At 43.0% G+C, this 133,930-nt stretch overlaps 7 protein-coding genes across 8 annotated transcripts in view; 3 read left to right on the forward strand and 4 right to left on the reverse strand.

Moving 5' to 3' along the window:
- LOC115688735 (ARM REPEAT PROTEIN INTERACTING WITH ABF2-like) overlaps positions 1–1,678 on the reverse strand; it is a 10,868-nt gene extending 9,190 nt beyond the window's left edge. Inside the window, exons 1-5 of the mRNA XM_056305648.1 lie at positions 1,381–1,678; positions 1,056–1,213; positions 679–851; positions 451–571; positions 72–146 (exon numbers count right to left, since the gene is read on the reverse strand). Of these exons, the coding sequence (XP_056161623.1) occupies positions 72–146; positions 451–571; positions 679–851; positions 1,056–1,213; positions 1,381–1,678 (825 nt within the window). The remainder of the gene's footprint in view (positions 1–71; positions 147–450; positions 572–678; positions 852–1,055; positions 1,214–1,380) is intronic.
- Positions 1,679–15,106: 13,428 nt separating this feature from the next.
- Positions 15,107–20,365, reverse strand: LOC115663106 (protein FAR-RED ELONGATED HYPOCOTYL 3-like). The gene is made up of 7 exons (XM_056305649.1): positions 20,213–20,365; positions 19,977–20,138; positions 19,407–19,895; positions 18,853–19,332; positions 18,419–18,784; positions 18,129–18,368; positions 15,107–15,157 (listed from the first exon to the last, which is right to left on the reverse strand). Exons 1-7 carry the CDS (start codon positions 20,363–20,365, stop codon positions 15,107–15,109), a joined length of 1,941 nt encoding a protein of 646 aa, XP_056161624.1.
- Positions 20,366–56,024: 35,659 nt separating this feature from the next.
- LOC130135849 (ARM REPEAT PROTEIN INTERACTING WITH ABF2-like) lies at positions 56,025–66,534 on the reverse strand. Its single transcript, XM_056305650.1, has 19 exons — positions 66,145–66,534; positions 65,815–65,972; positions 64,365–64,537; positions 64,156–64,276; positions 63,990–64,064; positions 63,792–63,886; positions 63,619–63,694; positions 62,573–62,677; positions 61,965–62,093; positions 61,807–61,875; positions 60,785–60,844; positions 60,550–60,673; positions 60,293–60,432; positions 58,622–58,685; positions 58,417–58,496; positions 58,159–58,223; positions 57,961–58,078; positions 57,775–57,893; positions 56,025–56,184 (listed from the first exon to the last, which is right to left on the reverse strand). The coding sequence occupies exons 1-19, from the start codon at positions 66,476–66,478 to the stop codon at positions 56,079–56,081; spliced, it is 2,211 nt and encodes a 736-aa protein (XP_056161625.1). The 5' UTR covers positions 66,479–66,534; the 3' UTR covers positions 56,025–56,078.
- A 20,480-nt stretch (positions 66,535–87,014) lies between these two features.
- Positions 87,015–90,648, forward strand: LOC130135850 (uncharacterized). The gene is made up of 2 exons (XM_056305651.1): positions 87,015–87,241; positions 90,342–90,648. Exons 1-2 carry the CDS (start codon positions 87,015–87,017, stop codon positions 90,646–90,648), a joined length of 534 nt encoding a protein of 177 aa, XP_056161626.1.
- A 4,550-nt stretch (positions 90,649–95,198) lies between these two features.
- On the reverse strand, positions 95,199–112,554 carry LOC130135881 (ARM REPEAT PROTEIN INTERACTING WITH ABF2-like). Its single transcript, XM_056305705.1, has 19 exons — positions 112,192–112,554; positions 111,126–111,283; positions 110,752–110,924; positions 110,548–110,668; positions 110,160–110,234; positions 109,947–110,041; positions 109,734–109,809; positions 108,786–108,890; positions 108,150–108,278; positions 107,972–108,040; positions 107,025–107,084; positions 106,745–106,868; positions 106,485–106,624; positions 103,982–104,045; positions 103,787–103,866; positions 103,538–103,602; positions 103,340–103,457; positions 103,156–103,274; positions 95,199–95,570 (listed from the first exon to the last, which is right to left on the reverse strand). The coding sequence occupies exons 1-19, from the start codon at positions 112,481–112,483 to the stop codon at positions 95,480–95,482; spliced, it is 2,154 nt and encodes a 717-aa protein (XP_056161680.1). The 5' UTR covers positions 112,484–112,554; the 3' UTR covers positions 95,199–95,479.
- Positions 97,315–98,813, forward strand: LOC115671939 (uncharacterized). Of its 2 annotated transcripts, none has more exons than XM_030593639.2 (2): positions 97,315–98,455; positions 98,677–98,813. In XM_030593639.2, exons 1-2 carry the CDS (start codon positions 97,330–97,332, stop codon positions 98,703–98,705), a joined length of 1,155 nt encoding a protein of 384 aa, XP_030449499.2. In that variant the 5' UTR covers positions 97,315–97,329; the 3' UTR covers positions 98,706–98,813. The 2 variants fall into 2 exon arrangements, with proteins under 2 accessions (XP_030449499.2, XP_056161681.1); XM_056305706.1 differs by having other exon boundaries at positions 97,315–98,371; positions 98,677–98,805.
- A 5,917-nt stretch (positions 112,555–118,471) lies between the features above and the next one.
- On the forward strand, positions 118,472–119,531 carry LOC130135825 (structural maintenance of chromosomes protein 4-like). The gene is made up of 4 exons (XM_056305618.1): positions 118,472–118,562; positions 118,779–118,868; positions 118,977–119,078; positions 119,408–119,531. Exons 1-4 carry the CDS (start codon positions 118,503–118,505, stop codon positions 119,501–119,503), a joined length of 348 nt encoding a protein of 115 aa, XP_056161593.1. The 5' UTR covers positions 118,472–118,502; the 3' UTR covers positions 119,504–119,531.
- Positions 119,532–133,930: the final 14,399 nt, after the last annotated feature.

A 133,930-nucleotide genomic window follows, 5' to 3' on the forward strand; every position in this document is an offset into this window, starting at 1 on the left:
TAACGAGTTAAGAATCCATAATACCCACATAAATAGATCAATGAAGCACAATGGTTGTCTAGAAATTTTACCGCCTTAATGTGTATGTCAGCATTCTCAGATTTGAGTATCAACACGATGCTTGGAAGAGCACCACAATCCACGATCTGAAATGACAAGTTATTCTCCATTTGTTTCGGCAAATGAACAATAAAACGCTGCTTTTTTCTTTCCCACTGAAATCTAGATTATTATTTTAACAAAAATTTTTTATCTAAATTAACATGTCAATTATGTATCTTATGAAAGTTTAGCCTGATAAAATTTTAAAAGAAAAAAACAGGATGCTTGTGCTGCAAGATTTAAAAACGCAAAAGGTAAAACAGAAAAGCCACTCCATACACACTAGATTTTTCTGCAAATATTGCTGCAGGAGAAAATGGAAGTTTTAACTTCCTAAAATGTGACCACCTGATTCCTGTTCTCTTTACTTTCCAAAGCCAGCATGCACAACGCTGCGGCGGCTGCTCCTTGCAAATGTATTTCATAGGCATCCAGCAACTCAACCAGCAGTGGAATACCACCTTCCAACCTACAAATCCACCGTATAATCAAGGAAAGATGTGGTATTAGAAAATGACAATTGATCATAAATTTTTTTTTTTGAAATTAATCATACAAGTATGAAAGCCAAAAAACCTGACAAGGATGGCGGCGCTACTATTATGTTGAGCAAGCTTTGAGATAGCCTCAACGGCTCTTAGAATGAGATCATTCACGGACTGTGAACTGGACCCTGCTTCGTACCTCTTCAACAGATTGAGTAGATGGTTTAAGGCACCACTCTTAATTATGAGTTCTCGATGCTCTGGCTGTCGAAACCAAGAGACAGAAAAGAAGATTTGAGCAGAATAAAAAGCCGCTGACCACAATCTAGTGCTTCAAACTTAATCCCAAAGTAGGAGATAAAAGTTCCAACATTCCAATTGAAACAAGACACAAACATCTATATGGGTACCCTTGATTGCATCTAACGTCACGAAAAACTTCGAATAAGGGTCAGCAATAACACATACTTTTGCAGCAAGCCATCTAAGAGCGTATGCACTCGTCGTCTCGACTTTGTGCTGGAAGAACTTCGCACACTTGTCGCCTTTTCCCAAAGGAGGCGCTTGCAAATGCTTCACCAAAGCAGGAATGGCTCCATTCTGAACCATCTCATCCACACATTTCCCTACAAACGAAAAAATAAATAAATAAAACAACAGAACGCCACACGGCTTATGCCAAACACCACGCGGACTCCACAGTCTACACTAATCGCGCATGATGAGATTCCTAAATCAACCCTCTAATGTCCAAGCAATCAATCATCCTCTACACCGAAAACAGACGGGTTACCCTTCTCGGCGAGTGCTGTGAGGATGAGAATAGCGTTCTGGGCGGCGATGCGATCGTCCTCTCGGCAGGAGAAGGTGCGGTCCAGGACGCCGACCATCTTGATCACGAAGCGCACCAGTTTCGCGTGGTCGGCTTCTGTGACCACAGGCTCAAGCAGCGCTTCCCACTTGGCCGGAAAGCGGAGCGACGTGCAGGGACCGACGGGCCCCGGCTCCGCCTCCGCCTCCGCCTTCCGCTTCTGGCCTCTCAACTCCGGCTGGTGGTGGCCGGAGTGGTCGCGGTCGCCCGTGGACGCCATCGGCAACGACGAAGGAAATGGAGGGAGAGAAAGAGAGAGAGAGACGTTGGTTTTCAGCTTTTGTGTCTCGCTTTGCCCGTTCGCCTTCGTTCTTTCCCCGCTTCTTGTATTATTCCTCCGACAATGCCACGTGTATTGCAGATCTTACTGCCACGTGTCTTGAACGGCAAGCTCAACGCGAGGCCCATATAATTTAACGGTCGAGATCAATCGGCCTCATCTGCACCCGAAGCGCGCAATCCATTTCCCTGCCTATTCAAGCTTCATTACCATCTATTGCTTTTGCATAGATAAAAAAATTTACATTCTACGTAAGAAACAGGAAATACGTACATAATGAGTACTATACATAGTGGAAATTACGCTTGATAGTAACTATTCGACTCTCGGAATTGGCATAGTTAGTTAGGACGGTCAAAGGCCCGGTAAGACTCTGGAGATTGTTTTACCTTTGCGAACTAGGAAGTTGGGCCGAGGATTTTATTACACTAGATTGAGTTTACGTATTTGGATTGATTCATTTTTCTCTTTATAGGAAAACTTTTCATACATGATTTTTGTTTCCTAACATACTACTACTTGCCTATGTATTCATTGTAATAATCCAAACATTCAATAGGATACTAAATGCAGAAAACGTTTGGAAAGCAATGAATAAATCAAATAGTAGAAAAGAAAAGATAATAACACGAGTCGTCTCGGGCACCAATCAAACACGGCCTTGTTACAACAGGACTCCGTTAGTTAGCGGTAAATGGAAAGTCTATCCTCTTTTTCTAAACTAGACTAATGCATAACAGAAAGGGCAGTGGTATTTCTACTTCCAGTATGACTGAATCCATTCCATTTACATTAAGGGAAAGAAACCCTCCTTTACCTTAATTGAATGTTGGCAGATGAAGAGAACTATACGACGTCAGAGAGGTACTGCATTCAATTCTTGCAATATTTATCAATGGAATAAACAGGCTCCAAGATAAATGTAGATGATCTAGCTCTTGGATCGGCTTGCTCCTACATCAGGAGGACTGCCAAAAATGCCATAACAAGCTAGAGTCAAATGAGATTGCTACGCTTTTCACTCCTCGTGCACAAAGGTTAACTTAGTCATGATTCGGAAAAACAATCACGAATTGCTGGCACAATTGCCGGAATAAGGTGAGAGTACCAGAAGAATTCAACGACCATATATATCAGCAGACAATTCAACTGATAAATTATATATTAAGAGGTACTTATATTTCAAGATTGTACGACAAAACTGATTTTGATGAATTCTTCTTTTTTGTCAAAGAATATTTCCATTCATTACCAAAATGATACATGAAAGGATTTATAAGAAATCCCAAAACTGCAAGGGTAGCATAAGACGTCTCTTCTCCCAACAAAATGGTAAAGCCCTGCATGCTTGGAAAGAGTCGAGCATTTTCAATGTATAAAGACAGATAGACAGACTTATCAACACATACACAAAAACAGAAAGATCCAATACTCAATCCTTTGAGCAACAAAGATCCATTTAAACTACCCAAACTGTGCCATTCATTCACAATCAACCAATCCACGGAAGATGGATTTCACTATAGTTACCTCTATGTATTACCCTTTTAACATAATCATGGCGGGAAAAGAATATTAGAAGTACCATAACTTTCATAAGGTACTCACTTTCATGCCAAAACTTTTCATCGGATCACTTAAGTGTCAAATCGGATAACAAATAATCACTTTAATGCCTCCGGCAAGAAATTATAACCAAAAGTACGACATGCATTTTTTTTTTTCATATGTGGCTTTTTTTTATTAAAAAAACAAGTCTAGCATGGACTATGAGATGACTGGTCTTGGCCCGAACGACGCCGCTCCAAGTCCTTCTCTCATAAAGACAGATTTCTCTCTGTTGTTGTCTTTCCCTTAACTTCAACACTCACTCTCGTTCACTGTTTGAAGTCGCCGGGCACCCTCTAATTCAGATGGAATACATTTGAAGGTAAATACATCGAAAGATGCCGTCAATCCCATCTTTGCTAGCTTGTCCGCACAATGATTTGCTTCCCTTAACACATGCTTAATCCTCACCAGCTGCGATTCAGCTCAAACGTCCCTGCATTCATTCAAAATTGAGTTCAAATTAGGGATGTCAGGACTCGTGTTTTGCGAAGCATATATCATATTATTGGCATCAGACTCCAGACATGTCATATTTAAATCTAAAGCAATAATTAGTCCCCCCTTGATAGCCCACAGTTCCACAGTAAATGTGGAAGTCTTTCCTAAGCAATGAGTATAACCCTTCACCGATTCCCCTTCATCATCCCTGATTATGCCCCCAATTCCAGCTACTCCTGTACTCTCCACCACCACCACTCCGTCAGAATTCAATTTTAACCAGCCAACTTGCGGAATTTCCCATTTTGATCCTGATCTCGACTTCTTTCAGCATTGTTTATTCTTTGTAAATGCAGCAGATGTTCGCTGCTTTATCTAAACAAAAAGATGCAGAGTAAGTTAGTTTAGAATTGTGATTGAAAGAAACAGCACTCCTATATATCCAGAAGAACCCACAATACCATTAAGAAAACGCTACTCCGAGAGATCCTAGGCCTATTGTACCAAGTTTTAGTTCTCACATTCCTAATTCACTCCCTCAAGGACTTATTGGAGCTCTCAACCACAGAAAGAGGTTTTTCCGATGTCATCCCATATTAGCAAATAAATGATAGTCTCATCTTGAGTATCACATAAGGGACACATCTTGCACGTTCATGCCTCTGGGACCAAGCAGATGCCTTGTGGCAATAGTGTTATAAAGAACCAACTAAATAAAAAATTTGATGCTAGGGGTCCCATCATATTTCCAGACCCAATTCCAATTCCGCTGTTTACCATCTCTTGGGTCTAAATCCATCGCAATCTGGTAGGCAGAACGCAGGCAGCACTGGCCAGGGTCCGAGAAGTTCCATCAGAATTTGACCGGGTGCAAAATTTTTCACTTTCACTTAATTGTACACTACATGTCGCTTCGCAGAATGCTTGGTGGCTGGATGCTAGAAGAGCATTGATGGGATTTGGCGTTGGGGTCACAGGCTATGTGGTAATACGCACTTTGGACTTCCCGGTACACTTATGTGAACCGCGATGATCATCACCTCTCTTTTACCCATCAGGTACCTGTATACATCGCAGAAATAACACATAAAAATGGGCAAAAGAACACTACAAGTGCCATAACTTGTGTACGGCGCTCACTTTGGTGCCATAAGTTTTTTTTGGATCACTTTAGTGCTAAAATTTTTGAAAAACGATCACTTAAGTGCTAAAATTTTTGAAAAACGATCACTTAAGTGCCAACTCCGGTGCCGTACACAATTTTTCGCCGGAAATCCGACGTGGCATTTTTTTTATTAATTTCTGAAGCTGACGTGGCTCGCCGGAGATTGACACTTAAGTGATCGTTTTTCAAAAATTTTAGCACTTAAATGATCATTTTTAAAAAAATTTAGCACTTAAGTGATCGTTTTTCAAAAATTTTAGCACTGAAGTGATCCAAAAAAAACTTATGACACTTAAGTAGTCGTTTTTCCTCCGACTTGGCACCAAAGTGATCCGAAAAAAAGTTATGACACCAAAGTGATCTCCGTACACAAGTTATGGCACTTATAGTGTCCTTTTGCCCATAAAAATGTACGGGGAGCATTTGCTTCATTCAATCCGGTCAGAATAAAATTAGAACAATATGATCTTGCTTCATGTTGCCAATACATCGCCTTTTGGTCTATTTGTCTTCTTGTTGCAGTCCATGCAAGCTTTTGGCTTTTCATTGACAAACTTTGTTGGAACTATTGTTTCCTGGTGCGCCGTGGCTTTGATCGGTAGCGTCTGGGATTCTCTATTAACAGTTTTTTTTTTTGGTGTGAAATCTCTATTAACAGTTATTTCTGATAAAAAAGTTGAAAATAAACAAAAAGTGCCTTTTGTGTTTTATTTTTCAGGTGGAATTCCTGGTGTAATACAAATTTTCAGTTTATACTTCATAACAGAGTCTCCTAGATGGTTGGTGAGTTCCTTCAGGATCTTGCAGTGGTTGCGTACAAGTGGCAATCTGATATGTGAGAAGGCGTAGTGGTTCAAAAGTAGTGTTAATTGCTACCACCCAAACGAAGAGATTGTTTTAACTGATGATTTCAACCCAATCATTGAACTTGTCCTATTTGTTTATGAATATTTATACCCACTAAGGACATAAATAACAATCAATCTTCTAATTCTTTCCAATATCTACCGGACGTCATCGCCAGTTATGTCAGGCATGATGGAAGATCTGGGACTTTCTGTAGCGGCAGTTCGTCTACCTTCCTCCTCACGAATGAAGAATCTGTTGAATGGGTTGGACGTATTCAGCTTATTGTTGAAATAGGATCATAATGGCATGATTGCTGCGAAGTTTTAGTTGATTTAACTATCATCTAAATTCTAAGATTAAAATAATAATCCTAATTTTCTATGTACTTTGTTCCTTAACATATAGCATTAACCCTGTATCTTAATCGATAAGCAATAAAAGCATATCTTGTGTTAAGGACTGTCGACGGATAAGTGCACTCAGTTACGGTTCGGGTTCTCTGTGTTAATCTTTCCCCTATTATGCTGCATTATTCACTTTTTGGTTCGATGCTGACAATTGGAGGACCTATAGCAGCTTTACTAAATGGAACTATAACAGATATGATCGGTCAAAAGCGTGTAAGTATTCATGAGCTATATAGACTTTCTAAATTTTCACAGTTGCGTTAGACCAAGTAGCTCTTGTCGTAACTTGGGATGCAGACAATGTAACTTTCTCAAATACTTTGCACAGCTGAATGTATTTCTATAGCACTTACCAAGGTTCCTTCCCTTTCTCTCGCCTCTCCAAGTTCTCCTCATAAGTGGCCAACACATGAGTAATTTGAACTTAGCAAATGGAATAGGAAATGCTTCAAAGAGAGTTTACTGGTAACTTCCAATTCAGTGTGGTCAGGGAAGATATTGATTTTAGTATCTATTGTTCGTTTACATGATCGTGTTCTTATATTACTATAGAAGTATGTTTAATTTGGCTAGCCATTGGACAAATTTTAAGTTTCTTGACATCCCTTTCAACGGGTGCAAATTTTTTTTTTTTCAGTAGAAACATGCTTACATAAACAATCCAAATAAGGAAGTACAAATCAAGGCCAAATCCTAGTCTGAGTCTCCGGGGATATTGCTCTTTGCTTGTCACGCCCCGAACCCCAACGGGCTCGCGACACCCCTTCCACGGTCGTATTGAAAGCGACGTCCCAGGACGCGTCGCCGACCCAAACGAACTACGCAAGCGGAAGCAAAATAAAACAACCCAGACAACTAACAAGATGACAAAAGGATAGCACGAAACAATAATTTCATAAAGCAGTCATTAATACAAAACAGTAATCCAGGCTACCAATTTAAAAACCACAATTTTCAAAAGGGGGCGGTGGTTTACAAGCCTATCTCCTCTACAAAAATATACTCAAAAGACAGGGTAAATTGATCTATCCTTCAATCCCTGTAGTACTCTGGCGGCATCTTCAAGTCGATCACGGTCGCGGATCTGAAAGTGGTTATATAATAACCATGAGAACGAGTCTCAATAAGCAACCCCCTATACCCCACGTAGGCCAATGCGTACCCAGACAAGTCGTACATGCAATCTACATCTACCCCATAACATATAAAATAAAATCGCATCCTTATACTTACCTCACCATCGAACCCATGCTAACACCGCACGTTAGTCATAACATGGTAATGCAATAATAGTAACTAAATAGCACATCGCAATTGCTCAAACGCCAACCACACTTGCACGCAATTCATCTTACTAATTCGACCACACATTCAACCAGCCAATTCCATCACACGCTCAACCAGCCAATTCAATCACACTCAACCGGACATTTCAATCACACTCAAATCGCATGCGTGGCCGAACATCTTTCTCACGACCCGCGCCACTGCGCCTCAGGTCCATTCTCACTGCCCGCGCCACTGCGCCTCAGGCCCACTTGGCACACCGGCCATTCATGCTTTCACACGGACCGCCGTCAACACGTCCCAAGTCCGTAGCCCTCCGATCAATCCGGGCTCAATTTCCAATGACCGACGTAAATACGTCCCGGTCCAACACACCTCTAACGGGCCACCGTCAACACGTCTCAAGCCCGCATCCATTTGGCACACCGGCCATTCATGCCTTCACACGGACCGCCGTCAACACGTCCCAAGTCCGTAGCCCTCCGATCAATCCGGGCTTATAATCGACAGGCATGCACACGCCATTCAATTCAATCAATTTCACGCCAATTACATCAAACGATCCATATTCACAATTCGCCACGTCAATCCACAAACCCGACGTTCAAGTCGGCCACGTACGATCACCCAAATCATGCACATCATTTTATCCAATCCAATTAGCACAATCATATCATAATATAATTAAATTAAATCACGCTCTAACCGTTCTAAACCCGAGACAAGTCATAAAATACCCAAAGTACTAGGTAGGGTTTAGAAAGTCACTTACTTCAATTTGGCTCGGGAAAAACCCGAACGGCTCAAAAACGGGCCGGATGAACAAAGGCCGAATGAACATGAACGGGCCTTGATGAACAAAGTGTTCGGAATGAACAAGATGGGCCCTTGATGAACAAGAGACTCGGAATGAACAAGACGGGCCCGGATGAACAAGACTTTAATGAACAGTGACGGGCCCCTGATGAACAGTACCCCCGGAATGAACAGTGACGCCCCTCCCCCCCTCGGGTGAACCGTACGAGCAAGGGCGCGGGCTCGGCCACGGCTCGGGGCACTCTCGGGCTGGCCGGGCGGGGTCGCCGGGCTAGGTGGTGGTAGACGGGGCGGCGACGGCGGCCGTGGGCGGCGCGCGGCCTGCTGGTCGAGGCGGCGCGGGGAGAGCCCAAAACAGGGGAGGCGTCGGGGAGGAAGAAAAACAGAGGAAGAAAGGTGGTGGCGGCCAAGGGGGGAAGCGGCAGGTCGGCGGAGGTGGCTGAGGGGAGAGACTGGGTGGCGGAGGCGGAGGCTGGCAGCGGCCGGAAGCTAAGTGGCTCGCGGCGCAGCCACTGAAGGCCGAGCCGAAACAAGGGGAAGGCGTCGGGAAGAGAGAAACAGGGGAGAGGAAGTCGCGCGGCGGCCGGAGGTGGCACGGCGGCGTCTCGGGTGGCCGGCGACGGACGGAGGACGAGGCCGGCGGACGGGTCAGGCGCAACGCCGAGACCACGGCGGACGCAGCCGACAAGCTGCTTGCTCGCGTCACCGGCGTGAGGGATAGGGCCGGCGACAGGCGGACAAGGCCGACGAGCGGCGGTCGCGGGCGACGAGCGGCGGCACAGCTCGGTCGGGCGACGGCGGCGACGGCAGCGACGGCGACGGGGCTGGAGGCGAGCTCGGTCGGCGTCGGCTGGTGCGAGCAGAAGCAAAAACGATCGAGCGACGAAGGAGGAGGAAGAAGAAGAAGAAAGAAGGAAGAAGAAAAAGAAAAAGGAAGAGAGAGAAGGAGAAGGGATGGGTCTGACACAGGGGAGAAGGGATAGACGTGCGCAGGGGGAGGTGACCGGGGAGAGAGAGAGAGAGAGAGAGAGAGAGAGAGAGAGAGAGAGAGAGAAAACAATAAAAAAATTTAACTTCAATCAAATATTAAATGCGATCCGATGACCCAAATTCAAAATCGAAAGCGATCTACCGGTCCAAAATAAGCCTCGCATATAAAAAGGGACAAAGGCCGAATTAATTAAATCAAACTATATCGAGGGAGGTCTACTAGTCCAAATTCGCACCCGGTCAAAAACTCCCCTTTTTTCCATTATTCCTGACAATCTCAACGCTGGCTACGATAATATTGACACCGTCCAATTTATTTCGTCTTGAAACTCCCGAAAATCGACTGTCAAGTTCGGGGTCTAAATAACGGCCAAATTCGATCGAGCGCGATTCTAGCGAAATCTCAATTTTAAAACAATAACCGAGAGTGATCAGTTCCCGGGCGAGATTTTACTATAAGCACACTGACGAATTACACGTTTTATAAATCCCAACTATGGGCCGAAATTCGGAATGTCACAACTCTTCCCCCCTTACAAAAATTTCGTCCTCGAAATTTACAATCCAACCCAACTATTCAAACAAATGGGGGTACTGGTGTCGCATCAACTCTTCACTTTCCCACGTCGCACCTTCGGTTCCATGGTGTTCCCAAATCACTTTAACCATCGGAATTGTCTTGTTCCTCAACACTCGCTCCATTCTCGTCCTCGATCCGAACCGGCTTTTCCACGTACGACACTCTGTCGTCCACGTCTATTTCCTCGTAGTTCAAGACGTGGGTCGGGTCCGGTTCATACTTTCTTAACATTGACACGTGGAAGACGTTATGAACTTGCGACAAATTCGGCGGCAAGGCGAGACGATATGCTAACATCCCAATCCTTTCCAAAATCTCGAATGGGCCTATATACCTTGGACTTAGTTTCCCTTTCTTGCCAAATCGAGATAGTCCTCTCATCGGCGAGACCTTAAGAAACACATGGTCGCCAACTCGAAACTCCAACGGTCTACGCCTTCGGTCTCGCGTAACTTTTCCGACGGCTGATCATTTGTTCTTAGCCTTTCCTAGGATAATCTTTCTGTTTCTACCGATTGTTGAACCAACTCGGACCCGTTATACTTCTTTCCCCCACTTCATCCCAACACAACGGTGTTCTACACGCTCTGCCATAAAGTGCTTCAAACGGCGCCATCCCAATACTCTGCTGAAAGCTGTTATTATAGGCGAATTCGACTAAATGCAGCTGTTCCTCCCAATCACCTTTAAAATCCAAAACACATGCTCGCAGCATGTCTTCCAATGTCTGAATCGTCCTTTCAGACTGGCCGTCCGTCTGAGGATGATAGGCCGTACTGAATTGCAACTTAGTCCCCATGGCCAATTGCAGACTTTTCCAAAAATTCGCAGTAAACCGGGGATCACGGTCCGAAGTGATCGATACCGGTACTCCATGCAATCGGACTACCTGCCGTACATATAAATCTGCGCATTTTTCTAGCTCAAAATCCATTCGCACTTTGCCGGGAAGTGCGGCCGACTTGGTCAATCGTCCACTATCACCCAAATAGAGTCGTGTCCCCTCCGGCTTCTTGGCAATCCCGTTACAAAATCCATCGTAATATGCTCCCATTTCCATTCTGGGATTTCCAACGGTTGCAACATCCCACCAGGTTTACAATGCTGTGCCTTCACTTGTTGGCACGTCAAACACTTGGCTACATCCACCTTCATTCCATTCCACCAATAATGCTGTCGAAGGTTCTGGTACATTTTCGTGCTGCCCGGATGAATGCTATAATTGCTCCTATGAGCTTCCGATAAAATCTCTTCCTTAAGCTCCAAATCATCTGGCACGCACAACCGTCCTCGAAACTTAAGAATTCCGTCCTCGGACGCTTGGAAGTCCGGTTTCCTCTTAGTGCCATCCATCTCCAGAATTTTCTGAATCTCAGGGTCCGTAGACTGTAACGCCTTAATCTTGGTTTGCACTTCCGGTTCAATCCTTAACGTTGCCACCAAACTGGAGAGGCGTCCTACCTCGAACTTAAACTCTGAGTCTCGCGCTTCTTCCAATAAAATCCACTCTTTGACTATTAATTGCGCGATGCTCGATTTCCGGCTTAAGGCATCCGCTACCCGGTTGGCTTTTCCGGGATTATACAAAATATCACAGTCATAGTCCTTCAAAAGCTCCATCCAACGCCTTTGCCTCATATTCAATTCTTTCTGCGAAAATAAATACTTGAGGCTCTGATGGTCCGTATAAATTTGGAACCTTTCTCCATATAAATAGTGCCTCCAAATCTTAAGTGCGAAAACAATTGCTGCCAATTCCAAGTCGTGAGTTGGGTAGTTCATCTCATGAGGCCTTAACTGACGCGATGCATAAGCAACCACCCTTCCATGTTGCATTAGCACGCATCCCAATCCCTTGAGCGAAGCATCGCTATAAATCTCATATCCTCCCGGTCCTGAAGGGATCGTTAGCACTGGCGCAGTCGTCAATCTCTGCTTCAACTCCTGAAAGCTCACTTCGCACTTCTCAGTCCATTCAAACTTAGTCTCCTTCTTAAGCAACCTTGTCAATGGAGTGGCTATTGCTTGAGAATCTTTCCACAAATCGTCTATAGTAACTCCGCCGGTCCTAAGAAGCTTCGAACCTCGCAACCGTCGTCGGTCTCGGCCAATCCATCACTTGCTTCAATCTTTGCCGGATCCACGGAGATTCCTTCTCCGGAAATTACATGCCCAAGAAATGCTACTCGGTTCAGCCAAAACTCGCACTTGCTAAACTTAGCGTACAGTGCATGCTCTCTTAACGTTCGTAGAACCTTTTCCAAGTGTACCTCATGTTCCTCGGGGCTCTTTGAATACACCAAAATATCATCTATGAAGACGATGACGAACTGATCCAAAAACTCTTTGAATACCCGATTCATTAAGTCCATAAAAGCAGCAGGGGCATTAGTTAGTCCAAACGGCATTACCGTGAATTCATAGTGCCCATACCTCGTCCTGAATGCCGTCTTTAGGATATCCTCCTTTTTAATCCTCAGTTGATGGTACCCCGTCCTCAAGTCGATCTTTGAAAACATCGATGCTCCTTGCAACTGATCAAATAGGTCATCTATCCTTGGTAGTGGGTACTTATTCTTAATGGTCACCTGATTTAACTGTCTGTAGTCTATGCACAACCTCAAAGATCCATCTTTCTTTCTCACGAATAACACCGGTGCTCCCCATGGAGACGCACTCGGACGGATAAAGCCTCTATCTAGCAACTCCTGCATTTGGACCTTCAATTCCTTCAATTCAGACAGTGACATCCTATAGGGCGCTTTCGAGATTGGTTTCGTCCCTGGGGCTAACTCAATCACGAACTCCACTTCTCTATCAGGTGGCAGTCCCGGCAATTCCTGAGGAAAGACATCGGGAAAATTGCACACCACGGCTATATCTTCTAGCCTCGGCTCTCCAGCCGTCGAATCAACTACATTTGCCAGAAATCCTTGGCACCCTTCATTCAGAAGCTTGGCTACCTCGAGCGACGAAATCCAAGGGATCGAGGTTCCTCCTCGGTTTCCCACAAACTCAAATCTAGGATGTCCAACCGGATTAAATTGGATCACCCTGCTACTACAATCCATAACAGCTCTCTGTTTGACTAGCCAGTCCATACCGACAATCACATCAAAGTCATGCATAGATAAAACCGCCAAATCTATCCTTTCTTCCCTATCACCGATCACTATCTTACAATCGGGACATCCAAACGCAATCAGCACTTTATCATTCAATGGAGTAGTAACACACAGCATAACATCAAGCGATTTCGGCTCAATCCCAGATAATTCAACGAACTGCTCAGATATAAATGAATGCGACGCCCCCGGATCAAACAAGGCATATGCAGCATGATCACAGAGAGAGACAGTACCTGTGACCACGCCAGGCGCGTCCTGAGCCTCCCTCCTTGCCATTGCATACACCCGGCCTTGGGCCGGCGGCCTATTCTGATTGGCCGGCTGGATAGCTCTAGTTTGATTTCCATTCCGGGGCGGCGGCGGCGGGAGTGCAGGCGACCCAGCCTGCCTATTGTTGGGGCAGTCCTTCATCTGATGGCCCCTTCCGCCACATACAAAACAGACTCCGCTCCTATTTGGGCACGGTCCATTCCAGTGCCTTCCTCCACATAGCCTACATGGGGCGTTCTGATAACGGTTTGGCTTCCCAATATTCCTCCGAACGGGAGGGACAAAGCGACTATTTCCTGCCATGGGCCTTTTCCCAAGTTGACGGTCATCCCTAGTCGGGGCATACCGCGATCCAGAAGCGGCGGCCCGATCCGTTTGATCTCGCTCAATTGCCTGGGCCCTTTCATATATCTCGTTATAGCCCCTCAAGTTCAATGAGATCATCTGACTGCGAAGGTCCGGTTTCAGCCCATCCCGGAACCTCCTAGCTTTGTCCATTGGGTCCTCCACCATTCTGGGGGCAAATTTGGACAGCCTTGCAAACTCGGCTTCATACCGATCTATCGACCTCGACCTTGGCGAGTCTCATGAATTCGGCCAATTTCGTTCTCGGGCACTTTCCGAGAAATACTTGCCGTTGAAGGTCTCGGTAAAAACGGTCCAATTTGGGGCGTGCACTGGGGAACACTTGACCTCGGTGGCTCTCCACCAATCGCCGGCATTTTCCGAAGCCGGTAGGCTGCTAAGGTTACTTTCTCTTCCTCGCACACCCCAAAGACCCTCAAAAGCTTTCTCTAGCTCTTCTACCCATCTCGGTGCAGCCTCGGGGTCACCTCTCCCATCAAACTTTGGGGGTTTCAACCTCAGAAACTGTTCGACCAGCTTGGACATTGGCCTGATCGCATTTACTCGCACTGAACCAGGATTTCCACCAATCACATTATTCCCCTGACCTCCATTATCCCCAATAATCTCACTAGCAGCTGCAGCGGCAACAGTAGCACTTCTTTCCCCCGTCTGTCTACCTGATAATATTCCCGCATCCTCTAGCGCCCTCCACATTTCATCTACCCTGGGGTCCCCCATAACTCCAGCTAACGGGGCTACGCGACCTCGACCTCTACCTCGACCTCTACCTCGACCTCGACCTCGACTGCTCATCTTACCGATTCTCACAAACGCTCACCTGCTAAGTTCCACGCAGGAATTAAAAACCTAGGCCAACTATACCAGTCTAAGCCCTAGGCAGTGAATCACAACACAATTCACTAAGCAGGCAGCCAATCACAACCGACAACCAATCACAACCAACATAGTTCGTGCACTTACCTCAAGTCCTGACGCACCTGCACCTCACACATTATTGCATAAAAATCACTTATCAAATCATAATCACACAGTCTGGGGTACGCATGGCACACAAATCTCCCTAACCTGGCTACCCCAAAGTCATCGCTCCTTATCACTCCGGGTTTCGACCACCTGGGATCGAGCCGACCTTGCTCGATACCAAATCAACGGGATGTCACGCCCGAACCCCAACGGGCTCGCGACACCCCTTCCACGGTCGTATTGAAAGCGACGTCCCGGGACGCGTCGCCGACCCAAACGAACTACGCAAGCGGAAGCAAAATAAAACAACCCGGACAACTAACAAGATGACAAAAGGATAGCACGAAACAATAATTTCATAAAGCAATCATTAATACAAAACAAGTAATCCGGGCTACCAATTTAAAAACCACAATTTTCAAAAGGGGCGGTGGTTTACAAGCCTATCTCCTCTACAAAAATATACTCAAAAGACGGGGTAAATTGATCTATCCTTCAATCCCCGTAGTACTCGGCGGCATCTTCAAGTCGATCACGGTCGCGGATCTGAAAGTGGTTATATAATAACCATGAGAACGAGTCTCAATAAGCAACCCCCTATACCCCACGTAGGCCAATGCGTACCCAGACAAGTCGTACATGCAATCTACATCTACCCCATAACATATAAAATAAAATCGCATCCTTATACTTACCTCACCATCGAACCCATGCTAACACTGCACGTTAGTCATAACATGGTAATGCAGTAATAGTAACTAAATAGCACATCGCAATTGCTCAAACGCCAACCACACTTGCACGCAATTCATCTTACTAATTCGACCACACATTCAACCAGCCAATTCCATCACACGCTCAACCAGCCAATTCAATCACACTCAACCTGGACATTTCAATCACACTCAAATCGCATGCGTGGCCGAACATCTTTCTCACGACCGCGCCATCTGCGCCAGTCCATTCTCACGCCGCGCCATCGCGCCTCGGGCCCACTTGGCACACCGGCCATTCATGCTTTCACACGGACCGCCGTCAACACGTCCCAAGTCCGTAGCCCTCCGATCAATCCGGGCTCAATTTCCAATGACCGACGTAAATACGTCCCGGTCCAACACACCTCTAACGGGCCACCGTCAACACGTCTCAAGCCCGCATCCATTTGGCACACCGGCCATTCATGCCTTCACACGGACCGCCGTCAACACGTCCCAAGTCCGTAGCCCTCCGATCAATCCGGGCTTATAATCGACAGGCATGCACACGCCATTCAATTCAATCAATTTCACGCCAATTACATCAAACGATCCATATTCACAATTCGCCACGTCAATCCACAAACCCGACGTTCAAGTCGGCCACGTACGATCACCCAAATCATGCACATCATTTTATCCAATCCAATTAGCACAATCATATCATAATATAATTAAATTAAATCACGCTCTAACCGTTCTAAACCCGAGACAAGTCATAAAATACCCAAAGTACTAGGTAGGGTTTAGAAAGTCACTTACTTCAATTTGGCTCGGGAAAAACCCGAACGGCTCAAAAACGGGCCGGATGAACAGTGCCGAATGAACAATGCCGGCCTTGATGAACAAGTGTTCGGAATGAACAAGTATGGGCCCCGGATGAACAAGTACTCGGAATGAACAAGATGCGGGCCCGGATGAACAAGTACCCGGAATGAGCAGTGGCGGGCCCCCGATGAACAAGACCCCGGAATGAACAGTGACGCCCTCCCCCCTCGGGCCGAACCGTACGAGCAAGGGCGCGGGCTCGGCCACGGCTCGGGGCACTCTCGGCCGGGCGGGTGGTCGCCGGGGCTAGGTGGTGGTAGACGGGCGGCGACGGCGGCCGGTGCGGCTGTGCGCGCGGCGCTGGTCGAGGCGGCGCGGGAGAGCCCCAAACAGGGGAGGCGTCGGGGAGGAAGAAAAACAGAGGAAGAAAGGTGGTGGCGGCCAAGGGGAAGCGGCGGGTCGGCGGAGGTGGGCGAGGGGAGAGGCGGGTGGCGGAGGCGGGCGGCGGCGGCCCGGAACAGTGGCTCGCGGCGGCGTTTGAAGGCGGGGCCGAACGGGGAAGGCGTCGGGGAAGAGAGAAACGGGGAGAGGAAGTCGCGCGGCGGCGGAGGTGGCACAGCGGCGTCTCGGGTGGCGGGCGCCGGAGGGACAGTAAGCCGGCGGACGGCTGGGCAACAGGCCGGACCACGCGCGGACGCAGCTGACAAAGTAGCGCTCGCGTGCAGCGTGGGCGTGGGCCGGCGACGGGCGGACAAGGCCGACGAGCGCGGTCGCGGGCGACGAGCGGCAGCACAGCTCGGTCGGGCGACGGCGGCGACGGCAGCGACGGCGACGGGGCTGGAGGCGAGCTCGGTCGGCGTCGGCTGGTGCGAGCAGAAGCAAAAACGATCGAGCGACGAAGGAGGAGGAAGAAGAAGAAGAAAGAAGGAAGAAGAAAAAGAAAAAGGAAGAGAGAGAAGGAGAAGGGATGGGTCTGACACAGGGGAGAAGGGATAGACGTGCGCAGGGGGAGGTGACCGGGGAGAGAGAGAGAGAGAGAGAGAGAGAGAGAGAGAGAGAGAGAGAGAGAGAGAGAGAGAGAGAAAACAATAAAAAAATTTAACTTCAATCAAATATTAAATGCGATCCGATGACCCAAATTCAAAATCGAAAGCGATCTACCGGTCCAAAATAAGCCTCGCATATAAAAAAGGGACAAAGGCCGAATTAATTAAATCAAACTATATCGAGGGAGGTCTACTAGTCCAAATTCGCACCCGGTCAAAAACTCCCCTTTTTCCATTATTCCTGACAATCTCAACGCTGGCTACGATAATATTGACACCGTCCAATTTATTTCGTCTTGAAACTCCCGAAAATCGACTGTCAAGTTCGGGGTCTAAATAACGGCCAAATTCGATCGAGCGCGATTCTAGCGAAATCTCAATTTTAAAACAATAACCGAGAGTGATCAGTTCCCGGGCGAGATTTTACTATAAGCACACTGACGAATTACACGTTTTATAAATCCCAACTATGGGCCGAAATTCGGAATGTCACATTGCTTATTTAATACAACCGAAGTTTCTAATTCAGAAGGAATACAATTGAAAGTAGATACATATAGTAAGATGCCATCAATTTCATCTTTGCTAGCTTTTCGCACACTGATTTGATTCCCTGAACGCACGCTTAATTGTCACCTGCTGCAATTCAGCTAAGACGTCCCTGCGTTCATTCAAAATTGAGTGCAAGTCAGGGATGTCAACACTAGCTTTTTGCAAGGCATATATCACATGGCTGGCATCAGATTCAATCTCTAAACATGTTATATTTAAATCAAGGCAATAGTTTCCCCCCTTATAGCCCACACTTCCACAGCGAACCTTAAAGTCTAATCGGTAATAATAGTTACTATAAGGGAAGATAATCCTACTGAGATAATGCATTCTAATGTGGAAGTGCACACACAAGGCAGTGAACTTGAGAAACGATTTGGTAAGGAAGAGACTAACCCGTTTACCAGCTGGTCGATGGCCTTGAACTTTGCGTTTCCCTCTCGGACATCCCATCCCAGATTTAGCTGCATTCTGCTGGTCGAGTTGTGTTTCGAGAGCATACTCACAAATGGTCCAATCACTATCATCCTTACCGTCTGGATCGTCCAGAGCAACTGCCACTTCTTCCGTTTTCAGAACCTTTGCAATGTGCTCCACTGCCAAATCTATGAACCTCATAGCTATTCTCTTCCTCTTCTTATTTACAGACATATGGGCTACATGCAAAGCCTTACGCATAAACTCACCCGTAAACGAATTGATCGGAACTCCATCACGTGCAGTCCATGCGCTGGGATGTCCACCGGCAGACTGTCTTTGGCAGATTTTGTCCATCGTTTCACCAAGTAGCGAGACGGTATCTTGAAGATATTCATGAAAATGAGTACTTTCAAGGCATGAACACATAAAATACCGACCGACTCGAACTTCCCACAGCTACATGCCAATGTTGAATCGGAAGGATCAAACTTGACGGTCTGTGCCTTTCTGCTGCTGAGGGTCTGTGTCTTTGTGCTGCCTTTTTCGGTCAACTGAAACATGCGGAGAGTCTCTGTGCTGTTAATTTCTTCAACTGCCAGCGTTAGGCAATCGATAAACTCCTCTCGGAACATCTTGAAGATAGTTCGAGTATAGAGTCGTTCAGCTTCTTTCTCCATTGGACTCTGGTTTTCAAATTCACCTTGTTTTTCTCGCAGAGCATGTCTTCGCGAAATTCTTCTGTGCGCATCTTCTTGGTCGCCTGTTCACACTGGCATGCAATTTCTGTTAGCGTCATGGTCTCGGAGGAGAGATTCCTGACAATGTGACTAGCATCCTCATCATTTTGTATGGAGAGTAGGCCGACAGAAAAGACGTTCGTCGTGAACGCATGAGACCATTTCTCGTGCATTTTATACAAAGAAGCAAGCCAGGAGTTGTCATGCAGCTTGTACTTTCCTATAAAAGAATTCCACTTCGACTTGAATTCTTCCTGCGAGTGGAGGAAGACGCACTCCCTGAAGAGGTTGACAACATCGAGTTGGCTACTCAAAGGAGACAGGTACTTCCTGAAACTGTTCAAGATAGACCAAGCAGGCAGACAATGGCAGGTCTCTGGCAAGACAAGAGATACGGCTTCGGCGATTTCTTCACTGAATTCAGTAATGATTGTCTGCGGTTTCTGCCAGTTCATTGATTCAAGGAAACTATCGAGCAGCCAATGGAACGAACCCACCGTTCGATCGACCAAGAGACCGTGTCCGAATATGGTGGGCTGCCGGTGATGATTAAGTCCCAAAATGTTGCACAGATTATGCCATACTTGGTGATCCAAGTTCTGTTGTCCAGGACTAGAATCTCGCTGAAATGCTCGTAATCGAGCTTGGACCGGCTATCCCTCCAGAAAAAATTCTCCATGCCGCGTGCCTCTACCACTCGCAACGAGTAACAGGAACAACAATCTAACCTCGCAAGACACTTGAAGTGATCAATCAAGTCCTGTGTCTCCTCAGGCGCAGGTCTTGGGCAATCAACATCACTGTAATCCGCATCGGAAACAAGAGCCCGCTCTCCAACCGCCCTAACTTCATCCACAATCCCACTTGTCGAAAGAGCCGTTGTCGCGTGATTATGCTCGAGAACGACCTTGGAGATCTTCCACGTTCCATCGTTTGCCACGCACTCGATTTTAGCATCACATCCTGTTCTCATGTCCCGTCTTTTGTACCGCGTCGCCTTGGCGATCTGCTCTTTGGACTTGTCGTTTTGGTAAGAGCATAAGAAGGCCTTGTCGCTTCCAGATTATTCTGCTTTTCCCATTCTTACATTGAAATCGGTTTGTTTAGCGTAGCTGCGGTAAAACTTATACACGGCCATCTCTGAATCGAACTCCATCCCCACTCTCGGCTCACTGGGGTTGGACTCGAGCTCCCCCTCAACTATATTAGCGCCAGAAGTGGAATGCAATTCATCTTCGTTGCCGATGGCCTGCGGCAATGAAATTTTTTTTTATATGTTTTTTAAAATGAAAAAGAAAAAAGCAAAAAAGATATATCACATACCATTCCTAAAGAGTGATCGCTGCCCGGCTGGTTCGAGGCCATCTCCTCGGGCTCGCCAGCTCTGCGGTTGCGATGGTGGATGCCGCAGACCGAGAGGTCGTTGGACCCATGTTCAAGACTAGCCGTTGCCCCCTCCAATGTGACATCGGCCATGAGTAAGAAGTCGCTGTCGACGAGGCCGAATCCGAGGGCTGCAGCTGCAGAAAGAATCAGCTCTTTCCACGACGTCTCCTCCAGTTACTGGTATGAACATAATGAGTAAAAGATGGCCTCCGGGCCCACCGAATATTGGCCCGCAGCAATCCTCCCAGAGGAGGCAGCAGCAACACAAACAGTCGTAAACCTATTACATTATAATAGATAATGATAATGCAAAAGATAGGCAAAAAATCTGCGTGACTTTTGTAAAAAAAGTCCCTGTGGCCAGCGAGGGCTGCGACGTCCTCACCTGTGGCTGGTCGCCGGCCATGGCAACCAGCCCCGCGACCAGCCACGGAGAAGGAAGGAAGGCAAAAAAAAAGGAAAAAAAAAACATTAAAAATTCAATAATTTTTAAAAATTATTTAAAAATTCCACGTTAGCGTTGGCATTTCACATAGGACGGTTGGCGTCCACGCGAGCGATTTCCAGTCTAAATTGATCGGATGGACTGAATTGGTACCGATATGAAAAAGGTTTAGGACTGAATTAGTCTAATTGAAAGATTTAGGACTGAATTGATACGAATGCAATAGGTTTAGGACTTTTTTGATACTTTTCCCGCAGCGACACAACACGCAGGCACTGCCAACCCAAAAAAATTAAAAAAAAAAAAAAATAAATCCGAGGGACAATTGATTTCAATGTTTGCCGCTAGCCCAACTTAAGTAAACTTTTTCCACGTTATTCGATATTGCAGCTAAATGAAGGAGCCAAGCAACGCAATATATCGGAAATACACGTAGAAAGTTACATTTTCTTTTACTTAATCAAGACATATTATTTCTTTTCATCAAAACTAAATGAAGAAAATTATGTAGCTATTTAGCGATTATCAACGAATTACCTTATCCATTTTAAGAAAAGAATATTGGGCGATGCTAATTAGGTTGCGGTGGAGTTGAGGGGAAGCCGAGGAGATGGGTGGTCTCTTCTCTTCCAAGTGGATGGTCTCACGGGGTGTGGCATTGTATTGCTCCTTTTCTTTCACTTCTCAATCCCCATCTAAACATTGATGTCCATTTCACACGACCTAGGGGGGCAAAGGTAGGTGCATCCATTAGGAATGCGAAAAACAAAAAAACGCATTTGGCCGCTCGAATTGCTGAGCCTGGATAGGGAAGGACCGACTGGAGATTATTCTATCCGGCATTGAGTGGCGTCCCTTCAATGGGATAAACATGGACAAATTATGATAACTTTGCCTGTAGCGCCTCCGGAAAATCCTGAGTCGATTACCGTCAAGCCGTTGCACCTAAGATTCCTAAAACATTTCCTTAATCATGTGAACGGGGCAAGTCATTGTGATGGCCCGAGTGACGGTGCGCGGGGAGGAGGGATGGTGGTGCGTCCGTCCCTCGGTCCTCGAACGTGTACAGGGAGGGGGCGCGTCTCTTGTCCCACATTGCCGAGGGGGGAGTTCTGGACTGGTTTATAAGATTCGGGTTCTCTATCTGTACATAATCATTTTCTAGGCGAAGCCCAGAGAAACAAAACTGTGAGGGCCCAGTGGGGCTCAAAGCGGACAATATGTATATAGTGGCATACCCCGGGGCGTAATAGTTACGGGATTGATCGGAAACCTAAAAGAAACCCCCTAATTGCTAGAAAGAAGTCAGCTAGCTAATAAAAAAGTCAATTGGTCTAAATGCGATGAAACGAGAGCCTAAAGTCCGGAGGTTCAATTAATTACATGAGGGAAAGGATTAGCACTCCCGACACCATTTAGGTACCATATTCTCCTGTTGAAATTCTTTCACATGCTTTTTATGGAGTGATTTTAAACACATCTAATTATCTTTGAATTTTGAAATTATAAAATATCGTTATGTGGACTCAAACAAAAATAATCGCATGAACTCACAGATATCGACCCAATGTCAGGTCCATTGCATCTAGAATGTTCTTTGTATAGTCAAGAAATCAGCATACTCTCAACATGTACAGCACTCACGGCAAATGTTAGATATATTTAGATTATCTTATATTATTTACGATATTCCATATATCGATAATATTCTAGATATCTACAATGTTCTGAATATCTTGTAATTGATTGTGTAATATTTTGTTACCGTAGATAGTTAATCTATAAAGCCTATAAATAGGCTCATGTACTCCTTGTTATTTCATCATCAAATATATATAAATTCTTCTCTTTTGTTTTATAATACAAGACTACTCCGTCACTCAAAGTTTCCAAAAAGCCAAACTTTGCCACCAAAAACCACCACATGCGCCACCCAAACATTTTGCGCGTGAGATCCATGCGCCCATGTGAGCCGCATGTGATTAGAAGGCCGGCCCAGTTATTGCTGACGTCATCTGCAACGTCACCCAACACATCACCACCACGTTACTGCCATGTCATTGGCCAAGTTGTCATTGACTGTTGATTATTGGCCGTTGACCGAGGTATTTCGACATGCTTATTTCATTTTTGGGGCCCATCTCCTACCCCTGCTATGGGAGGATCCTGCTACTTCGTGATTTTTGTGGATAATCATTCTTGTTATACATGGCTATATTTTATGAATCAACGATTTGAAATAGCTTGTATCTACAATGATTTTGTTACCATGATTAAAACACATATTTCTCAAAATTTCAAGATATTCCGTACTAATAATGCCATGGAATATAGAGACACAAAGTTTCTTAGAATTATTTCTCAAAATGGTACTATCATTCATCATTTATCTTAGGTGTTGTTCGCAGTCATGGAATCTTAGCCTCTTGTTTTGAACAGTTTTGGGCAGAGGCTTCTCATACTGCTATATACACTATCATTCACACTCCGTCACCTACTATAGGTAATATCTTTCCTTTTGAGTGTTTGTATGGCAGTGTTCTTAATTATAATCTTCTTCGAGTATTTGGCAGTGCTTGTTTTGTCCATCTTCTTCCAAATGAACACATGAAATTAGAACCACGTGCTCGTTTCTATTGTTTCCTTGGGTATGGAATTGAGCACAAAGGGTATCGATGTTGGGATCCCATCTCTAATTGTCTCTACGCATCTCGTCATGTTACCTTTTGGGAACACAAGATGTTCTTTTCGCTTCGTCCTTTCGACTCCTTTCCTACTACTTCCTTTTTTACCAAACCTTCGGTGGATCTATGTTCTAAAGATACATCAATTGAATCTTCCTCTTTGGAGTTATCCTCTATTAATCTTGATGTAGGTACCTCTGGTAATCCCACTTTGGCAGCTCTTGACTTGTCTGCACTATCTGCGGATTCTCCACCATTGGTCATTCCCTCTTCTCTTGTTTGTCATTCCACTTATGTAAGTCAACCTTCTATTCAACTTCGTGATTTCCATTGGTACTCTAGTATTGCTTCCCTTCACGAGCCTTGCCAATACAGAGAAGCTCGAACTAACCCTCTTTGGCAGCAAGTAATGGCAGATGAGTTGCAAACATTAAACAATTCTCATACATGGGATTTCGTTGATTTGCCTCCTAGAAAGGCAGCAATAGGTTCTAGATGGGTGTATAAGATCAAGACTAAGGTAGATGGTACAGTGGAAAGCTACAAAGCTAGACCAGTAGCAAAAGGCTTTACTCAGGAGTATGGAATCAACTATGACGAGACATTTGCTCTAGTTGCACGTCTTACTTATATTCGAAGTCTTCTTGCTATTGCAGCTATGAAGAGATGGCCTCTATTCCAGATGGATGTTAAAAATGCATTTCTTAATGGCGATCTTAATGAGGAAGTATATATGGAGCGTCCTCCTGGGTACACTACTACTTCTAATAAAGGTTGTCGTTTACAAAAAGCTTTATATGAACTGAAAGAGGCTCCTCGTGCATGGTATTCAAAGTTTAGTTCTATCATGGAACATCTTGGTGTTTGATCCAGTCCCCATGACAATGCTCTATTTGTTCAAAGAACATCTTGTGGGTATCTACTACTATTTTATGTGGACGACATGATTATTACTGGTGATAATCATATTGGTATTGTCACGCCCCGTATCCCACGAAGCATGACCATCCCGCTTATAGGTCGAAATAGTAGTGCGATAGTGCGACGCTCCCAGGACACATCGCCGACCCAAAACCCAACACAGAGATCAAGCCACAAGCGAAAGCACGATATATAAATAAATATATATCACTCAGACAAAATAAACACGAGCCAAGGATAGCTACACACGAGTGATCAGCAAATAAAAACAACTATACTCTTTTATAAACATATAAAAGCTTATACAAAATCCATTTACAAAGAGCCAAAACCAAAAACGAGTCGCGGCCAAGACGAACAAAAAGGATCAGTGGCCGGAGTACTAAACTGAGCTAAGATGGGCTTCAGTCAAAAAGATATAGCCCATACTAAAGTATAGTATCTAATATACGCATTCCCCTCCCCTACTGGATGTACAGAAAAAGTCTTCTCAATGAAGTGGGGAATCCCAAAACGCACGAGCGGCTCCGCCATCTTTACTGCCGGTGGTCTGAAATATCGATTTTCCAACGACCGTGAGAAAACTCAGCAAGTATAAACCACTAATCCTAAACTAGGCTAACGTGCACCTCCAAATAGGTAAATCGACACAATGAACTCATGAACCAGTAAATTATTATAAATTTGCCCGGGCTCATAGCCCAATTCATTATCTTAGCCTTGCAAGTTAGGCATTTGAATTCAATGTGAATCATGCACAATTATAACGACCCGACGGCCCACAATTGAATATAGCGACCCGTAGGCCCGACCTGAAGGCCCACAATTTAATAAAACGACCCGTAGGCCCGACCCGAAGGCCAACAGTTTGTTAAATCGACCCGTAGGCCCGACCCGAAGGCCAACAAGTATGATAAATCGACCCAGAGGCCCGACCCGAAGGCCAAAAGTCTCGATAAATCGACCCGTAGGCCGGACCCGAAGTCCAACAGATCGATAAATCGACCCGTAGGCCCGACCAAAGCCAACAGGTTTGATAAATCGACCCGTAGGCCCGACCGAAGGCCAAGGCCTGATAAATCGATAGGCATTTATAATGATGCATTCAATCCGGTTATTTAACAACACGATATGCATTTCACATGCCCGGGAATTCATGCCAATTACCAAAGCCAAATTATCAAATACTAATGTCCATCAATTCAACGAATTGGACACACTCTCGATAAATCCAATTAATTCCCATTCTAATTCAATCAATTCGGCACTCATTTCGCTCGATCATTCCAAGGCAATTTAATACGCCTAAGGTCCGCTTTGGACACAACGATTTCATTCGACAACCTCACCATCACGGGTTTCTCCAATAGGGTTTATACAAGCTCTCAATAGTCACCCAATTGTCTAACACCCAGTCATTAATCAATGGACTAAATAAGTCCCAACCGAGGCAAATTGCACAATCTCGGTTCCGTGTGAACAAGCACTGCAACAGCAGGTACTATTTAGACACTAAACCACACTTAAACAATCTCATTAGGGCCTAATCACCTACCCTAACCATCCAACCACCAAACACATTTAATTAAGCCTTAACTAAGCCCAATTAAGCCCCTAAATTGCCTAATTTCAAACCTTTAATCCATGAATCCAATTGGTGCAACACTTAGGCAATTTAAGCATTTTCGGTACTGGTGAACAGTACCAGGGCAGCAGGCTATTTAGGCCCTAATCCACCTCTAAACCACATCATTAAGCACTAATTAGGTCCCCTAATCACCCCACACAACATTAGACACGATTAGGTCATGATTAAGCTTAATTAACCCTCTAAATTACCCTCTAAAATGCACAATTAGACTAATTAAGGGTTTAGGGGTTTATACTCGCCTAATATTGACTCGAGACGACGGGAACGGGCGGTCGATTACCGACACGCGGTGAGAATTGACGGCGGCGTTCCGGGGGCAAGCCGGCGGTCACGGCGGCACCGGCGATGGCGATTTGCTGCTGGTCTTCTCGGTTTGGGGCTGGAATGGCTGCTGTGGGCAGCGGTTCAGGGGAGAAAATGATGGGTGGGAGTGGTGGTGCTCGTGGTCCGGCACGGCGGCGTCCGGCGAGGCTTCCCGGTGGTCGGCGGTGATGGCCAGAGTCTTCGTACCACCGGCGACAACACAGGGAAAGAAAGAGAGGGACGGGAGAGATAGAGTGAGGGGTGAGGGTGGTGGTCGGCTTGGGCGACAAGGACCGGTAGCCAGCAGCTCCGGCGGCCAGCAACTCCCGGCGTGAACAGCAACTCCGGTGTGAACAGCACCGGTCCAGCAGAAACGAAGGAGGAAGAGACGGTGAAGGGGAGGAGGAGAATGGGCTTCAGCTGAACAGAAAATGGGAGGAAGAGAGAGAGAATTCAGGTCAAAGCTGGTCCAAGATGGATTTAGTGGAATCCATGTGCCAAAATCCAAGCCAATTGGACAACTTTGCCCTTGATCCAAGGGCCACCAAATGATCTAATCCAATAATGTAAGGGCTCAATGGTCATTTGTCCTTAACCATGGCTGACCAGACCTGGTTTAGTCCCATTTAACCTTGGTTAGTCCCCAAAATTTTGATCAATTTTCGGAATTAAAGAAAATGGCCTTAGGGGCATTTTCGTAATTTTTCGATCCCAAACCGAAATGCCAATTTTTGTCCATACCGGTCCTATATATGCTTGGCCAGCATAATACGGTGTCGGATCCTTAAAAATCATCCTTTAAGCCCTTGAAAATCAGTCCAAAAGTTTGGAGGGGCAAAACCGTAAATTCTCATTTTTCTCCCACCAAACGGCGTCGGATTAATTCCGATCCTTCACGGAACTTTCTCGCCATAAAATACCGGTTCTAAAAACCCAACTTGCGTCTCGATCGGCCCATCACGGCCCCATGAACAATAGATCACAGCCACTATTATTTTCTAATTTCCAATAATTAATGCCCGAATTAAATCACAAGGCCCGCCATAAAATTTCCACTACCAAATCATACAATTCCGCACCTAACTTTATACAGATTTCCCCCAAAATCGCCCGTCGATACCCGAAGTTCTAAATTGGGTTTAGAGCGCGACTTACTAAAATCAAACGAGCATTAACATACACTTCATTGGTCTCGGTAACAGGTCAAAATTCAGGATGTTACAACTCTTCCCCCCTTACAAAAATTTCGTCCCCGAAATTTATACTCTAAACTTGCTCCTCAAACAACTGGGGGTGTTGACGTCGTATGGCCTCCTCGCTTTCCCATGTAGCGCCTTCTGTTCCGTGGTGTTCCCAGACTACCTTGACATCGGGATTGTCTTATTCCGCAATACTCGATCTTTCCAGTCCTCAATTCTGACTGGTTTCTCCACGTACGACACCTTGTCGTCCACGTCTATTTCTTCATATCTCAGAACGTGTGTTGGATCTGGCTCGTACTTTCTTAGCATCGACACGTGGAAGACATTGTGTACCTGGGACAAGTTAGGTGGCAAGGCAAGACGATAGGCCACATCGCCAATTTTCTCCAGAATCTCGAATGGTCCGACGAACCTCGGACTCAGCTTTCCCTTCTTGCCGAATCGAGACAACCCTTTCATAGGCGACACCTTGAGGAATACATGATCTCCAACTTGGAATTCCAAAGGTCGTCGTCTCCGATCGGCATAGCTTTTCTGGCGACTTTGTGCTGTCTTCAGTTTTTCCTGAATAATCTCGACAGCTTCCACTGTCTGCTGTATCAACTCTGGACCAGTAATACTTCGCTCACGTACTTCGTCCCAGCACACGGGAGTCTTGCATGCTCTGCCATACAAGGCTTCAAATGGGGCCATCTGAATGCTTTGCTGGTAACTGTTATTATACGCAAACTCTACCAAATGTAGCTGCTCCTCCCATTTACCTTGGAAATCTAGCACGCAAGCCCTCATCATATCCTCAAGGGTCTGGATCGTCCTTTCCGACTGACCATCAGTCTGCGGATGGTAAGCTGTACTAAATTGTACCTTCGTTCCCAAGGCCGTCTGCATGCTCTTCCAGAAATTCGCAGTAAACCTCGGGTCACGATCCGATGTAATCGTCGCTGGTATTCCATGTAGTCTGACGATCTGTCTCACGTACAACTCTGCGTACCTTTCTAGTTCAAAATCCTTTCTCACCGCTAAGAAGTGTGCCGACTTCGTAAGTCGATCCACAATCACCCAAATGGAATCATGCCCCCTCTGACTTCTCGGTAATCCAGTCACGAAATCCATGGTGATGTGTTCCCATTTCCACTCGGGAATTTCCAACGGTCGTAGCAGTCCTCCAGGTTTGCAGTGTTGCGCCTTTACCTGTTGGCATGTCAAACACTTAGCCACATACCTAGCCACATCCGTCTTCATTCCGTTCCACCAATAATGTTGCCGTAGATTCTGGTACATTTTCGTGCTACCAGGGTGGATGCTGTAATTGCTGCGATGAGCTTCTCTTAGTATTTCTTCCTTAAGCTCGACATCATCGGGTACACACCAACGTCCTCTGAATTTCAAAATCCCATCGTCAAACACTTGAAAATCTGACTTCCTCATAGCGACATCCATTCCCACGATCTTTTAGATCTCCTGATCCGTGGACTGCAATGCCTTAATCTTAGTCTGAATCTCCGGCTCGATCCTTAATGTGGCCAACAGATTCGACACATAACTTAATTCAAATTTAAACTCTGAGTCTCGGAGTCTTTCCAGCAATGTCCACTCCTTGATCATCATGTGCGCCATACTCGATTTGCGACTTAGCGCGTCCGCCACCAGGTTCGCCTTTCCAGGATGGTACATGATATCACAATCATAATCTTTTAACAGTTCCATCCACCTACGCTGCCTCATGTTCAACTCTTTCTGCGAGAACAAGTATTTGAGACTCTGGTGATCCGTATAAATCTGGAATCTTTCCCCGCACAAATAGTGTCTCCAGATCTTAAGTGCAAAAACAATGGCAGCCAACTCTAAGTCATCCGTCGAGTAGTTCATCTCGTGCGGCCTCAACTGGCGTGACGCATACGCGACTACTTTCCCATGGTACATCAACACACAACCAAGTCCCCTAAGTGAAGCATCACTGTAGACCTCGAATCCCCCAGGTCCAGACGAAATAGTTAAGACTGGGGCTGTCGTCAGTCTGTGCTTTAGTTCCTGAAAGCTTCGTTCACACTTGTCATCCCATTCAAACTTAACCTCCTTTTTCAGCAATCTCGTTAGTGGCATGGCTATCGACGAGAATCCCTCCACAAAACGTCGATAATAGCCGGCCAATCCCAAGAAACTCCTGATTTCCGACACTGATGTTGGTCTAGGCCACTTAAGCACTGCCTCGATCTTAGCTGGATCCACAGATATTCCTTCTCCCGATACTATATGTCCAAGGAACGCTACTTTGCTAAGCCAGAATTCGCATTTGCTGAACTTCGCGTAAAATGCGTGTTCCCTTAACGTCCGTAGCACTTCAGTCAAATGCACTTCGTGTTCTTCCGGGCTCTTTGAATATACCAGAATATCGTCGATGAACACAATGACGAACTGGTCCAGGAATTCCTTGAATACTCTGTTCATCAAATCCATGAAAGCTGCAGGGGCATTTGTCAAACCGAAGGGCATGACGGTAAACTCGTAATGCCCGTACCTTGTCCTAAAGGCAGTCTTAGGTATGTCCTCCTTCCGGATTCTCAACTGATGATACCCAGTCCGTAAATCAATCTTGGAGAACACTGACGCTCGTTGCAATTGATCGAACAAATCGTCAATCTTTGGCAGTGGGTACTTGTTCTTTATAGTCACCCGATTCAACTGCCGATAGTCTATACATAGTCTCAACGTCCCGTCCTTTTTCCTCACAAATAGGACTGGCGCTCCCCATGGAGACGCACTAGGACGAATAAATCCCTTATCCAGTAATTCCTGCATCTGGACTTTCAATTCTTTCAATTCGGATAAAGACATCCGATATGGGGCCTTAGAAATTGGCTCAGTACCTGGGGCCAATTCTATTACAAATTCCACTTCCCGTTCCGGCGGTAAACCCGGCAATTCCTGAGGAAAAACCTCGGGGAAGTTGCACACTACGGGGATTTCTTCCAACTTAGGTTCCACCAAGGTCGGATCATTTACATTCACCAAGTATCCTTTGCAACCTTCATTGAGCATCTTAGTCGCCTCTACTGAGGAGATCCATGGGATCGAGGTTCCTCCTCGGTTTCCCTGAAATTCAAACCTAGGATGTCCAATCGGATTGAATTGGATCATCCTATTGCCGCATTCCATAACGGCTTTCTGCTTCATCAGTCAATCCATACCGATGATTACATCGAAGTCATACATGGCTAACACAGCCAATCAATCCTTTCCTCTACATTCCCAATCACAATTTTGCAGTCAAGACACCCCAACGACACTAACACCCTATCATGCAGTGGGGTTGTCACACAAAGCATGTTCTCAAGCAATACAGGCTCAATACCAACTAACTTAACAAATTGTTCTGAGATAAACGAGCGGGTTGCCCCAGGATCAAATAACGCATATGCAGCACATTCCCAATCCTTTCTAACACTCGTAGAACTCCTTCCATACGTGGATCTTCCACAGGTCTCACATCAACCCGAGGGTCTACTGCAGCCCCCACATTAACTCCAAGGTTTTCTACTGCTCTAGCTCGAGCACGGCCTCCACCTCTAGTTCCTCTTCCTGCACCCCTTCTGGGAACTCTTCCTATACCTCTCTCCTCGCTACTCATCTTGGCTACTTGGTTCTACAACTACCTGCTATAATTCCATAAAGGAATTAAAGACTTAAACCAATCTATCCCAGTCTAAGTCCTAGGCAGGTATTAAACATCGATTAAACAATCAGCATGCGGCTTAATAAAAACTAGCCAACTCATCACCCAAGGGATTCACATACTCACATCGGGTTCTGCCGCACCTGCATAACACTGGTTCAATTAATCACTAAAACACTCAAACACAAGCAATCCGGAGGTACACTTAGCACACAAGGTCACCCTACGGCTACCCATGGTCACTACTCCTTATCACCCCAGGGTTCGACCAGATTGGACCGAGCTGACCTTGCTCTAATACCAATTCGAACGGCAATGTCACGCCTCGTATCCCACGAAGCATGAGCATCCCGCTTATAGGTCGAAATAGTAGTGCGACGCTCCCAGGACACGTCGCCGACCCAAAACCCAACACAGAGATCAAGCCACAAGCGAAAGCACGATATATAAATAAATATATATCACCCAGACAAAATAAACACGAGCCAAGGATAGCTACACACGAGTGATCAGCAAATAAAAACAACTATACTCTTTTATAAACATATAGAAGCTTATACAAAATCCATTTACAAAGAGCCAAAACCAAAAACGAGTCGCGGCCAAGACGAACAAAAAGGATCAGTGGCCGGAGTACTAAACTGAGCTAAGATGGGCTCAGTCAAAAAGATATAGCCCATACTAAAGTATAGTATCTAATATACGCATTCCCTCCCCTACTTGGATGTACGGAAAAAGTCTTCTCAATGAAGTGGGAATCCCAAAACGCACGAGCTGCTCCGCCATCTTTACTACCGGGGGTCTGAAATATCGGTTTTCCAACAACCGTGAGAAAACTCAGCAAGTATAAATCACTAATCCTAAACTAGGCTAACGTGCACCTCCAGATAGGTAAATCGACACAATGAACTCATGAACCAGTAAATCATTATAAATTTGCCCGGGCTCACAGCCCAATTCATTATCTTAGCCCTGCAAGTTAGGCATTTGAATTCAATGTGAATCATGCACAATTATAACGACCTGAAGGCCCACAATTGAATATAGCGACCCGTAGGCCCGACCTGAAGGCCCACAATTTAATAAAACGACCCGTAGGCCCGACCCGAAGGCCAACAGTTTGTTAAATCGACCCGTAGGCCCGACCCGAAGGCCAACAGTATGATAAATCGACCAGTAGGCCCGACCCGAAGGCCAAAAGTTTGATAAATCGACCCGTAGGCCGGACCCGAAGTCCAACAGTCTGATAAATCGACCCGTAGGCCCGACCCGAAAGCCAACAGTTTGATAAATCGACCCGTAGGCCCGACCCGAAGGCCAACAGTCTGATAAATCGATAGGCATTTATAATGATGCATTCAATCCGGTTATTTAACAACACGATATGCATTTCACATGCCCGGGAATTCATGCCAATTACCAAAGCCAAATTATCAAATACTAATGTCCATCAATTCAACGAATTGGACACACTCTCGATAAATCCAATTAATTCCCATTCTAATTCAATCAATTCGGCACTCATTTCGCTCGATCATTCCAAGGCAATTTAATACGCCTAAGGTCTGCTTTGGACACAACGATTTCATTCGACAACCTCACCATCACGGGTTTCTCCAATAGGGTTTATACAAGCTCTCAATAGTCACCCAATTGTCTAACACCCAGTCATTAATCAATGGACTAAATAAGTCCCAACTGAGGCAAATTGCACAATCTCGGTTCTGTGTGAACAGTACCAGAACAGGGTACTATTTAGACACTAAACCACACTTAAACAATCTCATTAGGGCCTAATCACCTACCCTAACCATCCAACCACCAAACACATTTAATTAAGCCTTAACTAAGCCCAATTAAGCCCCTAAATTGCCTAATTTCAAACCTTTAATCCATGAATCCAATTGGTGCAACACTTAGGCAATTTAAGCATTTTCGGTACTGGTGAACAGTACCAGGGCAGCAGGCTATTTAGGCCCTAATCCACCTCTAAACCACATCATTAAGCACTAATTAGGTCCCCTAATCACCCCACACAACATTAGACACGATTAGGCCATGATTAAGCTTAATTAACCCTCTAAATTACCCTCTAAAATGCACAATTAGACTAATTAAGGGTTTAGGGGTTTATACTCGCCTAATATTGACTCGAGACGACGGGAACGGGCGGTCGATTACCGACACGCGGTGAGAATCGACGGCGGCGTTCCGGGGGCAAGCCGGCGGTCACGGCGGCACCGGCGATGGCGATTTGCTGCTGGTCTTCTCGGTTTGGGGCTGGAATGGCTGCTGTGGGCGGCAGTTCAGGGGAGAAAATGATGGGTGGGAGTGGTGGTGCTCGTGGTCCGGCACGGCGGCGTCTGGCGAGGCTTCCCGGTGGTCGGCGGTGATGGCCAGAGTCTTCGCACCACCGGCGACAACACAGGGAAAGAAAGAGAGGGACGGGAGAGATAGAGTGAGGGGTGAGGGTGGTGGTCGGCTTGGGCGACAAGGACCGGTAGCCAGCAGCTCCGGCGGCCAGCAACTCCCGGCGTGAACAGCAACTCCGGTGTGAACAGCACCGGTCCAGCAGAAACGAAGGAGGAAGAGACGGTGAAGGGGAGGAGGAGAATGGGCTTCGGCTGAACAGAAAATGGGAGGAAGAGAGAGAGAATTCAGGTCAAAGCTGGTCCAAGATGGATTTAGTGGAATCCATGTGCCAAAATCCAAGCCAATTGGACAACTTTGCCCTTGATCCAAGGGCCACCAAATGATCTAATCCAATAATGTAAGGGCTCAATGGTCATTTGTCCTTAACCATGGCTGACCAGACCTGGTTTAGTCCCATTTAACCTTGGTTAGTCCCCAAAATTTTGATCAATTTTCGGAATTCAAGAAAATGGCCTTAGGGGCATTTTCGTAATTTTTCGATCCCGAATCGAAATGCCAATTTTTGTCCATACCGGTCCTATTAATGCATGGCCAGCATAATACGGTGTCGGATCCTTAAAAATCATCCTTTAAGCCCTCGAAAATCAGTCCAAAAGTTTGGAGGGGCAAAACCGTAAATTCTCATTTTTCTCCCACCAAACGGCGTCGGATTAATTCCGATCCTTCACGGAACTTTCTCGCCATAAAATACCGGTTCTAAAAACCCAACTTGCTTCCCGATCGGCCCATCACGGCCCCATGAACAATAGATCACAGCCACTGTTATTTTCTAATTTCCAATAATTAATGCCCGAATTAAATCCCAAGGCCCGCCATAAAATTTTCACTACCAAATCATACAATTCCGCACCTAACTTTATACAGATTTCGCCCAAAATCGCCCGTCGATACCCGAAGTCCTAAATTGGGTTTAGAGCGCGACTTACTAAAATCAAACGAGCATTAACATACACTTCATTGGTCCCGATAACAGGTCAAAATTCAGGATGTTACAGGTATTACAAAACTCTAGCAATATCTCAGTCAACAATTTGAAATGAAAGATCTTTGACGACTCAGTTACTTTCTAGGCTGGGAGGTTGCCTCGGATTCCTCAGGCTAATATCTTTCTCAAGCAAAATACCCCACCGATCTTCTTTCACGTGCGAGACTCACTGATACCAAGATTGTTGCAACTCCAATTGAGGCAAATGCCAAATTTGATGTTGTTAAAGTGTTAGAGGGTTATTATGGTCATTAAGTGCTAGAGGGTTATTTGGTCTTTAAGTGTTATTTGATTAATAATAAAAGTGTGAGGAGCGGCGTAACCTAATCAGTTTTTACGCTCTCCTCTTTCTTGCGCCCTCATCTTTTGTTCTATATCAATTTCTACATGGTATCACAGCAATAACCTAGTCGTTGAGGGTTCAGATCTGACATCGGCGAGCGTTGTCTAGCCCAATCCATTGTCACCCAGTCTAGTTGAATCCAAATCCGATGCTAGCGATTGTCGTCCAGACAAAATCTGGCGTTGCTCACGCTGGCAAGCGTCATCGGCTCAAATCTGGTGTCATTCGGCATCGCGTGGTCTCGGTTGTCCGGCGTAGTGTGATCGCCAATCTGAGCTTCATGGTTCTCTAGGTTTGCTAGTATGTTTACTGTTCACTATGTTCGAAAAAAAAAACCAGCTTGCTGGATGGAGTTGCTGACCCTGTTTACCTCGAAATTGATGTTGGATGAGGTAGTCTCTGTTTGGGTGCAATGTACGGTTTCATTGTATGTTTTGATGAAATAGATGAATTTGATTGAAGTGTCGTGGAGATTTGGATTGTTTGAAACAAATCGCAGTAATTTGTTGAATTGAATTTTGGTTGGTGGGATTTGAATCTAATTATTGTGCCAAAAACTCTTGTGTGATATTGGTACACATACACGGTATCTCTGGACGTGAAACGAAGAACATGTCTTAAAAAGCGTGTTGCATGAGTGAACAGTGCCATTAGCCAAGCATTGTTGGAAACAGTTAAATATCGAGCCAATAATCACGCTTCCAGTATGCAAAGAGCCTAGCCCTGATCGAGATACTAAAGCTTGCTAGTTGCCCAACCAAGGAACTTCCAAGTTACAGCAACCTTTATATATCTTCCAAGAAACCAACTTCAAAAGATTTAACATTCTTAAGAACTGGTAAGATTGCATATTGATGCCTGAATTCATCAAATTGCTCCAAGATAAACAAGATACCTGAATGCCAAAATGGTGTAGCATGAAAATCCATGGAGAGTTCATATATAACTGAAACAGTTTCCATAGATATTTCCTGCAATATACACTCCCAATTATCCCAAGGATCAAAAGGACATAGACAGATGACCTCTCTTGCTAGCCTGCGCAATGGCACAACTTGCAAAGTTGCTTAAGTCCTTCAATAAGATACTGATCAGCAGCTCTACAAAGTTCTTGTGCAATATCCGGCGTAATTTTAACTGCCCGGGAATACATGAACTAGTACCAGTAAAAGGATCTAGTGAATTAGAGAATAAAGCATATAGGCCCTTTGCCATGTTAAGCTAAAATTGCATTGACCTCAACATCAACTCAAAAATCTACCATCTTATGTTCGGAATCTCTATGCTAGTTGCATCCTTCTCCTGTAAGCAAACATAAAGTCAAATAATTCAAAGTGCATCAGCTAGTTGATGGGGGTGTATCGAGAACCGAATCAGAACGATCACGCAGAGAATAGAAGAAAATTAAATAATGCACGAGTTTTTCTAGGTTCACCCCCGAATAGGGCTACGTCCTGCAAAGGGATTCCACTATGATTTAGGTTTACAACCACAGCCACTCGTTACAATGATCTCTCATACGAGTACAATATATATAGGACTTAAATGGACCCAAAGCCCAAGCCTATTAAAATCCCTTTGATACCACAACAAACGGGCCAGCAAACCCGATGTTGTTTCGGGGGCGCTGCCCCCGAGCCCCCGCCCGCTCACCGGCGAACGGGGCCGCCGTCCTCTCACAGGGAAGAAGAACCCTCGCCCGCTGTCCGGTCAGCGGGACCCCCGTGTCGGGGGCGCTGCCCCTGAACCCCCGCATTCTGTGCGCATGGGTCACATGTCGTCGGATCATACTTCGGTTTCCCTAAACTCATGTGGGCGTGCCCGGTATAAGAAACAAGGGTCCCCGAAGTATTCACCAACTCCAACATTCTCCCACTTGGTGGATACTTCGCGCAAATGGGAACCTTTCCAACATCACTCCTCTTCAATCCAATCGCAGCAGAGCACCATTCAAACTTCGCAACCGTGATAGCTTTAGTAAGGAAGTCTGAACTATTTTTCACAATGTCGATCTTTTCAAGCAGAACCACTTTCTTCTCCACCTTCTCTCGGATAAAGTGATATTGAATGTCGATGTGCTTTGTATGTGAGTGAAACGCTGGATTCTTAGCTAAATAAATAGCCCCTTGATTGTCGCATCTCACCTCCACGGCACCTTGCTCAAAACCAAGCTCCAAGCACAACCGTCGTAACCATATGGCCTCTTTTCCGGCATGAGTAAGAGCCATGTACTTAGCCTCCATAGAAGAGAGCGCTACCACGCTTTGCCTCCTACTCATCCAACTCACCGCAGCCCCAAATAATGTGAAAACATACCCGCTAGTGGACCGTCTACTATCAATATCTCTACCCCAATCTGCATCTACATGGCGTATGATATCGAGGATGTTTCCATTCCCTGTACCTTCAAAACATAAAGAAAAATTCCATGTTCCACGAAGATACCTGAAAACCCTTTTATTGCATTCCAATGTTCTCTACCCGGGTTGGACATATATCGGCTCAAGACTCCCATTGCTTGGGCTATATCCGAACGCGTGCACACCATAGTGTACATCAAGCTACCCATTGCACTTGCGTACGGAACTCGGGCCATCTCTTCAGTTTCCTCATCCGTTTTAGGACATTGTTCCGCAGATAATTTGGTCCCTAAAGGTATGGGGGTACCAATAGGCTTGCAGTCCGTCATGTTGAATTTCTTCAACATTTCTTTGATGTATTTCTCTTGCCCTAACCATAGCTTCCGTTTCCCGCGGTCCCTTGTAATCTGCATACCCAAAATAAAATTTGTAGGCCCCAAATCTTTCATATCGAACTTCCTAGCCAACAAATTTTTAACGGATTTCACCATCTTCACGCTATTCCCGATTAAAAGCATATCATCCACGTATAGCGTGAGAATGACAAACTGATCGCCCGCCCTCTTCACATAAACGCAGTGGTCAGAATTTGAACGTACAAAATCAAGCTAGAGCATGTTCGTATCAAACTTCTGGTACCATATCCTCGGTGATTATTTCAGCCCGTATAGGGACTTTTTCAGTTTGCATACCAGATTCTCCTTTCCTTTTGCTTCAAAGCCTTCTGGTTGCCTCATATAAATCTCCTCCAAATCCCCATGAAGGAAAGTTGTTTTTACATCCATCTGTTCCACCTCAAGATCGTATGCAGCTGCTACGGATAGAACAAACCGTATTGAGGTCAATTTCACCACTGGAGAGAAAATCTCGTCATAGTCAATTCCCTCGATCTGAGAATACCCCTTGGCCACGAGCCTTGCCTTGTACTTCTCCATAGTCCCATCCGGTTTCAGCTTTCGTTTGAACACCCATTTGCACCCAATTGCCTTTCTATCCTTAGGCAATTTACATAAGCTCCATGTCTAGTTTTGATCAAGCGACTGCATCTCATCTATCATTGCGAGCTCCCACTGATTCGCGTCATCCATGGATCTCGCCTCTTTTACAAAACTAGGATCATCTCCGGTAATGCTTAAGGCATGAAATGTACTCAATGCACTAAGTGAGTACCGAAGTGGTTTCCGCCTTTCTCGTGTTGATCTCCTGAGGACCGGCATGCTATTGGTGTCCGGGTCTTCATCCGAATCTGCATCCTTGACTTCATTAACCAAGTCCCCTTGCTCCGGATCAGAATTAGACTCTGCTGGTATATCTTGTGGAGTCACCTCCACAGTTTCAGTCTTAGGACTTTCTTCAAGCACTACCACTTTCTTGGGCTCATCACTTTTCTGTATGCTTGCCTGGGATTGTGTTTCACGAAAGACAACATCCCTGCTGTATACGATGATCTTTGATTTTGGATTTCACAGCTTATAGCCCTTGACCCCTTCTTTGTATCCGACGAATATGTTCTTCTCATACTTATTGTCAAGCTTACCTCTTTTCTCCTTGGGTACATGAACATACGCGTCACACCCAAACACCCGAACATGTGATAGATTCGGCTTTTTCCCAAACACTGCCGCGTATGGTGTACGGTCCTTCACTGATGAGGTCGGTGACCGATTCTTCAAATAACTGGCTGTGGCTACAGCTTCTGCCCAAAATTCAGGATCCAGACCTGCCCAACTCAGCATGCATCTTGCCTTTTCTATGAGTGACCGATTTAATCTTTCAGGCACCCCATTTTGTTGAGGCGTATATGGGGTCGTTTTCTGCCTCGCGATACCATTATCTACAGAAAACTGCTCGAACTTGTCCGAACAGAATTCACCTCCGTTATCCATACGAAGTATCTTGATTTTCCTGCCCAATTGGTTTTCAACCAAAGCCTTAAATTCTCGAAATTTTTCGAATACATCTAATTTACTTTTAATAAAATAAATCCAACTATATCTCGAAAAATCATCTATGAATGATACATAGTACCTGGATCCTCCAATAGATGGAGTCAAAGTAGGCCCGAAAACATCACTGTGAATCAGCTCTTGAATCTCTATTGCTCTCGTACCGGTGTGTTGGAAACTAACTCGGTTCTGTTTTTCATGAAGACAGTGTTCACAGAACCCGAAACCCATAGAGCAATCTGGTACTCCCTCTACCATTTGGCTCGAAGCTAAGGTAGACAAGCCCTTTTTACCAATATGCCCTGGCCTCTGATGCCACAACATGGACGTGTCATATCCATCTTCCTATGCCTTTTCAGAGATGAACCCGCCACCAACAATCACCGTTTCCCCGAGCAGCTTGTATAATGTTCCATAACGGACTCTTCGTGCAATCACAATAGAACCTTGAGTCATCTTGCACGAATTTTTATCACAGCTGAAAGTAACCCCTGAATCAGCCATTGTACCGACTGATAACAGGTTTCTACTCATCGAGGGTATGTGCATCACGTCTGGAAGAGTCTTCACTGTGCCATTACTCATCCTCAGCTTCACCCTACCACGCCCGACAATCTGAACTGCAGTATCATCACCGAGCACGACATCTCCACCGTTATATTTCTCATATTCACAAAACCAGTGTCTATGAGGCGTCATGTGGTATGAAGCATCGGTGTCGACGAACCAAATATCCTTATTTGACTGCGCCATACATGCAGCAGCCACATACATATCTCCTGTCTCGTCCTCCTTCTTTTCTCGAGGATGATTCAGCTTCTTTCTTAGAAGCGGGCTTGTTTTTACAATCTCTCACTTCACATGGCCCCACTCTTGACATCTCCAGCACTGTACCCTCGTCTCCCTACTCTTCGATCGTCCATGAGATTTGGATCTGGACCTTCTCCGATTTAGAGCCTTCTCTGCTGGCCTACTCCTAGCAGCCAGTGCCTCTTTACTAGAATTCCCTGACCCCTTTCTTCGTGTCTCCTCTAATAACAAGGCCGAACACACATTATCATACGACAATTCCTTGTCCCCACCACCGATTACCATAATTAGGTTATCCCATGAATCCGGCAATGAACAGAGTAGTGTTATCGCCTTATCATCATCCTGGAACTTAACACCGATTGATACGAGTTGACTTATCAACGTGTTAAAGTTATACAGATGTGCAGAAAACGAATCGCCCTCATGCATCCGAAGATTATATAGTTTCTTCCTTAAGAACAACTTATTTACCAGCGACTTACTTTGGTACAACGACTCCAGTTTCTGCCATAAATCCCTAGCAGTAGGTTCGTTCATCACGTTCGTCAGAATGGAATCTTCGAGACAAAGCCGGATCAAACCCTTTGCTTTCCGATCGATCCGATCCCAGTCCTCAATCTCCTTTGGATCTAGCTGTTTGGAAGTTGCATCCGCTTTCTTGCCAATCACGACACTAGCCGTTGCAACAACCGGCCTTTCCCTTACGATTGCTGATTAGAGATCTCGATCACAATGTAGATCCTCCATCTTCATCTTCCACAGGTCGAACCACGTCCCATCGAATTTTTCTATCTCAATCCGTGACCCTCCTGACATCTCAGATAAATCCTAATTCCTTGACCTTGGCTCTGATACCAATTGATGGGGGTGTATCGAGAACAAAATCAGAACGATCACGCAGAGAATAGAAGAAAATTAAATGATGCACGAGTTTACCCAGGTTCACCCCCGAATAGGGCTACGTCCTGCAAAGGGATTCTACTATGATTTAGGTTTACAACCACAACCACTCGTTACAATGATCTCTCATACGAGTACAATATATATAGGACTTAAATGGGCCCAAAGCCCAAGCCTATCAAAATCGCTTTGATCCCACAACAAACGGGCCAACAAACCCGATGTTGTTTCGAGGGCGCTGCCCCCAAGCCCCCACTCGTTCACCGGCGAGCGGGGCCGCCATCCACTCATCGGGGAGCGAAACCCCCGCCTGCTGTCTGGTTAGCGGGACCCTCGTGTCGGGGGCGCTGCCCCCGAACCCCGGCATTCTGTGCGCAGGGGTCACATGTCGTCGGATCATACTTCGGTTTCCCTAAGCTCATGTGGGCGTGCCCGGTATGAGAAACAAGGGTCCCTGAAGTATTCGCCAACTCCAACACTAGTGGCACCCAAATATACCAGTCTCTACAGTTAAAAAGCTTAACAAGGTTTCTTCGAGATGAGAATAACTGGGTTGAGGTGTGTTTCCTCAAGATTTAAAAGCATACGTATGTTGTACTCGATGATACCTAAGATAAAAGAGTCGAGTCCATGACACTAAAGATTAGTCAAAATATGACAAGTCTACCACAACCGTATCACGGCTATGTTTGTTTCGCGAAAATTGAATAATTAAAAATATATTTTTCTAAAAAAAAAGCTAGTGTCGCTTACAAAGATAAATGAGCGAAAAATATTTTCATTTTTCGCGAGAATGATTAGACATATATTGATAATGAAAAAAATTATTCCATTACTAATTATTTCAAGGGATCATTTCTAAGAAAATGTTTTCAAAATCATTCATTTTCCTCAAAATAAACAAAGTCCTACTACCACTTCTGGAGCCTAATCAATTGCCGCGTTCAAACTAGATACGCCTTTCACCACGGCCATAAAGAAAGTCCAAGTATATTCATAAGCTATGATTCGGCATCTTTTTTTATTGGTGTACATGTAAGTAGTATTTATAAGATGACGTACAGAAGCTTAGGGGCATTCCCCAACATTACAAATAGAACTAAGATTACAAAAAAATGGAGTGGGGGAGTCTCCATATAGTAGCCAAAGTTTCATTTGTTCGGGACAGTCTAAAAGATTTGTAGTGCGAAGCTCGCCCTCTGACAAGTTTGCGAACTTTAGCCAAAATGATAAGGGCATCATTTGACTTTTGTTAGAAGCGTCTACGATTGCGCTCCATCCAAATGCAGTATATGATCGCTAGGAAAGATACCTTCAGAAGTCTTGCCGCCAAGTCCTTACCTTTTGTAGCCTTGATCATCCATTTAAGTTCATCATTCCATCCTTCTACAGGGCGTCGAATTCCGTATTGTGCAAGAATAGTGCGCCAAATGCTTCCGGTCCAGGTGCACTGGAAGTATAGATGGTCTCTGCTTTCCAGACCAGACATACAAAATTGCAATGAATATCTACTTCAGACTTCCAACGTGATATGATTTCTGCTGTTTGTAGTCTATCTCTACAAACTAGCCAGCCGATGAAGTTATGCTTGCTAATACCTCCTTTCCAGATCAATTGGGACCATTCCACAGCCGGTCTCACATTTTTGGTTTCATCGTATACCTCTTGACAATAATATCTTGGTCTAGATATGATTGAAGCTAAAGCCGGTTTTAGTTGAAGAATACAACGCCAACTCCATGCCATAGAGCCCTTGATTTCAAGCTACATAATCGAATTGCCTCTACACTTGGTACTATGAACCCATTTACTCCACAAGGAAGATGACGGACAATTTATGAGATTCCAAAGCATACGGCCAAGCAAAACTTTGTTCCATAATTTTAGATGAGGCAACCCTAGACCTCCTTCCTTTTTTGGCGAACAAAAAACTTCCCAAGCAACTTTGTGTGATCTGTGGCCTTCTGTATTTCCAACCCACAAAAAATGTCTAATCTTCTTTTCAATTTCATATATAGTTTGCTTTGGAAGTAAACTATGTATGATTCGGCATCTTATTCATATTACTGTTTCGAAAAGAATAAGATTAACCAAATAAATCTCTAGTAATTGGGAATGGAAAGGAACGAGAGAGAAATTTCAAGATTTTTTTCTTGCCAATAGACATTTCAAGATTGAATGGTTGGGTTTTACCATGCGCGTCCGCCTCCGTATATTGACAAGTATGCTATATAAATTATTTGAGAGTACGTCTAAAAAATTGAATTCAGGAACATACTTGCATTATAAGTTACCAACTTATTGTATATCTAGCTCATAAGAGGACCACCAAGAGACATGGTAAATAAGTCTGCAAGTTGATTGTTTGAACCCACAAAAAGGCTATTTCGATTTCACCACGAACCAATTTCCCCCGGTTTCCCGGACTGGAAGAAACCTAAAGCATTGCTTGATCATCACAAATTACATCCGTAGGCTTTGTTTGTCTGAATCCCAACTGAACTATGTATATAACCACACTAGCTAACATGTAGCAAAATTCATGGCTCTAAAACCACTTGAAAGTAAAAGAGCAAGACAGCGATTATCGGATAGACTAGTTGGGGATGAATATTTGCAGGTCAACCTCTATTCACGTACACTTGTGATCATAATTATTCCAAAACAGTGATGGAAAGGCACCTACTACCCTGCAAATGACATACCAAACTGTGTGATGTTTCTCATATTATGTCGTTATTACGTCCCAGAACATAACCTACAATGCAAATTAACTTTTCAAGTCCCTCAAAGGAAATGACCACCATCACCGTCGGATGGCGTTGCTGATCAATTATAAATTCACCACCTTGTAGCCAAAGGAAGTTGCTTCAAAAGGCCCTAAATTACAAGCTTGTCTAGAACACAAAGCCCAAGCTTGCGTACAACAAGAAGCATCTGGAAACGTGAGTAAAACTAGGCAATAAACGATTGGAATTGCTACTTGGTTGCTTATTTCTTCAAGTCCCAAGAAGCGACTTGATGGTGCTGTAGCCTTATTCAAGTTGGCCAATAAAGCAATGATTGTTTTGCCTATAGATGCAGCTTCAACTACCCCAGCACAGCACGGCAACTACTTATCTAAAAGCATACTTGCTGTGCTGTGGCAGCTGCAGCTGCATCTAAAGGTGAAACAATCATTGCTTTATGAACCAACTTGAACAAGGCTACAGCAACATTAAGTTGCTCCTTGGACTTGAAGAAATAAGCATCCCAAAAAGCAATTTCAATCCTTCATGAAGAAATAGCTTGCTTAGTCACTAAAAATATAATCTAACATGGTACTTGATGGTTCTTGACAAAAAAAAGTTGGGCCTAGAAAAGTTAATAAACTCCACTCCACTGTATAACATGCCATTATTATTGGTAAGAATCATCCGTTGATCTGTTGGGCGAGAAAGGGCAAAAGAACACTACAAGTGCCATAACTTGTGTACGGCGCTCACTTTGGTGCCATAAGTTTTTTTTGGATCACTTTAGTGCTAAAATTTTTGAAAAACGATCACTTAAGTGCCAACTCCGGTGCCGTACACAATTTTTCGCCGGAAATCCGACGTGGCATTTTTTTTATTAATTTCTGAAGCTGACGTGGCTCGCCGGAGGCTCGCCGGAGATTGGCACTTAAGTGATCGTTTTTCAAAAATTTTAGCACTTAAATGATCGTTTTTAAAAAAATTTAGTACTTAAGTGATCGTTTTTCAAAAATTTTAGCACTGAAGTGATCCAAAAAAAACTTATAACACTTAAGTGATCGTTTTTCCTCCGACTTGGCACCAAAGTGATTCGAAAAAAAGTTATGGCACCAAAGTGATCTCCGTACACAAGTTATGGCACTTATAGTGTCTTTTTGCCGGCGAGAAAGATGAGCGAGAGCTACAGCTACTTTTCCGTAGATGGTATTCTCTGATGCACGCATCAAAAGCAACAAGTGTTTGAAGACCTACACAAAAGAAAACCAACAAATTATTTATCTAATGTTAATTGTGAAAAGCATACTGCACAACCTATGGTATGTAAGCATCGCCAGCATAACCACATTGTAATATAAACGTCACTCTCAGGAAGAGCGTCAATACAAAGATAGATACCCACTCGTCCATGAATCTTCTTCTCTAACCTCTTCAATGTTCTTGCTACATGAAGTTTTGTGGCCTACAATACAACATGGTGAACAAACTTGAAGTAACTTTAACACAAAGGTATAGAAATGCCTCATATAGGAAGTATCCCATATAATTCATAACGGTTTGAGTGTGAGCTAAAACATCAAAGGGCCATGAGGGTAAGGGGCTTCCCAAATTAGGGGTGATCGAATCTACGGTGAGTCAGTTTCCACCTTAGAACTTGAAACCTACTCGCTCAAGGTCGGTTCCCCATTTGTGGAACCGGGAACAGACCTGTTGACCTTGAAATCGGTCAGGAATTTAACCCACCAAGCTTCCCAATCACTCTGGCCTTAGAAACAGGAAGATCTTCCAGATTATGATCAGCATTAACATGTGTACAGAGATTCTATGATCAGAGCGTTGTATTACCATCTCCTTCGTGAGTGAAGTAGACAGTTGCGCTGACAGCCTCACTGATCTGAAGAAGCACAACAGCCTTCACCATCTGTCCTTGTGACCTAGACAGAAGAACTAGTTCAACTCATCAGTCATGCAAGCTTAACGAAGAAAGAATCGCGACAAGAACAAATGGTCGTTCCAAATTGCTGAATGGTAAAAATAAATTAACTCTCCAACACAAGCTTAAAGAAACTATCAAGAAATCAATAATTAAAGGAGGAACATGGGTCTGACAAAAAGAAAAAAAGAAAAAAAGCAGGAACATGGGGTCAAAAGAAGCCGCAAAGTTAACAGACTGACAATCAAAATTTCAAACTTCTGTCCAGGACCCATTTCCAGTTATATCAAATCTGATCCTATATTCGGAAAACTGCTCTTTCAGAAAAGATTAGACTATATCTAAGCAAATTCATCTCTTATTCACTTCAACAGACTAACTCAAGAGAAAATGGCAGCTACCGTAGAAAGAATCTAAGACAGCAAATGTGACATCCTGAAAATTGGTCCATTTAGGATTTATAAAATACTGAGTTTTATGAATGTACTCGTAGTGGATTCTCACCCGGAACTGATAATTCCTGGGATACTAACCTTTAGGGAAAGGCTAATTAGGGATTTAAATTCGTACGACTAAAAGAAAATTCGATCGTGAATTGACTTTCGACCATGAAATTGTCGAGGTGATATTTTGAGCCACTGTTGGCCGATCTAAGGATAGCCGGGGGTCAGTTCGCCACTGTCATAGTAGTGGATCGCGGGTGATTCCGCTGGACCGCGAAATGACCTGACGAATGATTCTGAACCTATACCAATGATCGTGCCCTTCGGATCTAGTAATTGATCCTCGCGATTTTATTGATAACCGAAGTCGTCACGAACCGAATGAACTTGCACGTGACCTGAATTATTGTCAGTCACGAGTCGAATATGCGAATTTCCCCAACAAGCCGCCCGTTAGTTTGAGAAACGCTCAAGTTGCGTTTAATAAAATTTGATTATTTAATTGAGCCCAAATTGGACATCGGAAAAATTTGGAAGTCACAACGGGAAGTTAGGATGACGTTGCGGATGGAACGTGCAATTTTGGATTATCCCGATTTCTTTAGAAAAATTCGATTTCGATGAGAAATGAGGAAAGTGACCATTTTACCCTTGGGGATTTATAAAGGGCAAGTTTAAGAGGGAGGGGCATTTTGGTCATTTTGTCCTAACTTTGGTTGGACAATTTTGCCCTTAGAATTTTATGAAATTCCCAAATTGCCCTTGGATATTTTTGGATAAGATTCGATTTGGGTCGTCGATTTCAAGATAAGATCGAATCTGGGCCGTCGGATGAAAAGTAGAGAGAAGGGCATTTTGGTCATTTGGCAAAATTGGGTTAAAACTTGGGTTTTAAGTCAAGAGGCTCTCTCTCTCTCTCCTCATTTCCTCTCTCTTTCTCCTCTTTTTCTCATCTCACGGCACCTCTCTCTCCCTCACCCACCGAACCAGCCCCCTCCCCTCGCCGAACCGCCGCACGCCGGTCACCTCCCGACCGGATCGCCACCGCCACTTGCCGTCGCCACCGCCGAGCCGCACCGCCGCGCCGATCGCCGCCCCGTTCCACTCTAGCCGAGTTAGTCTAGAGTCCGGTAAGTCGCAATCTAACCCTTGCCTAGGACATCGGGTATTATCGGACTAGTTTGGATGCGGTTTAGGGTGATTTAGAGGTTGATTAGGGTGTCGATCGTGGTTGTTGGTGGCTGATCATGGCTGTTAGTGGCTGTTGCGTGTTGGATTAGACATTTGGGAATGAGTTTTGTGGGTTGGAGATCCATGAGTGTGAGCTAGAACTTGAATCGTGGTTGTTTGGTGTGATTCTCGGATTCGTGACTACTGTACCTGTCCGGTTTTCTATTTTTGTAGAGAATTTTATGGGCCTAATTTGAGGAAGTTTCCTTCATGAAAGTTGCTCCCAACATCTTGAAGTATAACATATTTTAAATTTGTAATTTTTAGAGGTCATTTGGGTTGCACGAAAACCCATTCTCAGACCGTATTAGAACTGCCCGGAACACTGTTCATCCCGACCTTCTTGTCTTGCCGAATTTTTATAAAATTTTCCAGAGCTATTTTCAATAAACTCCCTTCACAAAATTTGTTGGAAACTTTCTTTTCTATGACATATAAAAATTTCAAGGCTTTTCAAGGTGATTTGGGTATTGAAAGAAATGTATTTTGAGGACAAAACGGTCTGTTAGAGCGAATTGATTTTCATCTGATTTCAAGTGACAAAAAGAGGTGTTTACAGTTGGAACTGGGTTTCAAGTTCTTCACGAAAAATGTTTATCAAGATGTTTTACGCAACATATCCAAGTTTCAGAATTTTTGGAGTTCGTTTACTATATATTTGAATGGGATTTCGGTCACTGTGTAAACTACTCAATTTTACCCCGATTCTTTGGATGTTCCTTTTTTTTTTATGAGCGGAATGGTGGGGGTATCGAGGTTGAATAGTTGCTGCCCTTGTGATGGGAATTGATCCTGAATGTGTGTTTGTTTGTGGATGGTGTGTTTGTAAAGTGGTTGTAGTTGTTGGTTGATTTCTGAATGATTGTTGGGTTGAATATTGAGTAGCCGTGTGCCCTGTGTGTGTGTGGCCGTGAGGTGTGTGGTGTGATTGCGAAATGAGCTCACGTGTCAAGCATGTGTGATTGTGTGGTGTTTGTGTGGCAAGGATGTGCATTTGCGAAGTGAGTGTGAGGCATGAGATTGTGTGTGACCGTGTGTATGTGTGGCTGTGTTATACGTGTGAAATGAGTGGAACGAAGGTACAGGAATGTAGGATTGGTTGGAAAAGTGATACCCTGAGGCGTATTCGTTTACGCGGGATAAGTTCCGTCCTGAGGCGTGTTCGTTTACGCGGGACGATGCCGTCCCTGACGAGGTGACGATGCCCGGCCCGATGGGGTGACGATGCCTGACGAGGTTAGAAGACCGTTGGCCTGATGCGTTTTACGCGGGAGCGGTAGAGAAGGAAAGTTGAGAATGTAGGATTCCGTCCTGAGGCGTGTTCGTTTACGCGGGACGATGCCGTCCCTGACGAGGTGACGATGCCCGGCCCGACGGGGTGACGATGCCTAACAAAGTCAGAAGACCGTTGGCCTGATGCGTTTTATGCGGGCGCGGTAGTGGTGGAAAAGTTAAGAGTGAGCTGGATTTGGTTTGACGCGTGAAGATTGTGAAAGTTGACGGATGGCGTGAGTTAGTGTGTGAGTGTGGTTTGCCTCGTGTGATATGGTGCTGGATGAGTATGGATATAAACGAATTGACTGTATTATTGTTTGACATGCAGGGATGTGCATGATGGATCCCAGGTAGGATCGTATGTGATTGTTAGTACGATTGTGTGGACGTTGTTGGTGTGTTGCTTGATTCGGTGTCTGGACTTGTCTGGAATACGTGGTAGCCTAGATAAGGTTTAGGTTATGTACTTATTGAGAAGTGTCTCATGGTTGTATCAACCAAACTATTTCAGAGTACCCGCCCGAGCCATGAACCTTCCGCCGCCGCCGCTGCAGTGTTTTGGGATTGTTATGCATACTAATCATGATGTGGTAGAGTTTCCGATCGAGGTTGAGGCCGATTCGGAGTCGTCGGAAGAGCCGTGCCTGATGAGGATTCGGATGAGGATTCTGAAGAGAGTGAGTCAGAGTGGACGCCATCTAGAGGGTGTGGGGATTAGTTTTGGAGCTGAGGAAGAGTCTGAAAGTGTTCCATTTTGGTGTAGCGTTACCGAGGCTACTAATCTTTTGGGATATCAGTGATTTGCAGTTTAGTAGTTTAATGTGTATATTTTGCTTTGTGGTTTGTAGATTGGCGGTTGTGGCATACATTTATGTAGAAATGGATATTGTGCCTAATTCGAGGCATAGTATAAGATTTGGTGTGACATCCTGAAAATCAGTCCATTTGGGATTTATAAAATACCGAGTTTTATAAATGTACTCGTAGTTAGTTCTCACCCGAAACTGATCATTCCTGGGATACTAACCATTAGGGAAAGGCTAATTAGGGATTTAAATTCGTACGACTAAACGAAAATTTGATCGTGAATTGATTTTTGACCATGAAATCGTCGAGGTGATATTTTGAGCCACTGTTGGCCGATCCAAGGATAGCTAGGGGTCAATTCGCCACTGTCATAGTAATGGATCGCGGGTGATTCCGCCGGACCACGAAATGACTTGACGAATTATCCTGAACCTATACCGAATGATCGTACCCTTCGGATCTAGCAATTGATCCTCGCGATTTTAATGACAATCGAAGTCGTCGCGACCCAAATAAATTTGCACGTGACCTGAATTATTGTCAGTCACGGGTCGAATATGCGAATTTCCCCAACAAGCCGCCCGTTAGTTTGAGAAACGCTCGAGTTGCGTCTGATAAAATTTAATTATTTAGTTTAGCCCAAATTGGACACCGGAAAATTTGGAAGTCACAACGGGTCGTTAGGACGACGTTGCGGATGGAATGTGCAATTTTGGATGTGCTCGAATCCTTCAGAAAAGTTCGATTTCGGCGAGAAACGGAGAAAGTGACCATTTTACCCTTGGAATTTATTAAATGGTTAGTTTTAAAGGGCAAGGGCATTTTGGTAATTTTGCCCTAAAAGTTGGAAAAGACAATTTTGCCCTTGGACTTTTTGAGAAATTACAAGAGTGCCCTTGGATATTTTTGGTAAGATTCGATCTGGGCCGTCGGTTTCAAGATTAGATCGAATCTGGACCGTTGGATCAAAAAGATTAGACGAGGGCGTTTTGGTAATTTGCCAAAGTGAGTCAAAACTCACTATTTAGGTCCAATGACCTTTCTCTCTCCTCTCTCTCTCTCTCCCCCCTCGCATTCGGCCTCCCCCTCCACCGTGAAACCCCCCCCCGTGCTCTCTCTCTCTCTCTCTCTCTCTCTCTCTCTCTCTCTCTCTCCTTGCCGATCGCCGCCGAGCCCTCACCGCCGCCGTGCCGTCCGCCGCCACGCCGTCGCCAATCCGCCGCTCTCGACCCCCACGCCGTCTTTCTGTCTGTCTCTTCTCCTCCCCGTGTGGCTGTGAGCCTTGCCGGTCACGCCCAAGACGCGCCGTCGCCGCCCAAGCCGAGCCGTTGCCATCGTTCCCGATTAGGTTGCCGCCGCTTTCGTTCTAGCCGCGTGAGTCTAGAACTCGGTAAGTCGCGCTCTAAAACCCATTTAGGACTTCGGGTATCGACAGATGATTTTTGGGCGAAATCGGGTTTAAATTTAGTGCGATTTTGCACGATTTAGGAGTGGAATTAGGTGGCGGGCCTTAGGATTGAATTCGGACAATTTTTATTGGAAATTTGAGGAAAACAGTGAGCTGTGGACTACTGTTCATGGGGCTGTGATGGGCTGATCGGGACGCAAGTTGGATTTTTAGAACCGACATTTAATGGCGAGAAAGTCTCGTGAAGGACCGAAATCGATTTGACGCCATTTGGTTGGAGAAAAATGGCGATTTGTGCGTTTATGGTGTGTTTGAACTGTGACTGAAATTTTGTGATGAAATTGAGTGCATGGTTGTGTAATTGCCCGATTGAAATATGCCTGTTGGGTGCACGTGTGGGCCAGACTAATTTAATTATTAAAATTGGCCATGTCAAATGCTGAGTGAGCATGGATTGTGTGTAATTGATGCGTGCACGGGCCACGTGTGATTGGCCAGTTGTGTGTGGTAATTACTTGTTGAGCATATGCCTGAGGAAGAAAGTGGATGTGGTATGACATGAATTCGTGAAAATTGTGCCGTCCTAAGGCGTGTACGTTTACGCGGGACGATGCCCGGTATTACCGGAAGATCGCTAGCCTGAGGCATGTACTTCAACGCGGGTTGTGCAGTAGGTGGTAGGTGTTGAGCCTGAGGCGTGTACGTTTACGCGGGCAAGAAACATGGCCTGACGCGTGTACGTTTACGCGGGCCCGGAAGTGTTGTGGAAAGAGGTCGCAGTGTACCTGAGGCGTATACTTTAACGCGGGTCACCGGCGAGGAATGTGGATGAGATATGATGAGAACGAAATGAGTGCATGACATGAGAATTGTGCATGCTTGTGATTGTACTGATGTGCCTGCTATGTGATAATGGTATGTGTGTAATTGTGTTTGTGAAATTGTCTGGAGGTACGTGATAGCCTAGGTGGAGTTTAGGGGTGAACTTGATAAGAAGTGTTCTCATGGTTGTTTGAACCAACATTTTCAGAACCCCGACCGGATCCATGAATCCTCCACCGCAACCACCAGAACGTTTTGGAGTATCCGTGCACACCGACCTAGAAGTCTTAGAGTTTCCGATGAGTGATGGTATGACCTGGATTAAGCACACTACTACCGTTTTCGTAGACGTAGGTTTACCCCTTTGGGAGGAGCAGAAGTACACTGCCTGGTTCTTCCGGGATGCGGACGGGGCTGAGTTCGGACCCGTTAGGGGTTTCGATGTTCCGTTTGATTTAGTTGGGGATTGGGACCCGACTGCTGTACCCCCGATTGATGGAGAGTTGACCAGTACGGAGGTTAGCGTAGCGCAATCTGGGATGCATCTAGCACCCGCCGCTCAGGGATCTTCGGAGGCTAAGTATGAGCCCGAGCCCGAAGCATCGCAAGCTGAGGATGACCCGATGGACATAGACTTAGAACCAATCCCCGAAGAGGAACCGGAGGAAGAGGAACCAGAAGAGGTGGAGCCCGAGGTAGAACCTGATGGCGAGTCTGAGGAGTCGGAAGAGCCTGTAGGAGATCCAGAATATGTACTCCCATATGAACAGTATATGGATCCCAATTTCGTGCCAGAATATAATTTCTTTGATTTCCTAGCCGAGGAGTACCAGAACGCTGTTCCAGCTGAGTCGGGTGACATTGATCATCCGATTGTGATTGAGGCGGAGCCGGAGTCTTCGGAGGAGCAAACTGATCAGAGGAGTTCAGATTCAGATGGCGATGAGTCAGACTCAGAATGGACGCCTAGCAAGGGGCGTAGGGATTAGTATAAGGGCTCGGAGTAGGTTTTTGCAGAGTACCATTTTTGAGGTTTGGATGCCAGGTCATTGATCTTTTGTATATCGATAGTATCAAATGTGGTGTGCAAGTGTTCGCAGTGGTTGTATATTGTAAATAGTTTATAAGTTGGTAAATGAAAATATGTATATTCTCCCTGACTCTCCCCGTTGAATTGTCCGGGTGTGCTTGTGGTTTTCGCCGTGCATTAAATCTCTAATGATTGAATTATTGAGGTCGGCGATTTCCTGGGACATCGCATAAATCGACCAGTGGCGGATGTCGCGGGCTCGATAGGGTTCGGGGCGTGACATTTGGTGGTTTGGCAATTTATTCTTCCTAGTACCCCAGGTAAATTATTGATTGGGTGTTTGATGTTTCCGCCGCGATTAAACTCTGATGGGTTCGTTTGGGTCGGCGACGTTTCCTGGGACATCGCACTAATTTGACCGAAGAGGGATGTCGCGAGCTTGATGGGGTTCGGGGCATGACAGCAAATGCGTGGAGAAGACCACAGATCTAAAAACCCTAGCGACTATCGCTGGAGGGAGGGAGGGAAAGAGCGATAGGATGATGCCGAGACGGAGAGAGCACAGCTGGAGAGTGAGTGAGAAGGGAGAGAGAACCGCTGGAGAGTGAGTCAGGTCAGTGAATAAAAGAGAGATAGAAAGAGGTGTAAATTAGGGTTGGCTGATCAGTATACTGGGCCGATTCTGTCTGTTGGGTCCGGTTAACTTGTTTTCCTTAGCATCTTTCATTGTTAAATTTTCAAAATCTGGAGTCATTTTTCTTCAAAAATTATATTAGTACTGAGAGTTCAACATCTACGCGCTTTACTATTTAATGGATAAGCCAAAAAGATAGATTTAATATCCTTGATCCAAAACAAAAGCATCCAACCCTATACTCTAATTTAACAAATTTTGTGGTTTTCTATTTTTCCACATTTCATAGGTCTTTGTTTAGCAGCGAACTCAAGGATGGCCTCTTGCCTTACTAACTATGGCGCTAGCTGCACCAACCTATTCGAAGAGTGCATAACCGCATAGATAAGCCATCATATCCATAGTTTTATGCAAAATTCTATTAGCAATACAACATGTAGTATGTAATGCTTCACCCCATAAAACTAGAGGCAATTAGCACTCAATAACAAAGTTCTATATTTTCTTTCAGCTACTCCGTTTTGATTAGGGTCATAAGGCACGGTTCTTTCATGAATATTACCATGACTTTCACAAAAATAAATAAATTCAGGTGGAAAATAATCTTCACCTCTAGTACTTCTAATTCTTTTGATTCGTTGTCCTAATTGATTTTCAACTTGTGCTTTAAAATCTTAAATATACTTAATGCCTCATCTTTATTGTTTATTAAATAGACATATGGTTTTTTAGAAAAATTATGCATAAAAGTTATAAACTATCATCACCCGCCTGGGTGGCGCTGCTGGAAAGGGCACTCTTCCTCTCGCAAAAGGTTGAGTGTTCGAATCCCGGGCGCCGCAGGGTGACTTAATTGGTGCACGTGTGTGGTGGCTAGCACGTGTCGCCCCCAGGGTTTACCTCCCGGCTGTCGGCCGTGCGGGGGTTCCCTGGGTTACCAAAAAAAAAAAGTTATAAACTATCTTTTTCCTCCTCTAGTTAAATCATTATTATTATCACTTGTATCCGTATGTATTAACTCTAAAATACTAGTAGATCTAGTAAAGGACTTAGTGAATTTTCTAGTAATTTTAGTTTGAAACATGACATTTCCATATTTCATCAAGAATATTTTTATTTACTCTAGGCACTCAATCACATTGTAGCATTCTATTCATGGTTCTCTTGCCAATATGACCAAACTCATAATGCCAAACACTATGCGTATTAATATGAAAAATAAATTCAACACCACAAGAGTAATCAAAAGACATATTACTATCATTATTCATCAAAATGAGCAAGTAAATCTTGTTGTTGGCATTTTCCAATAAAGGATGCCTCTCTAGTGAGAATCACTTTATCGGATGCAAACATCACACGAAATCCATAAAGACCAACCATGTACACCGAAAAAAGACTCTTGTTCGACTTGGGGACATGGTGAACATTTTTAAGAGCAAGAGTTCCGCCCGAAGACGACACAAGATATTCTGACGATCACACTCGTACCCGAGTTCCCCCTGTAAACATGCACGTGGTCATTCATCTCCACATAGGAAGTAGAAGCACTCTTATGAGAACTCACATGACATAGTCTACCTCCACTATACAAGTCGAGAACGGCAACAAGATTATCATCGACATGGTTGGCTTGCTGCCCACATTGTTCCTTTTGGTCTTTGACATATCATCAAGCTGCTTGCCATCTGTGTGATGCGTGAAAATCAATAGATCTATTTTTGGTGGATCCTGAAATGGATTAAGTGTAGGAAGGGGACTTCAAGATTTTGGCCATTGGTCAATTGAAGACTTAAGATAAAAACTTATTCGACATCACTATACATGTCCAAACTTGCAATTCTAGTAAGCAAGAAGACGAGTCTGGCTAATCGTGTTCCTTTTTGTTGATTGGTTGTTGGCAGCTGAAAAACGAAAAAGAAAAAATCTGGCAGAAGAGTGCTTCGCCGAAAACGGTCTTCAAAGAAATACCTTTCACCGAAGTTGGCTCTTCGGCTTTTTGTGTATATCGGGTTCTGTGTTGGTTAGGAAAGGAAGAATTCGGTTCTAACTAAGCAAAAACTAAGGATAAAGTAAACAATGAGTGCAGATAAAAGGCTCAAAGCAAATGCGAATAAGAAGATAACTTGCGAAATTAAAAATATGTTGTTTCATTGATTGATCGCGGATCCCTTACAACAATCCTTCATTAGCTATTTATAGCCAGACTAGACAAATAACCATCACCGCGGTTATTTTTTCAAATTCAAACTATTCCCGGAACATTCGGGTTGTTTTCCTAGCAACCGTATTTTGTTAACCATAAGGCAGTTGAATTTTGGCCTTCACGGATTCTTCGGTAATTTGTCTACTATTCGCTTATCCTGTTTTCTGAATCAAGGCTCGTGCTGAGCCATCGGTAACTGCAGCCGTCCTTATCCACGGGCTTCTTTTGACTCGTGAGCTGACTTCTCGATAACACTTCTGAGCCTTATCAGTTTGCCGTGGCCCATGAAGGTTATTTATGGATGTCAACAGAAATGTATTGAATTCTCACTGATTTCATGCAATGTTTTCTAACCGGGTCTCTTTTCAACAAAGGAAAATGTATATGTGCTTGATTGGATGAGAAACCCTCCTTTAGCTTAATTGAGTATAGGCAAATGAAAAGAATTATATTACGTCAGATTTTTTTTGGGTCAAATATCACGTTTGAGTTGACTATGCTCAATTCTCGCAATATTTATCTATAGATCAAGATAGGGGTCAGTGATATATATATATGGTCCACCATCGGGTTGGTTCCACATAGCGAGGATTGCCAACTTCCTCTTGTCGCCGTAACGAGCCAGAGCTAATGAGATTGATGTTTTGCCTCTTGCATGGAGGTCCACTTAGTCAACTCTTCAGAAAAATAATCACGGAACACTAGCACAATTCCCTGAATTAGATGAGAGTACCTGAAGAATTGCAGCAACCGTATCAACAGACAATGCATTTGAAAATAAGATATTACGAGGCGGTTATATTTCAAGATTGTACACAAAAATGATTTCGATGAAGTTAGGAGGATGGCATGAGGCAAGTAATATACATCGTTTCTCAGTACAAAATAGTAAAGCAATGCACAATCGGAAAGAGTCGGGCATTTACAACAGAGTTATCAATACATACATGAAAACAGACATGCAAAAATTCAGTTGAACTACCAAAACAGTGCCCTCCTCTCACTCAACAAAACCGCGGAAGATGGATTTCACTGCTTACTACTTCTAGCATTATGCTTTGAACATAATAAAGGCTGAACCTCACAAAAGTCACAAGTTAGAAAGATCATATGGCCAGGAGCAGTACCACAATTCCTTTTCTCATATTAATTGGCCAAAGCTGGAAATAACCAACCCAGGTGAAAGATTCTCACTAGCAAAGCCTTTTGTGAAATTACAAATGCAGCAACCACACCAATTGGGGGACAAAGGCAAATGCAAGTTCTTGAATGCGAACACAGGCAAAAACTAGACACCTCATGCATAAACTCAAGTTAATACTGTCAAATATCTACCCTGTATGAAATTTTTTTGAGGATAATGATAACCATGGCTTAAAATTTTAGATGAAAACCCTCAACAATGTCCTGCGGCTCACTGCTGGATAATATAGGTTGGATTGTGGCCACATGCAAGTGGCAACCAGCTAGGGTGACATTAGCCTGCTTAACCTAACTTTGTGTCATTAATGTTGCAGCCTTTGGCTTTAGAGTGATAGTGGCATGAGGTTTGGCTCTTGGTAACCAATGGTAGATTTTCAACTGCCCAACAGTTAGTGACGTGAGAACCTAGTGATGCGATCCCGAGTTTGTGAGCCAAGAGATTTCGCATGTAAATGTGACCCAAATGTAATCCCGTGCCTTAGAATTGTATCCTGAGATATTGTTGAGGAGTTCTGATCAAACATGAGCCAGGATATATTTGTCAAATGTTGCATCCAAAATGTGCACAATATGCGGCATCTCTGGACGTTAAGCTAGAATACGATATAAAAGCATGATGTATGTGTGGCCAGTGCCATTAGCCAAGCATTACTGGAAAATGGTATAAATATCAAGTCAATAATCATTCTTCTGGTATGCAAAGAGCCTAGCCCTGATTGAGATACCAAGCTTGCTAGTTGCCAAATGGCCAAAGAATTTCCAAATAACATAGACCTAATTATTCTAAAATGAATGAATATCGAGCCAATAATTTTGCTTTAAATGTGACCATGTGCCTAAGTAATTAATCTTGATATAATATTGTTGAATGCTGATCAGACGCATGAACCAAGAGTTCCATTTTCCCTCCAACAGAGTGAGTACCAGGAGAGAGAACACCGGAACCGATAGCAGTTATTTGTCAAACTCCAACATGCCAAAAAAATGGGGCTTTCTAAGGTACACTTCACCACTTTCAAAGATTCAACATTCTTAGAAACCTTCATGAGGAGATCACAAAGTAACACATGCATATATGATTAAGCATTAAAGAATTAAGGGAACTGTTGAGATTGCATACCGCTGCCTAAATTCATCAAAATGCTCCAGGATAAACAAGATGCATGACTTCTTCAATGACGTCGCATGTGCGTCTTCAGAGAGCTCTAACATAGCTGCAATATTTTCCAATGATAAACTCTGCAAAATACACTCAACAATGAACTCGGGAACCAAAAGGAAACTCACAAAAGCATTACTGGCTAACCTCTTCGATGGCATGTTGGCAAAATCTCTTAAGTTCTTCCATGAGATATTGATCAGCAGCTCTGAGAAGATCTTCTGCAATGTCCAACGTAACATCAACCGACCCTGTGTATGTGAACCTGTACTAGTAAAATGGGCTAATGAATTGGAGAATAAAGCATAAATGTTTTTGGCTATGTTGAACTATTCTTATGCTAACCTCATCATTGCCGCAAAAACCTCCCGTTTAATGTTTGGAATCTCTACGTTAGTTGCATCCTTCTCCTGTAATTATGCAAAAAGTTGAAATAATTAAAAAAATACTTTCTACCTAAGTTCACCGGTCTCTAATTTCATAGTTTAGTAAGGCTTCTTTGAAATGAGAGCAGCTGAGGTAGTGTGGCGCTTTTCTGTACGATATAAGAGCCAAATGCTATAAAAGCATAACGCACAAACTTAAAAACATAAAATAACTTGCCCGATAATTGCCATCAAACATTGCACGGAATGCATCTGAAGAAGCAGACAAGAAAAACTTGTGCGCATAGAATTGTTCCCCTGCAACAAATGCATAAGTCAATAACAGGAAGGCAACCCAAACTGATAAAAAGGACTCCAAGAGTCAGAAATTGAATTTATTCCATAACAGCACGCAAAGGATGGACAGACGATTTTTTACTTACCTTCGACCCAAAAGGTTACATCAGATGGCATGGTTTTCTTTTTGTACTGCTTCCTCAAATTGACCTACAATTAGACTGCTTCCATCAGGGCACTGGACTTTGGTCAAACTAACCTTCAGGAAGCGTCACAAAGGCATTCAAAGAAGAGAGTAAGTTAAAATGCCAAGAGATGTGCTGAACGTGAAACAATCTTCAAGAGAGTCTGAAGAACAAATCACTCAATTTCTTGGAGGAATTGATGGACACTAATCAGTTCAGGGTACCATTTTCTTTTACACACTTCTCAGTATGTAATGTAGTTGCTGCAAGGTTTGCGCAAAATAAACAGATTCTTTGACTCTGTTCTCTCTTTTCTCTAGACATGGTATGAGAGCCTAGTCAAAGAAAGAAAAAATCAAATTGAAACTTAGATATCCTCAATGCACAAATCCTAGAGAACCACTGCCATACTCGTAACCCTGCTTATGTGATACGGACATTAAATTCACGGAAGATGCATTTCAAACTCATCCCTTGAGTATTGTGAATTATGCTACTCTCTTTTATTCCACTGGGGGTGTTCCAATCTTTCCCTTTCTAGAGATTAATGGTACAGTTAATACCTTCGAACAAAAGGAAATACTAATTCACCAAGATGGTAACTATGTGTGATGGGCCATCGAATCAAGATTTATCACCTGAATAAAATTTACAATGAAACTAATGCACTGTGCATAAACATTGTGCACTAACAAGATAAAAATGAGACAACGGCTAATTTTGCTTTTAAGGCCTTAAGATGACATTGATTTCGTCCTTTCTTCCTATTTTCCAGTTTGAATGTACATGAGATAATCGCCGTATATATTGCTTTAATATGATAAAAATATTTTTAATACACTCATGGCAATGAAGAAATCAATGGCCTATTTCCATTATGGCAATGAAGAAATTCTACGCCTTGTTGGAGCCACGACATGGCATCATGCAAGTATTTCCATATCCTCAAAACGACAAAGCTGCTGCCAAACCTAATTAACCAATCTCAAAGGCCAAATGCATCAAATAAATCTACACTCCTGATGAATCTATACCGACTCTTAAATCAGTTACTATGCATGTGTTCATCCATCCTCATGTATTCACAAAAGTAGCTTATGGAAATAAGCCCGCCAGCTTCACATATCTTTCCTTTGTTGGCAAAGATAACATAGTGATGACAAATGCAAATGAATTAGAGAGAAAGTCGAAAACTGAATGTTTTGGGTTTACAATCTACCCTTTAGCCATCTATGTACCCCATATGACTACTTACAAGTACGCTCCAATATATAGCTATACTAACATATACAAGTATTCCTCAACATTCCCACTCAAGTTGGAGAACATTTATCATATGCCACCAACTTGGTACCAAAGTTGCTCACCCGAGAACTAGAAAGAGACTTAACAAATATAAAGACAAGTTGATAATTTGAATCCACAAATGCTGCTTCAAATTTACCAGAAATTCACAAATGCACTGAACCCTTAGCTTGCCCCACACACCGAATCTCAAGATTGCCTCCGTAAACGAGCGATAAGAAGCACTTGTAAGTGAAACTAGACAATGACTACATGTGTACTAAATTTGAAGTTCAGGTTTCTTACAAAGCAGAATCATGAGGCAAATCTAGATTAAAAAAAGCATACTTGGGGTGGTAGTACAGGTGGAGCTGCATCTACAGGTGAGAGACACAAAGCATGTTTGGCCAACGTTAACAAGGCTACTCCACCGTCAAGTTGCTGCTGAGGACAAGAGGAAGTAAGCAATCCTAGTAGCAATTCCAAACCTTCATGAAAAAATAGTTCACTCAGTTACTAAAAAGGTTCTTTAATGCACGATGAGTATTTTAACATGAAAAGTCAAAGCCTGAAAATGCTGAAAACTCCTCAGAGTATAAACTTGCCACTTTTGTCGAGAAAAATCATCTGGTGATCGATTGGGCAACTAAGATGAGCAAGAGCAAAAGATATTCTTTCTCGAATGGCCTTCTTTGATGCTTGCATCAAATACACCAAGTCTTTTAAAGCCTACGAAAAAGAAATTCAAAGAAGCATTCTGCATAACCTGCCTGTAACGTAAGAAGTGTGTAAAATAAGCACCAATATGAAGAACATGTCATTGAGAAGATAATTACGCACTCGTCCATGAATCTTGTTCTTTAAACTCTTCAATGTTCTTGCAACACATGATTCCACTGCCTGCAGCAAGACCAACATACTCATCGTAATGTTAACATGAAGACAGAAGAATAACTAAACTTCACACATTGAGCATGTCTTCCCAATAAAATCAAGAGACGTTGTTGGATATGAAATCTAATTTTCATAAATAAGACAAGCAATTGAAAGGAAAGAATTGCAAGTTAGTTACTCAATATATTGCTACGAAACTAGACTTAGATGGCACTAATTATTAAGAATGTGTCGTTAAACTTGGTTTAAAAGCCACATGTGTTGGACATGATTAAAAAACCCCTTCCTAATATCGATGTTCATCAAAATCTGAATCTTTTCCTAACTAGTTGAATAGTAGGTTTAAAGTGTAATAGGGCAATCGTTTTTCATATTGTCATACTATGAAAGTTAATACCACAGAGAAGTATTAGCGCATTCCCTATACCTTGGTCTTTTGGCGACTCTATTTTGGTGGTTCCAGTCTCATGTTGGCGAAATAGTATTTCCATCTAGTTTCATTACGGTTTCTAAAGGAGTTAATTGTTAATTAATGTGGCATCTGCTGGTATTGCCACATAATATGATTCCATGGAAAACCTAATGGAAGTTCGACGGAATAACTTATTTCACTAATACTGTGCATGGCCTAAAATCACCCAAAGTTAAAGTACAACCGATCATTTTGCTTTACCAAATTGCTTTAAGAGTCTAAGTACAGAGAGTATCAAAACAATTTTCTGCTAGCTCAAATTTTTGGAAAGTTGAGTAGGGCCTGATGTAGCGTATTTAGATTCTAGAGAATACCTTGCTGATGAACTTAAATTGAGATAGGAATCTCACATTGGATAATGTAATTACTAAATATGATACCAAAACAGTTAGCATTGAGACCAGTAGCATAAACAATGTAGAGTTTCCCTAGCAGTAGCAAGATGCAAATTTCATCTTCCACTTGCATAGTCAAAGTTGAATATGATCCAACATACTTGGCTAGTGAATTTCACATGTTGCAGCATCCGAAATCCATCCATGATAATGAATTCCGACAGATTATCCTGTGACAAATGAAGGAAACTATTGAGGGCATCCTCTTCAAAGTAGGCTCTTCACTCTTGGTCTACTAAATCCCTGGATAATTGAATACCTCATTATCCATTAGACACTCAAGAACACTAGCAGCAGCAGCCTGGAGTGGTCCGCTTTCCGAATCTAGAAGCCCCAGGAATGCCAGTAAGCCACCTTCATGAGCAATACCAGCTTGATTGTGTTTGTCCTGAAATTGAGAACATGTTTACTATAGTGAGATCAGTGCATCTCACAACTAGACCAATAACATAGAATATCTCACAGGCTAATATTTATCTCAGTTCTGTTGCATTCAGTAAAGATATAGTGCAATTCTGAGGAAGGATCAGTCGAACTACTAGATTTGTCGGCAAGTCATGGCGAAATTATTCTATGAACAACAAGCGAAAGACGTTGAATTCATATCCAGATGCTGAAAAAGGTGGACTGAAAATACAACTATTAAACACGTGAATCAAATGGCATCTTTATGTACTCACATGACAATAAAACATTCATAGTAAAGAGGAAACTAGATGTGTTCCCATCTTTGATGCTAAAACATGTTGCAAAAATCTATGGATAATTTATTCAAAAGAAGGGAAAATGGAAGTCGCCACCATAATTATACAAAATAAAACATTCTTATGAATTAATGACTAGTGCTGCAGCATAGAGAACAACGACCTGAGCCAACCTCCGCAGTGCCAAAGTTGACATCTCCCTCACTTTAACATTAGGAGATTGAAGCATCCCAATTAGAGGACGAACTGCACCCCTTTGAACAATAGCCTGTATACGTAATAAAAAAATGGACAACAAAATTGTGACATTACTTGTTGCTGTTGGGCAGGGAAGCTGACAGCAACAATAACATAAGGCACTGTCATGCTAACCTCTTGGCTTTGCTTTCATGTTAATTTATTATATATAATAGAATGAGAGTTTAATGAGCTTCTACTCATCAATAAATCAAACATAATGATCAAGATTCTTCCATGAAGAGAGAGAGAGAGAGAGAGAGAGAGAGAGAGAGGTAATAAATATCCCACTGACGCCCTTCCCTCTTATTTTGGGTAATCAATGGATGAAATTCAAAAAAGCAATTTCTGCTAGGAGAGGCTTAATATCTAACTAGAGAACCATCCAGTCAAAAGCCAGATCTGCACTTACATGAAAATCTGTTCTTTTAAATATACTTATGATCATTTTATGTTAAGTATACCAGGACTAATTCATTAATTCATCCACATAAGTTAAATCTAAAATAAGGTGATGCCTGCAAATTGCAAAAGCTATATCACTGGTGTGATGGATGGAAACTGCAATTGCCATTTCTAAAATCTCCGTAAGCATCAGCTCATAAAGTTGGGTTCTTGACATCAATGCAGTTTGAATTCCAGTAAAATTTCCAGTTAAAGAGAAGACTTTTATTGCTTTGCCAAATTTTGGAAAAAAGATGGAGAGAGAATTCATTGTAATGTCTCGTTCTTTTTGGCTAATATTAGGTGAAAAAAAATGCTTCTATGATCTCTGACAGCCCATAGGGGAGATATTTGGAAGATGCACAGAGTAAACAGCTCATGGCTTCTGACCCAAAAAAAAAAAACAGCTCATGGTTATTCCTATTTTTAGCGTAACGACATTTCTTTAGGAAAAAAAGTTAAAGAAAGACAATACGAGAACAAAGAACATAGAGTTATAATGAGTAAAACCGGACATTCATAAGTCACCTTACGGTCTGAATAGGCAGCAGCCAATTCTGCAAGTAGTGAAGCTGCTTGCTTTTGGACCCGCATGCTGCTAGAACTGTGATGAGATAGATTAACTATGAAGTTCAGAAAAAAATAACACAATACTTTCAAAGTTGAAACAACAAACAAAATACTGGTTGAAGTAGACATACCCTAGCAATCTTATAATTGGTTGCAATGCCCCAGCATTCATGACATGTTTCGTTAATTTTTTAGATGAGTCCACCAGAATAAGAAGTGTTGAAAGCTGCAATACCAGAAAATTAATGAATATTATCTGTTCTAGTTGCAAGATGAGTTAAAAATCAAATATGAGCTTAAGATAAATGAAGTACACAGACTCTCATTACCGCCACATAGTTGATCTCGTCATTCTTAGATTTGAGCATAAAAGCAAGGGTAGGAAGAGCTCCACACTCCACAATCTGAAATACAAGTTATATGAATTTTCTGCAGATATCAATGCAGATGGAGAAACAAATAATAATAATAAACTTGCTGAAATGTGAACTCCACCTGATCCTTGTTCTCATTGTTTTTTTTAGCCAGGATCCGCAATGCCCTAGCAGCAGCCCCTTGAACATTTATGACATCAACATCAAGCAACTCAACAAGTAGCGGAATACCACCTTCCATCCTACATATCCACCCATAGAATCAAGGAATGATCTAGCATTGACAAATCACAACTTATTCTACAAGTGCAAGTATGTGAGCATAAAAACCTGACGTGGATTTGGACACTGCTATTCTCCCAGGCAAGCTGACTAATAGCCTCGGCTGCTCTTTCGGTAACATCATTCAACGATCTTGAACTAGGGCCGGCTTTGTGCCTCTTCAGCAGACTAACAAGATGGGTTATGGCGCCACTATCGACTATGAGTTGTTGATACTCAGGCTGTAGACAGAAAGGATGTAGAGAATTCAAACATTTTGAGCAATATCAATAGCACTTGACCAAAGACCTAGCGTATCAAACTCAAAAGTCTGAGCACCCAAGTGGGGCAGGCCAACTGTGCATAACCAGCAAAAATGAGAAGATCTTAGGTAAGTTGGACTAGAAACGGAAGTCTTATCCTAATATAGACTACAAAAGAAGGAAGACAAACAGTCACTAGGAACATACGGAAGTACTTGTTTCAAGATAGAGTCGAGTGGTCTTAATAGCAATGACCAATTGAGTCGTTCTCAGATAGCCTTGGGATAAAACTGACCGGTCAGATTGTCTAGCCAGCAGTTTTTTCATGCATGTGTTGTATTGATGATAAAGTGTCAAAAGCAATCGCAGAATAGAAGACCAATTTTATTCCTGAGTAAAATAGATGCACTTATTCATCCTAATGCTCCTCAGTTGCATTGCCGCCCTGGTCATGTCCGGAAAGTTGATGGCACAAATCCAGTTGTCAGTACAATAATGAAGCTATGTTGATTCTGTAATCTAGTGTAGTAATTAGACAATAGAAAGAGTGGATCCAAATCCAATGGCCGATATGTTGATTCACTTAGATGCTCTCAAAAGAACTTAGTCAAGCCGTGAGATAGAAGATTTCTTTAAACATATACCAGTTGATAAATAAGCCCTACAGCCGTAAAACTAAGAGCAACAGCGACAACTCAAATTGCTTTACAGGCACTTTCTGCTTCCCGGATGGATCAATCATGTCAAAGTCGAATGCCAGCTCCTACCATGAAGTACCAAATACAAGTTGTGAGATAGCTAAACTAAGTGAAAATTACTTTAAGTGGCCGATCGAAAGTCAGAGAGTAGACTCCCATGGCAACTTCAATTCCATGAGCATTTTCCTGATCCGTGTGAACTTTCCGAACAAAATTTGATTACACAAATAAAAATAATCTAGCAAATCTTATTATTTTTGTTCATCCGATTGCTTACGTAGTTCAATCTTGTTATAGGTTAACGCCGCTACACAATCTTGATCATCTGTGGCCAGTTAAGTTTGTCAGCATTAATTACTTTGCCGAATATGTCGACTAATAATTATCGTATGTGACAGTATAAAAACCGGTGATGTCACTTGCCAGTCGCAATTTATAATTATCGATGTTAACTGCAGTCGGCATACAAGTTACGCAAATACGTAAGACGTAAACATCTATATACTCCACTTCCAAGAAGAAACTGCATAAACATTAGCAATATGAAACCCAACTCACGTTCTTAGCAAGTATGGTCAGGATAGCTGCGCTTCCCTCCTCAACTTGGTGCTCAAGATGCTTCTCACACTGGTCCCCTTCTCCTGAAGGTGGAGCTCGCAAATGCTTCACCAAAGCAGGTATCGCTCCATGTTTCACCATCACTTCTGCAAATTGCTCTACCAAAAACATAAAATAGATGCAGTGACACAAATTAGACAAAATCAACCGGCGCACGTCCACGCAATCAATCAACACTACACTAAGCAGACTAATCAAGCATTATATAATCTGAAGGAAAGACAGTAGATCATGATGGACACAAAATCTGACGTCGCACTGTGACTGTACCCTCAATAGCGTGGCGAGCTAGCAAGTAGACTGCGACTTTAGCAGCGACTCTATCGGATTCCTCCCAAGAGAAGGAGCGGTTGAGGATATCGATCCTAGGGACCACCAGGCCATCCAGTGATTTGATAAAGCCCATCTCCATTAGCCGATTTACCCGAGAGATGAACTTCTTGTGATCTGTGTAGGAAAAGTTCTGGAACTCATCGCGCCACAAGACGGTCTTTCGGCAATTGATGCTCTCAGGCTCGTGGACGGTCTTGTCGTCCAGCTTGCGCTTCCGTCCATTCTCCTCCGGCAGGTCGTTCACGGCGTCTTGGTCGCAGTTAGAGTCCATGGAAGGGAAGAACGAGGATGGATTGCAGAGAGGGAGAGGTGAACTGACGATGAAGAGAGCAGAGAGTGAGGTTGGCTTTGAAGTTTACGTTACGTTTGTTCGTTCTCCCTTACCGCTTGTCCTTTAAACGACCAATGCTGCATGAACCGGGTGTTCATGAACAGCTGAGATTTCACTTGCCTCATAAAACCCGGAGCATTTAATGATCTTTACATTTAAAAAATGATGCAAAATGATAATGAATAAGTCATATTCAATATTCAAGTTAATACGGCCATTTCATAAACTAAACTTGGCATACTTTAGGATTTCTTTCCAAACAATGGTAAAATACAACTTCACTTTTGCCAGTTCCTTTCCTTACTTCCCGCTGATTCTCGTTTTGGCTAAACTGGATTTTTCTTTCCTAATCCAAGTTGGATTGAACCAGCCAATTCAAGGAAGAATTTTTAAATGATCCTGGTGCATAGGAGTCGGATGCATCTCAACCCTTGCATCATCAGGGTGGAGATGCATTGGCCTCATAAGTACCCGGTGCAACTAAACTATCTCCTACTCAATCTCCATGGCTATTTGCCTTTTAAAAGAAAATTTCTACCTTTCCTTTCAATTTATTTAATAAAGTGCTTGGACTTTCAATTTGTCTAATCAATTTTTTTCATTTTCACAAATTTTTTAATTAAGTCCCTTCAACACATAATTTGATCACGTGTCATTGTCACAAGATGTAACCTATACATAATAGAGCTTTTTGTTCATATAAGCACAACTCCCACGCATTGCTGAATTAGGTCAGTCCCATGAAAATGCACACGATACATATGAATTGAGCCCCATGCATCGGATTTTTTTTGTAAAAAGTTACAGTGGCTCGAAGAGGTAGCACAAGCAGTAGTGAAGTGACAATCGACAAGGCTGGATACCGGCCGGACCTGGTTGTCTTGAATCTGGATCAACACGCCCAACTATTTGTCAAACCAGACTGAAAGTCTGGAACAAGATTTGTCAAAGATATATGCAATGTTTGATTATAAATGTTACTGGGCCCATTTAATCACCTGGTAGAAATTTGTCGCATTCTCCGACAAATGATTAATATAAGGGTAAAATTGTTTCGGGTTCCTTAAAATAATCAAATTGGGTTGCATCCCTCCATATGCATTTTGTGGATACTTGTAAGTCAGTCCGATGATGGGTGAGAGTGATAAACGGATCAAGAGGGTCTGGACAAGAAATGGGTACAGAAAGGCTTCTAGGATGGTTACGGGGACAAGCTTCAATAGAATTGTACATCTAATAGGCAGAGCATCTTTGGATTATATACGTGAAACTGTAATTGACTTACAAGAGCACCTTCTGACTTATATTTAACATTGGAACTCCAATGTTAGGCGTGCTCAAGTGATAACATTATCAAGATGGCTAACCTCTTGGGAAAGTGTAACTTGCACGCCAAACGAAAAAAACCGTGATACTTGGTGTGGGACTGTCCAAAGCTTGAGTGAATCTAGTAGGTCTATGATCCAAGGATGAACCAAGTGAAAGCCGGTGGACTTGTAATAATCTGGTCCGACGATGGCGGGGAGTGTTCTCTAGGGTGAGAGAGCTTGGACAAAAAGCAGCTCCTAAAAGGGTTATAGGATGGCGAGAAGAGGGCAGGAATTAACCTAATTACTCACCATGTAGGGGAAGAGCTTCTTGGATTATATATGTGTGTCGCGACCCTCCCAAAAGTGAATCACAAAGAGAAGGCTAATGGACTATTAAGCGCGGTGCTCAACATGAGTTCTCACAAGCCCTATCAACCGCCACTTGGTATACTATTCAACATGCAATTAAACTTACTTTTTGGAGTCGCTAATGGACTACTAAGTGTGGTGCTCAGCACGAGTTCTCACAAGCCCCACCAACCACCACTTGGTATACTATTCAACATGCAATTAAACTTACTTTTTGGAGTCGCCACTAATCAGTTAATCAGTTATGAGTCAATTAGCAACCGGAGGAGAGGCACTGGACGGAAAAGAGAGCCATGGGAGAGGGTTCCGTCGCTGTTTTGAGAGAAGCTTCGCGTCAAGAACTCTTTTGAGTGTGCTCTTTGTATGTGTTCTGAGTGTTTGTACAAGAGCCCTATTTATATGTGTTAACCTCGAGTTTGAAAGGCTTGAAGCGCGAATATTCTCCATCAATCCACGTCTTCAGCCGATTATTTTCCTTTCTTGTTTTTTCAATTCCTCCCACTTTTACTTCCTTCTGATCTTTATAGAAAGAATATATCTAGCGAATATTTTCATAAACTCCACCATATCCTCTCAAAATGGCGTTAGTGATGAAGTAAATCATTGCAAGATGAGAAATAGTATCTAAGGAAATTCCCTCTCTCTCTCCAATCGCTCTCCTTTTGGCCAAGAATCATGCAGAAAATTGCTTTGAATCTTGCTTAATCTTGGCAAAGAAAAGATCAAATTTCGCCGAATTGATCTCTTCAGCGACACCAAATTTAGTTGTTTCCTTTCAACCCGCGGATATTCCCAATTTGCATATCGTAATTGCCTTTTTTTCATTTTGAATTATTGACCGAGATCAAGAGCATGAGATGGTTAGCTATCTACGGGAGATGAACCTAAGTACGCTTGTCCGTGAGGGCGTCACGCGACAAAGAGTAATGTTGCATGCATCAAGCCTGGTAGTATCATGCGGAAGTCACGCGATGACTTAAAAATGCAAAAATTAAATAATGCAAGTTATATTTTTGTTTAGGGGTTGGGATCGACGCCTCACTTTCTATGCAATAGATGACTAAGTGGGTTGCCAAATTTTTTCTGTCAACAATCTGAAATTTGGAATTAACTCCTAAGAGGTGCTTTTACTCCATGTGACATCCTGAAAATTGTCCATTTGGGATTTATGAAATGCTTGGTTTTATGAACGTACTCGTAGTTAGTTCTCGTCCGGAACTGATCATTTCTGGGGTACTAACCATTAGGGAAAGGCTAATTAGGGATTTAGATTCTTACGACTAAAAGAAAATTCGATCGTGAATTGATTTTCGACCATAAAATCGCCGATGTGACATTTTGAGCAACTGTAGGCCGATCCAAGGATAGCCAGGGGTCAGTTCGCCACTGTCATAGTAGTGGATCGCGGGTGATTCCGCTGGACCATGAAATGAATTGACGTATGATCCTGAACCTATACCGAACGATCGTGCCCCTCGGATCTAGCGATCGATCCTCGCGATTATATTGACAACCGAGGTCATCATGATCCGAATGGACTTGCACGTGACTTGATTTAGTATTAGTCACGAGTCGAATATGCGAATTTCCCCAAAAAGCCACTCGTTAGTTTGAGAAACGCTCGAGTTACGTTTAATAAAATTTAATTATTTATTTAAGCCCAAATTGGACATCGGAAAATTAGGAAGTCACGACGGGACGTTAGGACGACGTTGTGGTTGGAACGTACAGCTTCAGATTTTCCCGAATCCTTCAGAAAAATTCGATTTTGGCGAGAAATGAGGAAAGTGACCATTTTACCCCTAAGAATTTGTTAAGGGCAAGTTTTAAGAGGGAAGGGCATTTTGGTCATTTTGCCCTAACTTTTGAGTTGGACAATTTTGCCCTTGGATATTTTTGAAAAAGATTCGATCTGGGTCGTCGATTCCAAGATAAGATCGAATCTCAGCCGTTGATTAAAAAGATTAGAGAGGGGCAAGATGGTAATTAACCAAAAAGTGGTCAAATTTGGACTTTTAAAAGACCAAAGTCTCTCTCTCTCTCCTCATTCTCTCTCTCTCAAACTCTCGGCTCTCTCTTTCTTCCTCTCCCTCACCGCCGACCGCCCCTCCCCTCGCCGAGCCGCCGCCGCCAGTCACCGCTCGACCGGATCGCCGCCTTGCCACCGCGTTGTAGCCCCACCCTCACGCCGTGCCACCGCCGTCTCCCTCTCCCTCTCCCATGGCCATGAGCCGCGGCAAGGAGGCCGTTGCCGCCGCAACACGCCGTCCAGGCCACCGCCGAGCCGTTCGCCGCTCGCCGCCGCCGCCAGCCGCCGCATGGACCGCCGATCACCGCCCGTTTTCCCGCTCTAGCCGAGTTAGTCTAGAGTCCGGTAAGTTGCAATCTAAACCCCGCCTAGTATATCGGGTATTATCGAACCCGTTTGGACGTGATTTTGTGTAGTTTAGGGGTTGATTCGATTGGCAGGCCTTAGGATTGAAATCGGAAGATTTTGGTGGATTTTTAGAGGCCGATCGATGGCTGGAAATTGCTGTTTTAAGTGTTGTGATGTGCTGTTTGGTGTGTGGTTGGTGGCATTAGATCCGGCTCGGAATTTCGTGAAAGTGCTGTGAAGGGCTGGGAGTGAGATATCGTAGTTTTGGTGTTGAAAAAGGGCAAATTGCGTGTTGGTTGTACGTTGTGATGTGGCTGAATTGATTTGTTTGATTTGGGCGCCTCTGAGTGCGCGTATTTAATGCCTGAGTATGCACACGCGTGAAATTTATGGTGCGCGACGTGCGGGTGATCACAAAAAGGCCCGGAGGCGTGTTGACGCGAGTTGTGATATGATTGTGGGATCAGACCGAGGCATTATAAGCTCGGGTTTCTATCACATAGGTCTATCGCATTTGGCGCAGGCTGACGAAAGAAAGTGAGAATGAAATCGGTCCGAGGCACGATCAGCTCGGGTGAGACCAGGATCGGACCGGGGCATTATAAGCTCGGGTTTCGATCACGTAGGCCTGTCGCATTTGGCGCATGCTGAGGAAAGAATGTGTGAATGGGATCGGACTGAGGCGTGTGATGCTCGGGGCGCGATCGTGTGGACCTGAGGAGTGTATACGCGGGCCGAAGAATGTGATTGAGAACGGGGTGTGTGGCACGGTCAGAGAAAGTGGGATCGGACCAAGGCGTGTGATGCTCGGGGCGCGATCGTGTGGGCCTGAGGCGTGTTTACGCGGGCCAAGAAAGTGATTGAGCTGGTGGGGTACGACGAGGAAAGTACATGAAATTGATGTGATAGTGCATGATTGATGTGTGTTTTTGGTATGGAAATGTATGTGGTTTGGGGTGCGCGAAGCTTGAAATGCGTGCAAGTTTTGAATGTTGTGATTATGAACTAACGTGCATGCTGAGTATGCCAAGAGTCCAGGTAAGTGTGATTGCGTGGATAGTGTTTGTTCGTGTTGCTCGTTTGTGTGTCTGAACTTGTCTGGAATACGTGGTAGCCTAGGTAGGGTTTAGGTTGTGACTTATTGAGAAGTGTCTCATGATTGTTTCAACCAAACCATTTCAGTGCACCCGCCCGAGCCTTGAACCTTCCGCCGCTACCGCCGCAGTGTTTTGGGATCCCGATGCACACCGAGCATTCAGGAGTAGAATATACCTTGGCTGCTGATCCCTTTTGAGGTCGAGGACGCGATTCGTAGAAGCCAGTTGGTGTGCGTGTATTATAAGTTTGATATTAAATTAGGAAGTGCTTGATGTGAATAGTTGGTGGTGTAATCAGGAAATCCGTTCGGGTGTGTACTATCAGTTGATGTGAATCTGATGGGTGTTGGAAGTGTTTGGTTGTAAAGAATTGGATGTTGTATATTTATATATCGAGGTATAGTTTTTATGTTTGGTGGTTTGGTGATTTATTTCTTCCTGATGTTCTCCAATTTTATTGTCTGGGTTTATTTCATTGGTTTCCGCCGTGATCGAACTCTGATGGAATCGTGAGGTCGGCGACGTTTCCTGGGACGTCGCACTAATACGACCTGAGAGAGGGATGTCGCGAGCTCGATGGGGTTCAGGGCGAGACATCCCCGTTTGAATTGGTATTAGAGCGAGTACAGCTCGATTTAATTCGGTCGAAGCTTGGAGTGATAAGGAGGGGAGACCCAGGATGGTTGTAGCTGGCTAGGGAAACCTTAGTAAGCCATAGGTATGTCTAGTGCTACACGTATTGCCAGACTATTTGTTGTGATTGCTGGTTGAATGGAATGTTCTAACAGTTGAGTGTAGGTGCGTCTGGACTTGAGGTATGTGTTCGAACCTCATTGATTGTGATGTGGTGTTGTGATGATGGTTGTCTACTAAGTGGATTAATGTTGTAATTCACTGCCTAGGACTAGACTGGTTTAGTTGGCCTAGGTCTCTAATTCCTGTGTGGAATTATAGCAGGTAGGAGAGTGGTAGGAAGCTGATATAATGAGCAGCGAAGGAAGAGGTGTAGGAAGAGTCCCAAGAAGGGGCGCAGGAAGAGGAACAAGAGGTGGAGGTCGTGCTCGAGCTAGAGCTGTAGAGGACCTCAGAATGGGTGTTAGAGCAATAGAAAACCCTGGAGTTGGTGCTGGAGTTGCAATGGACCCCAGAGTTGATGTTAGACCTGCAGAGGACCCTAGAATGGAAGCGATCATGAGGACCCTAGAACAGATTGGTAATCTAATAGGACAGCAGACTCAGGAACGAGCTGCTACTATTGCCCAAGCTGCCAAGGCCGCTGTGGCCGCTGCTGCTAATAATAATAATGGGAATCAAGGGCAGGGGCAAGTAAATGTGAATAGACAAATGCACCAATTGGTCGAGCAGTTTATGAAGCTAAAACCGCCTAAGTTTACCGGAAGAGGTGACCCTGAGGCTGCACCACGATGGGTAGAGGAACTTGAGAAAGCTTTTGAGGTATTAGAGTGCACCGATAATGAGAAAGTGTGACATCCTAAAAATTTGTCCATTTGGGATTTATGAAAAACTGGGTTTTATGAATTTACTCGTAGTTAATTCTCGCCCGGAACTAATCATTCCTGGGATACTAACCATTAGGGAAAGGCTAACTAGGGATTTAAATTCGTGCGACTAAGAGAAAATTCGATCGTGGATTGATTTTCGACCATAAAATCGCCGAGGTGACATTTTGAGCCACTGTAGGCCGATCCAAGGATAGCTAGGAGTCAGTTCGCCACTGTCATAGGAGTGGATCGCGGGTGATTCCGCTGGACCACGAAATAAATTGACGAATGATCCTGAACCTATACCGAACAATCGTGCCTCTCGGATCTAGCGATTGATCCTCGCGATTTAAATGACAACCGAAGTCGTCACGAACCGAATGAACTTGCACGTGACTCGATTTATTATCAATCACAGGTCGAATATGCGAATTTCCCCAAAAAGCCGCCCGTTAGTTTGAGAAACGCTCGAGTTGCGTTTAATAAAATTTAATTATTTAATTTAACTCAAATTGGACATTGGAAAATTAGGAAGTCACAATAGGACGTTAGGACGACGTTGTGGTTGGAACGTGCGATTTCGGATTTTCCCAGATCCTTCAGAAAAATTCGATTTCGATGAGAAATGAGGGAAATGACCATTTTGCCCTTAGGGATTTATAAAGGGCATGTTTTATGAGGGAGGGGCATTTTGGTCATTTTGCCCCTGGAATTGTATGAAATTCCCAAATTGCCCTTGGATATTTTTGGGGAAGATTCGATCTCGGCTGTAGGTTTCAAGATAAGATCGAATATGGGCCGTCGATTTGGATTGTGAGAGAAGGGCAAGATGGTAATTTGCCATTTTGGTCCAAATTTCACTATTTGAGTCAAGACACCCTCTCTCTCTCTTCATTCTCTCTCTCTCTATCTCTCGGCCCATCTCTCTCTCTCTCTCTCTCTCTCTCTCTCTCTCTCTCTCTCTCTCTCTCTCTCTCTCCCGATTGCCCCCTTGGTCGATCGTCGCCACCGCCCGTCCACCCGCCGAGCCGCCGCCCGTACGCCGGCCGCCGCACCACCGTCACCACCCCTCGCTGCCGTCTTTCTCTCTCTCCCTCCCGCTCATGTGGCCATGAGCCACGGCCAAGGAAGACCGTCGCCCCTTGCCACCGCCGTGCGCCGTTCGCGCCACCGCCGTGCGCCGTTCGCGCCACCGCCAAGCCGCGCCGCCGTCCCGTCGATCGCCGCCTCTTTTCGCTCTAGCCGCGTTAGTCTAGAGCTCGGTAAGTCACGCCCTAAACTTTATCTAGGACGTCGGGTATCGATGGACGATTTTGAGGTGTGATCGGGTTTGTTTAGTCGTGGATTAGTACAATTTTAGGGGTGAAATGGATTAACGGGCCTAGGAAATGAATTTGGGTAATTTTGGTGGAAGATTGGAGCTCAAAAGTGGGCTGTGATTGGCTGATTAATGCGCTGTGATGTACCGATCGAGGTGTAAATTGAATATTTGGATTCGGCGATTAATTGTGAGAAAATGTCGTGAAGGGCCAGAATCGATTCGCCGTAGTTTGGATATGGAAAAATGCCAAATTGTATGTTGATTGTGTGTTTGTACTGTGGCTGAATTGTGGTGATGAAATTGGGTGCATTAGTGTGCAATTGATTAATTTAAAAATGCTTATTGTGTGCACTCTTGGGCCAGATCGAATTAATTGTCAAATTGGCCGCGCTGATTGCGCAATGAGCATGTGAATGTGTGTGAATTGGTGCGTGTACGGGCCACGTGCGATTGGCCAAATTGTTGGCAAGAAAGTGTTGAGCGTGTGGATAAGCAAGAAATTGTGTGTGGTGTGGTACGTGTGATCGTGGAAATTCTTGAAGCGGTATCACTACGCGAGAACATTTCCGTCCTGAGGCGTGTACTTTAACGCGGGATGATGCCCGGTATTACCGGAAGACTGCCAACCTGAGGCATGTACTTCAACGCGGGTTGTGCCGTAGGTGGTAGATGTTGAGCCTGAGGCGTGTACTGTAACGCGGGTGAGAGACATGGCCTGAGGCGTGTACTGTAACGCGGGCGAGAGACATGGCCTGAGGCGTGTACTGTAACGCGGGCCCTGGAGTGTTGTGATGAGATAGTCGCAGTGAACCTGAGGCGTGTACTGTAACGCGGGTCACTGGCGAGAGATATGGGAAAGAATGTGACGAGGCAAGCGTGAATGCATGAAATGTGATTCGAACGTGCATGTGATTGCATATGATGTGATTGTGACTAACGTGCAGGTTGCACGCAGGATAGGCCCAGGTAAGAATAAATGATGTGCCTACTATGTGATGACAGGGTGTGTGTGATTGTGTTTTGTGATTGTCTGGAGGTACGTGATAGCCTAAGTGGGGTTTAGGGGTGTACTTACTGAGATTTAATCTCACGGCTCTTTCAACCAAACATTTCAGAACCCCGGCAGGAACAATGAATCCCCCGCCGCCGCCACCTGAGCGTTTTGGAGTCCCAATGCACACCGAACATGATGTCGTAGAGTTTCCTATGGATGACCATGTGACCTGGATTAGGCACACCACCGTAGTTTTTGTAGACGTAGGTTTACCCCTGTTGGAGCCCCATACATATACCGCATGGTTCTTCCGGGACGGGATAGATGAGTTCGGTCCTGTCCGAGGATTTGACATCCCTTTTGACGGAGTCGGGGACTGGGACCCGTCTGCTATTCCTCCCCCTGATGGTGAATTGACTAGTGTAGAGACCAGTTTAGCGCAGTCAGGGCAACACCCGACGTCCGTAGCACCAGGGTCTTCGGGGGCTGAGCACGAGTCGGAGCCGGAAGGGTCTCTAGCGGGAGACGACCCCATGGATGTGGATCTTGAGCCAATTCCAGAGGAAGAACCGGAACAAGAAGGGGCAGAGGCCGAACCCGAAGATGTACCTGCGGAACCGGAGGACGAGCCTGCAGAAGAACCGGAGTATATACTCCCGTTTGAGCAGTGGATGGATCCCAATTTTGTACCCGAGGACGATTTCTTTGAGGAACCGATCGAGGAGGAACAGATCGAGGTTCCAGTTGAGTCTGGTGATATAGACCACCCGATCGAGATAGAGGCAAAGTCGGAGTCCTTGGAGGATCCGGCTGATCAGGGAAGTTCAGGTTCATAGGACGAGGAATCAGGATCTGAGTGGACGCCGAGTAAAGGGAGTAGGGGGTTAGCGTAGGGGTTGGAAATAGGTTTCGGGAGGTGTACCATTTTTGGCGATAGAATATTCAGGTCATCGATCCTTTTTGAATATCGGTGGTATGGTGTGCATGTGTATATGTCGGATGTAAATTGTAAATATTGTATAAGTTTGGATAAGAAGTGAATATATGTATTCTCCCTGATTATCCCAGTTTTTATTTGTCCGGGTATTTTGAGGTTTCCGCTGTTGAATTAAATTTCTGATAATTATAAGTGAGGTCGGCGATACCCTGGGATGCCGCATTAATTGACCAGCAGAGGGATGTCGCGTGCTCGATGGGGTTCGGGGCGTGACAGAAAGTAACCCTGGCGGTATATCAACTGCAGGATAATACGAATGATTGGTGGAAGGCCACCAGAGATAGAATATTTCCCGAAGGTACAGCCCGGACTTGGGCTGCTTTTACCGAGAGTTTTTATGAAAAATATTTCTCGGCAAGCGCTAGGGAAAGAAAACTAGCAGAGTTTATGAGACTCCGCCAAGGCCAGATGACGGTAGATCAATATCAGGCGGAATTTGCTAGATTGTCTAAGTTTGCGCCGAGAATGGTAGAGCATCCTGAGAACAAGGTGGGAAGATTTCAGGATGGATTGAAAGCTGACATTCGCAGCCAGTTGTTACTAGTGAATCTGAGGACTTATGAGGAAATATTTGATAGGGCTCAAGTTCTTGAGCGGGATCAGATAGATAAGGCCGCCGCTTCTGGATTGAGGTACGTTTCGGCTAGGGACAATAGGAATCTTGGGAAGAGATCGATGTCGGGAAATCAGCATTTTGTCCCTTCGGTTAAGAGGAATATTGGGAAGCCGAATCGTTACCAGGGCGCTGTATGCCAGTCATGTGGGGGAAGACATGGGGCTGGACCCTGTCCGACTAGGAGCGTTATATGTTATAAATGTAGCGAAGTGGGCCACCGAGTGAAGAACTGCCCCAATAATAGACAGGATAGGTCGTCTGTACTGCCACCACTGCCCAGAGCTGGAAATCAAGTTGGGCCACCCTTACCCCCGAACCCGAACAAGCCATCGGCACAAGAACGAGTGTATGCAATGGCTAGAAGGGAAGCGGAGAATGCGCCGGGCGTGATCACAGGTATGGTCTCTCTCTGTGATCATGCTGCTTATGCTTTATTCGATCCGGGGGCATCGCATTCGTTTGTGTCTGATCAGTTTGTTAAATTGACTGGTATGGAGCCGCAATTACTTGATTTATGCTATGTGTTACCACCCCATTGAATGATAAGGTTTTAGTTTCGTTGGGGTGCCCGAACTGTAAGATTGTGATAGGTGATAGGGAAGAAAGAATTGATTTAGCTGTTCTGGCGATATACGACTTCGATGTGATAGTAGGTATGGACTGACTAGTTAAGCAGAGGGCGGTAATGGATTGTAGTAGATAGGTGATCCAATTTAATCCCGTTGGACACCCTAGATTTGAATTTGTAGGAAGTCGGGGAGGAACCTCGATTCCTTGGATTTCGTCGCTAGAAATGACGAAGTTGTTGGATGAAGGATGTGAAGGATTTCTAGCGGCTGTAGTTGATTCAACGGCTGAAGAGCCGAGGTTAGAAGATATAGCCGTGGTGTGCGAATACCCCGATGTGTTTCCTCAGGAATTGCCGGGATTGCCACTAGAAAGGGAAGTAGAATTTGTAATCGAGTTGGCACCTGGAACTGAGCCAATCTCGAAAGCACCTTATAGAATGTCGTTATCGGAGCTAAATAAATTAAAGGTGCAAATGCAAGAGTTGTTAGACAAGGGATTTATTCGCCTGAGTGCGTCTCCGTGGGGAGCGCCAGTTTTGTTTGTAAGGAAGAAAGATGGATCGTTGAGGTTATGTATAGATTACAGGCAGCTAAATCGGGTGACGATAAAAAATAAATATCCCTTGCCGAGGATTGATGATTTGTTTGATCAGTTACAAGGGGCTTCGGTGTTCTCTAAAATTGATTTGAGGACGGGATATCATCAATTGAGGATTAGGAAGGAGGATATACTGAAGACGGCATTTAGGACGAGATATGGACATTATGAATTTATGGTAATGCCGTTCGGATTGACGAACGCCCCTGCTGCCTTTATGGATCTAATGAATCGGGTGTTTAAGAAATTCTTAGATCAGTTCGTGATCGTTTTTATAGAAGACATATTGGTGTACTCGAAGAGCCTAGAAGAGCATGAGTTTCACTTGAGTAGAGTGTTGCAGACTTTAAGAGAGAACGCGCTGTATGCTAAGTTTAACAAGTGCGAATTCTGGCTCAGTCGAGTAGCATTTCTCGGACATGTGATTTCTGGGGAAGGAATCTCTGTAGATCCATCGAAAATTGAGGCAGCAATGAAATGGCCTAGACCAACGATGGTAACAGAAGTTCGGAGCTTTCTAGGTTTGGCTAGATATTATCGTCGTTTCGTGGAAGGATTTTCGGCGATAGCAACACCGTTGACACATTTGTTGAAAAAGGAAACGAAATTTGAATGGACCAACAAATGTGAAAGGAGTTTTCAGGAATTGAAATATAGATTGACAATGGCACCGGTGTTGACTATTTTATCAGGACCCGGAGGATATGAAATTTATAGTGATGCGTCATTGAAAGGATTGGGGTGTATACTCATGCAAAATGGGCAAGTAGTGGCCTACGCGTCAAGGCAGTTGAGACCGCATGAGTTAAACTATCCGACGCATGACTTGGAATTAGCCGCAATAGTATTCGCCCCGAAGATTTGGCGACTCTATTTATGCGGGGAGAAATTTCAGATTTATACTGACCATCAGAGCCTCAAATATCTATTTTCTCAAAAGGAACTTATTATGAGGCAGCGTCGGTGGATGAAGTTGTTGAAAGATTACGATTGTGATATTCTATATCATCCCGGGAAGGCCAACCGGGTAGCCGATGCTTTGAGTCGGAAGTCGAGCATCGCCCATTTGATGGTCAAGGAATGGACATTATTAGAAAAAGTGCGAGACTCGGAGTTTAGATTCGAAGTAAGTCAAGTCTCGAGCTTACTGGCTACGCTTAGGATTGAACCGGAAATTCAGGCTAAGATTAAGATGTTACAGTCTTCGGATCAAGAATTCCAAAGGATTTTAGAGATGGAGGAGGCCAAGAGAAAGCCGGACTTCCAGATTTCCGCAGATGGGATATTGAAGTTCCGAGGACGATTATGTGTGCCTGACGATGCGGAGCTTAAGGAAGAAATTTTATCGGAAGCGCATCGTAGTAATTATAGTATCCACCTAGGTAGTACTAAAATGTATCAGAATTTGGGGCAGTACTACTAGTGGAATGGTATGAAGGTAGACATAGCCAGACATGTGGTCAAATGTTTGACGTGCCAGTAAGTGAAAGCACAACATTGTAAACCCGGAGAGTTGTTGTGACCTTTGGAAATCCCAGAGTGGAAATGGGAGCACATTACTATGGATTTTTTGACGGGATTGCCAAGGAGCCAAAGAGGCCATGATACTATTTGGGTGATTGTCGACAGATTGACCAAGTCGGTACACTTTTTGGCTGTGCGAAAAGACTTCGCATTAGATCGATATGCTGAATTGTATGTGCAACAGATAGTTTGATTGCATGGGATACCAGTGACTATTACCTCAGATCGTGATCCTAGGTTTACCGCCAGTTTTTGAAAAAGTCTGCAGACGGCGTTAGGATCAAAGCTGCAGTTCAGTACAGCTTACCATCCACAGACGGATGGCCAGTCTGAGAGGACGATTCAGACTTTAGAGGATATGCTTTGGGCATGTGTGTTGGATTTTCAGGGTAAGTGGGAAGAGCAATTGCCCTTAGTAGAATTTGCTTATATCAATAGTTTTCAGCACAATATTGGATTGGCGCCCTTTTAACCGCTATATGGCAGGGCTTGTAGAACGCCCGTGTGCTGGGATGAAGTAGGAGAAAGGAGTATCACCGGGCCAGAGTTAGTTCAACAGTCAATTGAGGCTGTTAAAGTGATTCGTGAAAGGCTAAAAACAGCTCAAAGCCGTCAAAAGAATTATGCAGACAGAAGGCGAAGGCCTTTAGAGTTTCAAGTAGGGGATCACGTATTTCTTAAGGTATCTCCCATGAGAGGACTATCTAGATTCGGTAAAAAAGGCAAGTTGAGTCCGAGGTACATGGGACCTTTTGAGGTTTTAGAACGGATTGGAGATTTAGCGTATCGCCTTGCACTTGCACCGAATTTATCGCAAGTGCATAATGTGTTCCACGTATCGATGTTGAGGAAATATGAATCGGACCTAACTCATGTGTTAAATTATGAGGAGACAGAAGTCGATGACAAGGTGTCCTATGTCGAGAGACCAGTAAGGATTGAAGATCGGAAAGAACGGGTTCTAAGGAACAAGACGATCCCGATGATCAAGGTTATTTGGGAACACCATGGGACAGAAGACGCAACGTGGGAAAGTGAAGAGCAAATGCAACGTCAATACCCCCATTTGTTTGAGTAGTGGTGGGATTTATAAATTTCAAGGACGAAATTTTTGTAAGGGGGGAAGAGTTGTGACATCCTGAAAATTGTCCATTTGGGATTTATGAAATGCTTGGTTTTATGAACGTACTCGTAGTTAGTTTCCGCCCGGAACTGATCATTCATGGGGTACTAACCATTAGGGAAAGGCTAATTAGGGATTTAGATTCGTGCGACTAAAAGAAAATTCGATCGTGAATTGATTTTCGATCATAAAATTGCTGATGTGACATTTTGAGCCACTGTAGACCGATCCAAGGATAGCCAGGGGTCAGTTCGCCACTGTCATAGTAGTGGATCGCGGGTGATTCCGCTGGACCACGAAATGAATTGACGTATGATCCTGAACCTATACTGAATGATCGTGCCACTCGGATCTAGCGATCGATCCTCGCGATTATATTGGCAACCGAGGTCGTCATGATCCGAATAGACTTGCACGTGACTTGATTTAGTATCAGTCACGGGTCGAATATGCGAATTTCCCCAAAAAGCCGCCCGTTAGTTTGAGAAGCGCTCGAGTTACGTTTAATAAAATTTAATTATTTATTTGAGCCCAAATTGGACATCGGAAAATTAGGAAGTCACGACGGGACGTTAGGAAGACGTTGTGGTTGGAACGTACAGCTTCGGATTTTCTCGAATCCTTCAGAAAAATTCGATTTTGGCGAGAAATGAGGAAAGTGACCATTTTACCCCTAAGAATTTGTTAAGGGCAAGTTTTAAGAGGGAAGGGCGTTTTGGTCATTTTGCCCTAACTTTTGAGTTGGACAATTTTGCCCTTGGAATTTTATTAAATTCCCAAATTGCCCTTGGATATTTTTGGAAAAAATTCGATCGGGGCCGTCAATTCCAAGATAAGATCGAATCTCGGCCGTTGATTAAAAAGATTAGAGAGGGGCAAGATGGTAATTAGCCAAACAGTGGTCAAATTTGGACTTTTAAAAGACCAAAGTCTCTCTTTCTCCTCATTCTCTCTCTCTCTCTCAAACTCTCGGCTCTCTCTTTCTTCCTCTCCCTCAGCGCCGACCGCCCCTCCGCTCGCCGAGCCGCCGCCGCCGGTCACCGCCCGACCGGATCGCCGCCTTGCCACCGCGCCGTACCCCCACCCTCACGCCGTGCCACCGCCGTCCCCCTCTCCCTCTCCCGTGGCCGTGAGCCGCGGCAAGGAAGCCGTCGCCGCCGCCGCACGCCATCCACACCACCGCTGAGCTGTCCGCCACTCGCCGCCGCACGGACCGCCGATCGCCGCCCGTTTTCCCGCTCTAGCCGAGTTAGTCTAGAGTCCGGTAAGTTGCAATCTAAACCCCGCCTAGTATATCGGGTATTATCGGACCCGTTTGGACGTGATTTGGTGTAGTTTAGGGGTTGATTCGATTGGTGGGCCTTAGGATTGAAATCGGAAGATTTTGATGGATTTTTAAAGGCCGATCGATGGCTGGAAATTGCTGTTTTAAGTGCTGTGATATGCTGTTTGGTGTGTGGTTGGTGCCATTAGATCCGGCTCGGAATTTCGTGAAAGTGCTGTGAAGGGCTAGGAGTGAGATATCGTAGTTTTGGTGTCGAAAAAGGGCAAATTGCGTGTTGGTTGTACGTTGTGATGTGGCTGAATTGATTTGTTTGATTTGGGCGCCTCTAAGTGCGCGTATTTAATGCCTGAGTATGCACACGCATGAAATTTATGGCGTACGACGTGCGGGTGATCACAAAAAGGCCCGGAGGCGTGTTGACGCGAGTTGTGATATGATTGTGGGATCGGACCGAGGCATTATAAGCTCGGGTTTCGATCACGTAGGCCTGTCGCATTTGGCGTGGGCTGAGGAAAGAAAGTGAGAATGAAATCGGTCCGAGGCACGATCAGCTCGGGTGAGACCGGGATTGGACCGAGGCATTATAAGCTCGAGTTTCGATCACGTAGGCCTGTCGCATTTGGCGCGGGCTGAGGAAAGAACGTGTGAATGGGATCGGACCGAGGCGTGTGATGCTCGGGGCGCGATCGTGTGGGCCTGAGGAGTGTATACGCGGGCCGAAGAATGTGATTGAGAACGGGGTGTGTGGCACGGTCAGAGAAAGTGGGATCGGACCGAGGCGTGTGATGCTCGGGGCGCGATCGTGTGGGCCTGAGGCGTGTTTACGCGGGCCATGAAAGTGATTGAGATGGTGGGGTACGACGAGGAAAGTAAATGAAATTGATGTGATAGTGCATGATCGATGTGTGTTTTTGGCATGGAAATGTGTGTGGTTTGGGGTGCGCGAAGCTTGAAATGCGTGCGAGTTTTGAATGTTGTGATTATGAACTAACGTGCAGGCTGAGTATGCCAAAAGTCCAGGTAAGTGTGATTGCGTGGATAGTGTTTGTTCGTGTTGCTCGTTTGTGTGTCTGAACTTGTCTGGAATACGTGGTAGCCTAGGTAGGGTTTAGGTTGTGACTTATTGAGAAGTGTCTCATGATTGTTTCAACCAAACCATTTCAGAGCACCCGCCCTAGCCTTGAACCTTCCGCCGTTACCGCCGTAGCGTTTTGGGATCCCAATGCACACCGAGCATTCAGGAGTAGAATATACCTTGGCTGCTGATCCCTTTTGAGGTCGAGGACGCGATCCGTAGAAGCCAGTTGGTGTGCGTGTATTATAAGTTTGATATTAAATTAGGGAGTGCTTGATGTGAGTAGTTGGTGGTGTAATCAGGAAATCCGTTCGGGTGTGTACTATCAATTGATGTGAATCTGATGGGTGTTGGAAGTGTTTGGTTGTAAAGAATTGGATGTTGTATATTTATATATCGAGGTATAGTTTTATGTTTGGTGGCTTGGTGATTTATTTCTTCCTGGTGTTCTCCAATTTTATTGTCCGGGTTTATTTCATTGGTTTCCGCCGTGATCGAACTCTAATGGAATCGTGAGGTCGGCGACATTTCCTGGGACGTCGCACTAATACGACCTGAGAGAGGGATGTCGCGAGCTCGATGGGGTTCGGTGCGTGACACTCCAACGTTAAGCATCCTGGGGTGATGAAACTACCAAGATAGGTGATCTATTAGGAAAGTGCCTACCTGTATGCCAAAGAATAAAACCGTGATTCCCAAGTATAATACAGGTCAAAATGGGCAATACATTAAGTGAGTTAATCCCGTGATGTCACAATACTCAATTCTCTCGAACCTAAGAATTGGGTCATTTGATGTTATGTTTTTTTATATCGGTCACTCGATTTGAATGTCATCACAAAAGTTTTCAACTTTTAATTTTCATTGTATTTTCTAAGACTAGAAATTAGAAGCTATCCAACATCAAATGAGGAAGAAAACACTAGTCAAAGCTTCGTTAAACTCTTAGGCTGTGTTTGATCGTCTGGATTTCTAGACAGAATATGACTGGATAGGATATGATATGAAATCCAAGGGATTTTTTACTATATCCTTTCTATTGTTTAATGAATTGCAAAAATAAAGTTGGTTATATAAACATCTTACCATGTCCATTATTTATTATGAATGATATATCAATGTAAATGAACTTAAAAATTGCACAAATGAAAATGGTAAGAATCTCTCACGACACCCTTGCCTACTTCATTTTTATTTGCTTATTTTTTTTTATTATTTTCCCTCTTTTTTTATTTCTTTTTCCCCTTCCATCACACTCTATTAAAATTTTATTAAACAGTAAACTATACTAATATACCTAAAATACGTAATAAATATAAAAATGAAATATATATTTATATATATGAAATTTATCCGGGTTATATCTCTCTTATATCTAACTTTATCCTGTCTTAATCTGTTGGGAGCAGCCTAACATGTTTGGTAGTTGATTTGAATTATTTTGATGGTTTCTCATGAATAATACCTAATAAGGAGTCCTATTATGGTAGGACGCTAAAAAGGAAAGAATCATAAATAAGGAATCTTATTTAGAAAGAATATCAGGATGGAATCAATTATAGTGATTACTTGATTAGAGGAATTCCAATCAATCGGAGAGATTTCTAATTGGGAGGTGATTATCAATCAATTAGGGAGGATTCCTAACTTGGGTGGAGATCTACCGATATAAATAGAAGGGTTTGGGTGGAGGTTTCTGTGTGCACTAGAAAATACTTAAGAGAGATAACAGGAGTTTTCAACAATGTGTGTAGACACGAGAGATCTTGAGAGTTGATCAAGTGAGGATGTGTTTTGTGACAATTGTAAGGATTTATTGTGAGAGAAACACAATTAGAGTGTTTTTTGTAATCCTTTGATTATTGTGGAGCAGATCACCATCCCCTGGTTTTTCCCTTAGTGGGTTTTCCACGTTAAAATTTCTGGTGTATCGTTCTTCTTTTGCTGTGCCATTTACGTTTTTTCTACAAAGAGAATATACGACCGAATATTGCACGATTCTGACAATTAGAATTTCGCTGCGATCTGTTGCGATCTGACTTAATTTACAACAAAGTGGTATCAAATTCTAAGGTTGTAAAAGATGTCAAAAGACAAGGTCAACATGATCATGCTCATGACTACGAATTATGCAATATGAAGGTGCAAGATAGAGGATCATCTCTACATCAAAGGCTTGCAAAGGTCAATCAAGAGAAGAATACCTCCAAAGGGCATGGTAAAGACTCTGGCACCAACTCCTAAATCAACAAAAGCTGGAGATGAATGAGAAGATTCCTCAAAAGCCCCAATATTATCACTAAAAGAAGAAATAGAGGAGGAGGAGGAGGAGTAGACTATCTTAAATAAAAGATGTGTTGGCACCATTATAAGATGATTCCATTAAAGCATCTTTGGAAGCTTCGCGCAAGAAGACAACACTTATGATTTGTGGACAAATCTGGAGCGAACATACGTGAGGAATATATCTCAAAACATAGCAAGCTGGAAAAAGAAGGTGTTGCGTATGGAATGCAAAGATAGAACAAGTGTCTCTGAACACATAGGCACTATGAGAGTTATGTTGAATCAAATCAATGCAATGGAAAGGATGATCACTTCGAAATTGCATGCACACTTCTTGATAGGTTCTATGCCAAAAAATTGGGACACCTTAGTTATATCAATTCACAATTCAACACCTAATGGAGCTTTGACCGCGGAGTTAGTGAAGGATAGATTACTGAGTGAAGAGTAAAGGCACAAGGATGAGGGGTACGACAACCATGGTGATAAAATTTTTGTTATCAATGAACAAGAGAAGAAAGTAGACCATGGGAGGAGCAAAAGCCATGGACCAAAAGATCGTTCAACCTCAAGGCTAAGGGCTGAGAAGAGGGTTTACTTTCACTGTAGAAAAACCAGGCATATCATTAGAGATCGTCGATTGTAGGCAGCCAAGAAGCAAGTTGAAGCACTAGCTGCAAATGTCGCTACAGTTTATGAAGACATGATAGTTATCCGCAATGATGAGAGCATCTACTTAACATGCCAGAACCCCACTTGGCTAGTTGATTTTGGAGCCTCCTTTCATGTAGTCCTCAAGAGAGAATTTTTCTCTTCACATACAGCTAGAGATTTCGGTCTCGTGAGGATGGGTAATGATGGCTCGTCAAAGATTGTTGGCATAGGAAGTGTTGAGATCGAGATCAACAATAGATGCAAGATGATCTTGAAAGAGGTAAGGCATGTCCCTGATATTTGCCTTAATTTGATCTCCGCAGGAAAGCTAGAAAATGATGGTTATGTGAGTTACTTCGGTGAAGGGAAGTGGAAGTTAATCAAGGGCAACTTGGTGGTAGCAAGATGAGTGAAAAGCATATCATCTATACCATACAAGTGAAGTTATGCGGTGGAGATGTTAATGCAATGACGGAGATATCTACCGAACTTTGGCACAAAAGGCTTGGACATATGGGTGAGAATGAAATTAAGGTTCTTACATCGAAGAAGTTACTCCCAGACATAAAAGGTACCTCTATAAACCCTTGTGAAGACTGCATTGTTGGAAAAAATAATAGAGTTGTTTTCAAATCTATTTCACCATTGAACAAGGCTAATCGACTTGATTTGTTACATATTGATGTTTGTGCTGCGACTTTGAGAATTGCTGGCGGTGCTTTTTATTATGCTATCTTCATAGATGATTTTCAAAGAAGGTGTAGACTACTGCATTGAAGATGAAGGATCAAGTTCTTCATACCTTCAAAGATTTGCATGTGAAACTAGAAAGGGAGACCGGTAGAAAATTGAAGTGTGTGAGGGCTGATAATGATGGAAAATACCGAGGGCCATTTGAGGATTACTGTAGAGTTCATGGCATAAGACTTGAGAAAACAGTGCCTAAGACACTACAACATAATGGTATTGCCAAGAAGATGAATCGAACAATATGTGAGAGGATAAGGTGTATCCGCTCCCATGCAAAGTTGTCAAGCTCTTTTTGGAGGGAGGCAATGAGGACGGTGGTAAACTTGATAAATCTATCACATTCAATTCCACTCAAAGGCGAGATACCACAAAGTGTATGGAATGGTAAGAATTCATATTACAGTCACTTGAGAGTATTTATGTGACATCCACGATTTTGGCTATACAAAAATAGCTATAGAACTGGCGTGACGATTATGGGAGAAATCGGCCATGGATCAATCCAAGGATAGGTCATAGACCGATCGACCAGATCAGAAGGGTAATCGAGGGATCAATCATGGTCTGATCGAAAGATCGGTCCTGGAATGATCAAGGGATTGACAGCGAATCAATCCAATGATCATATAAGTGACTCGAGCTATTCGGCCATGGATCGACTTCTCAACTATAAGGGTTGGCCATGGGACGGTCTTGTACCACCACGGATCGATGGACGATCATGGATCAATTTCGCGCAATCTTATTCCGATCGCGGGTGATTCCGCACAGTCATGTACCGATCGCGGACGACCATGGATTGATCTGTGCAACCGTGTATTGGTCACAGAACAATCAGTCCCACACAACTACATAACCACCGAGGGTTGTCCATGGACCAAGTGTGCTTGGCCATAGATTGGCCATGGCCCAACCATAGGACACTTGGACAGGTCACGGACCAGTCGTGGATCGATCGCGGATTGATCGCGGAATGGTTCGACAACCTTACCGAATGGGTCATGTGCCTAAGCCATGTGCTAGACCATGTACCGGGCCACGAGCTGATCACGTGCCTAACTTGAACCCTCACGTAAGGCCAAAGGCCAGCCTAAACGCCGGCCATGTGTTGTATAGCCTGTGGACGCTGCAGATGGGCTGCGCACCAAGTTGCTCACGAGACATGAGCCCGGTTTGCATGGGCTGCGCGCCAGGTCGTGCAACGGCCATGCGCCCGGTCTGCACGAGCCGTGCGCCCGGTCTGCACGACCCATGCACCCGGTTTGCTAGGCCAGCGCTCAATCAGTGCTGGCCATTGTGCCCTTGACATGGGCCACCGACTTAGTCATTCAAAACAATTTTGGCCACGACCCACCACTTCTGATGGTAACTCGGCTACGAATCTCGGTTGAGTAGGCATGGTCAATCGTGGATGGACACGAGAGATTCATACCTAACCAAGTTAATACTTCCATTGATCTAATTCTCACACTTGCCATATTCTTGAAAGTATGGACAAAAGAGAAGACTCTAGAACATGGGCTATCATTACAAGGGGTGAATCATCATATTAGGTGGCATAAGGAAGATTTGGTCATGATGGCTCAAGATTTACCTTGGGGAAGAAGTTGATGATTCATGACCAAGTTTGCCAATGAGAAATGCACACCATGGCTTCATGATTTTCCTAATGGCACAGGCATGCTACATCTCCGCTTTAGGCTTGCCACCTCTTCTTGTTAGGCTTGTCCCTCATTCACTAGGCTAGCCAACTCACTCAAATAGATTTGCCACTTCAAAGAAAACAATTGGACCACTTGGATAAGCAATGATGAAATTGAGGCCTATAAATAGATGAGCCTCCCCTTTTGCATTTCCACTCTTTAGTTCTCATTTGCACCATCACCCCTTTGTTCATGCCACTTCCCCTCTTGGCCGCCTCTCTCTCTCTTGGCTGCGCCTTTGCCGTACCCGCACCTATGCCACACCGTGCCCTTATCGCTCGGCTCACCCCTAGGCCACACTCGGCCACGACCTCGGAAGGTTGTAAGTGGACTTACTAAACCTTGGCTAGGGTGATGTGTTACGTTGTTGGGCGAGTCACGTTCTTTTTGTTCTTGGGTGGATTCCGCTGTTGTGTACGTTTGATATAACTTGCCGTGCATGTATATGCATTTTGTAAGGATTGCTCATGTATGAATGCACGCCCCGGGCCATGAACGAGTCTCGCTTGGTTTGGATCGGTGTCGAGGCGTATTGGAACGAGCCTTGCTTGGAGGGTCGGTATTGGGGCGTATCGATCCAAACCTTGCTTGGTGTAGGTCGGCGCCATGATCGGTCGGTTCGGACGAACTTGGTTTCGTACATGGCATGATGTAAGATTTTGAAAGCTATATGGCATGATGCTCATTTCGCGTGAAGTACTCAAGTTGGCATGATGCTTGTTGGCATGGTCACACAGGGGAAAAGAATAGCCGTCACCCTTGATTGGAGACGTTGCCTGATTCAGTTCGGATGAATAGCTATTGCCATTTATTAGGGGACGTTGCTCGATTAAGTTCGGATGATTAGTCGTCACCTTTGGATTAGGGGACGTTGCCCGAAGAATTTTCGAAAGAGCTGTACCAACGGTTGAGATAATGAATCTCTCATATGCATGCTTTTGGTTGAGATGTTTTTGCTTGAATAGAAAGGCAAGTTGAGATCATCTTATGCACATAAAAAAAAAACGCATGTGTTTGATGTATCTTTGCTATTGATCTGCTATCAATCGATGTGGTTACAACATGTGCTTTGTTCGATGGCGAAGCGTCCTCCTATCCGAAGTTTAGTGAGTTTCACTTACCGAGTCCTCAACTCACTCTTTTGTTTTTCAGATTTGTAGGCATGGAAGTCTCACACCAATTTTGGGAGCTGTTGTCATGCCAGAGAAGATAGAAATTTTCCTCAGCCTACGCGGATACGTGTAGTGTGTTGAAAAGGGAAAAAGGCCCGTAAAAAAGGGCTTGTAAAATACACTCATGTAATATAAGAAGAAGTGTATTGCAAAGTTATTTTTTCTGATTGCTTGTCGTTGCCTAGGTGTTGGTTGTATGCTTTCGCATGCTCTTAATAAGAAGATAAAATAAATGGGACGGCGACGCGCCTAGAACGTCTTATTAATTACCCTGAGGTGAGGACGTTACAGTTTAATTGCAGGACATTCACATACATACCAAGAGATGAACAAACCAAGCTATATGGAAAGGCCAAAGAGTGCATATTCTTGAGATATACTCACGAGCATTTTAGCTATAGATTGTGGGATCCCAAAAGCAAAAAGTGTTTCGAAGCCGAGATGTGGTGTTATTTGAGGATCAAACTATAAAAAACCTCAGGAAGTACGAAGAACCTCAAAGTGTGGAGGAAGACTTAGTTGAATTGGAGGCCTTAGACTCATCAAAAAATTCTATTGGTGGGGGCGCACAAAAAGAGGTCAAGAATGATTTGGCTAAGCAAGCACAAATCAAGACAGTAACCAATGATAAGGCTACTGAAGAAGTTGACGCCGAGACTGATATAAAGATGGTGGCGATGATGGAGCGGAAGCTCAAGAAGAAGGAAAAGCCGAAGTTGATGATGAGGTTGGGGAGGAAACAATTGATGTTGATGATATTCCTCAAGAGCAGCCATGGAGATCAATGATAGAAAAGCAATCTAATAGAAAATACTCACCAAACGAGTATGTGCTTCTCACTAACGGGGGAGAACCAAAGAATTTCCAAGAAGTGAAAATTGATAACCACAAGAAGGAATGGATGAAAGCACTGCAAGACTTACAAGAAGAGATGTAATCCTTGCATGATAATTACATCTATGATTTGGTGAAGTTTATAAAGGGTTGAAAAGCACTCAAGAACAATAGGTGTTTAGGTTGAAGACTAAAGAAAATAGCACCAAATCATGTTACAAAGCAAGATTAGTGGTAAAGGGTTTCAATCAGCAGAAGGGAGTAGATTATGAGGAGATTTTCTCTCATGTTGTAAAGATGTCATCCATTAGAATAGTTCTTGATTTAGCAGCAACTTTGAACTTGAAGATCGAGCAATTCGACATTAAAACAGCATTCTTACATGGTGATCTTGATGAGGAGATATATATGGAGCAGCTTGAATGTTTTGTGACCAAAGGAAAGGAAAATCTTGTATGTAGGTCGAAGAAGAGTCTATGGGTTAAAACTAGCTTCAAGGCAATGGTACAAGAAATTTGATTCATTCATGGAGAGGAATGAATACAAGAAGACGACAGGAGATCATTGCTTGTTCATCAAGAAGTTCAATGACGGTGATTTTCTTATTCTTTTATTATATGTTGATGATATGTTAATTGTGGGGCATGATGTTAGAAAAATCATGAAGCTTAAGAAGGAGTTGAGGGAAGAATTTCCATGAAAGACCTTGGACCGGCAAAGCAGATACTTGGGATGAGGATATTGCGTGATAGAGCTTATGGAAAGCTGTGAGTTTCCCAAGAGAGATATGTAGAGAAAATTGTGAAAAGATTCAACATGAGCAACGCAAAAGTGTTTAACTCACCTTTGGCTAGCCATTTTCAGCTTAACATGAGACAGTGTCCTCAAGTGAAACGGAGAAGGAAGAGATGCTAAATATTCCTTATGCCTTTGTCGTCAGAAATCTCATATGTACAAAGGTGTGCACACGACTGGATATTGGGTATGTTGTTGGAATTGTTAGCCGATAAATGTCAAACTGTGGCAAATAACATTGGGAGGCTGTCACGTGGATACTCGAATATCTTAAAGGTACATCTAGTTTGTGTTTGTGTTTTGGTGATTGAAAATTGATACTTGAGGGGTTCACCGATGCAGACATGACGAGAGATGTATATTCTAGACAATATATATTCTAGACGATCTACACCTGGTTATTTGATGACTTTTGCGGGTGGACCTATATATTGACAATCGAGATTGCAAAAGTGCATTGCATTGTCCACAATGGAGGCTAAGTACATAGCCACCACCGAAGCTAGTAAAAAGATGTTGTGGATAAAGGAATTTCTTCAAGAGTTTGGGCACAAGCAAGATGAGTATGTTGTGCACTGCAATAGCCAAACTGCTAGTCATCTCAATAAAAATTCCACATTTCATTCGAGGACAAAGCATATTGATATTAGGTATAATTGGATATAAAAAATGTTAGAAGAGAAGCAATTGATGCTCGAGCAGATCCACATGGACAAAAATGGCGTTGATATATTGACAAAGTCTCTATCTACGAAAAACTAAAGTTACTGGCTTTATTGAAGTGATAAGGAAGTTTAAGGCCCTTCATGATGGGCTAGGGAAGATGTGTTGGGAGCAACCCAATATATTCGGGAGTCAATTTGCATTATCTTGATTATTGCTCATCAATAATACCTAATAGGAAGGAATATGATTACGGTATGACGCTGAAAAGGAATAAATCTTCATTAAGGAGTCTTATTTCAAAAGAATACTAGGATGACATCAATTCTAGTGATTGCCCAATTAGAAGAATTCAAATCAATCTGGGAGATTTCTAATTGGGAGCTATGATAGGAGAAATTACAGTTTACAATAGCTACTTCAAAATATTGTCTCTATTTTCCTTTTCATCAAGGAACTACAAAATAGCTTGCAATGTCCCTTTCCCAATCCAAAAAGATGATTAATTAACTCCTAAGAAAAGATTGTAAGAATAATTGTGGCCCATGTGATATTATTATTAATTAAAAGTTTGATGACTATTTAAGTGCTAAAATGTATTGACTATGAAAAAATACAACTCTTATGAAAATGTGCAATTCTTATGAGAAGTTATCGTTCTTATGAAGGGATGCAACTATTATAAAGAGGTGCAATCATTATGAGCAGTTAGAGTTCTTATGGAAAAATGCGACTCTTATGAAGATATAATGTAATTTGATGGAAGACACCGATTGATAGCCTGTATAAATAGAATCTGATCCTTTCTCACTCAAGACAACCAAAGGTTGTATTCTATCCTCCATTAGATAAACTACGTTAAGAAAAACTGGGTCAAGGAAGAGAAATCAGATTTCTTCATTTCTTCTATTTCTTCAACAGTCATTTTTTTCAAGGTCATTGCTATGGAGAAAGTTATGTCTTTATCTCTCTTACTGTGAAAAATCATGAAGGTCTCAAATTCTTTAATTTAAAATTTTCTGCATAAAGAATTATGTTAACGCTAACAAAGATTACTTTCTACATAATTTTTTACGCATCAAAAAGACAATTTATGTAGTTACATATGCCGATAATTGACTATTTAATATATCATTGCATAAATTTTGACCAAAAAATCGTAGATAAATTTATTGAAATCATCTCTATAGCATTTGAAATTTACGGTGGAGAAAATATTACGTTACTTAATCAAAAATAGATTTTTTCTTTCAAGAAACTGAACATTTGTAAGGTGTATTGCAACTATAATACCGTGGATGTAGGAGAAAATGTCCCATTGTTGTGGTATTTTGTATAATTCGAAATATTTAGTTTTCCTTTCAAGTAAAATTATTTATGTCCCTCGTTTTTAAGAGTGTCCAAATCGAAGTGTAGCCCGTGGAATTAATTGGCGATGATGATGATGATCCCGTCGTGATTTTCATTGGCAACGATCCCTTAGCCGCTGAAAATTTTGCATTCGTTATTTCTTTTTTCTTTTTTTTTGTGGCCAACACATTTGAGTTTTCAATGTGCCGTCCCAATTTCCACTTTGGATGGGAGAGGCCGTGTGGAGTTATTTATAAGTCAACATCCATTCTCAAATGGTCAATCATCTTGTGTGGTTACTCGGAATACTGCTTTTGGGAGGTTGACACAAGTAGAATAGGCCGGGTTGTTATTGATGTTATCAGAGGAGAACCCTTGTGAATGTGTGTTTCATGGACATACTAGACCCATACTCGATTCAACAAGGGTGGGGAGTAATCATCATGGTGAGAGGGCTCAATCAAGGTGTAGTTCCTAACGTACTTTTAAGATGGCAGGTGGCATAAGAATGGGCCGGGCCACACATCGAATATTGGGATATCTGTCACGACCTGAATTGTCCATACAGTTCGAATTTTCAATCGAATGAATGAATAACTTAGTTCCAAATGAGGTACACTTGTTTTTCTTTATGCACATAATTAATACTCCCAAATAGAAGGTGCACCCTAGAAGAGATCTTCGAAAGTGCTAATGTAAATGTCCCTAAACTGCAAACTCGACTCATCTGTAAAATATTTTGGGATAAGCCTAAGCTTAGTAAACAAAAGCTCTACGTCAAAAGCAGGATATCTACTCACCACTCATCTTGAGAGCACAACAGCATAGTATCAACAAGTAATATCACATATCGCTATCAATAGGGAAATCAACGTATTATTAAAGTTTATTTAAGATAATGTAATCCATGCGTTATGTATATATGACTACAATTGTGCGTATAATTAATAAAAATAGATCTCATGAGTTGACATTCAGTTTAATACTCAATGCATGCAGAACGTGTGCAGATACCCATATAGTAGCTGAGTGATATACACAAATGGATATCCATTCCCCAATTGTGTGTGAAAGATTTATGTTAGTAATTGTGTGTGTGAAAGATTTATGTCAACTAACGCAACATCGTCACCACCAAGTCATGATGGTCGGATTTATTAACACATTTTGGCACACCTCAGCCCATACTTCTCACCAAAGCTCTCATCAACTGCAGAATATAATCATGGTATTTTGTTAAGCACAAACTGTAAATTAGCGTGAAATTCAAAATAAAATCAACTTAAATGAAATTACCTTTTTCAAGTTTAGCTTTATAACTTTTAGACAATATACTAGTAATCATAGCTCATGGCTTTTCTTCCAAAAAAAAAACATCTTCTACTTACAAGAGTGTTAAAAAAACTATAATATCCCTATATAGTTGTATGCATTGGGTGTATTTATCATGTGTGTGTATAATGTATATGGATGAGCATTGTCATTGTCTAAATTCTAAAACAAACCTTTTTAGTTCCCGAAATCACACTAATTAACAACTCCTTTTTAATCACACTAATTAGCAAGGAAAAAGATGAGTCTTGCTAGTAGCGTTCAAAACCTTCTTTTCCCTTTTGTTGATTTGTTGATCGCAGATGAAAAAAGAGAGAAAAATCCAGCATAAAAGTTGAATTTATATTGAATTCTCACTGAGTTCACGCAATGTTTTCTAATCGGTCCCTGTTCGAGAAAGAAAGATGTGTGTGCCTGAATGGCTAAGAAAGCCTCCTTTAGTTTAATTGAATGTGGGCAGATGAAAAGAACTATACCATGTCAGAGTTGGACTATATTCAATTCTTGCAAAATTTATCTATGGAGTAAAATAGGGCTCAGAGATAAGTATAGATGGTCCACCATTGGCTTGCTCCTACATCAAGAGGCCTGCCAACTTTCTCTAAACGCCATAACTAGCCAGAGCCAAATGAAATTGCTGCGCTTTCACGCCTTTTGCATGTAGGTTAACTTAGTCAACACTTCAGAAAAATAATCACGTATTGCCGACACAATTCCTTGAATTAGATGAGAGTACCTGAAGAATTGCAACAACCATATTAGCAAACAATGCAACTGAAAAATAATATATTAAGAGGCAGTTATATTTCAAGATTATACGGCAAAACTGATTTGAATGAAATTAGGAGGGTGGCATAAGACAAGTAATAAATGTCATTTGTCAGTACAAAATGATGAAGGCATGCAAGATCACCAAGAGTCGAGCATTAACAGCAGACTTATCAATACATACGCGAAGACAGACATACACAAAGATCCATTTGAACTACCAAAATAGTGCCGTCCTTTCTCACTGAACCAAACCGCGGAAGATGGATTTCACTGCTAAATCGACTACCTCTAGTATTACGCTTTGAACATAATAAAGGCTGAACCTCACAAAAGCAACAAGTTAGAAAATCACATAGCCAGGAGCAGTACCACAATTCCTTTTCTCATATTAATTGGCCAAGGCTGGAAAGAACCAACCCAAATGAAAGTTTCTCACTAGCAATCCTTTGTGAAATTACAAATGCAGCAGGTGACGATGGCAAATGCACGTACTTGAATGAAAACACGGGCAAAACTACACACCTCATGCAGAAACTCCAGATAATACTGTCAAATCTCTACTTGGATGAAATTTTTCTGAGGATAATAATAAGCCTGGCTTAAAAATTCCAGATGAAAACCCTTAAGCAATGTCCTGCGGCTCACTGCGGGGTAATATAGGTTGGATTGTGGCCACTTGCAATGAGCAATCCCTTGCAATGGCAACCAGGGTGACGCTAGCCAACTTAGCTAAAGTCTGTGGCCTTGATGTTGCAGCCTTTAGCTTTAAGGTGATAGTGGCACAAAGTGATCAACCACTAGTGATATGAGTTTTGGCTCTTAGCAACTGTTAGAAGTAGTAAAAGGGTAAAGTGGTCCTTAGGACCTTTAGGTCTTATTTTTGGTATATGTATTAGACACTACTGATTAATACACAAGAAGCTTTTCCCTCTCTCTCTCTCTACTTCTCATGGTATCAGAGCCTCGACCCTAGCCGCTGCCGCCAGAACAACCTGTCGCCGGCGCCGTCGCCGTCGCCGGAACAACGCGTCGCCGGCGACCCCAGCTCGCGAGGGGCTCCAGCCGCGCGACCCAGCTCGTGCGGGGTTCAGCCGCGCGACCCAGCTCGCGCGGGGCTCCAGCTCGCGCGATTCAGGTCGTGCTAGTCACGCGAGCCTGGTGATTGGAGGTTTCCTCGCCATTGATGTGAACTGAAGGTCTCCTTGGCTCCGTGAACTGAAGGTCTCTCCATGAACTGAAGGTCTCTGAAGGTCTCTCCTCCTCTGTTCCTCCTTTGTTCCTCTGTTCCTCTGGAATTGCTTTATGCAAGAAATTTGTGAAACTGGCCAGTAGTTTCAGCATGTGTTATTGTCTCTCGATGGAATGACAATCAAATGAAAATTCTTCAAGATGGATTTCAAGCTGGCGGGAAGGTGTTCTTAGCCTTTTCATAGTTTCTGCAGTGGTTTTGTTGCTGGACTATGCTGTCGTTGTTGCCTTGCTTGCTTTTGTCGCTCTTCAATACTGGCCAGGTTAGATTGCATGGTTGTTAGACTTTAGATTATGGATGTTTGATCAATCGGGTTATAGTTTATTGATTGGTGGAGGTGTGGAGGAAGGCTAGTAACGTTGACGAGGCTTGGGAGCCCATATACGGTCTGTTGGATTGCTAAATTGTTGTGATAAATGGTCTGTTGAAGTGCTAAATTGTTGTGCCAGTATACGGTCTGCTGGGATATTGAAGGATGGGTGATTCTGAGAGGAATAATCCTGTGATGACTGAGGTGATGTCGTCTTCATCTAATCGAATTACTGATAAGAAGCTTGTGGGGAGTTCTAACTTCCATCAATGGAAGAAAATTGTGAAGCTTACTTTGACAAGCAGGAATCAGATTAGACACATAACTGAGCCGAAACCCGAAGATGATGCAAATTGGGATATTGTTGATGCATGCATCCTTGGTCAGATGTTAAACGCTATGGAAAATAATATAGTTGATCTAGTAACTCATATTGACACGGTCAAAGAAATGTGGGACTATTTGAATGTATTATATTCTGGCCAAAATAACCTGTCACGAGTTTATGAGTTATCGCAGGAGTTTTACCGATCTGAAAGGAAGGGACGTCCTATGACGCAATACTTTGCTGAGTTTAAGAGAATGTATGAGGAGTTGAATGCTATTCTTCCCATTTCAGCCAATATTCAGCAAATGCAACTTCAAAGAGAACAATTGGCTGTAATGGTGTATCTAGCAGGCATTGGTCCTGAATATGAAACTGTTAGGTCTCAGATTCTTGGAGGAGAGGCTGTCGCATCACTCACGGATACGTTTGCTCGGGTACTTCGGGTATCTCGTGAGTCTCCTCAAGATATTACACCTATGGCAGATAGTTCAGCTCTTGTGTTCCAATCTCGATCGGGTAGCGGTAGCAGGAGTGATGGAGGAAATCGTGGAGGATATAGTGGACGTGGTGGCCGAGGAGGAGGCCGAGGTGAAGGACCAGGGAGAGGCCAAGGCCAACAGCACGTGTCTACTAACAACTCAGGGGCCATACGGACGTGTCATTACTGTGGGAAAGCTGGCCATATTCAAAAATTCTGTTACAAGTTACATGGAAGATCAGTGCACCAACAACAGTTTGCACATACTGCTTCTGGTACTGATTCTTCTCCACAGTCTTCTGAAGGCAAGGTAGTTGTTATGTCTGATGAGGAGTTTGCACGATACACCCAGTCTCAGATTTCACAGCCTGCTTCTTCCACTGCTACTTTGGTACAGACAGGTAATGCGACTACATGCCTTTCAGCTGCTTCTTGTCCTTGGATCATTGATTCAGGGGCTTCTGACCACATGTCGGGTCTTTCAGGTATATTTTCCTCTCTTACTTCATCTTCATCCAAGGTAACCATAGCCAATGGATCATCTACACATGTTAAGGGGGTTGGCACAGTTTATCCAACTCCTTCCTTGCCATTGTCCTCAGTGCTTTATCTTCCTCAATTTCCGTTTAACCTCATGTCTGTCAGTAAATTAACCAAAAATTTTCAGTGTTCAGTAACATTCTACCCTGATTCTTGTATTTTTCAGGATCTGGCTACGAAGAGGACGATTGGTAGAGGACATGAGGCAGGGGGGTTGTATGTACTTGAAGACGCTACTCCCATTGCATGTCCTAGTGTTGCATCCTTACATCAGATCCATTGTCGACTTGGTCATCCTTCTCTACGTAGCCTTCAGAAGTTAGATTCTAGTTTTGGATCCCTTTCTAGTTTAGAGTGTGAGTCATGCCAACTGGGCAAATTACATCGTATTAGTTACCCGCCACGAGTTATTAAACGAGTAGCGTCCCCTTTTTTGTTAGTTCATTCAGATATTTGGGGTCCTTGTCATGTGGCTTCTAATCTGGGTTTCAGATATTTTGTTACTTTTGTTGATGACTATTCCAGGGTAACATGGTTATATCTAATGAAAAATCGTTCAGAATTGTTTTCTATATTTCGTGCATTTGTGTATGAAATTCATACTCAGTTTGGTGTGCAGGTTAAAGTTTTGCGTTCTGATAACGCTAAAGAGTACTTTTCTGCACCTTTTTCTGACTTTATGACTCAACATGGTATGATCCATGAATCTTCCTGTCCTGATACACCACAACAGAATGGTGTTGCTGAAAGAAAGAATAGACACTTATTGGATGTTACTAGATCCATGTTGTTTGAAATGAAGGTTCCCAAAACCTTTTGGTGTGATGCTGTTCTAACTGCATGCTATCTCATCAATCGCATGCCCTCTTCTGTTTTGCGAGGTGGTATTCCTTTTTCTACTTTGTTTCCAAATGTGTCACTATTTGTCTTACCACCCCGTATTTTTGGTTATGTCTGTTTTATTCGTGATCATCGACCTGGAGTATCAAAACTTGATCCCAAGGCTATCAAGTGCTATGTTGCACCGACACGTGAAAATGGCCAACGTGTCGGTGTCGGACACGTCGACACGTGTTGGACACGTCGACACGCGTGGACACGCCTCCGACACGCGGTCAACACGGTGTCGGATTTCCGACACGAAGTCAACTCTCCGGACACGCGTCCGACACGCGAGTCCGGCGTGTCCGAAGAGTAAAATTTGTAAAAAAATGAAAACAGAGAACAATAAAAGGCGTCGCCCACCAAATTAGGGCTAAAACACGATTGCCTCTTTACTTCTCTGTTCGACCGACGAACTCCCGTCCTCCGCGCCGCTCGCCGCTCACCGCTCCCTCTCCCGCTCCCGCTCCCGCTAGCCGGTCGTGCTCGCGCCTCGCGCCTCGCGCTCACCGCTCCTTCTCCCTCTCCCGCTCCCGCTCCCGATCGTGCTCGCCGTCGCGTTCGCTGCTCGCCGCTCGCCGCTCGCGCTCGCCGGTCGTGCTCGCCGTCGCGCTAGCCGGTCGTGCTCGCGGCTCGCGCTTGCGCGGTCGTGCTCGCGCTCGCCGCTCCCTCTCCCGCTCGCGCTCGCCGCTCCCTCTCGTTTCGAAAGAAATTGTGGTGGTGGAGGCGGGAAGAAGGGAGAAGTCGGGGAAGGGGGGCGTGTGTGGGTGGGTTGGGGGAAAAGGAAAAGTAGTGGGCTAGGTCAGATGGGTGGGCTGCGTTTTTTTTTCTTATAGGGAGGTCAGATGGGGAGGTCAGATGGATGGGGAAAAGAAATTTTGGTGGACTGCTGTCTTTTTTTCTTATTGAGAGCTGTGGTAGGTCATTTTATAATTGTGATGATATTTAATTATTAAAAATATATATTTAATATACGTGTCCTAACGTGTCGGAAAATGGTATTTTTTGAGAATTGACGTGTCGCGTGTCGTGTCGTGTCGTGTCGTGTCGTGTCGCGTGTCGCGTGTCGCGTGTCGCGTGTCGGTGCAACATAGATCAAGTGTATGTTTTTGGGTTATTCTCGTACTCAAAAGGGATATCGTTGTTATTCTCCATTACTGAGAAAATACTTTATAACTGCTGATGTTTCATTCTTCGAATCCACGCCTTATCATGATGTTCCAATTTCTGTTTCTGAGTTTGATGAAGACTTCTATGTGACTACCCTTCGGTCACCTGCTCCAACTACTTCACAGGTCTCTACACAGGAACCACCTCCTCTCCAGGTTTATACTCGACGTCCTCGAGTAGCTACTATTTCCCCCCTTGCTCATGACACTACTACGTCATCTTCAGCTCCAGATCCGCCATTAGTTGACCCTCCTCTTGTATCTGATCTTGATCTTCCTATTGCTCATCGCAAAGGTACGCGTACTTGTACTCAACACTCCATTGCAAACTTCGTCTCATATTCTTCTGTCTCTCCTTCTTTTCGATCCTTTCTATCTACTGTGGACCAATATCCTATCCCCAAGTCTGTATCTGAAGCATTACAAAATTCTGGCTGGAGGACAGCAATGGAAGAAGAACTAATGGCTCTCCAGTTTAATCAGACTTGGGACTTGGTACCTCTTCCTTCAGCCAAAGCTGCTATTGGTTGTCGTTGGATATTTGCTGTGAAAGTCAATCCTGATGGTTCTCTGGCTCGTTTAAAAGCACGACTTGTTGCAAAAGGGTATGCTCAGGTTTATGGAGTTGACTATCTAGACACTTTTTCTCCTGTTGCCAAACTTACTTCTGTTCGTATTTTGATATCCCTTGCTGCCACATATAACTGGCCTTTATTTCAGCTTGATGTTAAGAATGCCTTCTTGCATGGTACTCTTCATGAGGAAGTTTATATGGAGCAACCTCCAGGGTTTGTTGCTCAGGGGGAGTCTGGGGTTATGGTTTGCAAATTAAGGAAGTCTTTATATGGTTTGAAGCAATCCCCACGAGCATGGTTTGGAAGATTTTCTGATGCTGTACTTTCTTTTGGACTGTCTAGATGTGGAAATGATCATTCTTTCTTTTATAAACAGTCACGGGGAGGCAAACTGTTCTTGATTGTGTATGTTGATGATATTATCATCACGGGAGATGATTTGACTGGTATAGCTGAACTAAAGATTTATCTTCATCAACAGTTTCAGACCAAGGATTTAGGAAAATTGAAGTATTTCCTAGGAATTGAAGTTGCTCAGTCACATAAAGGTATTGTTCTATCACAAAGAAAATATGTACTGGATTTGCTTAATGAGACAGGTATGTTGGGATCAAAACCTCTTGATTCACCCATGGAACAAGGGGTCAAACTAGCTGCTGAGGGAGGAGAAACTCTTGATAACCCGGAGAGATATAGGAGACTGGTAGGAAAACTGAATTATCTCACAGTCACTCGACCAGATATTGCCTTTCCAGTAAGTGTGGTAAGCCAGTTTCTATCATCTCCTCGTACATCTCATTGGAATGCAGTTATTCGGATATTGAGGTACTTGAAAAAGACTCCAGGAAAAGGAATTATTTACCAAAATCATGGTCATAGCAAAGTCGAAGGATTCTCTGATGCTGATTGGGCAGGGTCTCCAGATGATAGAAGATCAACTGCTGGCTATTGTACCTTGGTTGGAGAAAATCTAGTATCATGAAAGAGTAAGAAACAAAATGTTGTTGCACGCTCGAGTGCCGAGTCAGAATATAGAGCCATGGCACAAGTGACATGTGAATTAGTGTGGATTCAACAGTTATTGACTGAGATAGGCTTCAAAGCTTCAGTACCCATGACTCTATGGTGTGACAATAAAGCTGCAGTGCATATAGCTTCCAACCCTGTGTTTCATGAGAGAACAAAACACATTGAGGTTGATTGTCACTTTATTCGGGAAAAGTTGCAGAGTGGAATGATCATTCCCAATCATATTCGAACCGGTGAACAACTTGCAGATATTTTTACTAAACCTTTGGGTAATGGGAGGATAGAATATATTTGTAACAAGCTGGGCATGATTAATATCTATGCTCCAGCTTGAGGGGGAGTGTTAGAAGTAGTAAAAGGGTAAAGTGGTCCTTAGGACCTTTAGGTCTTATTTTTGGTATATGTATTAGACACTACTGGTTAATACACAAGAAGCTTTTCCCTCTCTCTCTCTCTACTTCTCAGCAACAATTGCAGATTTTCGACCGTCCAACTGTTAGTGATGTGAGAACCAAGTGACTCCATCCTGAGTTTCTAAGCCAAGAGATATCGCATGTAAATGTGACCCAAATGTAATCTGCTCCTTAAAATTCTATCCTGATATAATGTTGAGGAGTGCTGGTCAGACATGAAACAAGATTTATATGTCAAATGTTGTGTTCAGAATGTGCAAATCTGCGGCATCTCTGGAAGTTAAACGAGAACACATTTAAAAAGCGTGTTGCATCTGTGGACAGTGCCTTAGCCAGGCATTACTGGAAAATGGTATAAATATCGAGCCAATAATCATTCTTCTGGTATGCAAAGAGCCCAGCCCTGACCGAGATACCAAGCTTGCTAGTTGCCAAATGGCCACAGAATTTCCAAATAACAGATACCTTTATAATTTTTCCAATTCACCAACTTCAAAAGATTTATCATTCTTAGTTATCTCGTTAGCAGAATAAACTATATAATTTCAGAAGTCTAAAAACTATTGAGATTGCATACCGATGCCTGAATTCATGGAAATGCTCCAGGATGAACAAGATGCATGAATGCCTCAATGATGTCGCATGGAAATCTTTGGAGAGTTCATAGAGAGTTAAAATAGTTTCCATAGATAGTTCCTGCAATATGCACTCCCAATTATCTCAGTAATCAAGGAAATAGACAGATAACCTCTCTGGCTAACCTGTGCAATGGCATGCTCGCAAAGTCGCTTTAGTCCTTCAATGAGATACTGATCAGCAGCTTTTAGAAGCTCTGGTGCAATATCTGGTGTAATTTTAACTGACCCGGAATACATGAACCTGTACCAGTTAAAGGATCTAGTGAATTAGAGAATAAAGCAAATAGGCCCTTTGCCATGTTAAAAAAAAATTGCATTGACCTCATCATCAACTCAAAAGTCCCCCATCTTATGTTTGGAATCTCTATGCTAGTTGCATCCTTCTCCTGTAAGAACACATAAAGTGAAATCAGTCAAAATGGATCGTGTACCCAATCCCGTCTCTACAGTCAGATAGCTTAATAAGGCTTCTTCAATATGAAAATAACTGGGTATGTTTCCTCAAGAATAAGAGCCAGACTGCCGCAACTGATGATTACATACCAACTTAAACAGAATAAATAAACTTGCCTGATAACCGCCATCAAGCATTGCACAGAATGTATCTGAAGAAGCAGACAAGCAAATTCTGTGCGCGTAGAATTGTCTGGCTGCAACAAGCAAGTCAATACCATGAGGCAGCCCGATATAAAAACAAACAGGAGAGTCAGAAATTAGGTTGAATTTACAAGAGCATACAAACTTAGATAGACAACCCGAACTCACATTCAACCAAAAAGGTTACATCAGATTGCATAGCATTGTTCACATACTGCTCGCTCAGATAGATCTGCAATAAGACTCCTTCCATCAGCGCATTGAACATATGGTCAAATAAAGAAGCATCGCTAAAGCATTAAAGAAATTAATTAATTGATCATAAATGTCGAAGGAGAAATAGTAATAGATTTGTCAAACTTAATCTTCATGAAAATGATTTGAAGAACAAGGAACTCAATTTCCAGAAGGATTTAATGACCTGTGAACAATGTTAATGTCCACTGTATTATTGTGGTTATGCAATTCTGAGATCTCACATCTTACTGTAAGAGAATATCTACTTACTCTACTATCTCCTCTTTAGATGGTATTAGAGCCCAATGAAAGAGAAAACATCAAGTTTCAAACTTAGATTTCTTGTTTCTAACATCCTTAAATTATACAAACGTCCAAGATTTCTACAGAGCCACCTATTGACACGGACACATGTCTATGTGACAGACATCACTTGAGATCATGCCAATGTCAGCATTCTGCCACGATAAGCACATCCTCAAACTCGTCATTTGTTTGTTGAGAATTCTGCCTCTATGACTTTCCCTTTTCTTGTGCTCCAATCTTTCCCTTCCGGGATGTTCACAAGTTTTTACCCTCTAACAAAAGGCAATGCGTCTTCACCAAGATGGCAACTATGTAATGGACAATAATACAAGCTGAACTACATGAATAGTATCAACAATCAAAGTAATGCATTGCGCTTAAACATTGTGTAGGAATAAGATGAAAGTGGAACAATGGATAGTTTCGCATTTAAGGCCTCAAGATGAAATATCAATTTCACAATTACTTCATACTTCGTGATGTTTACACTCCTTTTAGATTAGATGAAGCTGAGATGAAGAATGTCTAGTAAACTAAGTAGAACTAGTGACCCCGGAAGAACTTAGGAAAAGTATCAGCGAGGTGAGGTTTCATTATGAATACCACAAAAGAAGTCGCAGCTGACTACTAAGGTAATATTCACTTATTTTAGAATCCTCTATTATCCTCAACTTCATCATTTATCACAAAATTTCCTTAGTTAGAAGTTCATGAGAACATCTGTGTATATATCTCTTAAACAGGAGAAAATCATTCTTATAAACTCGTATGTAATACACTTTACAGCCCATGTTTTGAGCTCAAGTAAAATACAGTTCTTACACTAAATGCTCCATTCGGAAGGACAACAAGAATAGGGGAACAGAATCCTACTACCACTTCTCAAGCCAAATCAATTCCGTGTTCAAACCAGATTCACCTTTCACCATGATCACAAAGAAAGTGTAAGTATAGCTATGATTTGGCATCGTATTTCCATATCTCAGAGAAACAAGTTTGTTGCCGAACCTAGTTAAATTTAATCCTAAATGCACCGCCTTACGATGAATCTAAACCTATGAAGGATCTAAGGAATCCCCAATCCAAAGTTAGTCCTATAAATGTGCATGTCCCTTTTCAAGCATTTTATAAAAGTAGCTGGATATATGCTCTGTTTCGACAAGAAAAAGATCAATTAACAAAATCTATTGTAATTGCGAAGGAACAAGAGAGACATTTTTTTTTTGCAAATACACGCTTATGGTTTAGTTCGGTTTTACTGTGTGCCCCTCGTACATTGATAAGTATGCAATATAGGTATCTGCATGTATGTCTAAAAAAATAGAATTATTCTTTCACCCCCTCCACACCCCACACCCCCCCTTTTTCAAGTTTAAGCAAATATATTGTAGTATAAGTTACTTGTCACATATGTAATTCAAACAAGGACCTCCAAGAGACTTAGTAAATAAGTCGGCAAGTTGATCATTTGAACCCACAAAAGGCTATCTTGATATCACCACAAACCAATTTCGTCCTGGTTCCCAGTCAGAAAAAATGTTCAGTATAGCCTGATCATCACAAACTAGATCCATAGGCTTTGTTTTTCTGAATCCCAACAACTCAACTAGGTATTTTAACCACACTAGCTAACATGCAGCTAAAGTCATGGCTCTGAAACCATGAGAAAGTAAAAGAACAAGAGAGTGATTATAAGATTGTGTTGGGATGACTATGCACCCCTTGCTATTTATGATAGTAGGACTATTTACAAGTCAACCTCTATAAACATAATTATTCGTTAACAATGATTAAATGCACCTCCTACCCTGCACATGACATACCAAACTCCGTGGTGTTTCTCATAGAATGTTGTTTCTCCCATAACAAAACATTCCCTCAAAGGTAAAGATCACCATCACCATCAGATGGCATTGTTGATCAATTCACCATTGTGTAGCTGACAGAAGAAGTTGCTTCAAAAGCCCTAAATTACAAGCTTCTCTGGAATACCAAACCTTCCTCCGACAAGGAGCATTGGGAAACACGAGTGAAACTAGGCAATAAGTATAGGCATTATAAATTCGAAGACCAAGTTTCTAATAAAGTATAAGTATGATGGGCTAGAGTAAATACATAAACAGCATACTTGCGGTGCTGGAGCAGGAGAATCTGCATCTAAAGGTGAAAAGATCATTGCTTTATTAGCCAACTTGAACAAAGCTAGTGCACCATCAACTTGCTCCTCGGGACATGAAGAAATAAGTAACCCAAGTAGCAACTTCAATCCTTCATGAAAAAATAGCTTTTTTAGTCACTAAAAAGTTTTTCTAACATGGTAGTTGATGGCTCTTGAGCATGATATGTTGGGCATAGAAAAGCTAATAAATATTCCAAAGTATAACATGCCATTATTATCGATAAAAATCATCCGTTGATTTGTTGGGAGACAAAGGTGTGCAAGAGCTACAGCTACTCTTCCTTGGATGGTACTCTTTGATGCACGCATTAAAAGCAATAAGTGTTTGAAGACCTACATAGAAGAAAACCAAAAAATTATTTGACCAATGTTAAGTATGAAAAGCACACTGCACAACCTGCCTACGGTATATAAGCATCGCCAGCATAAAAATATTGCAAAATAAGCATCACTATCACGAAGAATGTCTTTATAAAGATAGATACGCACTCGGCCTCGAATCTTTTGCTCTAATCTCTTCACTGTTCTTTTAACACGAACTTTTGTGGCCTGCAAAACAACATGGCGAACAAACTCATACTAATACTAACACAAAGGCATAGAAATGCTTCATATAGTAAGTATCTCATAATATATTTCATAGGTTTTTAGTGTGCCCCAAGACATCAATTGGCCACGAGTGCAACTTAGCTTCCTAGTTGATTGCTTCAGACTTCCAATCAAATTGAGATACATAATTGAATATGGCACATAATTTGTCATGGTAGCACTATAAATGATTGAAGAAGAAAGAGTTACCTAGGTAGTTCCTCATTGCATTGCTAGACGCCTAAATTTAAATGGAAATATTTGTCATTATTGCCTAGACACTCACTATGCTTTGGGAAATTTGGTAAGTGAGCCCCTAAACTTTAATGCTAATGGTTTTAGTCTCTATACTTCATATAGTGAAACAGTCCTTCACTCCTACTCAGGTTAGGGTTTTCAAAAATATTGCAATGTTAAACTTCAAGCTAAACATCCTCTATACTTAGAACACAAGAGCAACATGCCACTCAACTTACAACCCGGTCCAGAGCATCCCTATCCAATAACTTTGGATGTTACGAAAAGGTTCATCAATCATGCGCAGGGGATGTGGCTCTTTATGTCAAGTTTAAGGACACATCCTTGTGCAACGGGGTCCTCCAGCTCAATTTTTGGAAAGTTGAGTAGAGCCTGCTGCTGCACATTTAGAGTCTAGGAAAACATAGTAGATGAACCAAGTTGAAAAGGAATTTTCTCATTGGGTGATGTTATTTGGTGGTACCAAAACAATCTCGGCATCAATTGTACAGATCGTAGCAGTAGCAGGACAAATATTTTTTCGTCTGCTTGGATAATTAATGTTGAGTATGATATGAGAGTCGCCAACAAGGAGATTGACTTAGACTTACTCGGCCAGTGAATTCTCCTCTCTGTAGCTTCCGAAATCCACCAATAGTTATAAAATCTGACACGTTATCCTGTGAAAAATGAAGAAAATCCATTAGATGACGCGGGAATGTTGTCGACAGCCATCCACTTCAATAGGATTTGAGTCTTGGTCCAGAAAAGTTTCTGATTATTCAATACCTCATTATTCAATAAAGAATGAAGAGCACATGCAGCAACATCCTGCAATGATTCACTTTCTGAATCTAGAAGTCTCAGTAATGCCAGTAAGCCGCCCTCATGAGCAATACCAACCTGAGTGTCTGAGTTCTGAAATTAAGAACGTGTTTCCTATAGTGAGTACAGTGAATCTCACAACTAGCCCAACCAGAGAGCCGCTCTACTCCAAGCTAATATATTGCTCATTTTCATGCTGTCAGAAAGCAGATGATGAAGTTCAGAGGGGAATTAAATTGAACTACCAGCTTATCAGCAAGTCATGGCTAAGTATTCTATGAATCACTACAAGATGACAATGAGTTCATGTCCAGAAGTTGAAAAGGTTGATTGAATTAACAGCAATTAAGCATGCAAACCACATTGACATCTACTATGTATAAACCATACAATAGGATTAACTAGTCATGGTAACTACAGGTGCAAACTCCCCATTTTCTGAAGTCAGGAATTTCATTAATATCTACGATAACTTCTAAATTTTCAAACGCAGGGGAAATTTAAGTCATTGAAACTATAAAGGAAAAGAAAAGCATTCAAATAAATTGAGCACAACATTCTTATAAATCAATGACCAGTGCTGCAGTAGAGTAAAATGACCTGAGCCAATCTCCACAATGCAGAAGCCGAAAATTCCCTCGCTTGAAGATTAGGTGATCGAAGCATCTCAATAAGTGGACGTACTGCACCCCTCTGAACGATAGCCTGTTTAAAGCTTTTCATTAAAATGGACAAGAAGTATAACATTGTTGAATAATGTGAGCAAATGAGCTTCTAGTCACAATCGGAATACAAACAAAACCATTCAGCTTCTTGAGAGAGAAAGAGCAGCAAAAATAATCCCTTAGACATTTTTGCCAATAACATCTGTTTGGACCCTTATGCCGAGGACCAAAGTATGGAATTCAAAGATAAGAAACTTTAGCTCAGAGCGGTTTCATATAACTTGACCAGAGAAGATTCCGGATCAAAAGCCAGACATGCATTACCAAAACCTCTGTCGTATTTATTGTACTTAACACATCGTATGATTAGTACATCAGGTTTTCTAGACTAGTACATCCACATTTATATATGCTACTTACAATCATCGGACTAAATAAAAGATGCATGCAGTTAAGAAAGCTTGCTCATGTGTGTGATGAAGGAAAGTGGACATTACCATTTGTCAAACTAGGTACTTGTATTGTCATTTATGCAGTTTAAGATATAGTGAAATTTTTGGTACACTTTTTTTTGGTCGAAAATTTTCAGTACACTTAAGCAGCAGACAGTAGCTACTTTGCTGAAATTTTGAAAGAAAAGAAAATGAGGATCATTTGTAAGGGCTCTTTCATAGGACCAATAGTAGGACCTCAAAAAAATATTTATATGATCTCTGAGGCCCAGGCAGAGGGCTCTCGGGATGCACAGAGAGAAGTGATCATCGTTTTCACTATAAAAAGTAATATAAATGATATTTCTTTAGAGAAATATATAGAAGACAAAAAACTACAGAGCAAAGGATATAGAGGGATCACAAGTAAAACAGCAACTCTCATAAGTCACCTTACAAACTGAATTGGCAGCAGCAAATAGCCCAACTAAGCGAGCTGCCTCCTTCTGGCTCAAAACACAGCTGGAACTGCATTGCAACAGACGAACTTTGAATTTCACAAAGAGACAGTAGTTTCCAACATGAAACAGTTGCAATATACAGTTGCTTTGCCAACCAAGCAAAAGACATCGTGACCAATGAATAAACCCAAGACATAGTCATACCTGAGCAATCTAATGATAGGTTGCAAAGCTCCAGCAGCCAGAACATCCTTCTTTATTTTTGGAGATGAGCGCACTAGAACACTAATCAATGCAACCTGAAAAGCCAGTGATCACTGCAAATTGTGAGTTTTAGTGGTGCAATTAACGAGTTAAGAATCCATAATAAGCACATAAATAGGTCAATGAAGCACAATGGTTGTCTAGAAATTTTACCGCCTTAATGTGTATGTCAGCATTCTCAGATTTGAGCATCAACACAATGCTTGGAAGAGCACCACAATCCAAGATCTGAAATTACAAGTTACTAATAGTCCATTTGATTTGGCATATAAAAATAAAAAGCAGCATTTTCCTTTCCTGGTAAAGTCCAGAATATTATTTTAAAAAGAAATAATAAATAGATTATTTAAATTTACATGTCAGTAATTGTATAATATGAAAGTTTAGCCCGTTAAAATTTAAAAAGAATGATGCTTGAGCTGCAAGATTTGAAAAAAGCAAAAGATAAAAAATAAAAGCCACTCCATAGACACTAGATTTTTTGGCAAATATTGCTGCAGAAGGACAAATTGGAAGTTTTAACTTCCTAAAATGTGACCACCTGATTCCTATTCTCTTTATTTTCCAAAGCCAGCATGCACAACACCACGGCAGCTGCACCTTGCACATATTTGTCATTGGCATCTAGCAACTCAACCAGTAGTGGAATACCACCTCCCATCCTACAAATCCACCGTATAATCAAGGAAAGATGCGGTACTATAAAAAATGACAATTAATCATACAAGTATGAAAGCCATAATACCTTACAAGGAAGTTGGCGCTGCTATTACCTAGAACAAGCTTTGCAATAGCCTCGGCTGCTCTTAGAATAAGACCATTCACAGACTGTGAACTAGAGCCTGCTTTGTGCCGCTTCAACAGATTGAGTAGATGGGATAAGGCACCAGCATTAACTATGAGTTGTCGATGCTCTGGCTGTTGAAACCAAGAGACGGAAAAGAAGACTTGAGCAGAATAAATAGCCCTTGACCACAATGTAGTGCTTCAAACTTAATCCAAAAGTAGAAGATAGAAGTTTTAACATTTCCAATTGAAAGAAGACACAAAAACTTACCTTGATTGCATCTACATCTTGAAAAATTTCGAAAAAAGATCAGCAATATGAACTACACTTACCTTCTCAGCAAGCAATCTCAGAGCGTATGCACTCGACTTCTCAACTTCATGCCAGCGAAACTTCTCGCACTTGTCCCCTTCTCCCGAAGGCGGCGCTTGCAAATGCTTCACTAAAGCAGGAATTACTCCATTCTCAACCATCTCGTTCACACATTTACCTACAAAAGATTAAAAAAATTAAAAAATAAAATAAAGCTTTCTCTGACGTCAAAGCCGGCATTTTCTCTCTCTATCTCTCTCTCCCTCTTATTTTACTCTCCCAAAATCTCTTCAAACCCAATTTAAATCCTCCCATTTCCATTCCCTTCTCTCTCTCTCTCTCTCTCTCTCTCTCTCTCTCTCTCTCTCTCTCTCTCTCTCTCTCTCTCTCTCTCTCTCTCTCTCTGACCTCACCACCACCAACTCCTTTCCATTTTCCCTCTCCTCTCATTTACTCCCTCCACTCTCATTCCGCTCCTCCCTTTATTATTGCCCCTCACAAGAATGTGTTGTAGCCTCTGAGAGGGACAGAGAGGCGAGGGAGAGAGAAGAGAAATAGTCGTCCGTGGTTGATTGTTCTGCAGTAGCAAGAACAAGAACCCACATTGCATCAACCCCAGCAAGAACCAGGGCCAGAACAACGATGGCTTCTTCTTCTCGTACTTGTCTTGGTGGCTCACCAACCGAAAGGTATTCGCTAAAACAGAGCTTCTCTGACCGTTTAATCTCGACCCTGGATCGCTCATTGCGTATATCAGTGAGATTAGTCTGAGGTCGAGAATCGCAAAAATCGCATCTTTGTGCAGCGTTCTCGTCAAATCTCGACCGCACTCTGTCTCTTCTTCTTCCTCATCCTTCTCTGTGTATGCATTCTGATTTTACTTGGTTACGTACTTCGATCGATTCGTTTAATGGTTCATTCAGTCATTCACCAACTCTACAGCCTACACTAATCGCGCGTGACGAGATTCCACGATCAATCAGCTAACGTCCCAGCAATCACTCAATCTCTACGCTATAAACAGACGAACTCGAGACGATCAACGCGACAAAAAGTGGGGGGGCGTGTGCTCAGCGACTCGTTTACCCTTCTCGGCGAGTGCAGCAAGGATGCCAATGGCGCTCTGGGCGTCGTCGCGATCGTCCTCGCGCCAGGAGAAGGTGCGGTCGAGGATGCCGACCATCTCGATCGCGAGGGGCACCAGCTTCGCCGGGTCGGCTTCCGTGACCACGCGCCTGATCAGTTCAAACCACTCCGCGGAAGAGCGGGGACCGACGTAGGGCCCCGGCCCCGCCTCCGCCTTGCGCTTCTGGCCTCTCTCATCCGGCCGGTGGCGGCGGTGGCCGCCGGCGGGGTCGCGGTCGCCGGTGGACTCCATCAGCGACGGCGAAGAGATATGGACGTAGAGAGAGAGAGAGAGAGTGATGAGAGCAGAGAGCAGAGAGAGTGACGTTTGGCTTTCGGTTTTGTGTGTTTCGCTTTGCCCTCGTCGTTCTTCCCCGCGGTTTTTTTGGGCTTGTGGGGCCCAAGGCCAAATCAGCCTGCCAGGCTGTCGTTGCAATTTTACTATTGTTCGGATAATGTCACGTGTTTGATTAGGCAAGTTCGAGTCCACGCCCGCGTATAATTAGGTTAATACTATGAAAAATCCTAAACTTGTACATCTATAATAAATTTATTCCGAATTAATTTTTTTGGTCATTAAAAACTCCAAACTTATATATTTATGACAAATTTACCTTACGTTAGTTTCCGTTAAATTGGATTAATATTAAGAAAAATCACAAATTGATCACTTGTGATAAATGGAGGGTAAAACCATTTACGTGTCATTCAACTCAACAATTTAACAGTCTAATTTAACAGAAACTAACGAAGAGTAAATTTATCATAAGTGTACCAATTTAGGGGTTAATTTTTAGGGTAAATTTGTCACAGATGTACTAATTTGGGGTTTTTCGTGGTATTAACCCTATATAATTTGACGGTTGAGATTAATTGGCCTCATGTAGACCCATTAAACGAGTGGGTTGAGTCGAGTCGAAAATGGTCCGGCCCAAATAGACCCATTTAATCCGTTTTGACTCATTTATATATAATGCAAATCCAGTGACCCATATCCAATCCGACTCATACCAAATCCACACCCGACCCGACCTAATCCATATTGTTAAAACATTTTCATATTTAATCGAGTTTGGGAAAACTCATACCCACACTGAGATGAAAGCGCGAAGTGAATGAACGCGAGATCAAGTGATAGCAAGAGAGAATGAAGAGAGAGTCATAGGTGAGCTGGATTTAAGTAAGTTGTAAACTTATATATGATCATTTAATGAATATAACTAATTTATATAACAACTCAACCCATCATCATCTATGAATTAAGAAATTGGTCCATGACTCATTTTGACAAAGCGAACATCTTGGGCCTATCATTGCTTTTGTGGGGATGATTGCGTGGTTCAAACTTTAAGCATATCGATAACGAAAGGAATCATTTATTTTTCGCGAAACAAATCGTTTCTTGATGCGATTACATTATAACTTTAAAAGAATATACTAGCAATCATATATCATGGTTATTTTCCCAAAAAAAAAATTCTACTTACAGGAATATTAAAAATAACTAAAAACCAAAAGTATCGAATTCTTTTTAAGTGCCTTGCATAAAATCCTTATAGATTTGAATGCATTTGGTGTATACATCATGAGTGTGTGTATAATGTATATGGGTGGGCATCGCCAATGAATGAATTTTTAATTAGCAAAATATCTACGGATATTTCTTGTACATTTTAGTTGTATAATAAAAGTAATTACCCTTTCAATGAATAATGAGGGGTAGAAATTTTTAAGGAAATTCTGAATACAAGTAGCTACAACTCCACATCAAGAAGAAACGAATTCAAAATCATGAGTAATTGATAAATGGAAGTTCATATATTTGTCTTGGGAATCTTAATAAAGTGCGACCTTAACGAAATTGAAGAACCAAATCAAGATCCGATTAGCAGCATTAGCAAGGTTAGGTGCCATTTCCCTGTGGCAACCAGGATTTGCTTGGTAAGCAAGCAACTTGGTGCAACTCAAGCAAGAAAGGTGAAGTCCACGATTATTAAGGGTTAATACCACGAAAAACCTCAAACTGGTACATTTATGATAAATTTACCCCAAATTAATTTTTTGACCACCAAAAACCTTAAACTGATATGCCTGAGATAAATTTACACTCCGTTAGTTTTCCGTAAATTTGATCATCAAATTGCTGAATTGGATGACACGTGGTAGTTGACAGGTATACCATTTTGGGGTTTTATCCCTTCACTTGTCACAGGTTTTACCAATTTGTGATTTTTCGTGGTATTAATCTAATTTAATGGAGGGTAAATTTGTCACAAATGTACCGGTTTGAGGTTTTAATCCAAACAAGTAAAGAGCATGCGAATTTTATTTTGTATAAATTCCTGTAAAAATTTCTAATACTTAAGTATTCCCTGCACAAGGAAAGTAATTATTAACAACCAAATCTGTGTAATACGTGAAAATTAACATATCTATTTTTGGTGAATTGTGAAATGGGGAGTGTAGAAACAAAACTCAAGCTTTTGACCTTCGTACCAAAATTGATCGGATGGACTCAATTGGAGAAATAAAAAAAGATTTAGGATTTAATGGTACAATTAAACGGTTTGGGACTAAATTGGCAAAAGTTCAATAGTTTAGGACTTTTTTGGTAATATTTCCCAGAGCATGTATAGCGTTAGAGGAATATCTAGAAATATGCTAAAACATTATATACAATAAGGCATTATGATATTTTTTCATAAAGAGTTTATGGATGATATTAATTTTTGTCAATCCAAATAATGATATTTCACTGGCATTTTAAAAAAAATCTTATTTTATGCAAATTTTTTATTTAATTAAATTTTATCTTCTACATTTTCACGTTGGAGAATGTATTGTGATTTTATTTTGAAAAATCTTCAAAGAGGCGTTTTTTTTTGCTTCATGTGACCATCCCCTTATTTGTATTTGTATGCAAAAGAAAATCGATAAGAAGGGGTTTGATGATGATATACACAACAAAAGTGAAAATATATAAACAAGTCAATGTGTTAAAAAGTTGTCTATTTTAAATTCGTTCTATACTCTACTTGACAATTTATCCACAAATTTGCTCGATGATGTAGAAAAGAACTAGGTTTCTTGGAAATCTAGTTTTTTTGACAAAACCGACTTTTATGAAAGTAATATCTAATAATAATAATAAAAAAACATAGCGCCTTTAATATACATGAAATTCTGCAATAAACAAAACTAAACATATGAAATTCTTAATTATGGTAATAGATTCCACATAGATATTAAAAAAAACTAATAAAAAATAAATGAACGAATTTGGGACCACCAATTCAAATTGCAATTGAATGGTTGAGGATAATTTTGTCTTTCTAGTGAAATTGGTTGGATTTAGTCATATAGGGATTGGAAATAGTGCCACCAAATATTATGCAGCAAAATCGATCTAGACTAACATGAAACCACCAAACATGATAATAGTGTAATCGAACTAGCAATCACTTTCATAATCGAAATTCAGATTCGACTTCCTTACATTTGCAGGAACACCAAAAGAGTTTCTTTGGACTTCTCTTTTCTTGGACAGTTTTGTGTATCCAACGTAAGAGCCGATGAAAACAAGTTGCAGGAGCAGTGGATGAAGCAAAATTGCATTGACGATCCCGAGCTTGGACGAGTCACCATCTTGGCCAATGCACAAACTCCAGAAACTCCTCCTCCTCGTCCCGCCCTTCGAAAACGGCGAACCCCTTATTCTTCAGTGCAACCGCAGGCACATTCCTCGGCACTCGGTCACCCGCATCGGCACGCTGCAGACCCGTCTTGAATTTCATCTCAACTGAATCATCCATCTTCGTACGCTCGTCGTCATCATTGCCGTGTATGGTCGTCTCAGTAGCCTCAGATGCGAGAGCTGATTTCTTCTACTGCAACTCTCCTATCGTGCTGAATTACTTCAACATCACTATTCACCCGGAGTTCGTGAAGGATCCTCCCTGGCCTCCTTTACATCCTCTGAGACTGCGACGTTATAAAGAGATGTTGGTACTTTTCAATTTTCAAAATCTAGCAAGATAAGGATTGGTAAGTGACCAAAATCATTTGGCATCTTAACTTAATTAATATTGGTATATCAATCAAATTAAGGTTGGGAATCTCAAACAAAGCTACGAACTTTGTAAGCGTTGATAAGCTATAAAAGTAAATAGTGGTTGATTATTAAAGCAGCTATTAATCTTGAAAGTTTAAAAAAAAAACGTCCTTATGCGATAAAAATTGTTGGTAAGCTATTCACTTGTGGCTAGGACTAGATAAGCGAGTTGCAAGTCACTTTTTTGCTACGAGCGGCATTTGACGCATCAAAAAGACAATTTATATAGTTATGTATGCCGACTATTGACTATTTAATTTATCATTGAGAACTTTTGTGTAATTTTGACCAAAAAATCGTAGTTAAAATTATCGAAATCATCTCTATAGCATTTGAAATCTTACGGTTGAGAAAACTCTACGTTACTAAATCAAAAACAGAATTTTTCTTTCAAGAAGCTGAACATTTGTAAGGTATATACAATGGTGCATACTTTTACATGTACAATACCGTGGACTTATGTAAGAGAAAATGTCCCATTGTTGTGGTATTGTTACACAAGCCACCTTATTAATCGTTAGATAAAAATGGGTATTCACGAGCCATCTTTGGAAAGCAGCACCTTCAATTCGCCTAAGCTTTTCGAAAACCAAGAGGAGTTTCACCATGTGAGTTGCCATGAAATTCAGTGTCTTTGGAATGTTGTGGAAATAAAGAAAAGAGATGAAACTTCCCTGTGAGGCGCATTGATGATACTGTGTGTGGACATTGTGTAAGAATAAGATATAAGTGGGACAATGGATAATTTTGCATTAGTCATTTCTCTTTTTTTTTTTCTTTTTTTGGTGGCCAACACATTTGAGTTTTTAATGTGTCATCCCAAGTTCCACTTTGAATGGGAGCGGCCATGTTAAGTAATTTATAAGTCGACATTCAATCTCAAATGGTCAATCATCTTGTGTGGTCGCTCAGAATACTCCTTTTGGGGGCTTGACACAAGTAGAATAGGCCGGGTTGTTATCAATGGTATCAAAGTAGGATCCTCGTAAATGTGTGGTTCATGGACGGACTAGGCCCATACTCAATTCAAGAAGGGCAGGAAATGATTACCGTGATGAGAGGGCTCAGACAAGTTGTAGCTCCTAGCATAGGTAGTTTGCGTAAGAATGGACCAAGCCACACATCAAATACTGAGATATCTGTCACGATCTGAAATGTCCATACACCTCGAACCTCAAATCGAATGAATGAATAATTGAATTATAAATGAGGTACACTTGTTTTTCTTTATGCACATAATTAAAACTCCTGGGCAGAAGATATACCCCTGAAGAGATCTTCAAAAGCGCTAATGTAAATGTCCCTGTATTGCAAACTCGACTAATCTGTAAAATTTGTGATCAATTTATTTTCCGTTAAATTGGATTTATACCATAAAAAATTTCAAATTGATGCACTTGTGACAAATGGAGGGTAAAACTGCAAACTGGTATACCCGTCAACTGCCATGCGTTATCTAACTCAGCAATTTGTCATTAAAATTTAACGGAAACTAATGAAATGTAAATTTATCATAAGTATATCAGCTTGGAGTTTTTTGCCATATTAACCATTTTTTTAAAAGTGGTTGCTCATATCGCTTACCAAAATGAATAAATCGAAAAAAATTTCACCATTCACAAAAATGCTTGGATATAAATTGTTTTTTTTTTGGTAAGGTAAGAGTATAAATTGTTGTAGATAGTAAAAAGTAAAGTTAACAATCAATCATTTTTTTAGAAAAATATTTTTCAAATCATTCATTTTTTACGAAACGTTAAGGCAAAGCCCAATTAACTCGGCCTCCTCTTAGCTCGATCCCGTCGGATCATCCTGAATTCAAAGCAAGACTCTCGAAATTCACTTTCCCGCCATTTTGCATGATTCTGTCTCCCCGAAAATCCGCACGCGTAGGAGCTGGAGATTCGGAGAGATCACAGCCTATAATATATCGTTGCGCGTTCTGATATTGGAGAGAGCTCGCTGGCTTCCTCTTCCCCGGAGACCGGTCACCAAGCACCCGCCAGACGAATTCGAGACCTTGATCGGCCGCGGGGCAGCGCGGGCGAAGCTTCCGAATCAAAGGACAACGGGGATGGACATCGGGGACGACGCGATGGCCCGCGAGCCGGGTCGGAAGTCATCGAGAGGGAGTGGTTCGCCGAGGCTGTTCATCAAGGAGATGGTGATGAGGGACTTCAAGTCCTACGCCGGCGAGCAGCGCAATGGCCCTTTTCACAAGGTAGGTGAGGGTTTCGAGGTCTCTCACTGCGGAATTTGTTGCCGTTAGCCTGAATTTCTTGTTCTTGTGGCGAAGAGAAACGGGAGTTTCGCCTCGCACATGTTGGTGAAAGTTCAGATTTTGAGAAATTCCCATGTTATTCGTTTGACAAAGAGGTGAAGAGGTTTGCGGCTTGCGAACACGACTATTGAGTTCTGGGTGTTGTGAATTTTTCAGAGCTTTTCGGCTGTAATCGGACCGAACGGGAGCGGGAAGAGCAATGTGATAGATGCTATGATGTTCGTGTTCGGGAAGAGAGCAAAGCAGGTATGTTTGCAGATGCATGCTCTTCAAAGCTAAATTTTATCAAGCTGTTCAGAAACCATACTGCGAAAGTGATTTTGCGTTTGCGGGAATCTGGGCTTGTCTCTGCAGATGAGGCTCAACAAGGTTTCGGAGCTTATCCATAACTCGGCTAATCACCAGAATCTTGACAGTGCTGGCGTTTCCATTCACTTTCAGGAAATTGTGGACTTGGTAATAAGGACTTGCATCTCTTAACGATATCTGCCCTTGCCATGTTTGATATCCAATAGAGATTGCAGGATAAAATTGTTAAGTCTTTATCTGTTACTCAGACACCCTTCACTTCTGAATAGCACTACAAATAAGTAGGCTAAATAGTTGTATGGGGCTAGTATCTGTTTCTTGATATTCCTCTGTTTCTCTCAAGCAACTGGGATACATATAAGCGGACATTCTTCGCACCCATCACTGACGATAAGAGATGAGTAATTAGAGCCTGATTTTGTTGCAGAGTCACAGTGTTCAAATGTTTTTGATATGATCATTTTCCAAAACTCCAGGATGACGGTGGATATGAAGCTCTTCCTGGAAGCGATTTTGAAATAAGCCGGGTTGCACTGCGAGACAACTCCTCCAAGTACTACATTAATAACTGATTGAGTAACTTCACTGAGGTCACTAAATTATTGAGAGGTGATGGATTTTCTTTGTGAAGATGGGACGCCCATGATGGGCTAACCCAGCCTATGAAAGAAAATAACTGCACTTGGCAGTTATTGTCTAGAAACAAAAGTGAGAACACACGTAAGAGTGTGTGTGGGTTACGTTTTCATTATCAGAAAACTTATTCTCACTAAAGGACAAAGAAGAAGGGGCTTTGTTCAATAATTCAAGGATTGTTCTCTCTCTCGAGGCTGTGATAAGTGCATTTAATCTGTGGTAAAGAGGTATGTTCGTTTACGTGATATACTTTGAACGATCAGTGATTCAAGTATAGAATGGGCACGTTTTTCCGCAATTTTTGCATTATGTTTAGGAATCTGTTTCCAACATTGGTATCAGGGCAATGTGTTCTTGTTTCCTGATCGTTTATGTCGCGACCTAAAATTTCTCAGGCTAATGGATTATTAAGACTAAGCCTAACTCGGGCCCTCCCAAGCCCTACCAATTCGTAACTTAAGGTTTAAGTTTTTTAACATGCAAAAGTTTTCATGCTTGGAGTCGCCACTAATCTATTTGTGGTAGGTCGATTAGAAACCTAAATAAAACATAGGGAGATATGTTTTATTCCTACGAACCAGAGATTCTAAGCTCAGGGACTTGGTTACGCTAGATCTAGTCTAACGCCCTTTCGGTACCTTTTCTTTTCAAAAATATTTATGCAGGCAGTCTGTATCCATTTTATTACCTAATCACTAACATGTGAGGTGTTCATGCGGGTGCGCAACCATTAATGAAACACCCAATAATGCAAAGCAATAAATAAATTGCAAGATAGGGACTTACCTCAAAGCAACGAAAGCATCTGCGATGTTAGTTAGAAAATCACATCAACAACCCTAATATGATTTCTAATTAACACGCAAATCACACGATATTTTTTGGAGTTTTCGCTTATTTAATGAAAAAAACTAAACTATATGCAATGCATAATGCTAGTCTAACATGACACACGACATACAATTACCTTTAAATGGATTATTCTAATATGGCACACAAATGAACCTAGACATGCAATTTCTAATGACACGCGTGCAATGATACATGGCAAGGTATGAATGACGTGATAAGATGACATGCGACATAGCATATGTGAATGACGTAGCAAGAAGACACGCAACGTGGCACGTAGCAATGACATGGCAGTGATAATGCAAGCATGATGCAATTAATCTATATGACATGCGCATGATACCTTTTTGTATTTTTCATTGAAATTCGAAATTATAAAATGATAAAAATTCATTATCTAGTGCAAGATATTATCCAATTCATTTTAGGAATTAAACTAGGCCAAAATCCTAATTTAAATCGGAATGTTATCCTTACTAGATAAACCCTAACCTAGCATGCAATCTATCTAGAAAAATTTACCTTGATACTATCTAATATTTTTGGGATTTTTAAACAGAGAATCGAATCAAATCAAACCAAAGATCAAGCCAAAATCAAAAATAGCATTCAATCACCCAAGATATCATCCATATTCATTTAAATTTGGAAAATAAATTGACAAATCGTATCTCGGGCATGAGGATCGGATTGGCCAATTCTTTGCGCAACCGCGAATCATATCTCGGGCGAGAGATCGGATTGACGATTTCCGTGCGATCGCGAGTCATATTTCGGGCATGAAATCGGACTGTCGATCATATGCACGTTGTGAAATTAGGAAATAATTCCTAATTTAAAGCTACTCGGGAATTTCATGGATATGGCAGTATCACTCAAAGATTCACACAAAATTGTAATATTGTAAACAAGGAAACAATATACTCGAAAGTCAAATTAAATGAGCTTTTTACCTAATTCGAATATTTCCTTTCCAAGTTTGAATGTCTCGGGATCAGCGGACGGTGGCAGATCGGACTGGTGATGGATCACAAGCGACTCGTCTCGATGGTGATTCGCAGACTCCCTGTGGCGGCGGAGGGCTCGCGATGAAGAGGCAAACAACAACAATGATGAGCAATTCGGCAGAGGTATCACCAAGTTGGACTTGCCTGGACGTAGTATGTTGACTCCGTCAACAATAAGCTTGAGCCTTGGGTGAACGCAAATCGAGAGAAGACCGAACCAAACGTAAAGTTCGGTCTCGGTTGGGTTCGCGCAAGGACAGCATCAAGTGAGGGGCGAAACAGCTCGTGGACAGCGAATCCTCGTCGGAACAAAGTAGGAGCCACGTCACGGGGCCAAGACAGGAAGTAGGTCGTGGCAATCGTCACGAGACGGGAACTTCGACAACGTGACTCGTCGGTTTAGCACATGCAGTAGGGACATCGAGGGCCAAAGGTTGAAGCGGCTCCTCCTTCTTGTCGTCGTCGAAGGTGGGTACAGCAGCGACAACTTCTTCACGGACTGCCACCGACTTAGTTGAATGACGCAGCGATGAGCGGAAGAGCAACCACGAGGAGGACCGAAAGCAGCAAGAAAGCGGCGTCCGGTCGTGGAGCTCTCGGTCATGATCGTAGAAACACACGCCCGAGGAAGAAGATAAATCTTCTCTCTCTTCTCTCTTGTCTCTTCTTCCTGTGTTTCTCGTGTGTGATCAGACCCCCCCCCCCCTATTCTTGCCCGTAGGAGGTCCTTTTTATAGGTGAGAGGGCCTAGGGTTTTGAGAGAAAGATAACCTCTTGGGATATTTGAGATATATTATGCTTTGACTTCTTCCCGTATTTTCTTTTCGATCCTAGCATACACTTGTACTTGCCTTCTTTGAGACTAGAGAATATGGCCAAATATATATTCTTCCCTGCACGTGATCAAATTTCTTTCGTCCGCACTACCGAAAGACGTGAAGAGCCTCCATGATACTCTGTCCAATATATATGCCCCCATGCTGACCAAATTCCCTATGCTTCTTTCCCTCTTTTTGTTATTTTCTTTATATTGTTTCCCCTTTGCCACGAAGGAAACCAAATCTACTTGATCCTCCTCCCTCTTCCTTGCAAATCCACGTGCCCTCATTGAAGATATAATAAGATCAAGTATATATCACCACGTGCAACCTTGTCCCTTCACGAATATTTCCACCCCATCCTGTCCAAATTCCAGCTTTGTCCACTCTTTCACGTGAATATTGTTATCTTGCGCCCAAAGATTTTCATGATATTTTCTCAATATTTCTTAATCCAATGTGCCATACGCGCAACGCACATGTCAATCTTGACCACTTGAGGGCATAACGAGTTGGGCCAAATCTTTAATTCACACGGGCTTGATCTAATTAATTCCATTGGGTTGAGAACCTCGTACTTGAGTCCATTAACTCCGAGTTCAATTAAATTTTGTTAAAGCCCATCGCCACTAGTCCGATGCAAATGCAACTACTTAATAAATGTTCTTCAAACAAAATGCTATGTAATTTAACTTTAATATTTTTGTTAGGGACTAAAATTTAATCCCTAATTTTCTATGTAACTAATCACTAAATGGTTAGTCAAAATTTAAGTGTCATCTAGTCTTTGAATGCCCCTCTTTAAATGTGAGCTCGAAGAGGTTGCATTCAAAGACTAGATGATACCTAAATTTTGTCTATGCAAATGCAATGAATGTTATTTTTGTGGGAGTATGAGTCCCATTTTGAAATGCAGTATATCATGATGCATGTTAACATGAATAAAACATACCTGAAGTTACTTACCTGACAAGAGTGGTAGCGTAATTTGAGGCATGACTCTGATCCTATAGGTTGTTTGGCAAATGTTTGGGCTCGAGTCCCAAAAGTATTGCCCGATGAACGCCGATGGACTTGGTGACCTGTAATTCAATTAGGACACACAAAGGGTAGTTCGAATTACCTGGATATCGTCTCCCGGGATGTAATCGAAGATGGTGATCAATAGACACCTGGATATTATGCGAGGTGTCTAGAGATCAAAGAATGGAAGACTACTTCGAATATCCGGATATCGTCGAGATACTCGAAACGGACCTTCCGCCGAATGCCTGGATATCATCAGAGGCATCCAGTGATAACCTAGCGAAACGGAATTTATCCCACCTTTTGTCGAAATACCCGGATATCATCAGAGGTACTCGAGAAAATTATTCATTAGGAACCTGGATATCATCAGAGGTGCCTAATGCGGGACTTTCTCCAATTTGCTAGAAAGGGGCTTAACAAGGTGCCTAGTTATCATCGAGTACACTAAAAGTGATTCAACAAATTGGAATACATTCCTACTTTTAACGAAATACCTGGATATCGTCGGAGGTATTCGGAAAGAGTCAACTGCTAAACACCTGGATATCGTCAGAGGTGTTTAAGAAGGAACTTTCCAAATTGTTTGAAAGGTGTGCCTAACGAAATATCTAGTCATCATCTAAGATATTTGAAAGGACTTGATCGATAAATACCTGGATATCGTCTGAGGTATTTAACGATTTGGCGAGCAGAGGGGCTAGCCCGAATGCTCGAAGATTCCTTGACAAAGTACCTGGATATCATCAGAGGTACCTGAAAAGGCTTGATCAATAGATACCTGGATATCGTCAGAAGCATCTAGAGATCGCAACAAAATGATCAAATATGGGGCTTGACGATTACTCGAACAAAGTTAGGGATACCGGATAGTCACAGAGGCATCCAAGAAATAGAGATATACTTACCTGGTGATATCTCTGACTCTTGAAGGTGTGTCTCCTGCTAGACACGATTTTAGGCAACATGTAATATGCATTCATGGACAATCAAGAACACATATACTCATGCACTATAAATTCAACCGATTTTCATGCATGACGATTTTGTCGAATCGGCATTGCCAAACTTCACTGGAGAGAATCATGATAAGACAATCCGAACTCACAAGTGAGTGTCTTGAAAATGTCAAATGAGGGACTTTCGGTCCGAAAGGGCTTTCACTCACTCTCATCGAAAAGTGGCTAATTTATGAAAATCACTCTATCTCACCATCATCATGTCGACAAGGGTCCGAGTATTCTCGCAAGCGGTACAACCTTACCAATCGAGAGGTCTTTGCTAGGACGATAACGTGGGCTTGGTCAATGGCTTAGCAAAGGGGACTCATTGAGTCAAGGCTATTGAAAGGAAACACTACGCAATCGTCTCCGGGTTTACAAGTCAAGAACCCCGCAAAATGATATAGAAATGGACTTGCTCGCACTTCTTGAGCTAAGCTTATAAACATTCAATCCTACATTAGTTCAAGTGCCCTAATCGAAGAGACTTTACAAGGGATGTAACGTAGGCTAGGCTCATGAGTTGAGAAATGAATGGATCATTAGGCTCAAAATGTGTATAATTGGGGTGAGAGTTGGTGATCATCTCAAAGATTATCACCGGGTCCCTCTTTTCCGCCGGGGATTGTCTTCTCGGTAGATGCTCCATTGGCCTCGAGAGCTTATCACTTGATTCCTTAAGACCGTGTGCATGACTTTGACACATCTTAACATTTTCTACTCAAAAAGTTCTCTCCTTTTCCTTCATTTTTTTTTTCTTCTTTTTTTTTTTCTTTTTTTTTTTTCATGGGCATTGGCCTTGCTTTTACCAGGAACAACCGCTTTTTCTCGCCCTTTTTTTTTTACTTTGACACTTGACATATGTTGTTTACAATGTAAACATTGGCCAACTATACTACGAGTGAATGGCTCACCATTTGGACTCTCGAGGATTTACGTCTTCTATCGACGTTCCGGATATGCTTGCTTTAGACAATGATGACTTTTGCCTTGCCCCGGTGTGAGGATTATCACCAAGCCCCGGGTTTAAGAAATGAATTTGCGGGCTCAATTGGGCTTAGCAAAGGTAAAGTGTGTATAGGATAGAGAAAAGAAATGTCTCTTCGTCATCCTAAGGCACTTGAACTTTGTGTGAATTCATCGAAAAAGCAACACTCGAAGATTGATGTAAGTGAGAGCAAGACAATTTCTATTCATTTTTCACCTTATAATGCTTGACTTACCTCCACTTTGCCCCGATGTGGGGGTGGTTCTTGGACAGGGTAATTTGAAAGAATTTCTCCAAGTGTTTAGGCTCAAAGTGGCGAAACAATGGATAACCTGTGGTGTTTGTGATAGAGAAATGAACCCTTTCGTCACTTCGTTGCCGTACCTTTTGCGAGATAACCCTTTACCTTGCGGATATGGAATTTTCCACTCAACTCATTGGGGATTAGTGCATGGGACTGTGTATAGGATAGGGCTTGCCTTTCATCATCCCAATGTACCTCATTCAACACATTCAATTCATTCCACATGAGTTATCAGATTGTCCAAATAGATTCCCCTTTTGAAATCGATGATTCAGACCAAAATAACCATGCAGAATTTAAAGCCAATGCACACATCTTAACTTGAAATTGATTGAAACCATTTATTCATCAGTGAAATGTTTGCAATTTAGAATATAAAACCAAACACTTGCAAACTTTTGCTGCAAAATGTTAGATTTTATCAAGGGTAATACATCTTCACAGCATCAGAATTAACAGGATTGGAGAACTCACGACCATCCATTTCTGCGAGAATCAGGGCACCTCCGGGAAGCACCTTTTTAACCACATATGGACCAATGTAGTTTGGGACAAATTTACCCCCAGTAAAGGGAAAAGACGGCGGTACCTTCCTTAGGACTAGGTCATTTACCTCGAAGTGTCTTGGACGCACCTTTTGGTTGAAGGATCTAGCTATCCTCGCCGATAGGTTTGACCGTGGCAAATGGCTTTCAATCGTTTCTCATCAATCGAGTTCAATTGATCATGCCTTTGTTGCATCCATTGCGCCCTCGAGACAACTCCACGAGACAAGACTCGCGGGGAAGGGATCTCTACTTGACGCGGGACTTGCTCCATACCATATACTAAGGAAAAAGGGGTTGCCCCGACGGGAGGTTCGGATGGAAGTCCGATACGCCATTAGTGCAAATGGCAACCTTTCATGCCGGTCACGATAGCTTTCACCGTTTTGGCCGGGATCTTCTTGATGTTCTTGTTAGCGGCTTCAACTGCTCCCATTCATCTCAGGACGATAAGGAGATGAATTCAAGTGCGGATCTTGAACTCGTTGAACAACCGATCTATGAACTTGTTGTTCAAATTTGTCCCATTGTCGGTGACAATAGCCTCGAGGACACCATAACGAGCGACTATATCTCGCCTTGATGAATCTTACAACATTCCTTGCAATGACGTTCACATAAGATGCCGCCTCAATCCACTTGGAGAAATAATCAATCGCGACCAAGATAAATCGGTGTCCATTTGATGCCTTGGGGATTAATTGGGCCAATCACATCAATGCCCCACATTGAAAAGGGCCATGGCTCGGATTAACCGATATAGTTCTGTCGGGGAACATTTATTTTATCCCCATGAACCTGTGAACGATGACATCTTCGAACATGTTGGATACAGTCACTTTCAAGACTGAGCCAATAATAACCCAACCTCATGATCTTCTTAGCTAGCATGTGGCCATTCATGTGTGGACCACATATCCCCTCGTGTATTTCTTGCATGATTCTGGTAGCTTCAGCCGCATCCACACACCTCAGCAGGATCGAATTGTAGGATCTTTTGTATAGCTTTTCACCAACGACAAAGAATTTTGAAGCCATTTTCATTATGTACTTCCTATCGGCAGGAGTGCTTCCTCGAGAAATTCTTGTCTCTGGATATATCTCATGATATCGTAATACCATGGCTTTTCGTCAGGTTCTTCGGTCACAATCATACAGTAGGCCGGTTTTGTCAGGACTTCGATCTTCAAGGGTTCTACCTCTAATCCACCAGTCACTTGCAGCATGGATGATAATGTAGCTAGTGCGTCAGCGAACTGATTATGGGACCTCGACAAGTACTCAAAAGAGATATCCTCGAATTCCTCTATAATTTCTTCAAGGTATTCATGGTACGGCACTAGTTTGGTGTCTCCGTCTTCCATTCTCCTACGGTTTGAAGAATAATTAGAGCGGAATCACCAAACACTTTCAACTTGGTTATCCCCATTTCCACTGCGGCTTGGAGTCCGAGGATGCAAGCTTCGTACTCGGCTATGTTGTTGGTACAGGGGAATACCAACTTTGCTGCTACTGGATAATGTTGCCCATCTGGGGATATTAAAACTGCCCAAGGTCCAGGAACCCAACCAAGTTTACAACTCCATCGAAAAACATGGTCCATGCGTCTTCTTTTATTACCGCAATACGATCTTGGAGAATATCTATCATCATCGGGGATTCCGTGATTTTCGGCTAACACATCAGCAATTACTCGGCCTTTAGCGACACGTGGCATCGTCCTGGACATCAAACTCCGAAATTAAAATCGCCATTTGGCTAACTTCCCTACCAAAGCGGTTGATCAAGTAAATACTTGATGGGATCGTTCTCGAGTCACAAGCAAAGTCGATGATGCAAAGTGTATATTTTCGCGACCTATGGAGCACCCATACTAGTGCAACGCAAGTCTTCTCGGCTTCGGGATAATTCAACTCACGAAATGGTGAACTTCTTACTTAGGTAATAAATGGCTCGCTCTTTTCCATCTTCGAGGATTTTTCTGGGCTAACATCGCACCTAGAGACTCGCTATGAATCGTGAGGTAAAGGATCAAAGGGTGGCTCGGCATTGGTGGGACTAGCATTTGGTGGTTTCATCAGTGTCTTATTTTAATTCGTTAAACGCTTCCCGACAATCATCGTCCATTCTACTTGAGCATTCTTCCTTAGAAGTTTGAAGAATGGCTTAGCGGTTCGGAGCCGAGAAATAAGAAAACGGGCTATGTAGTTCAATTTACCCAGAGGCTTCGCACTTCTTTCATGGTCGATGGAGGTTGTAACTCACATATAGCCTTCACTTTGGAGGGGTCAACTTCAATACCCTTATGCGCTTACTATGAACCCGAGTAATTTGCCCGAGGTTGCTCCAAACATGCACTTCGTTGGGTTAAGACGAAGCTTAAACTCACGAAGTCTCTCGAATAATTTCTTCAAGGTATCGACGTGACTCTTCCGGACCGAGACTTGGCGATCATGTCATCGACATAGACCTCGATTTCCTTATGCATCATATCATGGAAAAGTGTCACCATTGCCCGTTGATATGTTGCCCCGGCATCCCCAAGGGGCCGAAGGGCATGACCTTATAGTGGAATGTTCCCCATGGAGTGATGAAGCGTTGTTTTCTCCTTATCATCGTCTTTCATTTTTATCCGATTATAACCCGAGAAACCATCCATGAAGGAAAACAGCTCGAATCAGCTGATCTTGTCCACTTTAAACGTCTATATGTGGCAATGGGAAATCGTCTTTAGGGCTGGCCCCTTGTTTAGATCGCGATAGTCGATGCAAACCCGAACTCGGCCATCTTTCTTCATGAGCGGCACGATGTTGGCCACCCAACCAGGGTATCGGGTGACTTCAATAAACCCTACTTTCAAAAGTTTCATGACCTCCTCCTCTATCTTCTTCGAAAGTTCGGGTTTGGTTCTTCGCAACCTACTTTCTTGGGCGGCATGTCCGGATTAGTAGGTAGACTATGCTCCACAATAGAAGGGTCTAAACCGGCATATCGGTATACCACAGGCAAAGATATCCCTGGTAATCTTTCGATTGGACAAGCGTTTCGATTCACCTTCGGGAAGGGTTGCCCTATCTTCACCTCTTTGGGTTCTGCGGAATCACTCAAGTTGACGGTGATAGTTTGGTCTACCGTTAGGACTTTAGGGTCTTTCATGATGCTCTAGATCGCGCTGAAGGTCCGAGGAATCTTCGAGTTCATTGATGTCATCGAGATCGAGAGCTCGGTGGCACATAATTCATCGATTGGACCGTTTCATACCCTCACGTGTCACAAGATTGCCCCCGAAAAACATAAAGTAGGAGGTTCGGAAGGACAAAGCAGGGCTAAACAAAGGTATTTTTATTTCTTTTGATTTTTTTTTGTGACTTGTTTTGAAATTCTTTTCAAAAAGTTTTAACACGCAGGAAGCATGAAGAAGCCCGGGCCTCGGGAATTCTCCTTGGACTATATTTTTATCGGTTGGATATCATCACCGGGTGATTTGATGTACCTCAACATGCCCTCAAAAATGAAAATAACTTGTAATTTCATTGATTATCACCAAATGAATTACATTTATTGGAATGGAAATTGCAACAATCAAGTCCTAGAAATGAAAAGTCTGAGGAAAAGCGGCTCCAGGGACAGGGCAAGTCCTAGAAAGCAGTAAAAATTCCCACGCAGAGAGTGTGCGAAAAAAGTAAAGGTGTTACTCTTGCGGGCCGGTGCCCATTCTCTCCAATGGTGCTTCCTTGATAGCTCCAATGAAGAAATCATCGAACAAGGCAAAGTGATTCCATCCATTGCATCATCGGATCTTGTCATTAGAGGTGTTGGATCATCCATACCTCCCCGTCCATCCAGGGACTATGTCACGGGGGTCGACATAGAGCTCGGGCGCCGACTATTTCACATAATAATCGAACTTGCCGCTCGGTTGCCCCAAAGTGTCGATCACCTCCTTCTCTTCATGCATCATTCTTGCGGGGCACAGGGAATGTGGCGCGGATGTGTGGAAGCAACCCGCCCAAGCTCTCCCAGTTATTTTAGGTAATTCCACGCCCACGTTCTTCAACATTCGGCTCTTCTTCGGACCCGGCTGTCTATTCCTGCCCGTCTCCTCGACCTCGACCTCGGCCAACGTCCACGTCCACGTCCACATCCCCCCATTATTTGGCTCCCGCTTGACCCCTGCAGTACCCCAACCCAGTGAGTGTGGGGCCTCCGAGAGACTTTCAGGTTGGCGGATACCTTGACCATTCCTACCAAGGCCTTCACCGGGAGTAAAGCCATGGGACACCATTACTCTTGCCAACCATGATTGCAGCATTTGACACCTCGGGTATGGGTGGTGATGATCCTCTTGACGCATGTATGGTTGATACTAAGGCCTCGGCGGACCGATAGCTCGATTCTATTTTGCGATCCGGTACTCGCCATAGGGGATAGCTCGTTGCATGGTAAGTGGATACTCTTCTTCACTGATAGTGGGTTTGTGACTTGCTTTCTCTCCTGACGAACTTCACCTTCGATGTAAAGCTGGATGGCACGGCTCCGGCGTATGAATCCACGGACGACCCAACCCGAGGAAAAATTGAATGCGATGGGAATGTCCCGTAACTGGAAATAGGATGTTGAACATTGTTGGTCCCTATTTGTATATCAAGGTGGATCTCTCCCATCACTTCTTTCTTTGTTCCGTCAAAGGCTCGCACGGAGGTCTTGGCAGATTTATCCTAGAAGGATCTATCTTGAGGTGGTGTAAAGTCGCAAAGGACAAATGTTCAAGGGCGTCCCAGATTTGTCGATGAGTACCGGGCTACATGCGAGGCCTTGTATTTGACAGAAATGTAAAGTGCCTTGGTATGCCCCCTCCCTTCCGTAGGGAACTCTTCATCGAAAAGGCTATGAGGTCCTTGAGGAGTATAGAACCTACAAATTCCTCCAATTTGTCATGATCGATCGTCTACGGCACGTGGACTTCACTTTAACACCTTCATTAAGGCGCCCTCGATGCTTGACAAATGTACTGGAGTAGTTCAAGCGAGAGATTTGTGCGGGCATCTTGCGCAATTGTTCAACTATGTTGTATTCGCTAGCCTTAATCATGACTAGAAACTCCTTGGCTTCTTCATCGATGCGCGGGTTTTGCGGGTTGGGCATTAGCTTGGCCGCTTCGTACGCCCCAGCTCGGTAACCAAGTGGACATCGAGATTGTAGGACCCAGGGACTGCCTTTATTATCACTTTGTACTCATATGGTTGAGGTATCTCGATCACTATTCCTTCATCCGGTTGTAGGCATGCTTACTACGATCTCTTCATCACCGGCCGCGTCTTCAAGGCGGAGGCATGTCTTTAGGCGAGGTCGAGCTTGTCCTTCCCGGTGTTCAATGTAGCAAACTCCTGCGTCCCAATTAATAACCACTTCGGAGATTGTGGAGACGATGCCCAGTCTTGATTGGCATAGACAATCATTCCGCCTTCTACCATTTCGGAGATTCTTTTCTTCATGATAGCCTGGGGAAGGACCCCATTACTTGGGTAATAGAATCGGGCTTTCACCCAGTCTCACCAGTAGACGTCGGCGATGTGCATTTTGACATTCTTGATTAGTAGCATCAAAACTAAATATGGCATTCACATTGCCCGCATGATCGAGGAGATGCGGGTTGCTCGAACATTCGGCTTAGTGGGTTGAAAGGGAAAATGCCTTTGTGTCAAGCAAGTTACGGATCCAGATGCTTGAAAGTGATACGGTCATTAGTTGAATGCCCGAACTTCACCCATATGATAATCACATTTCTTGGACGGATCGTAGTTATAGAACCGCTCGGGGTTGGGCCTCTTTGGCTCGGTGGTAAGCAACCTTTCTTCCCGGAGGACTGACAAGCCCAGAGACAACGACCCGAGGAGGGTGAATTGCCTCTTGTTGTTCCCTCTACGAGAGGGTTGACGACCCGTCTTTATGTTGTTGAGTTTGCGCTACTTGGATTCTTCAGGACAAGGTTAGCATTCGTCGGCCCGTTTGGGTATAAGTGCCCATTCACTTCAAGTGCCGGTTCCTTCTCCTTCCTTGCACCAAATCTTTTGGTCGAGGAAGATGGCTCCAAACCACCCATCTTTCGGCCTATCTCAATTGTTCACCTTATGGGGATGAGTTGATTGAAGTTGTCGTACGGAGTGGCTACCATCAGATTACGGTACTCGAACGGGAGAGTTTTAATGAACATCCTCTTCAATTCTTGTCTATAGGTTCCGGGATAACTTTGGCGGCTATATTTCTCCATCCGATAGCATAATCTTTGAACGACTCGGTCTTTTTTCATCCGAGCACGCTCGAGGTCATCGCGAATTGGGAATGATGTCAGATTATGAACTTTGTCTTGCTTTAGAAATGCTTCACTAACTTCCTTCCAGGTTTTGAAGCCATTTATCTTCTTCATGAGATACCAATTCAAGCGGGACCCATCATACTTGCTTGAAATGCATGAATCATCGGGGGGGAGTTCATTTTCAACGTACGGGGTCATTTATGCATTGATATAGTCAGTCAGGGTGGGCCTTTGGGCGGGAGGTGCCATTGTACTTGTCAAAATCGGCATCTTGAACTTCTTCGGGATTTTGATGCGTGGAGTAAAGAGATAAGTCAATTGAGGGTGAATCATGTGAGCCTTCCAGGTTGCTTCACTCTCACTTCAAGCTTGTTGACCCGTTCATTAGGTTTGTCCTTATTGACGATAATCTGACCAGGGTCATCTACCTAAATCGGGAAGATCGTCATCTTCCTCACTATCGGCATTCTTTCCACCTTTTTGCTTTGGGGCTGATGTCTCGGGGATGCGGGAATGGGAGTCGGTCGAAGGCTTTAATCTCGGCGGACATACATTTGCATTGCGGTGAGGACTTGCTTCATTTGGTCCTCAATGCCAACGACACGATCTCGTAAGTCGGTTTGATCGGCCATTCTAGTTCTTGGCCCAGGGTACGAATAGGCGATCGTGATCGGTCCCGTAATTACCTGATTTTACGGATAAAACGAGGCATACATAAGTGTCAAGAAGAATCACACGCCGATCCATGACATTGGTCTAACCGCTTTGATTAAAAATGACCTCTTTATTGAAATGGCCGAAATTTGTACAACATCGCAACTGAAATCACTTAAAGAAAAATGCAAAAACAAATGACTCAATTCCTAAACAACGAATCTAGAAAGAAAAATATCTTAAAAGACACGAGCCATTTCATTTGGCTTGATCAATATACAAGTTTGGGATGTGATTTCCCAAACGTAATCGCTTTTTCTCCTTAGCCAAGTGTAACTGGCCTCTTGTAACTTCTCGGCTTTTCTCTTGAGACATCTTTTCTCGGCCACGGTTGGTGATCTTCACCGGGCACCATTAGTATCTTTAGGAGTAAATTATACGGAATCTTATGTCGTCGAATGTATTCGGCCGTAGCATAATACTTTCTTTCTTTACCCTCTAATTCTTTTTAGGGCCATATGAGCATTTGTGGATGGCACATATCCACGACGACTTGATTAAAGAAATGCTATCCTCGCTGGTCGAGGTCTCGTCGGTGAAGTGTTCCACTCGCTTGAATCGGCTTGCTTGAAAGGCGGGGAAGCTCTTGCACCGCCCAGTGCGGCGAGTCACCCTAATTGGGTAATATTCCATTGCCCCAGTGAATCCCAGTAAAGGGATTGGGCCAACACGTCCACATGTGAGTCTGGCCTCACGAACTTGGAACCATTTAGCATGCCATAGGAAACATTTGGACTTTGGATTTTTAAAGCGAAGCTGCCAATTGGAATAATAATAATCCGGTGCATGTTT

This window comes from Syzygium oleosum, unplaced genomic scaffold, assembly GCF_021117445.2.
Source record: "Syzygium oleosum isolate NSW1041296 unplaced genomic scaffold, Sole_v2.1 Sole_v2.38, whole genome shotgun sequence".
In the NCBI taxonomy this organism is placed as follows: domain Eukaryota; kingdom Viridiplantae; phylum Streptophyta; class Magnoliopsida; order Myrtales; family Myrtaceae; genus Syzygium; species Syzygium oleosum.

Excerpts from the sequence above, each read along its gene's own strand:
- LOC115663106 (XM_056305649.1), bottom strand. The coding sequence starts at position 20,365 with ATGGCCGATGTCACATTGGAGGGGGCAACGGCTAGTCTTGAACATGGG. Across the intron at positions 20,139-20,212 it reads GCGATCACTCTTTAGGAATG|GCCATCGGCAACGAAGATGA; the intron begins GTATGTGATATA and ends TCATTGCCGCAG. Across the intron at positions 18,785-18,852 it reads TGCTCTGCGAGAAAAACAAG|ATGTTCCGAGAGGAGTTTAT; the intron begins GTGAATTTGAAA and ends ACTATCTTCAAG.
- LOC130135849 (XM_056305650.1), bottom strand. The coding sequence starts at position 66,478 with ATGGACTCTAACTGCGACCAAGACGCCGTGAACGACCTGCCGGAGGAG. Across the intron at positions 64,065-64,155 it reads ACAATGAGAACAAGGATCAG|ATTGTGGAGTGTGGAGCTCT; the intron begins GTGGAGTTCACA and ends CTTGTATTTCAG. Across the intron at positions 58,497-58,621 it reads TGTAACCTTTTGGGTCGAAG|GGGAACAATTCTATGCGCAC; the intron begins GTAAGTAAAAAA and ends CATTTGTTGCAG.
- LOC130135850 (XM_056305651.1), top strand. The coding sequence starts at position 87,015 with ATGAAGGATCAAGTTCTTCATACCTTCAAAGATTTGCATGTGAAACTA. Across the intron at positions 87,242-90,341 it reads ACAATATGTGAGAGGATAAG|GAAGTACGAAGAACCTCAAA; the intron begins GTGTATCCGCTC and ends AAAAAACCTCAG.
- LOC115671939 (XM_030593639.2), top strand. The coding sequence starts at position 97,330 with ATGGGTGATTCTGAGAGGAATAATCCTGTGATGACTGAGGTGATGTCG. Across the intron at positions 98,456-98,676 it reads CCACATGTCGGGTCTTTCAG|GATCTGGCTACGAAGAGGAC; the intron begins GTATATTTTCCT and ends TGTATTTTTCAG.
- LOC130135881 (XM_056305705.1), bottom strand. The coding sequence starts at position 112,483 with ATGGAGTCCACCGGCGACCGCGACCCCGCCGGCGGCCACCGCCGCCAC. Across the intron at positions 110,925-111,125 it reads TGAGATTGCTTGCTGAGAAG|CCAGAGCATCGACAACTCAT; the intron begins GTAAGTGTAGTT and ends TGGTTTCAACAG. Across the intron at positions 110,235-110,547 it reads ATAAAGAGAATAGGAATCAG|ATCTTGGATTGTGGTGCTCT; the intron begins GTGGTCACATTT and ends TTGTAATTTCAG.
- LOC130135825 (XM_056305618.1), top strand. The coding sequence starts at position 118,503 with ATGGTGATGAGGGACTTCAAGTCCTACGCCGGCGAGCAGCGCAATGGC. Across the intron at positions 118,869-118,976 it reads TCGGGAAGAGAGCAAAGCAG|ATGAGGCTCAACAAGGTTTC; the intron begins GTATGTTTGCAG and ends TTGTCTCTGCAG. Across the intron at positions 119,079-119,407 it reads TTCAGGAAATTGTGGACTTG|GATGACGGTGGATATGAAGC; the intron begins GTAATAAGGACT and ends CCAAAACTCCAG.